At 35.8% G+C, this 121,896-nt stretch overlaps 3 protein-coding genes across 13 annotated transcripts; 2 read left to right on the forward strand and 1 right to left on the reverse strand.

Annotated features, from left to right (window-relative positions):
* Nucleotides 1-19,515: 19,515 nt before the first annotated feature.
* Nucleotides 19,516-32,628, reverse strand: idh3g (isocitrate dehydrogenase (NAD(+)) 3 non-catalytic subunit gamma). Of its 2 annotated transcripts, NM_001243172.1 has the most exons (14): nucleotides 32,502-32,628; nucleotides 31,768-31,815; nucleotides 31,593-31,604; nucleotides 31,402-31,499; nucleotides 31,183-31,298; nucleotides 30,085-30,145; nucleotides 29,728-29,860; nucleotides 25,909-26,042; nucleotides 25,716-25,818; nucleotides 25,469-25,615; nucleotides 22,207-22,301; nucleotides 21,945-22,005; nucleotides 20,940-21,065; nucleotides 19,516-20,729 (listed from the first exon to the last, which is right to left on the reverse strand). In NM_001243172.1, the coding sequence occupies exons 1-13, from the start codon at nucleotides 32,565-32,567 to the stop codon at nucleotides 20,964-20,966; spliced, it is 1,176 nt and encodes a 391-aa protein (NP_001230101.1). In that variant the 5' UTR covers nucleotides 32,568-32,628; the 3' UTR covers nucleotides 19,516-20,729; nucleotides 20,940-20,963. The 2 variants fall into 2 exon arrangements, with proteins under 2 accessions (NP_001230101.1, XP_073794517.1); XM_073938416.1 differs by lacking the exon at nucleotides 31,593-31,604 and having other exon boundaries at nucleotides 19,686-20,729; nucleotides 32,502-32,609.
* An 820-nt stretch (nucleotides 32,629-33,448) lies between these two features.
* On the forward strand, nucleotides 33,449-47,813 carry fam3a (FAM3 metabolism regulating signaling molecule A). The gene is given in 10 exon segments (NM_200800.1): nucleotides 33,449-33,641; nucleotides 36,883-36,956; nucleotides 37,050-37,157; nucleotides 43,487-43,510; nucleotides 43,600-43,723; nucleotides 44,080-44,138; nucleotides 44,221-44,271; nucleotides 44,352-44,436; nucleotides 44,591-44,717; nucleotides 47,200-47,813. Coding segments are annotated over 9 exon segments (690 nt in total). The 5' UTR covers nucleotides 33,449-33,641; nucleotides 36,883-36,943; the 3' UTR covers nucleotides 47,299-47,813.
* An 864-nt stretch (nucleotides 47,814-48,677) lies between these two features.
* On the forward strand, nucleotides 48,678-121,599 carry wnk3 (WNK lysine deficient protein kinase 3). Of its 10 annotated transcripts, none has more exons than XM_021469966.3 (25): nucleotides 48,678-49,068; nucleotides 69,818-70,903; nucleotides 94,289-94,461; nucleotides 95,435-95,655; nucleotides 96,561-96,718; nucleotides 97,005-97,093; nucleotides 97,178-97,397; nucleotides 97,533-97,854; nucleotides 98,649-98,755; nucleotides 98,943-99,128; nucleotides 101,780-105,088; nucleotides 105,857-105,897; nucleotides 105,981-106,110; nucleotides 106,201-106,317; nucleotides 106,468-106,569; nucleotides 106,963-107,011; nucleotides 107,233-107,385; nucleotides 107,582-109,146; nucleotides 110,959-111,208; nucleotides 115,465-115,538; nucleotides 116,273-116,574; nucleotides 117,815-118,050; nucleotides 118,151-118,249; nucleotides 118,813-118,994; nucleotides 119,870-121,599. In XM_021469966.3, exons 2-25 carry the CDS (start codon nucleotides 70,205-70,207, stop codon nucleotides 120,254-120,256), a joined length of 9,171 nt encoding a protein of 3,056 aa, XP_021325641.1. In that variant the 5' UTR covers nucleotides 48,678-49,068; nucleotides 69,818-70,204; the 3' UTR covers nucleotides 120,257-121,599. The 10 variants fall into 10 exon arrangements, with proteins under 10 accessions (XP_021325641.1, XP_021325642.1, XP_021325645.1 ...); XM_021469967.3 differs by having other exon boundaries at nucleotides 110,959-111,067; XM_021469970.3 differs by lacking the exon at nucleotides 101,780-105,088.
* The last annotated feature ends 297 nt before the right edge of the window (nucleotides 121,600-121,896 follow it).

Here is a 121,896-nt window from a genome sequence, read left to right on the forward strand (position 1 = left end):
GCCGAAACAAATATGTGTTTTAAACAAAAAATATATTAGTGTGGCCAAAGTTTGTCCTAAAGTTTAACATTAAATAAAGTTAGATTATGATTAAAAATTCAGTGTTCCAGCTAAGGTCCCCTGTTGGATAGGTAAACGCCGCTCAGTGCTTCAGGTCCCCACTTGGTGTGTGTTTTAGTAAAAATGCAGTAACATTCACTGAGAAATAGATCAAATGTGTGTGTGCTCATTTAAATTGGACAGTGTATATATTTAGGTGTTTTGAAACATCCTAGAGATGTGGACTAATAAGTTGACTTAATTCCTTCATGTTTTCCCAACACAACTCTGTTGTGTGGAACCCAGCATTTTACAGTGATGGATAAATTATAAATAAATCAGATTTCATTCCTATTCCTTGAATAAATGTTAAAAAATGCAAATATTCTGACACTACACACAACTGGGTAATTTAGTTCCTCACTTCACAACAAAACCTTTGAAACCCTTGAAAAAAAACAGTATTCAGCAGTAAAACAAATATTGAGTTTTGAGCTCCAAAATCTTTATGTTGTGTTTGTGATGCTGAGAAATGACGAATAAATGAAACATCGTTCTTAACCAGCCTAGCTTAGATAGTATGGAGCAACACATGTTCAGATGACTTCATATTTACTAATATTTCACTTGTTGAATATCTCTGAAACAACAGTGTTGATAATTATTTAAAAAACAGCAATTGCCTTAAAACATACACTGTAAAAATACTTAAAAGAATAAAAAACATACCAGCTTACCAGTAATTAGAAACAAAATCATGTATTTTTCTTTAAAAAAAGAAAAGAAAAAGAAAATACTACATACATCAGTCAATCGTGATAAATTGTAAATAACTCAGACTTTATTCTTATACTTCAAATAAATATAAAAAATTTAATTATTTTGACATTAACCACTAAAATGAAACTGAACACAGTTGGGTAATTTAGTTTCTCACTTCACAACAAAACCTCTGAAACCTGATCAAAAAAAAAACTATTATTTATTTAGCATTTAATGTTTCTTTCAGAATATTTAATAATAAGTAAAGGTTTAATTCTTCAAAAGTTATCATTTAAATAAAGTTAATTAAAGTTAAAAGTTTCAAAAGGTCCCCTGTTGGATAGGTAAACGCCGCTCAGTGCTTCAGGTCCCCACTTGGTGTGTGTTTTAGTAAAAATACAGTAACATTCACTGAGAAATAGATCAAATGTGTGTGTGCTCATTTAAGTTGGGCAGTGTATATATTTAGGTGTTCTGAAATATCTTAGAGAAAAAGTTTCAAAAAAGTTTCAAAAGGTCCCCTGTTGGATAGGTAAACGCCGCTCAGAGCTTCAGGTCCCCACTTGGTGTGTGTTTTAGTAAAAATACAGTAACATTCACTGAGAAATAGATCAAATGTGTGTGTGCTCATTTAAGTTGGGCAGTGTATATATTTAGGTGTTCTGAAATATCTTAGAGATTTGGCCAAAGTTCTGGATTGAGTTTTTGTCAGTTTGTTCTGTTTCTTCATGTATTTCCAGACAGACTGGAGCATGACCAAACTGACATTAATCTAAAGCAGATGTTTTTGATGATGTTCATTGGCAGCTTTATTATGAAAGCAGTTTCCACAGTCCACACTGCAACACGAAAATGCCGTTGTCATATTTTTCATAAATAAATGGTAAATATCCATTTTTCATTTCCTAAAAATGCCATCTCAGTGTGGAAAGAAGGCCGAAACAAATATGTGTTTTAAACGAAAAATATATTAGTGTGGCCAAAGTTTGTCCTAAAGTTTAACATTAAATAAAGTTAGATTATGATTAAAAATTCAGTGTTCCAGCTAAGGTCCCCTGTTGGATAGGTAAACGCCGCTCAGAGCTTCAGGTCCCCACTTGGCATGAGTTTTTATAAAATTTGCATATTGTGAATTTAAAGAACAAACCACTGTAATACAATGACTTGCCTAATTAACCTAATTACCCTAGTTAAGCCTTTAAAAGTCACTTTAAGCTGAATACTTGTGTCTTGAAAAACATCTAGTCAAATATTATGTGCTGTCATCATGGCAAAGATAAAAGAAATCAGTTATTAGAAATTAGTTACTAAAACTATTATGTTTAGAAATGTGGTGAAAACAATATACAGGGTGGCTAAAAATTCTGACTACAACTGTATATACATATATAATTATTTTAATTTCAAGTCTAAAATGCAGTCAACATCTGGTTGATCAACCAACAAGTGGATCAAAACTTTTCTTCAAAATTGTCCTAAAGCTATTGAATAAATATACTTTTATGATCCACTTCAAATGTTGACTTCTGTATTTGCAGGTAAAACTAAATTATTTAACATATAAAGTTACTATTAGAATATTTAATAATATATAAATGTTAAAAGTTTTAAAAAGGTTTTAGAGTTTAGCATTAAATAATGTCAGATTGTGAGTTAATGTCTGTGTTCCAGCAGTCTCTAAAGGATAGGTAGACACACTCAGAGCTTCAGGTCCCCACTTGGTGTGTGTTTTAGTAAAAATACAGGAGTGCATATTGTCAATATTCACTAAGATGTTGATTAAATGTGTGTACTCATTTAAATTGAGCAGTATATATATATATATATATATATATATATATATATATATATATATATATATATATATATATATATATATATATATATATATATATACTGATATATATGCACATATATAACAAACAATTTATGCAGATTAAACTCAATTATTTAGGTTTTAATGTCACTATTACAATATTTAATAATATATAAATGTTTAAAATGTTAGAGTTAAGCATGTAAATAAAGTCAGATTGTGAGTTTAGAGTCTGTGTTCCAGCAGTCTGTGTGTTTCACACTCAGTGTCTCTGCAGTCTATGAAGGTCCCCTGCTGGATAGGTAGATGTCGCCCAGAGCTTCAGGTCCCCACTTGGCATGTGTTTTAAAAAAAAATTAAAATACTTATTTTCAGTTATATTATGAAAAAAGACCATAAAAGAAAATTTTGTATGTGATTTTTATTTTATTAAAATGAGCAGAAACCCTGGTCCCCTCTTGGCCTGTATAGAGCGACGGTCCCCTCTTGGTAGCATAGACGTGTATGTGTGTGTGTGTGTGTGTGTTAAGCTTCAGAGATCTTCTTGTGTATCAGGGTGTGGTTTGAAAAAATGAAGCAGCTGTAGACACTGACTAATTAGTCCTATTGTTGTCATCTATTTACATTGCAAAGACACTTGGAGTCACGCTTGGGTAAATGTAAGTATTATCTGACAAAATATTTGTTCGCTTCTTAAAGGGATTTTTAAAGGGATAGTTCATCCAAAATTGGAAATTCTGTCATTGTTTATTCACTATTCACTTGTAACAAACCTGTTTGAGTTTTTTTTTTTTTTAACAAAAAAGAAGTTATTTTGAAAAATCCTGAAAACAGATAACCATTGACATCCATATATTTTTTTCTACTGTGGGTTTCAATGGCTATTGGTTTTTAACATTCTTTAAAATACCTTCTTTTGTGTTCGACTAAAAATAAAAAACTCAAACAGGTAAAAGGTGAGTAAATGATGACAGAATTTTAAGTTTTAAGTGAACTATACCAGTCTTTCTCAACCACATTCCTGGAGGACCACCAGCTCTGCATATTGTCTCCTTGTGTTGAGTTCAAATGATTTTAGTCCCAATTTTGACTTGCTGACAGGTTGAGAAATTGCTGACAAATGCCTGAAATCACAGGCAAATCGGTGCTCGTTGGTGTAAGTAACAATCACACAGTATGAACTATCAAAGACGTGATCTAAAAGAATCGCAGATGAGTCGTTTTTTCTTCACTCCCATCAGGTGAAGTTTTTTTTTTCCCTCCCCACTGTCGCCACTGGCTCGCATGGTTCAGGATTGGTAGAGCTACGCATCGATGAATTTGCTCTTCAGTGTTTGAACTCTCAGTAATGATTAAATCACACTGAACTGAGCTAAACTGAACTGAACTTAAACACAAAAAACTGAACTACACTGTTACAGTTACTATGACCATTTATGTTAAGCTGCTTTGACACAATCTACATTGTAAAAGCGCTATACAAATAAAGCTGAATTGAATTGAATTGAATCGTAGATGCACATCACATATTAAATATCTGAAGCTGTCAGTGATTCAAATCCATGTGAAATGTGTTCTGATTAAAAATAACATAGGCGATCACCTACAGTCAATGAGAGAGCAGCATCCACTATGGTTATCTGCAGACCAGTGGGAGGTTGGGTGAGAAGCTAAAAGGGTTTCTTTTCAGTCTGTTTGGACCCAAGAAATGGAGCAAAAACTAGTAGAAATTTGACAGGAGCACCTGTGTTTATTTGACGTGTCATCTAATGAATATCACAACCGGGTCAAAATAATTTTTAAAAAGTCTAAAAGAATTTGCTAATTCCCTTCAAAGGCCAGGTAAGCAAAATAACAAAAAAAATATACATGACCTCACATTGTTTCCATGTTACTGTTCACATGTGATTTTTGTTGTGAGACGTAGATTGTGGACTGAGATAATGTTGTTGGCGATTCTTTCTAAGTCATGCAGTGTGAAACCTCCCTGTCACTCATTCATCTTGCAGTATAAACAAATCAGTGATGAAACGCTACCCCAGTTAGTCATGCAGTGTGAAAACATCTGTGATACGACTACTTTAAAAATCATGCAGTCTGTACTCAGCATTAACTAAACACACCTGATTCAGATTATCAGCTCATTTGCAGAGACTGAAAGACCTGTACTGGGTGTGACAGACAAAGGAGACACCCAAAACATGCAGTGTTGGTGGTCCTCCAGCAACGTGTTTGAGAACAATATACCATTAAACTCCTCATTTTACAAGTCAAGTAAAGTACTTGAGGGGGAGTAAATAGTAAGTAAATTTTCATTTTGGGGCGATTTATTCCTTTATTGTTCTTATTATAAAGTAAGCGGATAGTCTATATGACTTTTATGAAATAACAAGGGGCACGGCTTCAAAATAAAGACTTCTTTCAACCGAAGAACAGTCACAGATGCCATAAATTAACAGCATTTTTAAACAGCATGTTTTTTGGGTAAACTATCCCTACAATTTTCTTCTATTTTATGCTCAGTTTTTTTGTACCTCTACATTTTTAGACCAAAATAATAACAGTAATAAACGTAAATCAAACAATGACGAAAAACATGGCATTGACTAGTGTGCTAACCACATATTTTCCTAAAGTGACAGCAATTTGGGAAAGTAAATGAACTTGAAATGACTTGAAACATGAAATGATCTGTGAGTGAGTTTTTTTTAGCGAGCACTCAGCTTGTTTAGATTAAAGCAGCACCTCCGTGCCTGTAGCCCTAATTACACCTGCAGTGTTTGCAGAGGATGTGATGACTAATGGTCCGAAAAGAAGGTGACTATTAATAATAATAGCTGAACAACAGCTGGTGGTGACAAATAAAAGATGCCTAAACATTGTTTCTACCAAAGCAAGGCATCAAAATACATAAATCAAATTAATAAATAAATAATATGCAGTATACAATAACCATAGAAAAATATATAGACTATTTAACAGTCCTATTTTGATACACAATGCTAGTTCCTAGTCCTTAATTTTTTGTTGCTTAGATTCAATAAGGAATCATTTTGCTATATATTGTCTTGATATAATCTCACAGTTGATGCAGATTGTTTTGGCTGCACTTCCATGATGCAAATCTGCCATTCCTCCACATCCCAAAGGTGCTCTAGATTAGGATTGTAAGACTGTGGAGCCCATTTGAGTTTAGTGAACACATTGTCATGTTCAAGAAACCAGTTTAGGATTCTTTGAGCTATGTACCATCTTGTGTTCTCCTGCTGGAAAAAGCCATCAAACATAGTGGTCATAAAGGGATGCATATGGTCAGCAACCATACTTTGAAAAGATCCACAACAACATGATACAACAATTACAATCCTGAACTGTTGATATAGGCTGAATGGATACATGCTTTCATATTGTTTACACCAAATTCTGACTCTACCCTCTGAATGCCACAGTTAACCCATCAGGGCAGGAAACCTTTTTCCAAGCTTTTATTGTACTTTTTTTTCTATGCCATTAAATTGACAGATAACAACATTGATTTTATGAAATTCCAAATTATTATATAACCCAAAAACATCTCTCTCAATCAATAAACTTATTTTTATATTTTATTAAACAGAACACTTTCGAAGAAAAAAAGTGGCGGGGGTGGAAATGTCTTCAGGCTAAGCTCAAATTAAGTGTTTAGAGCCCTCAAATAATCCAAAAGTCACTAAAAGTTCTTAAAGATCCAATAGAAGTTTGTTTTTCTAATTTAATGCAAGCAAACACTTCTTTCATCCATGTATCAAAAGAAGGGTGTGGAGAATCCAATCAAGTAATTTTGTGCATAAAAGACATCTAATAGACATCTAAACATAGATCTCTTGGCAAAAACAATGCTAAATTGGGACTGTCAGCGAAAATCTAATAGACAGTGATAGTCTAACAACAGTCAAAAGATAGACTAGTCGTCAAATACGCAGCTAAGACAGACGTGTAGTCACTCATTCATGTCTAGTTGACGACCAGTCTATTTCTTTTTTGACTATTGTGTGACACAGGCATGGGACAATAATCATTTTCAAGGTATACCACAGTTTGGAAAAGTCAAGGTTTTAAAACTGTCAACATTTTCTGCTATACCGTTCCAAAGATATGAGTCAGATCTTTTATTTTATTTTATTTTTTTGTTTAGTTTTAGGACAACAGTATCTCTAGCATAAAAAGATATCCAAAGATGCCGTTTTAAATTGTAAAGAAATCTGTTTTAGAAACTAATGAAGACAGTAGAAATCAATGATCCATTTGAATTATTTAGCCTGACATGTTTACTGCTCCAAAATACTTTAAAGGTTTCTTAAAATAAAATATTTTGTCTTAAAAGGGGGAAAAGGTTGTTGTTTTTTACCCAGACATTAAAAAAAGAATACATTTTAGAGCAGTATTCACAATACCTGTTACAATGGTGACGCTGACAACAGGGGTGCAGATCCAAATGCAGGTTTATTAGAGAGGTCAGGTAAGCAATGGTCAACACAGGGGCAAACAGGTGTATACGGGCAATCTAGAGTCTTAGTCAAATACACAGGCAGATGGTAGGAACGCATGCAGCAGACAGGAATAAACAAATAAACAAGTCGGGGATCAAAATACGGCAAAGCAAGACAAAGGAAACAAGTTGTAATGATTAATTATTTGAGCTATACTGTAGCCTTTCTATCAGCTCAAACAAGTCATTCTTGGTCATTCTCTTCTGATCTCTGGCATATATTTTCTCTGTATATCTTAGAAATGGTTGTGTCCCAGTAGATTAGCAGTTATGTCAACACTGGTTCTAAGGGAAAAAAACTGATCTCAAACAGACTGTTTCCTCTAATTTCATACAGTATGCCCACCATGCTTCTGTTGGTTCCTTATTTGTCCAAGTCCTATTACAGAAGATAAGAGAACACAGTAACACGGAGGATCATTTTACATAATTAGTTTTAGCAAATTGCAGGACTACAAACAATGTGGCCCTATACTGTACAAAGTTCATTGTATCTTTTCAAGATGTAAAGGCAATATCAAATGTCATTGTTGCATATATTGGTATTGTGCAGCTTTATAAACCATTGAGGAGATGGACGACAGGTCATTAGTGTTTAATGATCTTGAGTGTATTAAATGCACGTCAATAATGGAGAGTAAGGGAGCAAAGACTTCACAAAGCCTTGGTGCTTTTGTGTCAGGGATTCATTATACTAGAAGGATTAGGAGCTTTCCCTATCATATTCTCTTTAAATTGAAACTGGATTGTGATCTGATTATCCTAAATTATTCTTCCCTGTCTTATATTATCGTAAGACTTTTACTCAGGCAAAACGACCCATAAATTCTTTCATAGTTAAACAAAGATCTATTTTTGCCATGTAAGGCAGGTTTTATATGGAACCTAATAATCATTTTGGCTCTCCTGAGATGACCCTAGACAAAGTAGGAAATGAGACTTTAATTGATTAGTTTAATCCTCTGCAGATCCTGTTGTTGTCACTGCTTTGGTGCTTTCTCATTAAAGTGCACCTATTATGCTTTTATAGATGTTCTTGATTTTGTTTAGAGGTTTTCCACACTAGTACAACTTCAAGGTTAGAAAACATTCAAATTTGAATAATACTATAGATTGGAGCATCAGAAGTGCCTTAAATGCTTCATTCAATGATCCAGTCTCTCTAAACTTTTCCTTTCTGACTGTCTACTCTAATTGGAGTTTTTAGGATTATCCCTTGAATCAGTAACAATGATGTCAGTTTAACAGTATCAAGGCCAAGTCCTCATCATTTAGAAGCTTTCAAAGCACAGAAAATTTTCTGTTAAAAACACAAACAAACATTTCCAGGGCTCATTTACTGTTCAACTGCACTTTTTATGGGTTTAAGTGTGCAGCAAATGAAGGCTGTTGACTATAGCATTATCTTAATTTGTTACAAAGCCTGATTTGTTTGTTTCGAAAATAAGACTGGAGTTATGTCGTATTTCAGGAAGTTTAAATTGTAAAAATCTTCTGACTTTTTACAATTGCAAAAACACTGCAAATAAAAAAGTTGACTCTTTGCTCTGCTCTTTGCTTTGACTCTGACAACTTGTCAGAAAACAGCTTTTTTGAGTTTGACTAATTTTAAAAAAATCTGCTTACAGTTTTAATTTGAGTCAACTTGTTTTTACAGTGTATACATTACACCCTACATGACAGATAAATTCTGAAGAACACAAAATAAACACAAAGCCTCCAATAATAAAAGTTTAATGTTAAACATCTTTAAAATCCCTTGTGCCTTGTTTCCACTGAGTGTTATGTTAAGGTTTAGTACAGTAATTAGGTTTGAGTCACCCTGATCACCCTCCATCAGTACCCTTACTTACTAGGTGTCATGATCACCAGCGATCTAAACTCCTTAGATCGCTGGAATGCACCCACAATCACTTATGGACTACAAATCCGCCATTGTTGGACTACAACTTCATAAATGCACTCCGCTCACTCACACATATTCCTCATTTTGACTGATTACACATACTACTTAAGCAGCACACACTCCAGTCGCTGAGTTTTGATCACTGTGACATTTCAACGCGGTTTCCTTGTCTTGTTTTTGCGTATTTTGACCTTTGCCAAGTTTGTCTTTTGTCCCTGTCTGCTGCCTGCCTTCCGACTTCTCGCCTGTTATTTTGAATATGATTCTGGATTGCCTTTAACTGCGTCCCAAATCGCATACTTATGCACTATTCTACGCCATTTTGTAGTATGAATAGTGTAAGTAGTGCGTTCACACTGTAAACTCTAAAAATAATAAGTGCACTTTAATTACCCGGATGATGCACTCATTCAGCCGCTAAAATGAAGTGTGTAATGATGGACACTTCACGCACACAGACCGCAGGTTTGCTAACGTAGCGGAAGGGGCGGAGCTATCGGACACACATGTTGAATAACTTTATTTAATTTGGATGGTGAAAGCAAAATTCTCCTATGAGAGTGATTTTAGCGCCTCCCGATGGTGAATGCGACAACACTCACGGCAGGTATTATATGATAATTCGGCCGTTTACTTCAATGATTTGGCAACTGTCAAACGTCATCAGGGAAACGGTTTGAATTTCCGCTTAGTAAAAAAACATTAGTGTTCCATTTGGGACGACACTACATACTTATACTACCCTGTTGAGTGTGTAAGTGCATAAGTACATAGTGCATGAGTGCATAGTGTATAGTGTGCCATTTGGGACGCAGCTTCTATAAATCTGTTTGCACCCGTGTTAACCATTGCTTGCCTGACTTACTTATTAAACCTGCATTTGCATCCGAACTCAGTTGTATGTGTCACATCCCTGGTATAGGTGTGGTGTAAATCTGTGATTTGTATCATTCTCTGTTGAAGAAGAATGGTGTATGGGCTGTTCACACATTGTTTGCACACTTTTTGCAAGTTCTTTTTTTTTTAAATGTTAATGTGCTGGAACAATAAGAGTACAATAGATGAAGCAGTGACTCTCAAGATTTCCACACATTTAGATGCGAGATGTGAATGCCCCTTTAAACAACATTGGTGATAAAACAGCAGATATTGTTCTTGCTTATTGGCATGTGGCTGTTTGAAGAAGAGACAAGCTTAGTTTGAGCATGGTTCATTGCTACATGCCATCATTGTATTATTATGGTTTGGCTAAAATGCTGCTTCCTGTGTTGCTGCTCCACACCTCCCCTCCTGGATTGCATGATGATGATTCTACTGTAAACCTATAGTGTTTAGGTATTGAATCCTTACAAAAGAGTCTAAAAAGTGGAATAGTTACCTATTGGGGTACTTCTGACAGTGAAAATAGAAATAAATGTGTACCATACTGTGCCAAGCTTATTATTGTTAACAAAAATGAACAAAAAACTAACATTTAAAAACAAGTTAAATTATTAAAACTAACTGAATTTGAAAACGAATAGTCTAAACGAATAAAACTAATGAAAAATTCTAAACTATTATATCCTAGTATTGTACTGTACCAGACTGTTTTGCGCAATAAGAACAGGCCATAAGTGTGGATTAAAGGCAATTAATGTTGACATTTTGTGTGTGTATCCTTACTAATCAGCTACAGTTTATTCCTATTGGAATATGCCATTCTATCTTTGAGGACATAAAGACATTTCCAACAAATACAAAAATCTGGCCGAAGCTGTAATACAAATGATCACTCTATGTTGGAAAAGACCTGTTGAGGATGTGTGTGTACAAACAAAAGTTTTAGGCTGACAGGAGAAAATGAGCTGACTTAAAACAGAAACACTTTCAGGACCATCAGGAACATGGAAAAGCAATGCTTACGCACTGGTCCAGTGCCATTATTCATTTGAGAAAGCAAGACTTAATGGCTTTCGGTGTATAAAGAAGTCAGTCACACCAGAGTCAAAGTAAAGATAGCTTTATGGAAAGCAAAAGTGCCTGGTATAAACAACTGATTATATCCATAGCAACTGTAGTTGAGTGGCAGAGGATGTCGACGAGGTGCTAGAATCTGTGTTGGGTTGTTGGTTGTGTGCTCTACTAAAGTATAGTTCAGTGTTGCACCAACAGAATAGAGAGAAATATATTTGTGTGTAATGCTACTATGCTAGTGTAAATATTTTTGTGGAATTACTACAGTTTATACATTTTTTACAGATGATTTTCAGATAAATATAGTTATTTTAACTTTCGATTTATTCTTTAAAGGGCACCTATGATAAAATTCATCTTTTGTAAGCTGTTCGGACAGAACTGTGTGTAGGTATAGTGTGTTCACAGTCATATTGGGGTGATTTCAAGACAATAAGTGCCTTTTTTTATTTCCTGACTTTATAGGATCCAAGTTCCTTACATTTTGAGGCCTACCGCAAAGTGATGTAGGAGTGCGGTTTCCCTGCCCATCATATTGATTGGTAGCCACGTATACACATGTCTCTGTAGTAACCCATATAATTATATCAACTAGACAGGATGTGCGCAAAGCACCTGGCATTAAAAGATCTGTTGAGCTCTTTGTAGTTCTTAATCCTCATAAAATGTGATCAAGAATGAGTTTTACAAGTTTAAAATGTTTTTAAAAAAGTGCATGTTTGTAATGAATTACAGCGATTTTAACATCTTTATCACCACAGCTGCATGTCATTAAAATTATGAAAAAAGACGCTTAAATCTAGGTTTGTGGACGTTAAATCAAGTTTATTTTGTACAACCATAATGGATATCCATACAGCAGTGCATATTAATGTGTATCCTGTCACATTTGCATGTAAAAACAATGCAAAGTTAAACGCATGTTCTGTGTGTGTGCATGAACTCTGTAACAGCATTGTGTGTGACTCATTGTTTTCATCCACTCATTAACTCCACAACAAATACATCAAATAATCATTGGGAAAGTTTTTAATATTTCTCAAAAACGTTACAGGAGATCTGCTTCTTCCATGCCTGTCACTGTGCAGCCAAGGCAGAGAAAGAGGCACACTCTGACAGACACGTGGGAACAGTGGGCAGGAAGAACTAACATTGTGTTCAGAGCAGAAAGTTAAAAACTTCTGAAAGGGATAATAAATAATCTGATGGGTGTTTTGAGTTGAAACTTTACAGACACATTCTGGAGACACAAAAATCGTAAATCTTGAAAAAGGGGTAAAATAGGTGCCCTTCAAGTATGATAATTGTCACATTTTATGTTGCAGAAGCTGTTTACAACAATGATGATAGTAAGAAAAATAATAAATAATTAAGAACCAAGATAATTGACACCCAGCATTCTAAAATATGTTAAATGTTAAATGGATGTTAAACATTTGCTTTATTGCAACGTAAATATATATTAGATTTTTAAAATGTGATAAAACAGTTATTTTAAATTGCAATATATTTGTCTCAGTTTTGCTGTTTTACTATATTTTTCATCAAATGCATAATAAAAGATATAAATTTGGTATTTCTTATAATCATATTTAATATAATATTATATGATACGATACTATACTACACCATACAATGCAATACAATATAATATAACACTTTTAACTTATGTAGAACCTTTTAGGTACAAATGTCTAAGATACTGCCCGTCATTTGTACTTTATTTCTGAGGGTATATACAGTATAACATTGTCAGTATGTATTGTCAAATTTGGATAATTGTAAAAATTTAAACACATTATTAAATGATTGTGACCCTGTAGTAATCAAATTTTAAGTTAACTAGTGAATATTTTAGTTGCTAAATGGCAAAAGGAAGATTGTGTTTTTTCATGTTGACTGTTTTCTTTGTTCTGAAATGAGGATTAAAACTTCAACAATGTTGACATTTTTTATAGCTTGTGTTTTTTCTTGATTTTAGCATTTTGAGTAAGAATCAAGGCTTTGTCTGTATTTTTATGTGTTTTGGACGGTTGTTCTTATAAGCTCTTCCAACCAAGTTTCAGTCAGGCATTTCCCATCCTCTTTGCTCCTGGTTAACCCATAATTCATTTTGAGAAGAATTGGCAAAACAAACAATGCATCATACACTGTGATAAAGCCTAGTTTGATAGTTTGCTGGGTTGGATTGCTTTCCTACCATAAGCAACTCCTCTAGAGTTTGTTTTCATGTGGAACAAGACCACGAGACAAGGACTATGGGAGTCATCTGTCATTCCTGAAAAGATCGGTTTTGGTTCACTTCCAAACAACTGGTGCGGTTTGACTGAAATATGAATGCAACATGACTAATTAATCATTTTCTTTACTTAAAAAAAATAATACATTTATATAAATTTTGATTTTTATTTGAGTTTAAATTAACTATAATAATCAGTACAATGTACACATGGGAAAGTGGTGCTCAAACTTTGCCAGAGAAGCTTTTTGAGTCTATGTGGAACAGATTTATCAACCAGATAAACTCCCACAAATGTCCTACAGATGACCTGGCCTGCATTTCTCAAAAGAATCATGAGCTAATTTGATCACACTGGCTCTGTGGTCTGCTAAGGGTTACGATGCTTTTAAAGAAATTGAGCCCTTAACAATATATCTGTGAGACAAAAGGTTAATTAATTACCTAATTATTTCTACAATAATGCAATTTAAATAACATCATCAGTATAAAAAAAAACATATTTAAATAAGTCTCACGTCATTAAATTGAAATAAAATACATGGTTTTACATCTCAAAATTTACCTTGTTTTAATACTTAAACTGAGCCCTTAACAATATATCTGGGAGACAAAAAGCTAATTAATTATTTATACAATAATGTAATTTAAATAATATAATTTTGTCCTAGTAATAAAAAACATATATAAATAAGCTTCATATCATAAAATTGACATAAAATGCATGGTTCTACATTTCAAAGTTAACATTGTTTTAATAATTAAATAAAGCCCTTAACAATATATCCGTTAGACAAATAAGCTAATTAGTTACTTATTTTTATACAATATTGTAATTCAAATAATATAACTTTTTTGTAGTATTAAAAATATATATTTAAATAGGTTTCACGTCATAAAATTGGCATAAAATATGTGGTTCCACATCCCAAAGTAGTTTTTTTTTATAATTAAATTGAGCCCTTAACTATATATCTATAATATAAAAAACAATGAATTATTCATGTAATAATGTAATTTAAATATTATAATTTTCTTCTAGCATTAAAAAACATACTTAAATAAGTTTCGTGCCATAAAATTGACATTAAAAACATGGTTCTACATCTCAAAGTTTACCTTGATTTAATAACTACATAAATCTTTGAATATCATTTGGAAGCCCCAGAAATTTTGGACTGACTGTAACGTGGTTGAAGTAACTTCAAACCCCGTAGTGGTCATATACTTTCAAATACTTTTGATAAGAAGAATGTTAGCAAAACTAATCAGACTTGTGTTTTCTGGTGGATTTTCCCAAAAATCTGTTTCATCAAAAGCTTTTTAGAAACGGTCCACTAAGGGGGAAAAGGGACAACAAACATCAGAGAGAAAGGAGAGAGGGCTTTGTGCATGTTCTACATTTACTTGTTCCCTGCCTTAAATCCATTCATAAAAAATTTCTATAAATGCCCTTAGTCACAGTCTAGACAGGTCTTTGGCAGTCATGATGGGGGAGGCTGTATTGCAAGAAGTATAGCATAGAATACAACTGTTCTTTGAAAGAACGCCATAGATTCGTGTTTATACTTTTAAAACTGTTTCTTTAAAACCTGCTTCATATAAACTTTACATGGAACATGAAAATGCGCACAACTGATGCAATTCAAGCGCTCACAGCAAAGAGTTATAAAAGTTAACTGAGAATTGCAAGTAATGAGAATACTTTTTACACCAATTATTGAGGTTGGATTGATTCGCTACATACTGGCTCAGATCAAATTGGCTAAATACCACAAAGGCAGCAAAAATAGTTATTAGATCATACATCAATCATGATAATATGTGAGAAGCTCAAATGATGGTGAAAAAACACTCCTGAACTCCTGAAATGAATGAAGAAAAGCAGCTGGAAATGAGCTGGAAAGTAAGAATGTAGTGATGGTGCCATATAAATAAGTGATGGTTTTCATGTTGTGCTAGTAAACCAAACGGAAAAGCATGGATAATTGACAGAGTTAAGAAAAGGCTTAAAAGGTCAGGGAAAATAAAGGCATTGTAAATCAGCAGGTCATAATGGAAAAGTGTCCTATAAGCAGCTTATATTTCCTAATCACATTGGGGCTACGTTTGGAAATCAGAGAAGGCCTGAACAGGATTTATTTAAAGTACTAAAGCTCAGACCTCTAACAAATTTTCATGCAGATCCCTTAACATTCATTGTCTGCCAGTTTCCTGAGTCATACTAACTTTTCCCAAATTTAACCTTAAATAGATATACTGAGGATGTTCATGTCAGATTATATGGGATGTGTTTTCAGCTTTATTCTAATATTAAATCATTAAATTGCATCGTGAGCATAATAGAAAGATAATGATCTGCAGAGATTTTTTTTTCTATAAAAAAATCAATTGAAATCCTGTGTTCTTGTGAATCAGCATATTGGTAAACAAGTAAACAGCTATATCCGATATGCTTTACTGCCACAATAACCGAACAGCTTACAATTATAATTGGGGTCAATCAGTTGCTATTGTATCAGGACATTATAATGCAAAATATCTGGCCTTGTATGATCCTGAATTCCTGAGCGATGAGGATATGTAATATGAACAAGAAAAAAAAAAACGTAACATAAAAACAGCAAGTCAAAAGTCTGACCTCATGTTCATTGAAATACTGTGGCATGAATCCATAAAACACAGATCCTGCAAGCAATGCATCCTGCAAGACAATGCAGATATCTATGTGAATTAACTCATTGTGTAAAGGGATGGATCAAAAAAGGGCATTTTGCTCAAACTGATTAAACTTGAAGATTATTAAATACTGGGTTATTTTTTTTATTAAACTATATTTAAAATGTTAACCCATTGGTTGCCCATGTTTATCCCAAAATTTGGTTAAAATAATCGTAATAGATTAAAAGGGCTAATAATTTTGACCTTAAAATGTTTTTTTCAAAAAATTAAAACTGCTTTTATTCTAGCCGAAATAAAACAAATAGGACTTTCTCCAGAAGAAAAAATATTATCAGACAAACTGTACATTTCCTTGCTCTGTTAAACATCATTTAGGTAATATTAAAAGACAAAAAAAAAAAAATCAAAAGGGGCTAATAATTCTGACTTCAACTGTATATGTGTGTGTGTGCATATATATATATATATATATATAACCAGTTGTGTTAGTTATGGTATGTAATGAATCAGATTCCATGTATAATGTTTATTGTCATGTGCTACGACCAAAGTAACTTGATATCATAACTGCAACTTACCAACTTGTAAATAGGAACTTTCCAGGAGGACGTAAATGTAGCAAATTTGTACAGAATGTTTAGACACCTCTAAGCAAAGAGTATGCAGTTGTTTTTCAGGAAAAATGTACAGTCCTGGAGATCTGGGCTGCATTGCTGTTCCATCTCACATTGCTAAATTTACATTTAGTGGTGAAGTGATAACATTACTGATACTGAAGTAATTCAATTTACGCACAGCACAGCTATAACACTTTTAACAGATGCACAGTCAGCATTTGTGACAATTTTTTTACAAAAAAAAAAGAAAATTTTTCAACTAGGCCAAGAAAAAAAAAAACATTTAATCATTTACTTCCATGACAGCAGCATTTCTAAAATGCAAAAGTTCAAAGTGAGTTATAAAAGGGCAAGCTAAAAAAAATATGTAAAAAATTACGTTCAAGTGGATGCATTTTACGTTTTTTTTTTTGTTGTTGTCAAAACTATTGTTTTTGCTACAACGCTGTTTTTATAAATAGTTTTATTGAATCTGAGTGAACATCATTTGTAAATAAGCATTTTCAGTAAATATATTCACAAACTCATAATTAATAATCTGCTGAACACTTGATTAATAGGTTAGTCTGTATATAGCATTGACTCAAACCTCACCTTCTGTACAAGCTATTAATTTATGATTTGTTATCAGAAATAAAGGCGTGGGATGAGATATTAGAACAAATGGACAGACATCTGACAGGTAATTGAATAATTAGAAAAATTAAAATGCACATCCAGGAGGTGACTCAGCCGTGATACAAGTTGACTATCTACATCACTCTGCAAATGACAGACCACCCAACAAATTAACAAATACATGACATATTCAACATCAACTGTAATACTAGGTTCAGTGGATGATTTCCAAAACCGTCTCCCTATTTTGATAGTAACAGCTTTTAACAACTCACTCCTTTTCTCTCCAATTGGATACTTGATATGCAGCACTGCAGGATATTTATCCACAACATTACACAGTTCTTGACATGTCTATTAGTTCAGAGACTTGCATAATCTACTACAAATAACATTCTGCATATTTTCCCTAGCTGCCGTATTTTGTTAGTGATTGCAAAGGCTGTTGAACGGCAGTGGGAAATGGCTGCGTTTTCTGACTCATGTCATTGGAAATTATATTTCCATTTAGGATTCTCAATATTATTTTATAAGATTTGACTTCGTCCCTTGGGTTTCCCACTCAGAACAGCAGGCTATTTTTCCACACAGAAAGACCCAGCTGCAAACAATCTACAAATTTGATTTCAGTAACTCTGTCATCTTGTCAGATCATTTGGAAAAGAACACATGCGGTTTCGTGGCGGAGAATCAATTTGAACAGACTTTATTGGTTATGCGGTATGTTGTTTCCACAAAGATACGTTTATCTAAGATTTGTTGCCCTCTAGTGCCCAGATTCACGCTTGATACATCAATCCTTTAGTCAGCATGTTGGCTTGTAACAGTTGATGCAGGAAAACAGTATTTTTCAAGTATTATTTAAATATTATTCATTGGTTCAAACTCACACGGAGCGTCGGGCTACAGTCCCGAAAAAGGGGTAATCCTTCAATCGAAGAGTTGATGTTTTCTTGTCAGCGTGTTCACTTGGATTGTGTTTGCTTTAAACTAAAGGGACTGTATTAAGTGTACTGCCAAACTCTCCAGCTCCCGAAAGCCTCAACAATACACACTTGATTCAGTTTTATAACTTTGTGGTAAAGTTCTACAACCCTGTCTGACTCTGCAGAATAATAACAGAATGTGAGAAGAAGAATAGTATTCAATTGAGATAATGAAGTATGTGGGAAGCCTGTAGCCATTGATTGACTTTAGCCATTGACATTCATAGTAAAAAAAAATGCTAAAATGAAATGAACTCAAACAGGTTTGGAAAAAGTGGAAGATTAGGAAAATAATACTTTTTCCATTTTGGGGTAAACTATTAGCCAGTTAATCTGAAGTGTACATCAGGTCAAGTCAGGTTCCAAAGTAGAAATCCATTCATTTCAGAGACATTGATGAACCTATAAATCAATCAATCAATCAATCAATCAATCAATCAATCTATCTATCTATCTATCTATCTATCTATCTATCTATCTATCTATCTATCTATCTATCTATCTATCTATCTATCTATCTATCTATCTATCTATCTATCTATCTATCTATCTATCTATCTATCTATCTATCTATCTATCTGTGTGTATATATATATGTGTGTATATTTGTGTGTGTGTGTGTGCGTGTATGTATATATATGTATATATATATATATATATATATATATATATATATATATATATATATATATATACACACACACACACACACACACACACACACACACACACACAGTGCTAATCATAATAAAGAATATTTTCATCCATATCCAAGTGACTATAGGCAATGTATTTTGGTGCATTTAAAAAAACAGATTTATCAAACAGATATATGTATTGACATACTATTTTAGTCACCAAACATTTAGAAATTGAAAGTTAATACAAAGTTAAATTAAGTTTTAATTAAATTAAATTAAGTTTTTAGACCATTATCGTAAGTTATTTTGTTAGATAAGCTCCATTTTTTTCTTCAGTGCTGACTAATCTAACGTATATGCACAAATATAATATTGTAGAGTTTGCTATTAAAATATGAATTTTTAAGAAGGTTTGTGAGGGGGTGTACTTATATATGCTGAGCATTGTATATCCATTTCTTATGGCAGAATCTTGAAATGTATAGTTTTTCTGTAGACACAACCACAAGCTTTAAAATTATACCTTTGTCATTCAACATGCTTCAGCAGATTGCAGTTTTTGCCACATTAAGGCTGTCAAATTGTCGGTATTGGTCTGATTATGTATATTATTTTCAAATCTAAACATGTAATGTTGTGATTCACCTCATGGACAGTTGGTTTGGTTAATAATTTTCTCTTAAAATCTAAAATGGGGAAAAATAGGTGATATGACAGTAACAACGTTGTGGATATAATAGTCACCTACGTTTTATTCATACTGTATAGAACAAACTTTTAAATCAAGTCAACAGTACTGCATTAATCTGAGTTTGGCATGTGAAAAACAAAAACAAAAAGTACAAAAATGCATGTTGAGGGATTACCAATGTTCGACATGACAACAAACAAGGTATTTTAAAGAGGGTAACCATTTTATTCATGTGTCTGGATTACAATTTAAACATTCAGGATTTGCCAATAAGTCTATTTGATGAACCTTTACAGCTTTTGTAAAGCAGCTTTGTAATAATTATGAATGCATGTTCACCATAAACAGTCTGATTAACTGTTATTTTTTAGAATAACTTTTGTGTGCAACAGAAGAAACTTAATTAAAAATAATAGTTTTTTTTTATAACTATAGTTTTCCTATCTAAATAATACACTTTCAAAACTCAATTTAAACATAATATACATTCAATATAGATTAAATTTTGCCAAACTCTTATATTTCAACAATTATCTTACCAGAGTAGAAATTATATTCTAAATATTTGACAGTTTAGGTCTTTAGAGTCAAAAGGTTGAGAAACACTGCTTTACAGTATACTTATATTAATCAAAGCAACTGTATAACTACATTACCTTTCATGTTGGATGGGAAATGTGCTTACTTAACTCAAAAACATGACCATGCGTCAGGTGAGAACTTGCATATAAAAAGAAGAGATTCACACGCAGTAGACAAAAAAGTATGACATGAAGTTTCTTTTAACACCAATCTGTATGCTGCTGAGGACACAAATATAATTAGTAAAATAAACAGTTGCTTTGTTTGTGAAGTTCATTAAAGGAAACAAAAATGATGAACCCAAAATAGTAGAACTTTATAAGAATTGAGAAATGTGGAATGAAGTTGTGCAAGCAGAAACAGAATCCCGATGGAGGACCCTCATCATAAATACAGCATTAGCAAAGCTTTAAAATAACAGAACCATTAAGACACAAAATGATAGCTCGAATAGCACAGCAGTTCCCATGAAAAGACCAAGAAACACCACAAACACACAATGCTGACGTTGCATTTCAAATGAATCTATAATCGTAAAATAAAGTACATGTGAGATCATCTCCATGTCAAGACTGCTAGATTCAGAAACAATTCTCTCATTTCACATGAAAACAACGTTATTAAGTCATAAACTGAAGTGCGGGTGTCCTTAAGAAGTTGATGCATCTGAAAGTAAAAATATATATTTATAATATAGCATTGACAAAACAGTTATGTGGATATAATAATAATCTGCAAGCATTTTTCTAAGAAAGCGGAAAAAAATATTAACAGCTCCACCAAAGAGGAAACTACAGTTTCCTTTACGGTAAAATGTGTTACTCTTGCAAGTGAAAAGCAAAATCCATAATGTTCAAGAAGTAATGTGCACAGTACCAAACAGTAGTGGAGTGATTGGGTTTAGATCTCCTTGGTGAGCGGACCACCGCTCTGAATGATCCTCATGATGGACTGAACCACTTCTGATGTAGTGCCCTGCCCTCCAATGTCAACTGTGTGCAACTGCAACAGGACACATCACATTAGCCAAAGAAAGAAATACTCACACATTTAAAAAAAAAAAAACACTACAGATATGTGGAACTAAGTTGACTAATGTTGATATTTGAGCGACGCATTTACAGAAAAAACACATTTAATAAACAGTAATTCATAAATTTATTTTAATCTTATTGTGAAAAGTGCTGCATAAATGTGAGTTTTCAGAAAACTAAATTTTATGTTTGTGTTTCATTCGTTCAATAAAATAAAACAATAACAATAAAACTGCAGCAGATTGTCTTGACCATGTCTACATGCACTAAGTTGCTGCCATGTGATTGGCTAACTGGAAATTTGTGTTAACGAGCAGTTGACGGGTGTACCTAATAAAGTGGCCAGTGAGTGTATCTTAGTTTTAACTATATTAACAGCACACTACCTCAACAAAATGAAAACACTCGAGGAGCAAATCATCATCTAAGAACGATTTGAACTGAAGCATCGCGATACTAAAGACTAGAGTTAAAGAGCTGAAGATTTAGATTTGAATTCACAGTAATAAATTACATTTTAAAATATAATAAAACAGAAAACCAAGTATGTTGAACTGTAAAAATATTTCATTGTATTTTTGTATTTAAAAAAAATGTAGAATAATAATAACTAAACTTTTAAACAATAGTGTAAATGTACCATGATGTATTTTTACATTTAATTAACAAATGAAAAAAATATATTTATAAAAAAAAAAGAAGTAGCTAGACGTGCAGGTAATTAGACCTTAGAGTATCCTTGTCAATCAAGTTAACTGTGATCTAAAACCTGCCATACAAGAAGCACTAGACCAACCCTAGTGTGTAAAACAGCTTGTGTGAACATAAGAGAAAGTATGTGACTGACCCTGGTCTCATTCATGGTAGTGAGAATTGCACTTCGGATCATGTTGGCATAGTCATGAAGCCTGAAAAAGAAAAGATGACACAAAACTGCTAGAAAATGCTCTCAGTGCTCATTAAGCTTATTTAATAAAACAGAAATTCTGTCTGTAAAAAAGGGCTCTTCAGATAAAAGCTGACAAAAAACTAGTAAGGAAAAAATAAGTGAATGTCATCATAAGAGCTGACATTTATATAATGAAAAAAACAAAACATTCAGCGCTTACTTGAGATGATCTAACATGAGGCAGCTGGCAAGCAGCATGGCAGTGGGGTTGGCAATGTTCCTGTTGGCAATGCTCTTTCCTGTATTCCTGGTGGCCTGTTAGAGCCAATTTAATGCCAGTCAGTCATTTAAATATACAGCGTAAACACATAATTCCTTTAAAACAAGCCTATAGTTAATAATTCTGATGCAAATCTTGACACACTACAATAAGGCTTTAGTTAATGTATTTACTGACATGAACTAATAATGAACAAAACTTGTAAAGCATTTATTAATCATAGTTCAATATTTACTAATGCATTATTAACTTCCAAATTCATGCTTGTTAACATTAGTTAAAGCATTGTAAGAACTAACAATGAACAACTGCATTTAACACGAACAAAGATTAACAAGTAATGTAATCCATTTATTATTCATTGTCATCTGAGTAGTAGTGTCCAGCCAGCTAGTTCAATGACGGTGTCTACTGGTGGATGAAGGTTTACTGCATGTTCGGTCTTTCCAGTGCACAATGTTGATTTACTTTAAACTTAACTCATATCTCCAATTTTAGTATAATGTGGTTTAGAATATTAATATATTTATCCTTGTTTTATCTGACTCCAATTATAAAACATTGATAAGATTATTTAGTTTCTTTTAATTTTACTTTAGATTATGATTGAATATTCTCTTAGATTCATTATTGTATGTTATTCTCGGTTATTTGGATTCCTATAACATCCCGAGTCTTTTACTGGCCAAGTATACAATCTCAAGCACAAGCAGGTCAGTCTTGGTCACTAAACAGTGGCGATTGGCCGCTATCCTAAAAAAGCAGAACCCTACTTACTCAGATTAGGATATTTTTATGCGGTCCCCGTAGAGCTGCTATCTACTAAATCAAACAGAGTTATTTAATCATATAATGATCATTACTATAGAATTAAACAGACCAGTCCCACTTAAACTAAGGTTTGCCCTTAGATAACCTTTTACACTCTAAGAGCGATGTATAGCGTGCCACGCTGCTCCGTCTATCGTGTTTTAGTCCGTTACTAACCTGTACAGGGGCTTGTGGTGCTATGGATGTAACGTAATCTACTAGAGATAATAACACAAACCCTGTGTGAATAATTTAAAACATAACAATTTATTAGTCAGGTAAATGTGTATTATGCCAATTCATTCCGTCAATTCATAAAAGATCAATACAAGACATCAAATTCTCAAAGATAAATCCAACATTAAATGATGCATACCTGACTTCAAAATATACATAGCATGGAGCATTAGAGCTCCATATTATGGGCTGATCTGGGTAGCAAAATCACGCAGAACATTTTAGAAACTTTCCCTTAAGTAGAAAATCCAAGAATCCCCTCAAGGAAAGGGGTGTGTGAATAACAAAAGGCATTTCCATTTAGTGAAATATTTTCTCCCTATAGAAAACGGTACACCCTTCACAGTGGTTCAAAAAATACCTTAAGTTATAAATTTATTGTTAAGATTGTCTATTTCTGAGGGAATGAGGCCATTGTACCAGTTGCACTGAGACATTTCAAATGATATTAAACATGATAGATAAAGTCACTTGGGTGATTTAGAACATTCAGACTTTGAAATGACCGTTCTGTGTGAGTTGAGAAATGTTTCAAATGTAAATAGAGGAATGGAGGGGAAATGTTTTTTCCCGCATTTCCACCTGCTGGGTTGTGGAGCCGATTGTCTCTGTTTTCGACTCATGTTTGAATTATCAAAGACATCAAAATATTGTGTTATCTCACGTCTTACAGAGTAAATACATTGATAATAATACTAATATTAAAAATAAAACAACCATATATGAGAAGTGCTACCAACTATCCAATAAACAATAGTTGCCCTAATCTTACAATTCTTATATGTTTATATATATATATATATATATATATATATATATATATATATATATATATGGTTAATTCTACTATTTTGTTTCAAGCAATACGTCACATATGAAATTACATACTGAAATAAATCTGTAAAATATCTGAAAAGTGCTAGCAGCTCAATAATCGTTTTTTGCATTATTATTGTTGTTATTATTATTTACATGACCTTTCCAGACAATGGACCCTTTTCATAAGCCTGTTATGAAGCATTTAATGACATCAGCCTCTTAAATCCTTTAAAGTTTTTAATATTTAGACTTTTTTTTTGTTTTGTTTTTTGTTTTTTTACGTGTGAACATTTATATGCATTTATGAATGTATTCTAAAGTCTAAGCATCAAATTACAAAAAATGATATACTGCTTGTGCAAGAGATTTCTAATGCTGCGTCTATGGTACAGGGCACTAAATTTGATGTTATTCATTCCTCTGGCTGCCGTAATCAGTCTCACACTATTTTCCCCTTTTTCTAAAAGTCTTTTTAACATAATTGTGGAGTTTTTCTCTTATTATTTGAGCAAATAAGATTGTAAAAAAAGTTATTTGTTGTCCTTTCCTATCCACAGCGCTTTTTCAACTATGACGCCTTCCGCTACTGAGAAACCTGGAAATGTGAAAAGGGTCTATAGATCATTTTAAACTACTAAAATGACAATTAAAGTCATCAAGTATGAGGAGACACCAAGGACCACTAATGCATTCTGAAAATAGAAATAATACTATTGGAGACAAAATTTTAGCCCTACTAATTTTCCAAGAATTTATCCAAATATTAATTTAACAATTTATATAGTGCTTTTACAATTTAGATTGTGTCAAAGCAGCCTATCCATAATATAAATCCAAAATATACAGAAAATGTCTATAAATAACAAACTACAGTATAGTACTAACATTTTTTTACAACTTAGCACCTCTCTAACTACTTAAAGGTGATTCCATTTTTTTATATATCAAAGTATTTTCTCTTAACCCAGTTTATTGCCGGTTGACTTCTATCAGTATGCCATTTAGGGTTTTATATTCCCGAGAAGTCTACACATGGTAAATAAGAAACCTTATTAGGCAGGACAGAGACTTTGCTGGCTGCTAGTTTTATGTAAAAGGATAGTTTAGAAAATTTACTCTCCCTTAAATGATTCCAAACCTTTACGAGTTTATTTTTTCTGTTAAATGGCTGCCGGTTTCCAAAATATGTTCTTCTGTGTTCAACAGAAGAAAGTCAAACTGGTTTGAGACAGGTGATTAAAGGACAACAGAACTCTCATTTTCCAGTGAATTATCCTTTTAAACCTGCCAAACCAATGAATGCGTGTTAATTGCCTCTGGGGTTTTTTTTACAAACCGTTTCAAACACAGCGTAGTCTCGGCCATAATTTGCACCAGGAACTAGACCAGGTCCGCCAACCAGCCCCGCACAGACATTGCTTACCACATTGCCATACAGATTGGGCATAACCATTACATCAAACTGGTAAGGCTTGGAAACAAGCTGAAAAAATAAATATAAATCACAATAAAATACACTGCTGCACTTTATTTATTCATTTATGTACATTATTATTATTGTTATTATTATTAATGCACTTCACCTGCATTGTGGTGTTGTCTACAATCATATTTTCAAACTCAATGTCTGGATATCCAGAAGCCACTTCTTTACAGCACTGCAAGAACAGCCCATCCCCCAGTTTCCTAGTAAGAGGAGAACACATTATGAGACCAGTGACATTCTTGACTGTGACACAATTAATAGTAAAGATGACAAGTAGTAGCACAACTAACATGATGTTAGCCTTGTGGACAGCTGTGACCCTGCGGCGGCCTTTCTCCCGGGCCAGTTTGAAGGCATAGTCAGCGATGCGGAGAGAATTGTTCCGTGTGATGATTTTAAGACACTCTACAACTCCTGATGCACTCTGAAACACACAGGAAGGAGATTAGCATCATTTACAGATCATAATAGAGAATTAAACAAGAATTTAATTTATATGTAAGGACATAAGAAGTGTAAGCTGAGAAAATAATATACACTATTTCTTCTGTGCCTTTAAAGGACTACAGAGACATTCCAAGCACGGGATGGGTCCTCCTGGCATGGCAGACTTCATTACAGGTCCAATACACATCTCTGACATTTGCTTACAGTAACCATGTGCTTTTCACTATACACAATTCATCTGCTCGTGATCTCCTTTCATATAACTTGGTCATGTTTGGTGTCATTTGACAGTTTATAGCTGCATCCCAAATCGCATACTTATGCACTATTCTACGCCATTTTGTAGTACAAATAGTGCAAGTAGTGCGTACACACTGAAAACTCTAAAAATAATGAGTGCACTTTAATTACCCGGATGATGCATTCATTCAGCCGGTAAAATGAGGCACTCAACGACCAAAGGTTTGCTTATGTAGCAGAAGGGGCGGAGCTATTGGGCACACATGTCGGATAACTTTATTTATTTTGGATGGTAAAAGCAAAGTTCTCCTGCGAGAGTGATTATAGCGCCTCCCGATGGTGAATGCGGTTATACTCACGGCAGATATTATCTGATAGTTTGCACATTTAATTTACTAATTTGGGGACAAACATCAGGGAAATGGTTTGAATGTCCGCTTAGTAAAAAAAACATTAGTGTGCCATTTGGTACAACACTAAAACATATACTATCCTGTTGAGTGTGTAAGTGCATAAGCACATATTGCATGAGTGCATAGTGTATAGTGTGTCATTTGGGACGCAGCTTATGACTTCAGTATTGTAGTGATGAAATCAACACAGACATTGATGTATTTTAATATATAATCTACTTTCTATTGTTGAGTCATGACCTAAGGAGAGTATGCTAATGTGCTTCTCCCCCACTTTATCTCCTCAACTTTGCTTTCATGTTCAGCTGGTTTTGGGGGTTGGTTTGCACTCATGTTTCACAATGCTTTGCTCAGGGAATAAGAAGCAAAGATCTGCTTCTCCCGCATACCGGTGTGTAGCCTCATATGCTAACAAAGGCAGTTTCACTGTCTTTGTTACACAGCAGTTCATATGTTACAGCTAAGTTTCTTTAAACAGTATGTTAGTTTGTTTCATTCTACTGTCTGTATATTTAAACATGTAACTTAAACAACTTTGCCTGCTTTAAGATTCTTTTATTTATCAATGTTGATAACAACTTTAATGGAGTCAGATTAATTACAATGGAGTCAGATAAATAATTGATTTAAACACGCCATCTTTCAACTGCTTATACTACTTATACTCATAAACACTGCAGTATTTAATATTTGTACATTTAAAAATTGCACATATTTATCGCACTACATGCAATGCAATCTGTGCACAGTCATCTATTGTTAATATTGTTAATACTATTCTAGCATGTGCATTCTAAGAACTAATTCTAAGTAACAATGATGTACTGTAAACCAAATACAAAGTTGTACAGGTATGTTAATATGCATAATTTACTGTTAATACTGTAGTACATACATGTAGCAAGGACACTAAAATAATTAAGTTAATTTAGGAATTAGAAGAATTTCATTCATTAATTTTCCTTCGGCTTAGTCCCTTTTATTCATCAAGGGTTGACACACTAAAATGAACCTCCAACTTATCCAGCATATACTTCTGCGTCAAGTGATCGGCGTGACCCACGGCGCAAGCAACGGGCGTAGCTGTGCTTTATACTTCTGTGCGCTGTTTCTATTGTTCTGCAATAACACACAGAGCTTGCGCTATGCGTCGTGTAGTTAAATTTTTTGAGAGGTGCGCATCAGCAACGCCGACAGCCACAGCGTAGGGCTATGCGTCAACAGGTAGGCTGCGCTGTAGCATACGCGTGCGCTTGACGCAGAAGTATAAATCAGCCTTTATGCAGCAGATGCCCTCCCAACTGCATCCCAGTACTGGGAAACGCCCATACACTTTCACATTCACTACAGCCAATTTAGTTTATTCAATTTACCTTTAGTGCGTGTCTTTGGAATGTGGGGGAGCACTAAGAGGGAACCCATGCGAACACGGGGAGAACATCCTCACAGAAATGCCAACTGACCTTTACCATCGACCTTCTTGCTGAGAGGTGACAGTACTAACCACTGAGCCACCGTGCCTCCTGCTGCAGAGCCATTTGGGTGGAGCTCATCTCCAGTGAGGGGGAGCTTGAGCTCCAGCTCCTCCTCCTTTAAGCTGCTTTAATGAGTACACCTACCCCGCTCATAACCCCAGCCCCCAGTGACATCACTTGTAAAAGAAGTGCAGCAAGGAGGAGCTGGAGCTCAGCTCTGCCCATGTGGCTCTGCAGTAAGTACCGCTTGGAGAATTTGACCAACCTTAAAACTTTTTAACAGAGAATAATTTTTAGTTTCCATGAATAATTCAATAATAAATGAAAAAATTTTTTTTACGTCTACAATAATAAACACATACAGTCAAAATTATTAGCCCCCTTGAATTATTAGCCTCCCTGTTTATTTTTCCCAATTTCTGTTTAACTGGGAGAAGATTTTTCAACATTTTCAAACATAATAGTTTTAATTACTCATTTCTAATAAGTAATTTATTTTATCTTTGCCATGATGACAGAAAATAATATTTGACTAGATATTTTCCAAGATCCAATTCTGGATCCAATTCTATCCAGCTTAAAGTGAAATTTAAAGGCTTAACTAGGTTAATTAGGGTAACTAGGCACGATATAGCTAACATACATTTGCTAACATCACGATATAGTAAAAAATATAGCTTAAGTAAGGTAAAATTTTGAGCTTAAAATGGTGTTTAAAAAAAATTTTAAAACTGCTTTTACTCTAGCCGAAATAGAACAAAAAGAACTTTATACAGAAGAAAAACAATTATCAAACATACTAAGAAAATTTCCTTGCTCTGTTAAACATCATTTGGGAAATATTTAAAAAAAAAAAGAAAAAAAAAAGGGGGGGCTAATAATTCTGACTTCAACTGAATATACTTCTTGACACAGAGAGAGAGAGATTTTATTTTATTGCCATTTCAGCTTCTATGGCTATGTCATGGCAAAAAGAAAATAGATCAAGTAAAAATATTCTAACAATTAAAAGTCATCAACAGCAATAAATAATGTACAAGGTAAAATATATAAATAAAAATAATAATGATAATATATAAGATAAAAATCTAAAAAAGTTTTTTAAGATTTCCTTTTGATAAAAATTCTACAACTTTAGATGGATTCACGTTTAAAAATATTTCCTTTAAAGTCTCTCCAGATAAATATTGTTTTCTGATAACATTAAAAATGGGGCATTCCACAAGAATGTGTTTAACTGTTTGGTTTCTGTTGCAATAAAGGCATTTTGGTGGTTCTTCTCCTTTGAGTAAATGTTCATGTGTGAGTCTCGTGTGTCCAATGCGGCATCTTCTATACACAATCTCATCGTGTCTTGACTTAAAAAATAAATTAGATTTTTTTCCTATTTCAGGTTGAATTTCAAAAAGTTTATTTTCTGGGCACTGATCCCATTCTGATTGCCATTTGTTGAGAAACTTCTTGACACATTGTGAGGAGAAGAAGATGTTAGGAAAATGTAAAGCTGTGTGAGAAGGTGTGCAAAAATCCTGACCTCATGCTCAAGACTGCTGTACTCCCCCTCCGTGTTCTCCCTGATGATGATGATGTCGATGTTTTTGTGGCGTGTCTGGACTCCAGGAAGTGACTGGCAGTGCATCACATTGGCATACAGATCCAGACTCGTGCTAAGAGAGAAAGAGGGAGAGAATGACAGCTGTGCTGAGAATGAACTAAAGTGAATCAGTCTAGACACACATTCACAGGCAGGAGGCCAATACTAAGGCACTACTTCATCAGTTATTAAACTCAAGCTGAGAAGCTCAACAACTTTTGCATACAGACGCATAAACATCTGATGGGGAGTATTATTAATAGATTGTTTGCCTAAATATTCGTCTTCCTGCCTTACCGTAGGAGATTGTTTCTTGATTTGTGATTAGGAGGCATTGTGTGGTTGGTCTCGATGTTACCTAGGGGAAAAAAAAAGATTAAATTAATTATTTAGCCTCTCAAAAATCTCAATAAAAGATGCCACAGAGTGCAGTGACTCTATTTGTTAAATTGTTTTTTGATATCTACAGAGTAAGTATGTGGCTTTGACAGATGGAACAATTCTCCAGAAACTCATTTAATTATTGCTCATTTATTTTTTTATTATGCTCATTTTAAGGATAGAAATTGTTTGAAAAGCTCAGTTTTGACCCTATTTGGAACGGTCATGAATATTAATGGGGTTTGCCTGACACTTACAATGTTTTATGTAAAATGCACACATAAAAAATAAGCATACATCAATGTAAACAAATTGATTAGATTCCTTGTTAAATATAAATCTAATATATGAAGTTAGAGTCAGGAGTTAATATCAATTTTTACACAAACAGATTAATTTTTTTAAGTTAAAAAATAATTAAAATACACAGTAGGAGCTGAGTAATATAACAAGATGCATAAACACTCATATTTAGCAGTCAAGTTAAACTAACAAATGACAAAGTTTAAACAGACCTTATGTCACTTCATAGGGCCTTTTATCGATTTATAATCTTTTATTTCAGAAGTTTGGTGTCTGGCAGTCAGCTGTGATGAGATTATCCATGATTGGTTCCATTACCCAAGAGCTCAATAATGCCAGTTTCACTAACAAAATATGATTTTAACATACAGTACAGTACAGTACAAGCTTGGACAAACTTAAAAACAAGGGGGAAATTAATTACTGTTGTAATCTCATTTGGAAACATTGTGGCTAATCAAATGCTCCCTAATGTATACATACTAATGATCCCATGTGGATCATCAGAGCGAGTGTTCAGATCCTGTTTTTCATCAGAATTTTACACTGGTGGGATTTACATGAGAAAGAGGAAACGATGGTGTTTGAGGCTGATAGTAATGCATGTCATTTCCATGTACCAAACTGGTATATCCAGATTTTCATTTAATGGCAGCTTTAATAATAAAGGAATTAGCATTACCATGTCAGTTATCAGCTAGATATACAGACCCTTAAGAGCAACTCCATTACGCCGAATGGCCATAATCGCATTGCTGATGTCGTCTTCACTGGTTGATGAAGAATTTACATGAACAACTTCAAAGTCCACAGGAACACAGCTGAACCTATGATTGTACAGGCAGTTCTTAGCATGGAGACATATTTGTTTATCAGATGCTGTCAAAAAAAAGTTGGTAAATAATTTTGGAAAATATAGATTTGACCAACCTGAAAAGCTCCCGCACATGGTTGAGCAGCTCTGGTCCAATCCCATCTCCAGGAATCAGCGTTACTGTATGTCGGCCTCCATATTTAGCCGGAGGAGGCTGCAAACAAACATAATCAGTGCCTGCAATACATATACACTTTTGATGGGAATTGACGGTTTATCGTTTACTTATATGTTGCTTTATACTTACTATGATTCGCCCCTTCATACAAACCAGGATTGGAGGAAGCAAATAATAACAAACACATTAGTTTAGGAAATAAATTAGGGTCCGCAATTGTCTATATCATAAGACATTTTTGTTTTTAGTTCAGATAAGTACAATAAAATATACTGTTCAGACAGACAGATAAAAAATAACCTACAGAGTATGTAGGTTTCCCTCTTTGACTGACGACTCCTGCGCCAAAGACCTACAAAAACAAACCAATTTTGACGTTAAGTTGGTTTTAAATTCACACATTTATACTTTCTCCTTAATAATATACTTTCAGAAAAGTATTCTTTGCTAATTCTAAATAGGAAAATCATAATAGCAGCAAACTACTATCAAAGTGCAACTATATTCACAGTCAACAAAATAGTGGTGATGTTGTTTTCAAGTCATACTTTCATGTGCTTTCAGACAGAAAATTCAAAGTACCAAAGGAAGCGTGTCACAAGATGAAACTGAACGAATATGTGAAAATAAAACCAACTTCACCTCAACCAAACTGATAAGGACCTGTTAGAGAACCATGACATAATGCCTTCGTTTCAAATGCCAGTAAGCTGCCTACCTAAACAACATCTGTTGACTACAATGGCAAAAATGTAGTCTGGGTTGACAGGAAACTGAATCACTGCCAATCATGTTAGTTCGAACATAGCAATTAAATGCCGGACTAAAATTATACAGGTGAAAAGTTAACAAACACAAGTATTAAAGACTGAGAAGAAAGTTGTGCGTGATGCAGACTTGTACAAAAACTGCTTGATGGTCAGCAAGCGAACACTGACCTTGTCTTACTAAAATGTCACGCTAATTTGTTGCACAATTTGCCAATTGTATGTTAAACAAGATTTCTGTAATTATGTTATGTAATTATAAACACCGTACCTTTGCTGTATTTCCCAACTGCCTTCCCAAGATTGGTTTTAAAGCTTTAGTAAGAGTGGCCATCATGACAGAAATGCATGTGTGCTTTTTCCGGATTGAACAACGACCGATGAAGAAGGGTTCCGGGCTTCTTTTGTAAAGTCAGCCTATTTAAATAAATATATCAGTATAAGCACATTAATTACAGATTAGACCATACTTATTTATTTTATCGTAACGTTACATTTAAATACGTCTCTATATTATGAAAAATTTCTAATACAACAATTTTAAAAAATATGGAAAATGATTAATTTCCACTACATTTTAAGTTTTAGACACAGCGTTTTTATCTGTTTAATGTTCATCGGCCATGAAGCGCGAGTTTGTATCATAAATAATTAAGAGTGCTGGTGAAACAGACAGGTAATTTGAAACAACAACATTATTGTGTTAGAGCTTAAATAAACGTTATAAAGCAAAAACAGCAATATGCACGCGTATTAATACAGCTGCACTATGTCAGTTAAATTAGTTGACTTGAAATTCAAATTTTTTTAACCGAACTGGTTAATTTAATTAATAAATTACATTTAAATACGTCTCTATATTATAAAAAAAATTCTAATACAACACGTATACTTTACTTGCGAAATCCGTCTATATATATACAAATTCACCATGCAAAAATGATGTTGTGTGTATATATATATATATATATATATATATATATATATATATATATATATATATATATATATATATATATATATATACACACACACACACACACAGCATCATTTTTGCATGGTGAATTTGTATTTTACATGTAATATAAATAAACAATGGAGCCTCAGATATGTTTGCATATCCACATCGGGTGCACGCAAGAACCACGTGTCCAACGTTCTAAACCGGAAGCTTGTCTTCGGGATTGGTGTACTGCAAAATATGAACAGCTTCCCAGAGGACGGACAACTAACACGGATATTTTGTAGCTACTGCATTGTGTGTTCGAAATATTTATATCCCGTTTAAGGCGACAGTCGAGATTATGGTTAAGATGAAGGCGCTGCGTTTAACGCGGGTAAATTAGTCAGTTTCACTCGAAGAGAAAGAAGCAAACCTGCTGCAGAGTCGCTTCACATGTCAGTTTGGAAGGTATTTTTATTTTTTGAATACTTGTTTTATGTGTGTTTTGTTAAAACGATTGTTTTTTAGTTTCATAAAGAGTTGTTTTGCTTTTGTTGTTTTAATATACTCAGTGGTGTCTAGGTGGCAAATCCTGTGAGGTTTGTTTCTCTACTGACCTGAGATTAATGTCATGTGATGCAAATTGGAAAACAGAGTTTAAAATGATTGCTGGCCATTCAACGTCGAGGCAGATCCATTAGAATAAACTAATAATTAACAGAATGAGAATTTCCTTACGCATTTTATTTCCTGACTGACTCTCAGAAATAAGTACTTGTTGTTATCATAAATCGTAAATGCCACACCTTTGCCAGATTTGCATGTGTGGTTTTTAACATATTTTCTACATTAAAGAAATACCTCCTTTATCTTTCATTGGTAGGTAGTAACTGATTATTACATGCAATTACATGACATAACAAAATTCCAGTAATGTAGTAACTTACTCAGTTAAAATAGTTTGGTTAAAAATACCCCAACATACAAATTAACTAGGTTATTATATCACCTTCCTAACTACGAGTTATTTTACTCCAATGCATTGGCTTATTTTACTTGAATGTTATTTTTTTCCATTCTGGTATTACTAGTGCTACTATTACTAACACTGCATAACTATTAATTTTATAATTATGGCCGTGTATATAACATGCAGTTTTAAAAAAATATGGAAAATGATTAATTTCCACTACATTTTAAATTTTAGAGACAGCGTTTTTGTCTGTTTAATGTACATCGGCCATGAAGCACGAGTTTGTATCATCAATAATTAAGAGTGCTGGTGAAACAGACAGGTAATTTGAAACAACAACATTATTGTGTTAGAGCTTAAAAAAACGTTATAAAGCGAAAACAACAATATGCACGCGTATTAATACAGCTGCACTATGTCAGTTAAATCAGTTGACTTGAAATTCAAATTTTTTAACCGAACTGGTTAATTTATTAAATAAATAACCCAATAAAGGTTAAAATAACCTATCAAAGCACCGAATATTTAACCCAACTGGTTGAGTTATTAATAAATAACCAAATAAAGGTTAAAATAAGACAACAAAGCACCAAATATTATTGACTCAAACATTTGGTTAAATAAATAACTTAATGTTTTTTAGAGTGTACTTGTATTCAGATTGTTTTTGTTTTTTTTGTAAATAGAATGCAATATTCAGTCAAATGTCTAGGAAAAAATCCATTCAATGGTTATTATTGAGGTTTAGTGGTTTATCAGGAATAAATTTATTAATTATGTTCATGGTGTAAAGGCATTTTTCTGATTTGCAGGACAAAAGTACATTTGTTTTCATATTTGTTTAGCTTGTTTATATGATGCAGAGCAATTGAGATAAAGTTGGTTTTATATTCACACATTCAGACTTTCTCTGTATATAATATTTATAACATACTTTCAGTAAAATATTTTTTTGCAAATGCTAAATAAGGAACCCATATTAGCAACTAATGACTATCAAAATACGACATTTTTACAGTACTAATGTTGTTTAAAGTCATACTTACATGATATTTCAGACCAAATATACAATGTACCATGGGTAAGAATATAGGGAGCCTGTCACAAGTTGTCACTGAACGAATGTTTGAATATAAAACCAACTTTACCTCAATTGTAGAGGATCACAAACCTTTTGTGTATGGAAACCCTCTGTCCTAACATATTTACTTGTCCCAAACTATTCACTTGAAGTCTTATTTTTTATTATCTATCTATTATTTACTTCAAGTTACTATATCTGTAATTTACCAATACATTTACATATTAACAGTTCTCCGGTGTAAGTTAATGGTCAACTACAATCATTGATGTGCAAGTAAACAAATATTATAAATTTGGATGTTCAAGTGTTAAATTGATGATTTAAATATTTATAATCTCTTTTAAAGCTTGTGTAGTTCTATCATTTATCCTGGTTTTGATAAACTTATTGTAGTGTGCTGATTAATGCATTTGGTAGTAAAAACTGCAATTTACTTTATTAAAAAAATAATAGTCACATTTATGATTTAAATGATCAACATATGTTATTATTTAGGTCAAAATAAATCTGAAAGTAGACCAAAAGCAGTCATAATAAATAGCTTTTAATGAGTAATCTAGATTATGTTAATGACTGCGATTGTTATCATGTAATTTGCGCTCATTACCACTATAATATCTGAGTAATCTATCCTGCTACACTGTCTGTAAACCTGAATGTCCACTAAGATACCTGCTTGTGTGAATTATAGACAAAGTTGGCTCAACTGAAACACTATACAAAACTTAGGTTAATACTGAAAGATTGGTAGTAATGTGTCCATAACCGAACATTCTAGTTGTCATTTTTGATTTCTCCATTTCTTTTGCAGCTCGCATCATCTCTTTCAACCGAAACAGCTTTTTTTGTGTGTTATATTGCCTAGCTCTGTCCTTTTATTAGCATCAGAAATGTGCTGAAACAGTCATTTATGCATTTTTCATCACGGCTTCTTGACTTCTTTAATGCACCAGTCAGATGGTTCCAGTATTTCTTTCTTAAATCAAATCACAAATCAATAACTACCAACCTGGTTTATACCTTATTCTACAACATTCTTCAAAATATCTTATTTTTTGTTTTAGCAGAAGTCTTTTTATGTTGTCATTGTGAACTCGCTTAAAGGATTATTCAGTAAAGTTCTGCTAGAATTTGTATGATCATGAAGTAATACTCTTGTAACAAGTCTGATATAAACAACATATGTTTGTTTGAATGGCATTTTTAGTACTTATCAAATTTGTGTTATATTTAATTGTTTTCGTCTTGAAGACACAATTGCATACTTATTGCAATATTTTGTTTTTCCTGCAATAAATATTTCAATATCTGATTTTTCTAATACAATGCAGCCCTAGTGAGTAAATAATGAACATTTATTTTGTGAACTATTCATTACAGAAAAGTTGTGTGTCCTGTTTTTGTGATAATTTGTCGCCTTTATGTAATGCCTGTATTATTTGTGCTTCATTTGCTGTAATGTTCTACTTCACAGTTTGTGCTTTTATTTTTGTTATTGTCTTTTTTGAAAGTGTATTTAAACTGTTGAAAGGCTCTGTGTAATACAACACTGGTAGTATGTTCTTTGGAAGGAAATGGTTGCCATCTCATGTTTATCTTTGTCAATAACTTTGTTGCTTTGCAAACATGACGTTATTGTTTTCTCCCAACAGAATATTTCAAATTGAATATTAGAGTGTCCATTTGCTTATTGGATTTTGACGTCTTTCTACCATGAGGTTTGCAGGTCTGTGTGTGTGTTTTTTTTTCTTCTCATGTGACAGTTTATTTTCTTATGATGGTGGCTTTCAAGTGCTGTTTCCTTCCTGTTTTTTTTCAGTGACATTGCGGGCCATTGCTTTGATTCTTCTTTTGGGATTTACTTGGCTCCTGGCAAACTCCATGCTAGGAGGGGATGGAAACTCTTTGATACATTCACTCTTTATTGGTAAGGATGTTATGTATATTGGTTGACCACTGTATTCTGCAATTATTTATATATATATATATATATTAGTGCTGTCAATCGATTAAAAAAATTTACTAATTAATCGCACCTTCAACACCCCTCAACGGGTCTGACAAAGACACACACACACACACAACGCCCTGGAGCACCTCCCTTTAGGTTCAACACGCATGATCGCGTTCATCAAATTTGCTTAAACTAAGCGTTCTAAAGTTTTACTGTATTTCACAAGGATTCTGACACACCACGCTAAGCATACACTTCCGTTGCGTTTAATGAGGAAACATGCTAACCTTGGAGGGCCCATGTTGAATGAGGCAGAGTAATGCCCTGTCTTTGACTGCTCGCGACTTCACCAGAGACTTTCTGAGTACACCTACATAAGACACCAATACTCTGATTTTAATATGGTTAAGATTATACTCTTATTAAAAGTCTACCGTGTAGCCTAAGCAGCATTTTATTACCTTAAAGGAACACAGAGTCACAAAATGCGGGGGGTTTTCTCTTTTTGTTCGCCATGCGGTATCAACTTACAACAGAAGTCGAAAGTTAAAAATGAAACACCCGAAATTGCATGAAACTCTGGATAACCTGAGATGCAACTAATTGTTTTATACTGGAACTTGCCTTCAAAAAGTGCTTCCTTGGTCTTATACACATTTCTTGCATGTTGAACACACGTCCACCACAACAGAAAGTACAAAAAAACCTGCAACTGCGTTAATTGCGTTAATTAATTAAAAATTTATTGCATGCGTTACCGCACTAATTTTGACAGCGCTTATATATATATATATATATATATATATATATATATATATATATATATATATATATATATATATATATATATATACACACACACACACACACACACAGTAGCCAATGGCTGTATGTGTTTATATACACTTACCGGCCACTTTATTAGATACAGCTGTCCAACTGCTCGTTAATGCAAATTTTATAATCAGCCAATCACATGGTAGCAACTCAATGCATTTAGGCATGTAGACATAGTCAAGGCAATCTGTTGCAGTGTGCAGCATCCGCTTTGATGATGCGACGGCAGCCACAGGACAACGGAACCAGTGCGCTCGCCACACACCATCTACTTTGGAAAAAGTCAGAAAAGTGGGCGTGTCCAGCTCTGTTTAGGGGGGAGTGTCGGAGGAAGAAAAGAGGCTTGGTGTGGGAGTGTCTATTTGGGCGCGCTGAATTTCAGAGTCAAAACACACAACCACAGCGGACAATGTGACTGTGTTTACATGGACATCTGTGGTCGAATTATTTGCCAAATTATTAAATGGTGGACTTTAACTGCAGTTTGGCTCTTTCATTCAGGGAATTCATTCATGTCCCTCGCGACAAACGTGATATTTGATTCGAGGAACTGCTCTAAGCGTGTATTTTTCATGCAGTGTTTGATACCGCACGGCGAATGAGAGAAAAAAAAACTCAGCATTTCCCGGAAACTTAGATGCACACGGCAGGTAGCGTCAGAAAGCCGTGTGTGTTATTCCGGTCACAAAATCCAACACGAGGTTATAGTTTGGTTGTTGTGCTAACTTGTTTACACTCGGTGCAATAGTTTGTTTGATATGAATAAAATACGAACTGACTAAAAAAAGAGCACTGGTCGCTCACTTACCAAATCTGTAGCGACAGGACAATCCACAGCAACTAGAGCCGCGTCTTTATTTAGAGGAGACTACAAGCGAATCCGGATCTCAGCGTTTGCAGATGAGAACAGCTCTCAGGTAAACAATAATCCTCCTTAGACTTGAAGTTATTGTTGTCGAGCGTCGAGTACACTGTTAATCCACACGTGACGCCAGCTGCGCTCTCACAGAGAGAAAATGAAAACAAAACTTAACGGCAGCAAACTATAAAAGCAACACTTCACACTTGTTTTGCCAATACAACGTGGCGTCTCTGCCGTCTAAACACTATGACAGTAATGAATATTAATGAAGTTGCACAATAGAGCGTGCTGATTGGTTTGAACCAAGCCTTACTCATGCATTAATGCAACACACTGTAAGACGTAATAAGACACACTCTGGCACAGACGCCCAGTCTGCACGCTGGAATACAACGCTATTATGTCATGGCCGTGACACAGTTTCAAACCGGAAGTACGAATTTGCTTGAAATAATGCAAAAACAACCAATTTACACTTTTTTGTGAAATATAGGTGTCCTAATAGTTTTTAGCAGTGTGGGACACATATACGACTGTCAACAGCTCAAAAAATGTGATTTGGTGTTTCGTGACCCTTTAATGATCACAGAGAGTCAGGAGCTCGGTTTAACGTCTCATCCGAAAGACGGAATGCACAACACGGGTGCCACTACTGTTAGCAAAGAACAGGAAACTGAGGCTACAATTCGCAAAGGCTCACCAAATTTGGACAGTAAAAGATTGGAAAAACGTTGCCTGGTATGAGTCTCAATTTCTGCTGCAACATTTGGATGGTAGGGTCAGAATTTGGCATCAGCAACATGAAAGCATGGATCCATTCATTAACCATTCAGGCTGGTGGTGGTGTAATGGTGTGGGGGATATTTTCTTGGCATACTTTGTGCCCATTAGTACCAATTGAGCATCATGTCAACGCCACAGCGTACCTGAGAATGTTGCTGACCATGTCCATCCCTATCCCTCTATGACCACAGTGTACCCACCATGTCATAAAGCACGAATCATGTCAGACTGGTTTCTTGAACATGACAAGGAGTTTACTGTGCTCAAATGGCCTCCACAGTCACCAGAACTAAATCCAATAGAGCACTTTTGGCATGTGGTGGAACGGGAGATTTGCATCATGGATGTGTAGCCGACAGATCTGCAGCAACTGCGTGACGCTATCATGTCAATATGGACCAAAATCTCTGAGGAATATTTCCATTACCTTGTTGAATCCATGCCATGAAGAATTAAGGCAGTTCTGAAGGCAAAAGGGGGTCCAACCCGGTACTAGTAAGATATACCTAGAAAGTGGCCAGTGTGTGTGTGTGTACACGCACACAAGATCACTTCAAAATCAATTCCCAGTTTCTCTGTATTTATTAGCTATCGGTTTGAGTAAATTGTTAATATTTGTTTTATTCCATAAAGGCCTAAAGACATTTCTTCTATATTCTAAATAAAATATTGTTATTTCAGGCTTTTTTATATTAATCAGAAATAAGTAAGTTTCATTTGTTATGATCTAAAGTAAATGGAAGTTTTGGCCAGATAAAATAAAGCATATTTTCTATTGAGACACAATAGAATGTTAAAAAAAATAACATCATGCAAGACTATTTAAGTAAGAATACTTAAAATGAATAAAATCATTGTACTGATAAATGGGTAATTAACCACCTGGTGGTTTAAAGGGTTATGACAAATTATAGACATTTAAAATTACAATTAATTATAATGAATAGGGGTGAGAATCATTCCCCAGGCCCACGATATGATATTATCACGATATATGCATCATGATACAATATTATTGCAGTATTACATATATATATTCTTTGACCTATTGTAATTTATTAACTTTTTTTCAGCTTCAAATTGTCAATAAAGGACAACATTGGGAGCATTTGTTTTAAACAAACTGAGAAATGTTTCTGTTTAGTTATTTCAATTTAGTTTTATTGCTACACTGTATAATGGGATTATCAAGCAGACCAACTGACCAACTCTTTAATGAAGAACTGTCATAAATCTTGTTTGCACTTTCTGCAAAGAATGTGACCTTGCTTACCACAAGAAAAACTCAAGACCAGCACCAGTCAAGCGGATAGAAATTGTTTTTATTTTTCAGCCAAATTTTTCGGGAGACTTGTATGAAATGTATGCACCACACACTCATTAAGTGGTCTTTTATAAATTTCTTTATTCTGTTGAACACTAAAGAAGATCATTTAGAGATATAGTAGGATTAGTAGGGTAAACAAATACTGTTGAAACCAGTGCTTGCAGGTTTACAGCTTTCTTCAAAATATCTTCTTTTGTGATCAACAGAAGAAAGAAACTCAAACAGGTTTGGAACAAGTGAAAGGTGAGTAAACAATGAAAGAATTGTCAGTATTGGGTGAACCATCCCTTTTAAAGGAATGTATTGGCTTCTATTGTTGGGTCAGTTGTTATGTAGCAGTCACTCCCAGGTGTTGGTCAGCACAGAAACCAGACCAGTAGCTAAAATTTGGGGGATTTGAGATTTAGGAGATTTATAAACAGTTGCAGTAGGCAATGGAATACAGTCTTTATATTCGAATGAAGTTTATACAACTTAAAACTGTGTGTGTGTTGTTTTGAAAGAAACAAATGTATCATCTTTTTAGAAATCAATATCTATACATGGTAATAAAAAAGATGCAAATAACTTAACATACGGTAATCAAATAACTACCATGTGCTGTCATGTGTATGGGAACATGACTAAATATTATGTGCATCACAGATCATATAGTGAACAAATCGAATTAAACTATCAACCATGCAATAGTTTTAAGCACAGATTCATTTTATCACAATGAGCAAACAGGGAGTGCAGCAAAAACTAGCAAGGTGCTGAAAATTGCAAAGTGCTGTTAATTATACATAATGGGTAATCATAAAACGTAAATCTTGATTATACTGCAACAAAGATGTGCAAACGTACTTTATAGCATTAAAACCCACAATATGACTGAATAAACTCTCAGAACAACATGAATGATCTCTGCTTTACATTCCACAATCTCTTCACTTTACATAATGACAGCTGCTCATTGCCACTCGTGCGCTCAGCTCAGGTTATGTTGGAGCAAATCAGTTTCCCCCAGAATTACACAGACTCTTTGGTTTCCTATAAAACAATATTAGTTTAAATATCAATAGTGACATCCTGTGTATCATTGCAGTATTGCCATGGAAATTAGTGCAATACTGTGCCATATCGATACGTTCACCCACCCTAATTATTTAATATTGTAGTGCTGAACTGTGGCCTTCAAATAGAGACATTTTGACTTGTCATCAAATGGTTTGTGCTCTAAATATGCCTAACAGTATTATTTTGGTACATATTGTATTAACCAGAATGACATCAAGATGAATGTGTATAATTATATGTTTTAAATATGATTATTAAATTAAATGGGTTGCATTCTATTGTTCTGCACTGGCTGTTTTGCATCCATCCGTCCGTCCATTTATCCGACCATTTGTCTTTCAATCCATCCATCCGCCCATTTGTCCATTCATTCATCCATCCATCCATCCATCCATATGACTTTTTGTCCATTCATCCATCCACTTATCTGTCTCTTTCCACTATTTATGTCTGTCCACTCATCAGTCTCTGTTGATTCATCTATCCATTTGACCGTTTGTCCATCCATCTATTCATCCATCCATATGACCATTTGTCCATCTATTCATCCATTCACTTATCTGTCTCTTGCCACTATTTATGTCTGTCCACTCATCAGTCTATGTTAATTCATCCATCCATCCACTTATTTGTCTCATTTCACTATTTATCTGTCTGTCCACTCATCAGTCTGTCTGTTCATCCATCCGACCGTTTGCCCATCCATCCATCCACACTTATCTGTCTCTTTTCACTATCAGTCTCTGTTGATCCATCCATATGACCATTTGTCCATCCATGTATCCATCCACTTATCTGTCTCTTTCCACTATTTACCTGTCTGCCCACTCATCAGTCTCTGTCCCTCCATCCATCCATCCAACCATTTGTCCATCCATCCATCAATTTGACCGTTTGTCCATCCATCCATCCATCCATCCAACCATTTGTCCATCCATCCATCAATTTGACCGTTTGTCCGTCCATCCATCCATCCATATGACTGTCTATCCATTAATCCATCAACTTATCTGTCTCTTTCCACTAATTACCTGTCTGTCCACTCATCAGTTTGTCTGTCCATCCATTCGATAGTTTGTCCATCCGTCTGTCCATTCGTCCATCCGTCCTTCCATCCATCCACTTAACTGCCTCTTTCCACTATTTATGTCTGTCCACACATCAGTCCCTGTCTGTCTATCCATGTATCCATCCGTTTGCCCATCCAGACTGATGTCTGTCCATCAGTCTGTCCGTTTATTCATCCATCAACTGTTTACAGCCTTTAACAAATAAACAAACTACTATATTGTTTTTTAATGAAAGACTTTTTAAAGATAAAGCCAAATGTCAGAGACCAGCCATGGTTATATAAAAAGGCTGACCATTAGAATATATTGTACAATATCAGTCTCAGTGGTTTATTGATCATTCACAATTTTTTATGGTTTCTAGGTGCAGAAGAAGAACCCACTCCAGGTAAAATGACTTTGCATTAAAAACATGCACTTTGACATTTCCATGAAAACCATGTAATCTGATCACTTTAATAACCTGCTCTCCTGCAGAACCACGACCACACAAGTACAAATGTGGCCTGTCAGCACCGTGTCCCCCCAAACATCTCGCCTTTCGTCTGACCTCTGGTGCTGCCAATGTCATCGGCCCCAAAATCTGTCTGGAGGACAAAATGCAAGTTGTCTGACCTTTTTGATTGCCGCGGTGTCTCTAATGAGCTTGCATGACCACCTCTGCACAATAACTTCTGCATGCAACCTTTCTCGCTATTTCTCGTTCTGTCTTCATTGCTATTCACCATGTCCTCTTTGTTTTCTCATTGCCATCACTTCCAGACTCATTATCTTATTGGGAAACGTGATGCAAGTAGGCGATGGTTTCTCTTTCCATGCCTGTGTTTAGCTCATATTTCATTTTCTGATTTCTTCCCTTAACTTCTACCTAAAAATTCATCCTATTTCTATTTAAATTAATACTGTAGAAATGTGGTTTTGAGATGCTTATTGTTTTCTACTTGTTTGGTTTTACAGTATCCTCAGCAGTGCTAAAAACAACGTCGGCAGAGGGCTCAATATTGCTTTAGTAAATGGTAAATGGTTCTTCTTTACTGATATATTTCTAATGTACTTTAAAATGGTTTCATAATGATCAGTCTTTTTCGCTTTTCTCAGGGGTCACCGGAGATGTTTTGGAAATAAGAGCTTTTGATATGTGGGCAGGAGGTAAGTTGACATTTGAAGGATTGCAGTTATCTCTATTAGAAATGATTAATGAACAGGATTCTTTTCTTCCTGTTTGCCAGATGTTTCAGAGTTGCTGAAGTTTATTCGGCCTCTTCATGAGGGAACATTAGTATTTGTTGCCTCTTTTGATGACCCGGCCACTAAGTAAGTTTATTTTCACACCTTCTTTTAAACTCTTGATTATTGTCTTTTCGTGATCTGGTCTTTCTGAATTAAGAGCACATTATGAGTTCTTTTCATGCAGTGTTTAGTCATCATTTTTACAAGGCCTAAATCAGAGTAATGAATTCATTCCCAGGTTAAATGATGAGGCTAGGCGGATATTTGAGGAACTGGGAAGTACTGCAGCGAAGGAGCTGAGCTTCAGGGACAGCTGGGTGTTTGTTGGAGCCAAAGGAATTGAGAATAAGAGCCCATTTGAACAGGTAGGAGTTATGGAAAAGGTGCCTATTAATTATGTTTATGTATTTATTTAGGGGAGTTTCTTTTTTTTTTTTTGTTGGACACAAAAAAATATTGGACACCTGTAACCATTGACTTCAATTTGTTTTTCATATGTAAGTTAATGGTTACAGGTTTCAAACATTATTTTAAAAGAAAAGTTCAACAGAAACTCATAAATGTTTGGAAGCATTTGTGGGTGTGTAAAATTGTGTAAATTGTTGTTTTTGGCTTAAACTATCCCTTTAAACTTGTTTTATCATTATGTATGGGTTGATCACTAAAAAATCTAATACAGATTGAAATTTTCCTACATTTGTACTTTTTTTAGTTTTGTTTTGTCAGCAAAAAACTAACCATTTTAAATTGCTTTCCCTATGATTTACAGAAAGCATCTGGTTAAATGTTATTGTTGTAACAGTAATTTATTTACAACAAAAATATTGTCATATTTAGAGCAAGAATCGTTTATTGACATATTAAAATAGCCTATTTAAGGATCACATTGAAGCCTCAAAATACTAGCACTAGTCATTTTCAGTCCTGCCAATATCCTTCAAACCATACAATAAGTTTTGTTTCATTTTTGCATCAGTATATGTCATTTTACATGTTGTTAACAAATCTGTTTATGTAAATCTATATAAATATTCTGAATGAACATCAAAAATAATATGTATATTTAACGCTGTTATCGACGTTAACGTGCTGCATTAACGCAAGACTCTTATTGCGCAATAAAAAAATTTGCCGTTAATCTATTCTTAAATTTGGTTTGGGAGCTGGGTCTATTCTATGCAAGCTATGATGACTTTCACCTTGATTTTTTTACCGCGGATGTATACCTGACCAGTGGGCCGTCTGACAAAAAAGTGCCCTCCTGAATCAAATCAGCAGGATGCCTGACTTTAACTGCAGTAAGGCAGTTTCACTTTAACTCATGATCTTTTCTTTCATGTCGTCGTGACAAACTGGGATATTAGACACAAATAAGGAGTAAGGACTGGTGAAAGTGTTCTGGAATTTAATAATGCACGCCAAATAAAAAGAAAAAAAAATTCCTCATTTCGTGATGTGTGTTTGCGCACGGTCCTTTACTGACAGCCGCCTGTGTGGATCTTGTAGGAAAATATTGCAAAATACATACAAGTAATAGTTTGATTGTGGTGTTTACTACAGTAATGCCAATAATATATGTGTACTCCACATCTTTATTCCATTTTTGTTTAGTTTAGTTATGACTTAAGTGGCATTAAGGTATTTAAAATTGCTGTTTACATTTTAGACTTTTAATCAGAGTATTGTTTTTATCATATTAAAATCGCATTAAAGTATTGTTGTCCATGAAAACATACTCCAATGTTTGACACATCGTCAGGGCTCTGTGAAATTGGCTTTGCGAAGCAGCATTTTCTCTATTTACATCAAAAGCACGTATGAAATCGCTGTTTGGAGCTTATGTAGGCTTACTGTTCAAAATTCCAATAGTATCTGGATGCAGTCTTTATGATGCAAGCTGAGATTGCATTAAGTCAGTGATGCAATGTCAGACACAATGCACTCAACGTAGTGAGTGACGTCACTGTGACGGTTAGGGTTAGGTGAGCGAGTTAAGCTAAGCTTAAATGGAGTCAAGCAGCTAAGATTGCACTGCACCGAGTCTGCAGCCAGACCCTTCTCCAAAATTCATGTCTAACTGAATAAACATTTAGTAAACACAAGTACATCTTATTGAACATAATTTATTTTCATCACCAATTTCATAGTAGAACAGTTTCTCAAGCTGTTTGTGATGCATTTTGTAAACATGAGATGAGGGTCTAATACTGTTCTCAAAGACTTATTATTTGGGTAGCACACATATTCTGAATGTCTTCTGCAGAATTCAAATGAGCCATTTTAATCTAGATTAATCTAGGTTAATTTTGAGGTTAATCTAGATTAAAATAATTAATCTATACCCACCTATTTATTTATTTATTTATTTATTTTTTACGGACTATGATGGTATAATTTAAAGATTTGGTAATACTTCCTAAAATTGGTTGCAATTTTATATATATTTTTTGACCCATTTAGTATTTGACCCATCTCAACAACCTGAAAAAACAATGACCATTCCTACCCTTTGCCTGCCTTAGCATCAAACAGGCTTTGTTTTTTTTCTTTATACATTTAGGGATTAATAGTTTTGCTTGCTTTACAATTGTTCAAAACTCCAAAACCCATGTGCATTTTATCTGACATTTTTGCTTAGAAGTCACACTTCATTCTGACCAATATACAACAATAAAGTCCGGTCCATTTGACAACATTTTACTGATTTTACTGCAAATAAAATGTGTTGGACAGCAAGTTTGAGTGAGTACCAGTCAAAAGGATGCTCATTTTGATGGGTTTATCTTTTGCAATTATAAAATCATTAAGCAGGGATTTTACCGTCTGACTTTGTTCTCTCTTTTTCAGCGAATGAAGAACAGTAAAAGCAATAATAAATATGAAGGCTGGCCGGAGTCTCTGGAGATGGATGGCTGCATTCCTCTGCGCGCTCCTTTGGAAACTTAAGGCCTCAAGCAGGCTTTGAACTCTATGAATACTTCAAACACAAGGAGAACTACATACTAAATTGGCTTCCATTATAAAAGTGGCTCAGACGTCTGAAATGGAAAAACTTGAACAAATAACTGGAAGAAGTTGTGTGGGCCTGTGGAAATCGAATTGCGATTGACAAAAGAATAGTTTTATGAAGAAAAAATACTGGCACATTTAATATTTTTTAATGATATTTAAATGATTCTATATATACAATTTCATGTATAAAGTTGATACTGTATAAAAGCTGTGCCTGAAGGATCACATTTGCATTCAAAGACAGATAATTATATGCACATAAAAGAATGTACAGAGTTGATTGGGGGATTATCTATTTGTGAATCAAGTTGCACCAATCTTTTTCCCCTTGCAGTTTTTAAAAAATGATGCACCAATGCATTGCACTCTATAAATAATCTTTGAATCAACACAAACATCATGCCGTTTTATTTAGGCCAGCAAATATTAAAGGATTACATCTTATCTCATAATAAACTCACGCACATGTTTATTCCCTCGTGTTTGACCAGAGTACTGGTTGGCTTTTAGAATAGACTGCCCTAATTTTAGCAACCAACGCACTGTTGTTTTTGTGGGTTATTTTGGTGAAGTTTGTTCCAAGGGAAGTGACGTGTAGCTTAGTTTTCCTGCACGAATTTATTTTTACGCAGGAAACCATGTACATCAGTTCGCGATCACGTGTTGTCCACGAACGAACAAACAAACAAGCACCATGGACAGCGGCGTTACTGATCTTATACACTAGAGGGCAGCAGCAGGAAGAGTAATACATGGCAGTCTGCATTATTAATAAAAACTTCTAGATGTTTTACTTTACAATTAATTAGTTTTAATGAAAGTTATTTATATGTCATTTGTTATAATGTTTTAATCATTGGTATTTAATGAAAAATAAACCAGTAAATTTTTTTTAAGCAAGTGCTGGGGAAGCGTAATATAAAGTCAAACTAAATATGATTCTCAAAAATTTAAATGCCTACCTTAAAATAATTAAACAATGTTAAGAATAACATTAGATTAAAATAAATTGAGGAAAAGTATACAGTGTATTTTTATAATTAAGGCCACGTGAATTGTCAAATGATGTTATGGAAGGACCGGACTATGAATAGAACCAAAACAGAAATAACGTCAAGCATGCCCTTTATTGGAATAAGTATCAACTCTATTAAAATATAATTGAATTATAGCAGACTCTTATACTGCTTACTGGGACAATGCGCGACCCCGCGTGGTCAGACAGGGGCGGCGGCGCGCATAGTTGGAGCACGCGGTGCGAGCGAGCGGGCGCGCGCGCGTCTCCGTCTCTAACCGAAAAAGGAGAAACGATTGTGCTCGATTGAACTACCGCGAACGCCGCAGCGACGGATGCTGCTCTGTAAATTATGTAAATTAAAGACATGTATCACGCTATTTTCTTGTGAATACGCCGCGTTACGTTCACCGGCGGAAAGGTGTGCTGATAATCTGGCGGAAAGGGAGAGCAATATGTTTTTACCAGATGATGTGTCCAGGAGGATTTGCAGGATTTAACGACGCCGCTCAAACAAGAGAAACACACGCTCGTACGAGAAAAGGAGTAAACACCGGCAACGCCATACTACAATTTACGATTATATCCGACGAGATGCTGACGAACTGTTGAGTCTTGGCATTAAATTAGGAGACCCTTTCGACAGGCTCGCTTCAGTTCAAATAGCGAACAGAGGATGCAGCACACCGGTGAGTACCATTGACTGAGTGTTGTGCTAAATTATAATTAGCTTGTGATATCCCGAGGATTTGTCTTTGCTGATATAAATTAACGCTATACATTGAAATATACATCTTTAGGTAGCTGTATTGTCTTTGATAGACACTGAAATCCTTGGCAAACATAGCTTAAATGCTAACAACGCGGTGGTGCTGAAATACAAACGGACTGATCGAGACGAGCGATATTAGCGGTTAGACTGTAAACTGAAGGTGTTTCCACCTATTCTTAATACGCTTTACACTTTAAGATCCAAAGCGGTTTGTGGTCTTTATAATGTCTTTATTTTCTTCATCCGTCTTGCTTACCGAGTCAGAGTAAATGAAGACTGAGTGTGCAGTTCAGACAGACGGTTGTTCTCTTGATTTATCTCTTTGAATTATTATGTCATATGCTGCTCTTGACAGGTTTCCCTTGGCTTGCAGTCAATTTATCGAATTTGGTTCTTCTGTTTGCAAGTTGCGACCTAAAAATACACGCTTTTGTGTGTTTTTATGGCTTCCATGTCTTCTGTTCTGTGTGTTTAACTCAAGGCAGTGGCCACTGTTGGTCAGTGCTGTAGTAATAGTTGCCTTATGGTTTGGCTTTGTTTGAATAGTAGCACGATGTTGTAGTAGGGTTTGTAAGATCTCTCTGGCATTCGTTAATCACGCAAAGGATGAAATCTGTATTAATGTACCTAGTTCTTTTAAAGTTGATTCCAGAATGTTTAAAGGTTTTGATTTATTTGCAATAAAATGTCAAGATGTGGAATTGCGAAATAAAAGGCAATATATGTTCTTCAAAGACTGGAAGCCGCTTAGTTGTTAACATTTTGACAAGTGTTTTTTTTTTCTGAGTTTATTTTGCAAATGTAGATTTTATTTTCCTTCAAAATATAAAACCATTACTGTATGTGACCTGAACTGATTTGGCCTGCTTTTTCATAATTCGAAATATGTGACTGACCTCTCTTTTCATAATTAAAAATACGAGACAGTCATCAGAGTCTAGCAGTTTACTCTGTTTTCTTGTGCACATAATTATACCATGATTACAAATGTGATTCACAGGCATTTTTACATTAATTTTAGAATAAAACTTATTTTCAATGTTGCAAGAAATAAATATTTAATATAAAAAATGTTATAAACAACATTACAAATAAGAGTTGCTTTAATGACACACCAAGAATTTTAGCTGCTTAATCAGAAATGTCTTACAGTTTCAGTGTTGTAAACTTGTTTGTTTTTTAAGAATTTAACAAATTCTTCTTAGTAAGTACTTTTACACTTGCAATAAATTTAATGTGTACTTTTGATACACTTTTTGTGTATTTGTAGTTTATTTGGAGTGTAATTTATATTTTACGAGCAATTGTTTTTTTTATATTTTAATAATATTTTGGGGGGGGATTTTTACCTTTTAATGGCTAGGACAGTAGAGAGTATTGACAGGAAAGCATGGGAGACAGGGGAAGGATCAGCATAGGACCTCAAGGCGGGAATCAAACTCGGGTCGCCATGAGCACTGGTGTGCATGCGTCACGCACTAAACACTTCACCATTGGCGCAGACGGTTGGTTTCACATATACCCTGATCAAATTAATCACAGAAACGTTATTCTTTAATAACCAAGTTAGAATTATTGTTATTTCTAGGGTTGCACGATTAATCGAAAAAAGGTCACAATCTCGATTTGTCCCGACCCACGGCTACGATCTTAATTCTGCTTTTCTACCATTTAGCGTATTATATTTTCAAGGTCAGGAGAGAAGCGTAAAGTTGGTCATTGTTTTATATGTTGCAACTTGGATCCCTTCAAATGGTGTTAAAAGTGTCACATACTGCATTTATAAGGTCAGCCAAAGCACACCAACTCGCACCAAAATTCTGTCGTAATTTAATGACGTATTTGCAGACGCGAAATTACACAAAAGCTGACGCACTGTTTGTTTATTACCGAGAGGACGTGCGTGTGCCCGCCAATGGTGTCTACTTTAATGAACACTTAACTTTACATTACTTTAATGTCTTACCGTTGGTTTGAGAAATAACAATAATAATAAGTAGCCTACTTATATTAAACTTTATTTTACATATTGTGTAAATTGTGAGAAAATTGTGATCTTGAATTCAAGCAAAAAAATCATGATTCTCATTTTAGCCAGAATCGTGCAGCCCTAATTATTACTATTAATCATTATTAATTATTTTAAAACTTTCATATTTCTCGAGCCAACAAAGTTTGTTTATTTAGTTATTACTTTTGGAGAAACTGCGTGAGGATGTTTCTGCTGCATTCTGTTATAATACCAAATTTTTTCGCAGTTTGTTTTATGAAAACACTTGAGATTTTGTGTAAGATGATAGTGTTTTTTTACATGGTAAATGCTGGTGAAGAAACTCCACAGCTCTGGGGATGAAGCTCACGTCTTCATATTTTAGCGAAACAGCTGAAAACAATATAAACATCACACATGCTTCAGTATGTGTGTGGTAACTGTAACATGACCACCCTTTCCATTCACAACAGAAAATGCAGACTTTGTATAGTACTTCATATCATTACTTCAATCAATAGCATTTTGCATTTATTTTAAATGACAAACACTAGTTCAGATTTCTTTTTCTTCACGTGTACAGCACTATTTCATCCAAAATTGTGAAAAAATGTACTTGTTGAACAGCTTATTCAGTTTTACTTCATTCCGCTATGTTATCTAATTAAATGCCACATTTCCACACCACATCGTCTTATCTTACCGTCGCTTTTTGAACTTGTAAATGGCTTTGTGTGTCTAAGAAATCTCTGCTGATTATTAATGTACAAGCGATGTTTAAAAATCTCTCCGCTTCAATGGTAATCTGACCCATATTATATGACAGGATAAAACAACAGAAGCTTATTGTAGACATGAACCTCAAAAGCACATTATAAGCCACTTATTATGTGTAATCCACATATCTCACCTGGATTATATCATGAACCAAATGAAGTATGAGGCAATATCTAGACCATCTTTTCTGGTTCATTGTGTACCCTAACCCCGGTGACCATAGTGACACACACTTTCACATGCTTGACCTAGATTGGACAAAAGTGTTTGTGTGTTGTTCTTGGTGTTACTTAATAGGATGAGGAGTAAAAAAAAAGATGTCTTCATCTCTCCAGCTGTTACTTCACTGTAAGTGTAGTCCACACTCCACACCTTGGAGTTTTACAAGCGCCAGATTGCAATTAGTAACATTTACTGTCTTCTTGACACTGTTTAGTCTGTTGTCTGGATCCACCTGCTCATAGCTTTTAAATGAACCTAAACTTTTAAATGGATCTTGTGTTAGCTCTAAAGCAAAAAGAAGAATTTTCAGCCATTATTATTGTTTTAGTGAATCAGAACAATCTGCCTAGAAATATCAGTTGTTGAATCTTGCTGAGGATTGAGTATGTGATTGGTTAAAAAGAAATCAATTGTGACAGCAAATTAACCAGCCTATTTGCGTCAGAGCCTGAAGCAAAGATCCACTATATCAAATGATACATTTGATGATTCTTGCCTTTAGTGTCAATCAGAAAGAAATGACAGACAATGAATGGTCATAGTGGGACCTTTTTTTGCATTGCAGGCTGACCTTTTCATCTCAGGATGAACTGCCACTTAACTAAGCTGTAAATTATGTAGGTACCTCAGTAATTCAAGACAGACACCATGTCTGAGGGTCCAGTTTAAAATGGCTGTTTGTTGATGTTAGTCTTCCTGAGTATTTGGATCGTTCAGAGTATAGATGTTTGCATTCTGTTGTGTACAGTAAGAGTCATACAGGTTTAAAACAGAATTTAAATGAGTACATAAATTGCACTTTTTAAAGAAAAGACTTTAGCTTCTGTTTTCCCAAGGTCCAATTTTGTGCAAGACAATATCTGATATACAGACTTTTTTTTTGCATTTCATTTTTTTTCTTTTTTCTTTTTTTTTGCAATAAAATAAACAAATCTTTGGGTTAATGCAAAATAATGTTGTCAGTATAGGAGCTGAAAAGCAATAGTTTACCCAAAAATGAAAATGTGCTTGCACTCGAATTAGGGCTGGGTGAAATGGCAAAAATGCAATCTCAATATTTATTTTCCATAATGAATGATAACGACATGTATTTCTATATAAGTGTTGTTGCTTCCAGATTTAAAAGAGTAGCTCAACAATGACTGAAGCCACAAAAATTAAAGTCCAAAATCCATTAAATGGCATAACATTTTCGGCCGATAGATTTTGGTGGCTGAAAATTCGGTACGTCTCTAATATTAACACACTTTAAGATTCGCATTGTTGCACATTAATGCGGTGTGATTGGTTCTTAGATCAATATAGAGGGGAAAAAAGTCCAATGTTTATTGTTATTGACACAAATTTGTAGTGATTCGATATAATATCGTTTATCGACCCAGCCCTAACTCTAATGGTTCCAAACCTTTATGAGTGTCTTTATTATACTGTGTTCACTACTGATTATTATGCTGATCACTTTTGTGTTCAATAAAAGAAAGTAAGTTCAAACATGTTCAAGACAAATGTAAATGGTGACAATTTTATTTTTATTTATTTTTTTGGTAAACTTAAAGAAAACCTAATTTAAGGATTTCATTGAAAATCCAATTAGAGCCACTTGTTTGGTAAGTTGCAGTAGGTCTCGTATAATACATCCACTAAAAGCCATGGAAAATATTACTGTAGAAAATCGTATTGTACATAAATCATCTAAACAGTTGGATGTTATTAATTAATATTACAGAAATTTAATGTACAAAATTAATAAATGTATATTTATACAAATTTATATTATCAATAAATAATAACATGTTGGACTTGTGAAGCTGCGCATGGATGGATTTTTTTCTTCAGTGTTTGGATTTTAGCCGTGAAATTTAAACTGAACTGAACTGAACTGAACTGAACTTCAACTCTGAAAACTGGACTGACACAATTATTTTCTGCAGGTGAGGTGTGGCTTCTGATGGCTCTCCTTAGCTGATGTAAACAACTGGGACCTTCGTAATAAAAACAAATTCACTCCAAAATAATAGTTTAAAATAATTTTTTACTCATAAACGCAAAAATATAAAATTAAGTAAAATCAATCATGTTTGTTCTACAGAGAGCCAACTGTTATCCTTTTGATAAGCATAGTTTTTGGGGGGTTGTGCAGTTTATATCACAGAATTTCTACAAAGCATGTTGTATGCTCTAAACTCGCAGACTTTTTTGGCTACATTCATAACGTATCTTTATTTCCCCCATTTAAAGTACAAAACATGTTTATAAATTGATATTTTTCTGCTTCTATAACTCTGGTTAGTTATATAAAATAAAAACAGATGATTCAATATAATGGTAATATACTTTCTATGTGAATTTATATTTTAAGTTTTTACTGCAAATGTCACATCCATGGAATTGCTCATTTATAGCAATCACATATTTTCAAGCCCCCTTGAAAGTTTACCCCTTGTAGCCCTGTCTCAAACTGCATTTCCTCAGCAAAAAAGGATGTTCTGGGAAGGAACAGTTCAAATCTGGTCCTAAAGATTTGCCTTTCTGTAACCAAGCATGGGTGGAAATTGCTGATAACGTCTACGGAAGTCACGTTAGTTTTTAGACTTGTTATCATCAGGTAAACAACACATGGTGCTACATCATTATTCCCCAAGCCTGTGGAAATACGTGGCCAGTTTACAACGTGCTCATTCACCCAGCTGATAACAGGCTGAGAGCAAGCTCTGGATGGAAAAGAAGTATTGGTGGATCCTATTGCTTAATTTTATTCAGCCTCCGGCCATTCAACATGTTTTTGACTTTCTTTCTTCAGAGCATTCTAGAATTTTTCTTAATCTAATGCAAGTTAACAGAGTTCAACACAGACAATTTTTGACTGTCCACAATCCCTATTTAATCTACATAACCATTCACTGTAAAATATGGCCATAAGATTAACAGTAATATATGTGCAAATGCTACAGTATCAATCTGTAACCCGTTTAATTTTCTTAACACAATACATTGAATAACTCTACATTTTAAGTATAAATAAACCATGTTTTTTTCATCGATATGTACAATAGAGTTTTCTTGCGTCTAAGTTTGATAAATATTTATTGCATTGCGTTAGTGTCCTGAATGTTACCATGATAAATATTTAGTAGTTGTGTGAATGACAGAGCATATGTTTCTCTTTTTGGGGATTAATTGGTTATGGTGATGAGCCCTGGGTTATGATATGATCATCTCATCAACACCTGCTTTTGCTGTTGTTTTTGTCTGTGTAACAAGCATGTGTAAATTTAAGTATTTAAAAAAAATGTTGGTGTATTAACACTATAAATGAATAAAATATTGTAGTCTACTATAAAATGTATTTGTTTTATAGGTGTGAACTCATACTGGTCTCATGGTTCAGTTCCATTAAGATTATCATGGGATCGTTTTGGTTAAATTCGATATCTCGGTGCATTACAGTGCATTGACGATGCTTTCCATAAACCAAGGGTGTCCAAACTCGGTCCTGGAGGGCCAGTGTCCTGGAGAGTTTAACTCCAACCCTAATCAAACACACCTGAATCATCTAATCAAGCTCTTGCTAGATATACTAGAAACTTCCTTGCAGGTGTGGTGAAGCAAGTTGGAGCTGAACTCAACTGGACACCGGCCCTCCAGGACTGAGTTTGGACATCCCTGCCATAAACAATTTTCTATTTTACTTCACAGCACAAGAATTCTTGTAGTAAAAATGTATCATTTATAGACCATTTCAATGGGGTCATGTCATTGGCCTATGAACATTTCCTGCTTGTTTTTTAAACTATTTCATGACTGTAACAAGAAGCAATTCAATCATAACCTAGTGTTAAAACAGATATCATAACATTATTTATCAATATGGGGCTCATTTTGGATTCTCGGTAGCTACAGAAATTAAAAATGCAAAACAGAAAATACGTTGGGAACATTGTTTTTCTTTACATCCCTCATAATGGTCTATAAATACATTTTCTGTGTATTTGTGATATAATATTGTCCTTTAATACAAGCTCTCAAATCTATGAACTGTACCTTTATAAGACCTGCTTAAAGAAAACATTCTTTTTGAATGCATTTAGTAAAACGTAAGTACATGCACAGAACAACATGAGCATTTATAGCAAATAAACAAACGTAAACATTATCCCGCTTGAGCGAGTTGTTAAACACCTATGATTGGTTGCACGCTTAACAGAAAGGGCTGCGACTGGCTCAAACGCGCCGGCGCGGTGGAGAAAACTCGTTTTGCAGACATGCTCGCGTCTTGATCCACAAGTATCGCTAAAACAGTAGAGAGGAGAGGAATTGTTACGCCAGCAAGTCAAAGAGGCCACAGTGAGAAAAAGAGAGAGTGAAATAGTTTACTTTCATTTACTCCATAGTGGTAAAATAGGGGCTTCTGCAGTGACAAAAGTGTCAGTAAAAGACTGCCCAGCAAACAAACACAGTGAATTGTGTAGGGTTTCTGGGTTTTAATTACTCACGGTTGCCTCCCTCGTCATAGTAGTCTACCGCATCACAGCGCATATGAGATAAATGACATCAGTACATAATAACCGGTTATGATTTATTACTGAACCAGTAACGAATTGTCTGCGTCAGCATCGCGGTGCACCAAAGAAACAATTAATATTGACACCCCTAGTGTGTTTTATGGTTTCTACTGTATTTTTAACTTTAGTACTTTGCAGCCACAGTTGCTTATTATTTTTATTGTATTCTATAGTGAAATTATATGAAAGGTCCCTTGAAGTGCTTTGAAATTTGCGTTATTTAATCTATGTTTGACTATGTTTAATCTCAACTGCAAAATGAAGAGTGTGAGTAGATCAACCCCTTTAAAAAAAACAGCCTATAGCGTTATCACTGCTCTGCCAGTGAGAGTGGTTAAGATCAAGTGCATCAAATGAAAAGCCAATATGAAGCACCATGAAAGGGGTGGGGCATGTCAGATACTAGAGAGCATTTTATTGGTCAAGATTTGATAAGAAACTGAAGTATGAGGTGACTTACATAATCATTGATCAATTTAGGCGGAAGTGACAAACTTTTTCAAAATGCAAATTTTGTCACTCTTGAAGCACACTAACTTATAGCTATCCTTAAAGCTAACAGATTAAAAACTAACATCTTAAAAAAAATATATATATATATTTCACGGGACTTTTAAAAATATTAATTTTGGGAAAAAAATTAAATAATTATGTACCTTTACACTACTAAATGCCACCCCTCCTCCTCCGCTTCATCAGCCAAATGTATGTTCGCGAAACATTTGCGATGTTCAATTCATAATCATTTGTGTGGTGTTGCTTACAGGTCATTTATGATATATTCTACTACGCTACACTGTTCCTTTTAGAAGACAGAAAACTGAAACCTCTTTGTCAACAAAATGCACTCACTATTTGTTTTGCCAAAGCTATTTACAATTGAAACATTGTGTGACACTCACTCCATCCTTCCTTCCTTCCTTTTATTTATTGCTCCGGCAGATCTGATCATACTCATGCTATCCTCCACACCTCTTCCACTCCCACATGGCCAAACTTCAGTTGGTTTTGTTGTGGTGGAATTTTGTCCATTGTCACCGGCTGTCACTCACACCAGCACATATTTTATCTCGGGAAAATCTCTCCAACTCTTTTTGTGTGCGTGTGTGTGTGTGCGTGTGTATGTGCACGACCCCCTCCTCCATTATCTCCCTCTCTTGTTCTCATTCACACACATTTTTCCCACCCATTTCAACACAAACCCCCTCCTTCCTTATCTGTCTCCCTCCCTGACTGGCTGTCTAAAACCTTGATGTCCTCTCTCTCTCTTACCCACAATCCTTTCCTGTCCCCCCTCCTCCATTTTATCCACACTTTTTTTCATCAGCTTCATCATAGCTCAACCCCCCAAAATCTTTCTGTCTGCCCCCTCTCGAAACACACACACACACACACACACACACATACACTACGTTCCCTGGCTCCCTCTTTGTCTGCCTCAGTAAATCAGCAGAGCCTGCTCAGTTCCAGGGGATTAATGTGTGTATGCTGGTGAAGAGAGCAATGAAAAAACTAGGAGAGGCAGAGAGGGCTCGATTTTTGTGTAGCGCCTGTTGTGTTTGGAGTTTTAGAGCTCTGTGGGAGCGGAGTTTGTCCGAGGAAGAGAAAGTCAGAGTGCTTTAACAAAACGGTGCGCTGATTAGCTCTACCGTTGTTGAAGAAGAGCTTGGATGTGAGGTGATATCCGACATATGTGAAGCTCCTTGTCCAGTGTGAGCTTCGATTTAAAGGCCCGTCAGACTTTTTATACTCCCAGGAAGCATTTGCACATTTCAAAGAGGATTAAGTGACAGGCATGGATATTTAAATTAGCAACACATCTGGGTGAGGTTGAACACCGTATGTCATGATTAGTCCCACATGCTCCACTGACAGTTGAGAATGTAGAATAACAGAGCTCGTATACCAAACTAAACATCCTCAGCGGTGACTGGGCTTGTCAGATTCAGGTTTTCCCAAAGCACTGTGCATGCTGAATTACACAGGCAAGTTAAGGCTATGTTGAGAAGATTCTGCCTCTAGATGTGGAGCATACTGTATGTGCTCAAATATAGGTTGTGGCTTTTTGTTCTGTGGAAGTCAAGTGCAGAATAAGTACAGCTTTAAAATTATGTTTGTGAAATTCTGGACACTGAAAACACACACACACACACTAAAAAGTGATAATTGAGCGATTCCAGCATTATGGATGTGACATTTACAGTAAAATTTCCAAACATAAATTTACAGCGAAAGTACATGTTAACATTATATTAGAACATCTGTTTATATTTTCCAAAACTACTAACAACAAAGTAATGGGAAAATAAACATGCATTATGGATGTGACGAAAGTATGCAAGTTTACAGTATACAACATATTTTGTAGGAATTCTGTGAATTAAACTGCACAACCCAAAAGAAATAATGCTAATCAAAAGGATAAGATTCGGCTCACTATAGAACAAAAATTATTGATTTTATTTTATTTGACATTTTTGCATTCATGAGGAAAAAGCTTTGGTTGTGATTACTGATGCTCCAATCAGGATTTTTGCAGCCGATACAGATTACCGATTCCTTGTCATGGTAATCTGCTGATACAGAGTACCGATTCTGATGCTTCAAGCTTCATAATGCATAAAACACGTTTTCCCTCTAACTATGATACTTAAATGGAGATCTCTTCTTACCTAAGAGAATAAATGAAGGATGCTGCATATAATCCCTTAAATGTGTCTCCTATAGCCATTTAGGTGTGAACATATCATGGCCAAAAGCAGCTTCACAGAAAATAGATAAAACAAAGAAAAAAATGGGTAACAAAAATGACAAACAATGCAATTTGGAAACACTGCAAATGATGAAGGAACGATTTAACATGTCTCAATCTAGAAAAAGTTAGCAGCGCATATTTGATGCATAAAAAGTTAAAATGCCCACCTTTAAATCTATTACTAAAAGGAATAGGGCCTATAAACTACTATAAATTGCAATAAGTAAATTACAAGAAGTTATATTATTAAATATATATATTTTTTATGATCTATTTAAGTAATATTCTAGCCAGGTTTTAGTGAACTTGCAATATTGTCAAAAACACAGAAGTTCTTTCAGTTCACTGTAAAAAATTGCCGTGATTTCAACAGTAAAAAACTGTAAAAATGCTACAGTACAAATCCGTAATCTGGTTAACGGTATTTCCTTAATATATACGGCGAATAACCGTAAATTGACTTTCCCAGAATTCCCTGCATGGCACATAACTTTTAATGCATTTGGTTGACAATAGCCCCTTTCACACATACAGACCTTTCCGGAAAATTGCCGGCAATTTTCCGGAAAGCTTGAATGTGTGAACAGGTCCTTTTTGAAAATACCGGTAAATTCGTTCTGGCTGTTTTCCGGAAAGAGAAGTTGTAACATTACCGGCAATTTGCCGGAATGCTGCGCTGTGTGAGTGCAGAAGGAAGATTACCGTAATAAGCGCGTGCACGTCTAGAACGTGCTGACGTGAGACGTCTGCTTTAGCCAATCACAACAGTCAGACGCATTTACGTCCGCGCGGTTTGTGAGAATAAAAACCTTTGAATATTTTTCCAGACACATTTAGCTGCTAGAAGTTAGTCACATCACGTTTATATGTTCTTCTTAATGCCAACTGTGTAAATAATCATCGATGCTTATGATAAGCCGTTGTTTGTTTACCTTTAAGCTTTGCGTGTGCCTGTGAAACAGCCTGTGAGCGCCTGCACACGCACATATTATGAACATCTCGACATGCAAAAGTGATCCTGCGAAAGTTGTCCACAATATTGATCATCCACAGAGTTTGTAATTTAGTCAAATGTTTACAAATACAAGCGCAGCCGTTTAAAGCTCATTTGTGGTAATTGATGTCAGAATTTACCGGTATTTTGGAATGGATGTGTGAATGCTCTTTTCCGGAAAATTTCCATAACGTCCTCGCCTGTGTGAACAGCGCTTTTTTCAATATACCGGTAAAGTCGTTCCGGAAATTTTCCAGATATTTACCGGTATCACTGTGTGAAAGGGGCTATTATTATGGATCTTTTTAGTTGTTTCCCCATCAGTTATGTACATTAGAGATTTATGTTACATCTAATGTTGATAAACAATGTATATTTCTTCATGACTTTAATTTTATGCGTGTTACCATACTGGTGTTTAGTAGCTGTGTGAATGACACTGAGCACCTTCTATATGCTGATACTCTTTTCTGCTTGTGGGAAAAGTTGATTGTGATGAGCATTGGCTCATCATGTAACTTCCTCATCACCACCTGCATGTGGGTGCACTAATGTGTCTAACTGTTTAACAAAAGATGTGTAAATGTTGATCATTTAAAATACAGACATTTTACCTCTATAAATTAATAAAATACAGTATTTTACAGTAAAAATGAAAAATTACTTTTACGGTTTGTACCGTATTTTTAACGGTAAAGTACTGGCAACCACAGCTGCCGTTTTTTTACCGTAAATTTTTTACAGAATAATTTTTTACAGTGTTCTTATATATAAAAAAAAAACTAAATACATGCAAGGTAATTCAAATGTATTGCTCATCTTAAACTAACACAAACGCTTGTGATCAGTTTATGAGATTGGCCAGATCAGCGAGTACTGATTGAGTCATTGAATGTGATTGTAGGGCGATACCGATCTCTGGCCGATTGATTGAAGCATCTCGAGTTGTGAAAGATGTGAAATTTTCACTTGTGTGTCTATGGTAAATCAAATATAATAGTTTGAAAACATTGACAGAGACATTTGAGTATTTTTTTAAAGTACTGTAAAATACTTGTTTATACAAAATTGATTTTCATTTTATTCATTACTTTTTGTGACACAGTTAACATTTGCATGGAATTGCTGTTATGCAGTCCCTACTACTTTATTAAGCAAGGCCACCATTTAATTGATAAAATGACAGCAAAGAAATTTATAGAGTTACAATTTTGTTGGTGTGTTTATTAGGCAAACTTATTTTGAACTTTCTAGCCATTAAAGAATTCTGCAAAAGTGGATCATTGTTATGCAACAGAAGCTTTTATAGAAATGTTTATTGAGCAGCAAATACACATACTACTGAATTTTCTGATTGATCGAGTGACACTACAGACAATAATAATAGAAGAAATAATAGAAGTGCCCTCTTTTTCAGCCATGCAGCTTTCAGAAGAGTTTTACCACATATTTTATTTTTATGGCTTTAAAAAAGCACAAGATCCAAACCAAATAGATCTCATTTTTGCAACCCTTTTGGTAAAGCAATGTACTATTTGAAAATGGTATACAAAGACAAGACTTTGTACGACTTAAATGAGGAAGAGGAAAAAATAACCTGAAACCATCAAATGGGTTCAACAAAGTCATACACAGTACTGTCAATGAACAACTTCAGAGCTAACAACAGATTTGTCTTTCAAAATTATACATGAGCAATTCCATGCAAATGTCAACCTGGTCATGAAAAAAAATGGTTTTCACCAAAATATTGAAACCATTTCTAGGTTACTTTACAGCACTTTAGAAATACTCAAAAATGTCTCTGGTAAATCAAATATAATTGTTTGAAAACATTGACAAAGTCACACAGGTGGCAATTTCACATCAGTCACATCCATCCAACGGAGAGGTGTCACATCAATAACAACACTTTCAAAAAAAGTAAAGTATTTTTGTTCTATAGAAAGACATATTTTTTCATTTTAATTAACATTATTTCTTTGAGGTTGTGCAGTTTAATTCACAGAATTTCTACAAAGTATGTTGTGTACTGCAAACTCGCAGACTTTTTTGGTCACATCCATAACGCATGTTTATTTTCCTTATTTAAAGTACAAAACATGTTTACAGATTGCTATTTTTCTGATCCCTTAAATCTGTGGTCAGCTGTTCTGGAAAATATAAACAGATGTTTCAAAATAATGTTAAAATATACTATCTATGTGAACATATGTTTTGAGTTTTTACTGCAAATGTCACATCCGTAACGCTGGAATTGCTCATATACGATTTCTATACAATGAATGAATATGTAATTGTCTGTCATAATTGAGTTTGGGAGTGAGTGTGTGAGGGATATGCTTGGTGTATGTGTGTGACTTTCTGTAATCACTCTGTCCGGTATTTAGCTTTCACTGGAACTCCTTGCCCTGAGGACACAGGCAAATAAGCTGGTGTTTAAAGTAGCACTTCCTGGGTTGTTGATGTTGTTGCTTCGTGTCTTTATATATACACTAAGCTGTATTTTATTGTGATACATTTCTTAGCTGTTGCGACTCCCTCTTTTTGTGAAATTATTTATAACATGACAAAAAATAAAAGGTAAACCAATTTCATTTGTCTCCTGACATGCCATGTCATTATCTAAGATAGAAGGGATTGAGCCGTTTAAGAGGAGTGGCTGATGTCAACTAGTACAACTAGTCTAGGGTGAACTAGCTTGCTTACTTGGACCTCAGTAACCAAGCATACTGTAACAACTCGCTTTGTAAATTTTGTGTTTGCAATAGTGTGAGAGAAAGAGGCGGATGGAATCTATTCTTTCAGTTTGCATTTTTCTTTTATCTGCAGGTGGTTTTCTGAGAACCAGGGCCACAAGCTAAACCTGCATTTCAAGATGAAATCTAGAAGTGTAAATGCCAAATGTCCTTTTGAACAGAATTTTGTCATTTACACAAAATTCTTTATAATTCTCTTTTAACTTAGCATTTTTATTATTATATTAATTAATGTATTTAAATTGCATATAATTTTTCTGAGTCAGATTTCTACTCTTCTGAAAGGTTAATTATTAAGCAGGGCTCGAAATGAAACTTTTTGCTTGGTAGCACTGATGCTCCTAACTTAAAAAATGTAGGTGCACCAGACAAAATTTAGTTGCACCCACATTAACTACAAAGTTTATATTATCGGATTTATTGCATTTGAAATCAACACTAGTCACCGACCTACACACACTGCTGGACTTGAATGAGATAAACTTAGTTAACAATAGTAATTATGATGTGTTTTCACAGGTGGTGTCTGATATTGTACAGATGATATTGACATATAACTTACTATTTGCATACGTCATCCTAATAGCAATACCTCTCACGCTTAAAATGTGTGGCAAATATCGTTTTTGAAAACTCCATTCCTCAGAATATACAATAAAGGGCTTTAGTCATTTTCATAGCTGACTTTTTCCCACTGCAAGTTTTTTCCATGCTTTGCAAAGTATAAATGGCAGATAAACATTCACTACATGATCACTAATAAGATGTGCCATTATTTGTAACTTTAGGTGGTTTCTAAAACAAAATCTGTCAGTGTTACATTCTCTCTTAGCAGGACCTACACATTTTTGCGGCTGTAGCTCCCTGTCATCTGGAGGAAGGCATTGACTGAGTGATTGACAGCTGACTAATTCATTCACGTTCAATTCAAGAGTAGTGGGCCAATCAGAGCTTAAAGGCAGGGCAAGCATTGTAGGCTTTGTTTACTGCAGCAAGTTGACATGTCAACTGGTGATCTAATAAAACATTCCTGAGCACTGCATTTGGCATTTTTAGGTGCAAAGATGGATTCTGCGGGATTGTTTCCTAAATCTTTTATTTCAAGAATTTTAAATTTTAGATAGTAACTCAAAGTTTGAGTTACTTTGTTGTGGGTTTTTGTAATTTTATTACTTTTCAATACATCTATGTATGTTTTTATTTATTAAATGTATATAAAAGAATAACTTCTATATTTTTAACATTATATTTCATTAAAAATGGCTTTAGTAACGTACAAAAGATAAATATGAATCACATGAAGTTTAGTGGTTTATCAGAAAGTTTCAAATGCATAAACTTGTTTAGATTTAGAATTAAATACTTTAACTATTAAAAAGGTTAACATTGGTTTTCTCACACTGTTTTCTGAGAGAAAGCAGCGACTTTTTCCACCTCTGAATAAGTCGTTATTAATAGCGTCCTGTTTGTAGAAAACTGGCCTGATGAATGCATCCTGCCAGAAGACAGATGGGCATGACAAGAGAAGTGCTGAAGATAATGATGTCATCAGAGAGAAAAAGAGGGAGATTGAGATTGTGATTGTAGGCAAAAGTAGGTTTTATGGGTCAAAAGAACCATTGAATTTTGTGAGAAGCCGTGTCAGGTGTTGCGGTATCTGAATACACTGAGAACACTACTAAAGGAACAATGCAAATCCACTCAGTGTACACATGAGACACAGTAATGCTCCCCATCAGGGGCTATACTGTTGGCTACAATTAATAATCTGTTTTTACTGCACGTGGTCCCTTAGCGATGATCTTTGATGGTCACTCAGTCTGTATCTGCTGTGCCTCTAAATAATTTAACCCTAAAGGGCCTTTATGCCATCATTCATTATTAATCAATCACAATCCGCTGAGTTCCTTTAGATTTTTAATGGCTAATATTTAATGGCACTTTTCGATTTGTTATGCACCAGGTACCCGTCATGCTTCTGCAATGCTTAATTAATTACTGGATTAGTCATTTACTTCCCTCTGTGTTTGAGGGCTCTTGTTTAGAATATAGATGGTCTACTAATCACTTTAATGGATTTTTGCGTTCACACAAGTTGTTTTAAGTGCCATTGACAATATGTACATTTAAAGAGTTTTTGATGACAGTTTATGAACAGGAACAGATTATGTTTTTCCAAAGGTGTTATAATCAAAAGTCATCTTAATGCAGTAGTTAATGTATTCATTCTGCAAGGAATTTATGAGTAGATCAAAAGTGAAAGTAAATTAGGGCTGCAAGATTAAACGGAATAAGATTGTGATCTCGATTCGACCTCCCACACGATCTTAATCCAGCATCTCTATGATTTAGCCAATTCTATTTCAAGTTTGGCAGAAGCATAAAGGCAGTGGCACAAGTCTTCATTGTTTTTTATACGTTGCTCAGCAACATGAACACCTCCAAATGGTGTTAAGTGTCACATACTGTATTTGCAATTGTATTTGTAAGGTATTTTTGTCTTCATGTAATGATGTATTTGTGGCCGCCAAATCGCACATAAGCTGACGCACTGTTTACTACTGAGAGAACACATTTGCGCGAATGATGTCTACTTTAGTGAACACAATCTGCATAGGCTGGAATAATCGGTAATAAAGTTGTAAAAAAACGTTCAGTTTGTTGCACAGAACGATCGTTTGGGAGCCACGTGGGAAGTATGATATGCATCAGGACCATTTGCGCCCAAAATTTTATCTACGCGACCTCAAAATATATTTGGGAGCATGTGTGCGACCAGTTTTTAATGCAAAATGTTCACCACATATGCGGATTCGGGAGACATTCACGTAGAATGCATCTCTAAGCTCTTTGTCTGCACTTGAAACGCGAAACGCTGCGCTCAGGAATGGTTTAAAACAGTTGTCATGTCAACTTGCTGCAGTTAACAAAGCCAAGTCCGTAATGCTTGCCCCGCCTTCGCGCTCTTCTTATTGGCCCACAACTGCTCTAGCACTGAATATCAGCTGTCAATCACTCAGTCAGCGCCTTCTGGCTTGAAATGACAGGGAGAGCTACTACCGTGAAAATGTAAAGCGCTGAAGATGAGAATGAAGATAACACAGACAGAAACCATGTCATCTGAAGTTACAAATGATGACACATCTTACTACTGACCATGTGCTGAATGTTAATCCAGTCCGCTACAAAAAGTCTGTGGGATGGAATTTTCAGGTAACTGTTTAAGACATCTAGCATGAAAGGTTCAGTTTAATCCTTCATTTAATCGCCAGATGCTGTCCACTATGCAAGTGGCAGCTTTGTCAAATTTAACACCACGTACACCATCGCAGACGGGTTTGCACTGAGTAAACTAACATTGTTACTCATAAAAAGACCGGTATTGCTATTAACATGACGTATGCATATTATAAGGTTCAGTATATGTCAAAAGCATCAGTGCAATATCAGACAGCACCCGTGACAACACCACAGTTAAACCGTTAACAGACTCATTCATGTCAAGCAGTGCGTGCAGGGCCAGTAAGCGCTTCGTGTATTGTTTAGTCTCTGAGTTATGTTATAAAAATCTATTTTCTTGTGAAAACAGGATTTTGTTGAGACATATTTTCCTCACTTGCATATATATTTTTTTGCTTGTTAGTTTGATTACGGTTGATTTCAAATTAGGGTTGTAACAATATACCGGTATGACGGTTTACCACGATTTGAACGTGCACGATTATCATACCATGAACAATTGCATATCAACGGTTTTAACCCTTAAAGACCGAGACAGCCGCCCGCGGCTAAAAATAAGTATTGCTCTTAAATGTTTAATAACTTTTGATCCGCTGATCCTATTCATACAATTCAAAGATTGGCATAAAGAAGAGAATCTCAGCTTTCCAGTGCTGTATCACATAACAACGCGGACTTTCAGAGGCTCCGGAATCAGTGCGGTTACGTCATCAAAATTTGACAACGCTGATTTGACAAAGAAACGCTCGTCACTGTGTCTCCGGACAAACCAGACATGATACATTGATGCATTGTCCCTCCTCCATGCCCAGATTGGTTCAAACTCGCTATATCACAACCAATAAGCATAGGTTTCACTTTTGTTTGTGGACCAACACTGAGCTTTTTGAACAACACGGAATGAGAGATAGGCATACATTTCTGCGCGGCTAAATAAAACGCAAAATAAAAAAAATTTTTGCATGAAATAATTCTCATACTAAGTATTTTTGCATGCACAGCAGCACAGAAACATGACAAAACAGTGACACAGCAAAGACGAACTGCTGCTCTTGCTGTTTTCAAAAGACACAAATGAAGGTGCAGCTGTTTGTCTGCATTGCATACCATATCCACAGACAACCATATCCATGCTGGCACATAAAACCTAAGGATGTTCCATATTGAATCTAGTTTCGTTATGTAACTATTTATAGTATAGTAAATATTTATATCTATTTTTTTACTGAGGATTTGCACCATGTTTATTTGGACTATGACACATTATTTATTATTTTTTTATTTGTTCATTGTACAAGTGGACACATTCTCTCACCTCAGCGGTCAAGATTAAGTCCTGAAAATCTCAACATGCTTACATTTCTTCATCACAACCTAGACTGAAAAAAACAACGCTTTAAATACATGTTTACAGCCATAAACTTGGTATTGCACATTTGGTCTCCCATTTATCGTGCTAATAAGGAAGGACAGTTTAAGTTTATTTTTGTCTAATCTTAAAAGACCTTGCTTGTTTATTCCTTCTAATTTAATTTATTAAAATGGGAGATTTTTCAGTTTATTTTTATAAAAGACTTCTGTAGTTCTATTAAAATGGTTCTTTCAAAAGTTTGTTGAAATAAAACCTTTGTTCAGTCAGAAAACGTGTTCTTATTCTTTTCAGGGTCTTTGCTATGAGAATTACTATTTAATACCGTATACCGCGAAACCGTCAAACCGTGGTATTGTTTTAGACGATTATCATACCGTAAAAAATTCATACCGTTACAACCCTATTTCAAATGCAATAAATATGTTTGTATAAAACGGTGCTTAAAATTGGTGCGACTAAATTTTGGCTGATGCGCCTACATTTTTAAAGTTAGGAGAACCGGTGCTACCAAGCAGAGAGGTTAATTTCGAGCCCTGTGCATGTATGTTTTTTTTTTAGTGACGGCAGCCATGATACGAGCGCCCTCGGCAGTAAAAGTGAAACCAAAACCACACACATCATTGAAATGATCATATCGCTTTTTAGAGTTATGATTACAACAAGCTTTTGATCTGTTTTTTTTTTTTCATAGCGAACACAAAGTGTTGTGCATAAAAATAAATGTTAACTGGGTCTATATAATTACTGTAGCCTATATGATGTTGAATATAATACAAAAGTTGAATCTGATAATGACAACGGTCTCATTTTAGCAGTGGAAAAATAGTCTAATAGTGTTGTCAATGGCAAATGACAAGCATATGTCTCAAACATAATAATTCAACTCCAGAATTATGAATAGTTGTGTTCTGATGTAATCACATTTATTGGCATTAACGACCAAGACATTTTAAAGTCTGTTCAAGTCCACCATTCCAACTCTATACAAAATTTAGCATTTTAACCAACAGTAGACCTACACATAGAGCTAATATTATCATTGTTTGTTTTTACCATTTTTGAGAAATAACAATAATAAGAGCTTTCTTATATTAACATTTTTATTACATCTACAGAATCATGAGAAAATCATAATTTTAATTTAAGCAACAAAAATCGGGATTCTCATTTTAGCCAGAATTAGACATACCTACAGTAAATCGATTTGTTACTATAGATTTTTTTTTACTTATTACATGTTATTTATATATATATATATATATATATATATATATATATATATATATTTTTTTTTTTTTTTATAGCCTTTAGCAGGCACCAATCACATTTAAGCAAATTTCTTCTTTAATATTCTGATACAAAATGTTATATAATATCCAAAATTGTAATATGTAATATAAAATGTATAAGAAACATTTAGCCAACAAAATAACCTTGACTCTTAAGAAAACTGATCCCCAAGCAATACCTGTAGGACGTTAACATCATTTTTTTTTACCAATTGAGTTTAAACAGCTTTCTTCACTTTGGTACTCCTATTCAAAATGTAAAAGTATAAAATGTATAGGAAACATATAGCCAACAACATAACATGCATAACATTCAAGCTCTTGGGAAAACCAATTCCCAAACTGTGCCGAAAACACGCGGTGATACTTCTTCTTGTTGTTTTCGTATGGTGACATCCAAACGCACTACCGCCACCTACTAATATGCGCGAAGTGACTCTCCAGAGTGAGAGTTGTCGATTTGAAGCGTCTCAGTCTCATTGAATCAACATGTTCTGATCAAATTCATTTGATTATTTCTTGATTCAGTTTCAAATAGCATGAATTAATCATTTAACATACGTAAACTTGATTTGTTCTTTTCAATCTGACAAATTTTTATTTTGTGAATCCAATACATGCCTAGTTGATTTTTTTGAGTGTGATTGTGAAATCAAGATGGCTAGAATGAACCTCAATAATGCTCCCCTGTGTTTTTCTTCTATAGGATACACCTGAAAATCTCCCCTCACTCACCAAAGGTCATTAACCTGTGAATCAGTCACCGCTGAGCTAGCCACAAGAAACTGTTGGTAGGAAATGGAGATAAGAAAAGTACACAGCAAAAGCTGAAGTGACCTACACGGATACTCTTAACAATACACACATTCTCTGATACTCCTGTGAACTCAAGGGCTCGTGGAGTATAAGTGCCACAGAAAAGAGCGAGTGATTCCTGTCGCTGACAGCTGGCAACACTGGAAGAACGCCTGAGGAACTTCATAAGAGGGTGAGAGGGTGATCACTGAGAGAGAGAGACGGGGACAGACAGAGAGCCAGAGTGCAGGAGGGGGCGGCGGCGGAGGAGGACGAGGAGTGGGAAAGGTCAATCGCCATGGCGACAGACCCAGGAGAGCCCACTGCCACGGAGGAGTCCTCTGGAGAGAAACCTGATGGAGAGAGGGAGGAGGAGAGTGACCAGGGGAACAGGGCCGCCCGTGAGAGAGAGAGGGTGCACAGCACTCCATCTGACTTACCCTCCTCCCAGAGCCAGGAAAGAAGAGCATGGGGAGCAGGAGGAGGAGGAGGCGGAGTGGAGGACTGTAAAGAAACGGAGGCAACGGTCAGACCTCTGACCTTCGTCATGCCCTCCTCCCCAGCGACCCACGAACCTTGCCGGAAACGGGAGAACAAACGCTTTTTTCGGAAGAGTGTAGAGATCTGCGAAGAAGATGATGAGGTGGATGATATCCCAGACGCCCCGCATAGCGCCCCTCACCTCGAGTTTTGTGCCTCCGACTCCGTGTTCACCAGCGGAGCCCAGCAGTTACCCACCAGTGCCTCGGCTGCCTTGGGTGAAGATGGCACTCAGGGCACACAGGATCCTGATAAGGCTGGCATTTCTGTGCCCACCCTGAAAGGGAAGGAGAGAGATAGAGAACAGGAAGAAGAGGCTGAGATGAAGGCCGTTGCCACTTCGCCTGGTGGACGCTTTCTAAAATTTGACATCGAGCTTGGCAGAGGAGCATTTAAAACTGTTTACAAAGGCCTGGACACGGAAACCTGGGTGGAAGTTGCCTGGTGTGAGCTGCAGGTGAGTCTTGTTTACCCACAAATAAGTTACAGTTACGCTCTTAAAACAACAAATGTACATGAGTGGCAAAGGTTTTGACATTTCATTTCTACAAGGTGGACAGATAACAACGATTAGTATTGCTTGCCTTTCTTGGACCAGAATTTAAGTTGTATCATGTTTTTCTGTCTAAGTGCTTTAGCCCTGCTGGTTTGAATTAGGATGCTGTTACTCAGGAGTTTCCTGAGCTTGTTGGTGAAATCTTAGCCTCTTGTGTTTCTCTCGAGGCTGTTACAGTTGAGTGCAGTGAGAACAGTAGGAAAAAAAGAGTTTCAAAGTCAGAGCTCAATAGCTTTATAGATTACACAGAGACTATCCGTGGGAGAGGAGGGTCAAGCCTACTCATGGTGCAATGAACTGGACAAACAACAAGGCTCAAAGAGGCTCTCTTGTTGTGAAGTGGAATCTTTTTGCGTTTGCCACTATGCTAAAGCCATTGTCGCCTACTGCAGATTTTCCAGGAAAAGCCGTCATTGAATAATTGGTTTCACGACTGTTTTGTGATGCAGTTGTCAACAGAGGGGCACACATAAGTAGATGCCGGCTGCAGGGCCGCATTGACCACATCTCACAACAGACTGTATAACATACAATAGCTTAGCCAGCATGCCAACAGAAATATTTTAGTGCCACGTGTCCATTTTAATCCTCTCATGAAGTGAGCTCTTTCAGCTCATGCAAAACAGCCAGCTGAGAGGAAAGCCGGTTGCAATTTAGCACTAAAATGGCCCTAGGTACAATAATTAGCCAATAAGGTCCATTTGAGGAGGTGAATGTCAGCTATGTAAGAGGCTTAGGGAATCAGATTATTGATTAAAAGGTTGAAGTGGCATGTAAAGTAGGGGTCTGAGCAAGGGAGATTATTCAGAGAGTAACCATTAAATGGTCCCACCTTATTCAAATTCCTCAGTGGATGAAAGCTATGATTAAAATTCATTCTCAAACCTCTCATTATGCCAGATAAAGCTCTTTTCCTCAAACTTCATGACAAAAGAAATATGAAAGACTTGATTTTATCATTATTCACTCAAATTATATGCATATATTATAGTATATATAATATTTATATTATAATATATATAAAATTAAATAAAAATTGGTAATATGTATTTGTTTAAACATGTATGTAAAAATCACTATGAAATTTCACAAATATTAGTACATTCAGTAACTTCTGTTGTTTGTTTGTTTTCTCGTCATCCTGAAATGTTTAACTCTTTGGTCATTAGTCACTGGACAGCTGTGAATAATTGTATGTGGCTTATTTTGTCCTATAGGTCAGATCAATGATGGAATTGTATTATCCCAAAATATGATTAATTCTGGTGATTCAGCGACACATGTTTTTATTTTTCCCAGACCAGGGATTTTATTGGTCCACATGGACAGACTATGTTCCTTCTTCATAATAGCAGTTTGTTGCCAGTAGCAGCCTGATGGCAGAATAGAAACACTCTGATGTGCTTTTATGGTGGTTCTACTAATATATGAACACGCAGTGAAGTAATGGGGATGGTTTAGGTTTAATTTAGCTGCAGATTTTGTCAAATTGTTTGCTGTGAGCTGTTAGTTTTACAGGATTTTATTAGCACTCAGTTCTAAACAAACAATATAATGCTAGCAAAGGATAACATTTTGGAATACAGATTTACAGTAAAAGAGGAACTATGAGAAATGGCAAAGCATGACTGAATGAGCATTCTCATTCTCAGATATTTGTTCTCAGTTCTCTGTCATGTGCATTTTGATTGGTGGCTTTGTGTTGAAAGGTTGGGAGTCATGTGTTTGGCTTGGAGCTAATCCCCCCCACCACACACACACACACACACACTCAGAGGCCAATGCTAAACACTTGCTCCACTTTAGTTTGCAGTATATCAGCATGTGCTTGCTTATCTGATATATACAGTAGCGGTAAAACAATGCAGGCAGCATGTGTAAATAAACACAGATTATTATTTGTGAAGAGCCAACATTCTCCACCTTCTCTTTTATGCTTATTTTAACTCTGCTTGACTTGAAGTACATATAAACATGCATCGACACGGTTATCAAATTACTTCCCATTATAATTCATGAGCTATGATGTATTTTGGTTTAGGTTTAAGGTTAGGGTTATGCTGGCAGATATTAAGCTGATGAATTCAAGGTTCATGAGGCCTTCTCTCAAGCCTCTGTGACCCCAGCAGTCCGACACACTGTTGCTTAGAGAGTAATGTGATATAGAACTACACTCTCCATTTCCTAAGGCAGATTCCTGATGTGAACTGTTTCACACAATGTGGTTATTGCCTTTCCTATCTATTTTGGACAAGGAGCAATACAGAACCTACAGTGAGACAGCGCAATCTTTTAATAAACTCATGATGCTGTATGTTCTCTGTTGTAATGCATACTGAGTCGTGTGCATTTTTTTTCCCCTGTCCATTTAAGTATAAGAATTAAGGCTGCACAATATATCGTTTCAGCATCGATATGGCAATGTGATCATTCGCAATAGTCACATCGTGAGTATACGCAATGTTAAGTCTGAATTATAGTTGACCATTTTGCAAGTGTTTTTTGAGGCCTGTGACTGTGTGAGGGGTTTTAAAAGCATTTAGACATATGACAATGTACCAGTTGTAACTTTTGATAAATAAATAAATAAAAATACATTTTATTGAATTGTTTGTAAAACAAAGACTACGCAGGGTTATGTTACATTTGATTATTCAATCACTGTATACATGAATACATTTGGAACTCTTCAGAAAACAATAAAAGGCTTTTTAGTTTGTTTGCATATTTTTCTTTATTGAATTTATCTATGCTGTAGATTGTTTGTTATATTTTATGCACTGAATTATCAATCTACACTTATAAATTATTTCCAGTTTTTCAACTCATTAGGTGAAATCGTACTCATATCACAATATATATTGCATATAAAAAAATGATCGCAATGTACAATTTTTTCAGTATCATGTAGCCCTAAGATGAATATAAAATGTAATGGCAAGGGGTTTCTCAGTATAATAGTGTGATGCTCCCCTATATAATCAACTGCCAATATGACTATAGTCAACACTCCTCAACCATGTTTTATTTGGTCACATGGATGCTAAAAGAAAACCTCTACAGGATGTGGTAAATTCACACATAGATGGAAGGTTGTTGACTGCTCTGTAGTACTTTGAGTTTGGTTTGTTTTCTCATAAACATAATTCTGAACATTTTTCTTGGTTACAGAAAGAAATGTAGTCTCCCATATGGGTTTGTTGCTTTTTAAACTTGTCAGAGAGAGATGAGCAGAAGTCTTATTATGAATTCATAGCTATAATCATTGTAAAACATCTAAAAAAAAAAAAAAAAAAAAATATATATATATATATATATATATATATATATATATATATATATATATATATATATATATATATATATATATATATATATATATATATATATTAGAACTGAGCGATAAATTGATTTTATAGTTAAATTGACATACTGCGTGTTCTCACATTGATTATTGAATTATCATACTCTTAAATGGCATGAGCCTTTTAACTCAATAATTGTTTGATTGACAGTTAATCATAAGTTGAAACTGCATAAAATTGACAGCTGTATATGGTCAAGAACATTCAAGTATACTGTGTGCATAATACAATTGAAAGTATTGGAGGGTGAGAAGGACTGGTTGTGTGATGAGCCAAATAGGGGATTAGCATGGCATCAGTTCCAGACAGAAGCTGAGTGGTTAATTCTAACCACACACAACCTTACACTAAATATGCAGAAGAGGGACTAACATGCTGATCTAATCCACTTTGTAAAAGCATGAGGCTATCCAATAACTTTGGCCTTTCATGTTTTTGTTTTCCTCATTTTTCAAAGCATCTTCTAATATAATTACAAATGACCCTGAAGATGCCAACAAAAAAATGTAGTAATATTATTTGTGACTGACTGCTGTTTGATATATAAGCAACCCTGTGGCACAGGTAGACTTGCAGGATTTCCTCTCACCACTCAAAGCTTTTTGTAATCATTCTGGTTCTTCCTTTTCTCACTCCCCGATGAGAGAAACCCCGCTCTGAGCAAAACATGCACTCTCTGTCTTTCATAAAACCAGTTCCTCGCCACAGGCAAAATCACACAATCCGTTTTAATTACAGTTAACATAAGCACGAAACTGATGATATGCAGTTATCTTCTCTTTAACGGGCAAAATTACTTCCTGGCTTTTCATATCTATTCACATATGAAATCTTATGAAACGATTCTTAATAGCTTCTCGATTAATTATCAGAATGTATTGATCTAAAGTACTTCTAATTGAATCACACACAATGACTGTCAAAATTGGTTTTGATGTTTTTATTAGCTTTTTCAGTGCTGTCAAAACATCCTGTTCTTTCCTACTCATAATCACAGAGTATGAAGAACTATAAAAGAAGTGTGAAGAATGAAACGCTGGTAATGGATTTTAAGAACATGAGCCAAGCGGGGTGTAAACTGTGTCTCTCACGGAGAACTTTTATATCTAGTAACAACAACCTGCATGTTTCGTTTTTAAAATGCACTTCTGCTAGAGCTGCCCGGTTTTGGCTAAAATGAGAATCACAAATATATATATATTTTTTTGCTTAAGTCAAAATCACAATTTTCTCACAATTCTGTAGATGTAAAATAAAGGTTAATATGAGAAGCCTGTTATTATTGTTATTCTTAAACATATGGTAAAACAACAACAATCATAATATTAGGCCTATGTGTAGGTCTACTGTTTGTTAAAATGCTAAATTTTGCATAGACATGGAATGGTGGGCTTCAACAGACTTTACATTTTTTTTCTGGTTAATGCATAATTGTAATGTGAAGTGAAGTGACACTGACAACTGAGGTGCGGATCGAAATGCAGGTTTATTTAGCCGAATGGTCAGGCAAGCAACTGTCAACACGGGGGCAAACAGATGTATGCAGGCAAATCCAGATTCGTAGTCAAAATAACAAGCAGATGGTCAAAAGACAGGCAGCAGACAACTTCAAACAACGTTATTAGACTATTTTTTTCACTGGTAAAATCAATCATTTGTCATTATTAGATTCAACTCTTGCATTATATTTCACAATATGTAGGCTAAAGTAGTTAAACTGACAGTGTTAAACATTTATTTTCATGCACAACACAGTGTTTGCTATGAAAGAAAAAACATAAAATGCTTGTCGTAATCATAACTCTAAAATGCAATATGATCAATTTAAATGGTGTTCCCTTTCACTGCCGAGTGCAGCTCTTGTCATGGCTGCTGTCACTTTGAGGAAAAAAAAAAAAAACATGGAAATCATACTTGGGGATGCAACGATTAACCAATTTCACTATTAACCACACTTTAATTTGTCACGGTTAATTAATTGTACAGGCTTCTCAACATTGCGTTCCTGCGCAAAACAAAACTGTTTAACAAAGTTATGCCAACTGCGTTAGTTTAAAGTTTCGACCTTGTCCACCATGCACACTGGATTAACTATGGCTGAGGCTATTAACTAAGGGCTGGTCACATATTGCATCTTTTGTGCGTTTTTTGTATATGAAGTGTCAAACTCGCGCTTTTCAGACACACCTACTGTAGTTAATAGAATGCCGCGGGCCCACCTCGAGTCACGTGACAAGAGCTGGACCGGTCAGCTTTATACTTTGTATGCAATATAGCCTACACATCTCTACTCTAAGAAGAAATAAATTACAAAATGAAAAATACCAAACAATTTTGTTATATAGTTGATCAAAAGTAACCTTTCTTCTCTTTGAATTCTCTTTGAATTCTCTTCTTTTTTCCAAGGGAAATACATGGATAATACTTGGATAACATGTAGCTTAGATTTACATTAGACAAATAGATTTGTTTTATTTATTCTTATTTTATTTGTTTATTCATTGATTTGTTTTGTCATTTATTTTCAGTGTAAAAATATTACTTGTTTAAATGCCAAAACTTTTTTCACTTTTAAGTCTAAAGAGAAATAGTCTGTTGTTTGTTTTTTATTATTATTTTGTGCTGTTTTAATTGGTTACTCAGCAGTAGGGTTGTAACAATATACCGGTATGACGGTTTACCACGATTTGAACGTGCACGATTATCATACCATGAACAATTGCATATCAACGGTTTTAACCCTTAAAGACAGAGACAGCCGCCCGCGGCTAAAAATAAGCATTGCTCTTAAATGTTTAATAACTTTTGATCCGCTGATCCGATTCATACAATTCAAAGATTGGCATAAAGAAGAGAATCTCAGCTTTCCAGTGCTGTATCACATAACATTCACTTTCAGAGGCTCCGGAATCAGTGCGGTTACGTCATCAACATTTGACAACGCTGATTTGACAAAGAAACGCTCGTCACTGTGTCTCCGGACAAATCAGACATGATACATTGATGCATTATCCCTCCTCCATGCCCAGATTGGTTCAAACTCGCTATATCACAACCAATAAGCATAGGTTTCGCTTTTGTTTGTGGACCAAGCTTTTTGAACAACACGGAATGAGAGAAATAAAATAAATAAAACGCTAAATAAAACGCAAAAAAAAAAAAGTTTTGCATGAAATAATTCTCATACTAAGTACTTTTGCATGCACAGCAGCACAGAAACATGACAAAACAGTGACACAGCAAAGACGAACTGCTGCTCTTGCCGTTTTCAAAAGACGCAAATGAAGGTGCAGCTGTTTGTCTGCATTGCAGACAACCATATCCAAATCCATATCGATAGACAACCATATCCATGCTGGCACATAAAACCTAAGGATGTTCCATAATGAATCTAGTTTCGTTATGTAACTATTTATAGTATAGTAAATATTTATATCTATTTTTTCTGAGGATTTGCACCATGTTTATTTGGACTTTATTTGGACTTTGACACATTATTTATTATTTTCTTATTTTTATTTGTTCATTGTAAGTGGTGTTGTTTATAGTAACTAAAAATATATTATTTGGAAAAAGTCAAATTTGCTTCACTGTTCTATTATTTTGTAACATTTGTAACATACCGTATACCGCGAAACCGTCAAACCGTGGTATTGTTTTAGACGATTATCATACCGTGAAAAATTCATACCGTTACAACCCTACTCAGCAGCAATAAATAACATTTCGAAATGTAAAGAGCTCTATTTTAAATAATGAATGCATAATAATAATGATAACCATGAAACCGTGATTATTTCTTAGATTATAATCGCACAACCAAAATCTAGAATTGTTGCATCGCTAATCATGCTTCCCACCCAGCTCCCAAATGGTCATTCTGTGCAACAAACTGAATGTTGTTTACAACTTTATCCACAATCTAGATTGTGACCTTTTTTGTTTAATCGTGTAACCCTAACCTCTGGTAAGTTGTACTTTCTCATGCAAATGTAAGGTTATGAAGTTCATAGATAGATGTAAATTTTGAATGACTAACTAGCTTGAAAGTTCTTTGTTTAGGCCATAAAATTTAAGCCTAGGGTTTGGACTTGCTTTGAATAACCTGATCATGTCAACAAAGGTGAGGCCTGGAAAGCTTTTGCTTTCATTTCAGATTTTGAGATTCTTTTCTTGCACCTTGTAAGGACACCTTCTCATTGCAGGTTATTTCAGAGCAGTGATACTGGTCATGACTTTACTGCGTCTAGACAGATTTGCACTGCATGCCAGTAGAGCAGTAGTGTTGGTTAGGAGGCATGTTGTTCTGTCATTTTGGTGATGATTTTGTCCTGTAAATTTTTTAGATCTTCATAAAAGTGGACAAGTGCATAACCCTGTGATGTGAATTGTTCTATTTTTGCAGCTAAATAAGCTTGGCAGAGCTGGCTGGACAAATATTCTTCCACAGCCTCCAGGTTGTTTGTTGAAGATTGTTCCGTCTGGCCAGCATGTCCTTTTCATGACACCTTACCTTTAAAAGCTTTAAAAGCTAAAAGTGTGTTATATCATCACAGCAAATGTGGACTTGTGTTGTTTATGACCTTATAACTTATTTATGCAACTTTACTCATTAGGGCTTCGTATCTTGCATTGAAAAAAAAATCACAACTTTATCCTGCACACTCGCATGTAGATTTGTTTGAGAGGAAATATGGGCTTGTGTTTTATATTGGTACCGCATTTGATCATTATCAGTTGTTATTACACAGCTCTCTGGAATACTTGTTTCTGATTGGTCAACATTGGTGGTTTGTTATGCCCTGATGATATCCCATAAAAACTGATAACAGGCGCATCTGGGTAACTAATAGTACGCCATACATTTAAATATTTTACCTTCAGTCAGTATTCTGATTCAAGACACTAGTGAAGTATCTTTAAAACTAGGGCTACATGATATTAATTTATTATATTTAGTTTTTCTACGATATATATTGCAATGTGAATATAATTACACAAGATGACTATTTGAAAAGAAAATCACAATTTTACATTGATTTTGATGACTTTGTTGGGCAGTGCATCTGTGCAAAATATTCAGAACAATACAAAAATATGTGATAAAAAATAATATATTTTAAAGCAAAGATTGAAAACAATAAAACAAAGATAAAATAAACACTGGTTTAGTCTAACGGTATTGAGGTATAGAAATTCAATAAACAAATGTAAAACAACAGTGTCTTTATGGTATAAATGTATAAACCCAATCAAATCTAATGGTTAAAATAGAAGACTTGATAATGTCTTATGTCTGAATGATTTAAATTAACGTGAGTTTTTATAATTAACCTATAAACTAAATCTCTTGAGTTCCTGCGATATGACTAATGCAGATTCGCACATTGCAATATCGATGCTGAAAGGTATATTGTTCAGCCCTACTTGAAACCGATTTCTAAAACGGGTTAAAACCAATTTCTTTTGTGTTGTGACATACATTTAAATAAACAAGTGAATAAAAATAAACTGATTATTGCATTTGTAAATATAAGACTGGGTTGACTTAAATGATTGGTTACTCAGATCTGAAGTTGCTGTGTTTGAGTAAATAATATAAGAATGAAACTGACATAATGTCAGCAAAGATAGACAGAGTTTTCTTAAAGGTTTTCTTAAATCAAGTTATCGTATTTTGGTTAAATTATAAATGCAAAAAAAAAAAAAAATTGGAAACATCACTCTTACAGTAAGATCAAAAACATGCATCTAGAAAATAGATAGTTTCAGTATGTCCGCGGGGTCAAAAAAGTTGTTAATCAATGTACAGAAATTGAAGGCCCTTAAAAAGTATTAAAGACTTATATGCTGTTTTTAAGGTATTCAATTTTTACATAATTTTTGATTATGCAAGTTTGCCTGAATTAAATCTGTGGATATGAGGAAGTTGTGTAGTTTGTAAAATCAATGAAATCCTACTAGGTTTGACATGCTGCTTTGTTTACTCCAGTAATCAAGGCAACACCATCATTTCTGCAGTTCTGTAGGCGCCAACCTGCTGAATTAGCTAGATTTAATAGATTGGTATTCAGTATATTAATACTGTTTTAATTTTAGAATAATTTCTTACACTGATATTTAGGTAATATACTTTGTTATAATCTCACCAGTGTTATAATGAAAAGTGGTTATGAGGGCTTAAAATGTCTGGAAAGAGTCTTAAGAAAAGATAAGTTAAAAGTTAACTTTAACTTAAAAAAAAAGTTACTGAATTTCAATTTTTGATTCCTGTATATAGAGGAATCAAAGTGAATTTCCATTTTGTTCCAACTTTTAAAAGGCGCTAAATGAAATCTACATTTGTCACTTCTAAATTCATTTAATAATTTAGTAGATAATATCTTTTTTTTATTGTTTACATACTATGAAGATTATCATCTCCTTTTTATAGCCAACTTTCCGTTGACTGATATTTTCTCTTCCGTGTTGGTTACATTTGAATTAAGAGGGGTTTTATTATGTTTATTAAGACATTACTTTATATGGGTTTTTAACTGGTTCCAACAAAAGGATTTCTGTGTGTGCGCACTAGGATAGTAACACACTCTCTCTGGAAGAGATTGGGCTGTTGTGATACAGATTATCTCCACTAATAAACCACTTGAAAGAGTGGGAAATAGATGTTCACATTTCTGTCCCATTCCTCTTTTCTCTCCCTCATGAAGCTCTCAGTAAATATTTCCTGAACACATTCTTTGTGAAATTTTGTCTTTTTAATTTGTTCAATTGTGTTAGTGTCTATAGAAATAAAATATTTATTATTATGTTCTCTTTTCCTTGCAGCTCTGTAATGGCACGTGAACTGCAGTGGTGTGTGTGTGTGTGTGTGTGTGTGTGTGTGTGTGTGTGTGTGTGTGTGTGTGTGTGTGTGTGTGTGTGTGTGTGTGTGTGTGTGTGTGTGTGTGTGTGTGTGTGTGTGTGTGTGTGTGTGTGTGTGTGTGTGTGTGTGTGTGTGTGTGTGTGTGTGTGTGTGTGGGGCGTACAGTGTTGCAGGGGTGTTCTCTCTCTGACCGTGTGATTGAGTATACAGGGTGATCCAGGGAGTTAATTACAGTGGGTGCCTGTCAGGCCTGAACAAAAAGCCTGCACAGACAGCACAACTCACGCAGAAACACAACTGGCTGAATGTAAGCAGCCCAAACCAGACCAGTCTGCACCAGCTCTGCTCCTGCCTGCCACAAAAAGACACTCTTCAACCAGAGCAAAAATGATTGATTTAGATATTCCACAATCATTACAAATAAAGTTGCTCTTATTAGAATGTTGATCTTTTTATTAATAGTCAGTCGGTATCTTAGGGTGGAGCAATAATACGCTCGATTATTTATTGACTGACCACCATTGTCAATATCGATAAAACAAAAAGTTTGGTATGAAGCGCTATTTTTTTTTTAATTTGGCTGCTGAGCCAGTAATCTGGCCTCAATAAGGTAATAATAGAGTGTAAGTTTTTCATTTCCAATGGAGGCGCACAATTTGCTCGACACGTGTGTGGAAGTGACGCACGCATATTGTGCAAACGGCGAACACGCAAGTTGCACTCATTTTCCAGGGGCGCATAGTTAAAAACATCTCAACTTTTCCAAATGTCACGAGCGCACCGCGATTCATGCAAGTAGAACTACCCAATTTGCTTCACACTTTGTATGGAGTATACACATTTCAGTAATAAAGACAGACTAATTACCTCAGACAAATACAGCGCATCCAACCACAGCAACACTTTTTTTTACTTTTCTACATAAACGTGCTTTGGAGCTGCTGCAATGGTTTGTCCGTTTGTCATCCTCTGAGAATCGCTTGATGGTCGCCTAGTTACAGAAAGACGTCAGGTGAGCGCAAATCACATAAATGGTAAAGGAAACCACGCACTTGGACTTGTCACTTCAGGTCAGAATAACTTTAACAAATACAAAAATGAGAGTGGTGGCTTGCAGCAGTAATTCATAAGAAAAGCATGGAAGGATGTTGCCAGAGTGGCTTTTTGGTTTCTTTTCTTGTGGTTTTTGTGGTTTCTTCATCTCACCAAATAATGTTGAAGTATGTATTAGAATAATGATGGTTGGATCCTTTACTAAAGCTCAGATTTGATTATCATAATTTGTTTTATTTTTTGAGGTTTTGGCGTTTGAGTTTGAGGTTTACTATCTTTATTATTTACACCTTACAGATGTTGATCTACCTTTACTATTGCACACACTTTGTAACATTTTATTTATCAACTTTAAGAGTCTCTTTAACACTAATGTTTATTTTATTATAAGGAGATGAGATTAATGTTTTAATTGTTTAAATAAAAAAAAAATTGACTATTAAAACTATTTGCCTTTGTAATGTTGGTCAATTAAAATAAAGTGGTTTATAAAATCCTAATATTCCTAAATGTAATGTTAAAAAATTGATATCGAATGATATAAAACAAATCATGAGTTTTTTTTTATTTTTTTGTTTTTTTGCAATATCGCCCAGCCCTACGGTATTGTCTGAAGACCCCAACGTATACACTAAGTGAAGCGCTGTATTTAAAATATATGAGTATTGATGTTCTGATTATGATAGTGTTTAGATATCTTTATATTTTTAACTACAGTCTAGATGTGGGTGTTATATTCTGCTTGGGTCTTAGGAAGTGCAAAATCTACTGACAACTCTTTATGTGATTAACTTTTTCATTTATAGTATTGTTTATTCTGGGATAGAGAGAGACTTTTCAATTGAGCTCTGCAGAAAAGGCAATAAATAAAGATGCTGAAATGAGAGCTTTTCAAGCAGTGCTCGTTTGCACTGTCTCTCTCTATCCCCGACTAAACTCATTTAATTCAACTTAATGTACCGTGAGTGCAGAATGTTTCACCCCATCAGTCGTGGTCAAATTTGGTGTCAGACGTATAGTGAGACAGCGTATCTGAGAGTAAATAAGAAATGGCAGTGGCTCTGTGTGAGCGTCTTTTTCCTGATGGCAGAGCTCTGAGCCCTCTGTTAAACACACTCAACAATCCGCTGAGGATTGCCCCGTCTGTGCAAAAGGTCAGTGTCCTCGGTGTTCAGTAGGATCACGTTCACACGTACAGTGTGTGTTCAGTAGGGGTGGGAATCTTTAGGCTCCTCACAATCTGTTTCTGCTTCTGGGAAGTGCAGTTGGGTTTTAAAACGATTCTTGATCTCTGCATTTTGTTTTGAAGTTAAAGTTAAAGTTCTACATTCCTTACAATAATGCGTTCTATTTAAAAATATTTAGATTTACATTTACTTTAGATGTTTTTATTTGTATGTGAGGTAGGGCTGGGCAGTATATCGTTTTAGTATTGATAATGCAATGTATGCATTTGCAATTGTCACCTCGCAGGAACTGCAATGTTAAATTGTGATTGTAGTTTTAAGGCCTGTGACTGTATGAACATATCAAGAGAGAGTTTAAAGCATTCAGGCACAAGGAATTTGAAACTTTAATAATAAAAAAATATTTTATTGAATTGTTTATATGAATTTGCAATGAGAGGCAATGAATTTTTACAAAATAGTGCCATTTGAGTCATCTGGTGAAATTGTATTCATATCACAATATATGTTGCAAAAAAACAAAGCATCACAATGTCAGATTTTTTTCAAAATTGTGCAGTCTTAATGTAAAGAACAATAAGACAATTCAGATAAAAGAATTAACTAAATATTGACCTTATTCAATATCTATATTGACCCAATACATAAATAAGTTCTGTTCTGCAATTATTTTAGAACTTCACATTCAATGAGACACTAGCCATGCTTCCATCTGAAAATGCGAGTTAACTATTTATGTGCAAATATTGCATAAAAGACGTGCGAATGAAGCAATGTTTCCACCCAAAGACTCAACAAAATCACCCCTTCCTGATTACCTGGCGCCAAATATCAACAGTAAAAACTAGATTTGCTGTGGTACGAGAAACTGCTTGAATCTTTTCCTTATTAAATAAATGATTGCGTGGTGGCGTTTGAAGCCATGAGACGCAGAGCACAGATGCTCTTGACAGTTAAGGAGGTAATTAATAAAATAATAACACTAATACTAAAACGGTCAAGGTGTTTAAGAATTACCAAAACAACATTTCATATGTTTTAAAATGTGCTTAGCCTGCTGGTTTGTCCATTTACACACATTTTTATTATCACATGACTTATTTTAATGCGCATGCTGGAATTTGTTCGGTAAATGTTTCTATCGTCTTTTATGTGCATCTTTTCTTATAGAATAAAAAGTTTATCCTACTGAGTTATGCATTTTTTTAATGCACATTTTCAACATTTATGAGCATCTCAGCGTTATCATCTTGGCATATCCAAAATGTGCATAAAAGTAGGTGGATGAAAGTGTAACTACTGACACAAACATTTTTCATTGATCTCTTTTTAATGACTATAATATATTAGAACTGTATAATTATTAACAACTACTTTTTTGAGATTTGCATACTTACCAGCCATTGCAGATGTCTGTTAGGCCTTAAAAGTGATAACTAATAGTTAAATTAGTTCAAATCATTTTAAAGTGATCTGTAGGGTTGGGCGATATCGACTAATTTGGCATTGTACGATGTCTAATGTGAAACATCGCAATAGACGATGGCATCGTCATCATGTGAAAAGCGGACGGGGTGTTTGATAGAATGCGCGCGACATGTCTGAAGAGCGAGAAGTGTTCCGGGGGTGAGAAGGGTACGTGACTTATTTGAGGACCGGGAGGGAGATGCGCGATTTCCAGGACATTATCACTTGTTTTGCAGGCATTATGAGTCCTGCAAATGCATAGAGACTCCCGGAACTTCCGGGAGACTTGGGATGTCTGAATATCAAGTTTAACAACTATAGTGAGATGCGATCCAGCGGTACATACTCGATAAAGTATTGACGTGCACTGCTCTCTGCCTGGAGCTCAGACCGTGTGTGTGCGCGTGCGTGTGCGTGCGTGCGTGTGCGTGCGTGTGCGCGTGTTTGTGTGTGCGTGTGTGTGTGCATGAGTGCGCATGTGTGGTCATGTGATGTGCATTTACAGCGAACGGAGAACTGTTCAGAAGTGCTGGGTAAAACACGGTGTGCATGTGGATAATTCTCGTTCTAAAATGCCATTTTAACACTAAGACATATTTGTGTAAAGGGGGCCAAGTGTGTATTTTTCGTGAGCGGGTTTGCGACGGGGGCGGGGCGGAGGATCGGCGATGCCGTCTCGGCATCGTGTTATCTATTGGCCATCGGCGATGGATGGTGGCATCGTCCATCGGCCCAACCCTATTTATCTTGTGAACATCTGGACAACCTGCGGTCTGAGGGTTTTAGCCATCTTTGCAAAGTCAGATAAATATGTGCAAATGCCAGATAAATGGCAATGCCAGGGTTTGTCAATTTTACTAGCTTAAAATTTTGGAAATGCAAATGTTATTCTCTAGTTTTGCTCTCCAATGTATAGTAAGTCTGCTTTTGATACAATAACCATTATTTGTCATGTAATAGTTATTTACCATCAATATTTACAGTCTTTTGACTTTTTCAGACTTTTCTGAAATAAGCCATTTTTATGAATAATATATGTTTTTGTTGTCTGTTCTACTGTAGCTGTTGAATGTCAGAAGAGGTTTTATCATGTAACCAGTGGCTTGTTGTTATGAATATGAATCTATTTTTAGAGCATCTCAATTTGTTTCATGTGTCTTATTTGTATACTGCACTGCACACACACACACACACACACACACACATAAACCTAATGACAGGCATATGTCTACATCGCAGCGCACTGAACAAGTGGGTATTATGTTGCTTTTGCCATGCTGCTGGATTACAGTGAATGTGTTCGTAATATGAGCTGATCACCCACCCTCCCTTTCCTCTTCATTGCAGTTAAACCCAAAAGGCATATCGACTAGCACGGTAATAAAAAGTTGATAGTCATGATTGCTTTACACATCCATGGGGATCGGATAATTCAGTTAGGTTGGTGAACATGGATGGCTGAGCAAAATTCTATTTAAAAGCTTTGCGTGTGCCTTGTGATGTACTAATGCATGCTGCTTATGTTTCCACAGCACAAGCAAAGGCTAGCGTTTATGTGTATTGTTTTGTGGGACTAAACAGGTGACGGGTGTTGAAGTGTTACTTTTTGTAGAAAGGGTCAGTCTGGCTTGGGCTTTACACTGTTTACGGTAGCCTGAGTTACTGCCGTCTCACCTGACAACTGAACAAACACACTGCCAAACTGAGCAGACACATCTTTAACATGGAAACTCAACTTGCATAATGTGCGGTAACAGGTTGTTTGACCGGTTTGTGTGACTATACTGTGCCATAGATATTGAACAGCTGTTAGCAAATGTTGATGGGGATTTCAAACAGTTTATACGTTTTACACATTCATAATATAAAAAAAAAACAATAGATTTTTCTCAGTGTCTTTTTTGTTATTACTGTTAAAAATGAAATAGAAGATTAGTTTTGAATCTTTTTGGCTCAAGACGTCTGGTCTCATTCACTTCCAGTGATTTTTAGACATTAAAAACAGCTCGCTATGCAACTGTTGCAAACTGATATTTCAGCATTTCAGCATTGTAGAATAAGATCAATACAGCTGTGACATTGTCAAAACTACCAAATAAAAAAACTTGATGCGTCTTCAGTAGTACAATAGAAATATTTTCAATCTACAAGAATATTTTTGTGCAACATAAATAACAAATCTTTTTAGTGTCAATATAGAGCATGCGCTGTTGTTTCAAACAGAGGGTTTACATGGGTATCCATGGGTGGTATACATCAGTCGTCCTCAACCACAGGGCTGCAGACCGATGCCAGTCCATGGATTTATTGGTACCAGGCCGCACAAGAAATCATAAATTATTTATAAGCAGCAAAATGAGTAAGAAACGGGTGTCTTTGGAAAGTTTTTTTGCAAGGGGGTTGAAGGACCTGCTAACTGCCAAAGAATAAATTTGCAATCAAGTAGTCAACAAATCAGGTAGATCCAGCATGTCTGTGCAAGAAGATCAACTGCTGGAGATAGTTTTAGTTTTATTTAAAACTTTATTAATCCCCTTGGGGCAATTCTTTCTGACATGGGGGTGCTTCACATATAACAAGAAGGACACATAGCAGAATAAATACCAACACTTAACATCAAGCACACAAACAAAAAGCTGAAAAAAAATCAGTAACAATAATAATTTATAAAAAATTTATAGAAAATAATTATTAATAATAATCCATCGGTTAACTACAATTCTTATATAACCGAATTGCTTCAGTCGCAAAAGTAAATTTGTAACGATTTGTGAAGCATTTTATTGTCCTTGTACTTTGCTCAAGGGGCATCCACTTAAAAAAAATTGTTTAGGGGGCTTTCACACCTGTGAATAGATTCATTTGTTTTGAAACAGGGATTAAAATTGTTGCTCGATCTCGGACCGATTGTTTTGGCACGGATCTGAGCACGATTGCAATTGCAAACGAACAGCGCTAACAGGGCAAATGAGACCGGTTCAGAAACAAAAGTCTAGGTGTGAAAACACCCAAGCAATGTGTGCTATCTTCTATGTGCGCAATATACTAACATTGAGAAGAAACTATTGAGTAAAGTCAGCATTTTTGTTTTGTGTGCGCACAAAAGTATTCTAGTAGTGTGATAATATTCGAATTGAAGCACTTAAGGCATATGGTCTGTTTAGAGGACTTTTATTTTTTATTTTTCTGGAATTTAACTGTCAATGGAGGATGAGGGAGCTCTCAGATTTCATCCAAAATGTCTTAATTTGTATTGCGAAGACAAACAAAAGTCTCAGGGGTTTGGAAAGACATGAGGGTGAGTAAAATAATAACATTTCAATTTTTTAGGGAATTACCACCCTCATATTGAGCATTTTTAATAGGGCTGTGCAATTAATCGAATGTCCGATTTCGATTTTGGCTTCTAATGATCATGAAAAACCATTAATCCAGATAAACAATTATTGCATCACATACCACCCCTTTCCAGTTGTACACATTTGTTGCTCTTAAAAGCGTGAAAGACCGAAATCACCGCATGCTTTTGTGTGTGTGTGTGTGTGCAGCGCGTTTCATATGCACAAAATAATTGTCCAGTTGATTTTTGACCACATGATTAATGACTTTCTTAATTCACATGGCTAATGCTGAATACAACATTTTAAATGCCAGGAGAAGACAATTTCATAAAGAGGGAGAAAAACTCAGACAGACAGAGGCGCCGTTTCGAGACAGTCTTAGACACTAACTCAGCATTCAGAGTTCACCAGCAGGGCTGCATGCAGATGCTCAGACAAACATATACGCATGTTAGCTTTGAGCTGCAGAACACAGAGCTCAGCACCAATTTTCAATGCCCTAAAAAACAGGAAGCATCTGTCAACACAGAGAAATGTTGATTTAGGCTGGAAATCTATGGTCAGAGTTCAAGGAATGCGGTGAGACTTTCAGTGATTTTATTTTTGTAGGTTAATGTCAAAGAAAATGGAATATTTCTATATATTGAGACACTATAAAACTTTATTAATAACATTTGTTCTCACCAATCTGATATGTCAACCTTGACTTCTGTGTGCATGAAAGAGGTGGGAGGGAAAATCAATTCACTGATGCATCATGATGCTTTCCCAAATGATTCGGGATCGATCCTCAAATTCATCAGAATTTAAATTAATTATTAATCATGCTGGTTATTGAAAATGCTTGCACAGAGCAAAACACTACAGATAAGTGGCATGCGGTGTGCAACGCTGCAAAAATGGTACGGAAGTCGTATCTGTAGTGCCAGTTATGCCATAAAAAGTATGCTTGCACTGTACAAATAAGCTTACACAGGAGCATTCAGCACAGCACTGACTTCTGCTTATTCTGTGTTTACTGACTGATGGAAGACATACTGTATATGGAACCATCACACATAAGCAGGAAAAGACTAAATCTTGACAAATGATGATGAAAAATGAGTTTTTGGAACTTTATGGAATCAAATTTTGAATGGGATAGCAATCAAGTTGATTTAAATATTCTGAATGAGCCCTTTCAAAACTCATAACATTTCAAAATGAAATCATAAATATGGGTGCCATTCAAAAGTTTAAGATTTCTATTTAATTTCAAGATTAATTGGACATGTTTAATTGTAAGTCTGATGTGCTATTGGATAAATGCAGTGAATCAGTTTATTATTACATTTTTGTATTATTATATTATTTTATTATATATAATTCCTATAGTGGGTTTATTTTTATTTTTTTTTTTGGTCCCAGTCACTTATACCTGTGAACTTGCATGTAAACTAGATGTGTAAGTAGTATGTAACTACAGTGCATGTCTTCAGAAGTACATGGTATGCAAATGAGTGTGAAAGAGGGAAAACACCTGCAAGTACAAATAGAGTGGAGGAACTATGACGTCACCCTGTAGGCTAATCGGCTGCTAGCATAAAACTGATAAAATCCCTAAAGGATTTTCCTATAGGCCTTTCGAAGATGGCAAAAATTAAGCTCTGTGTTCAAGCATTGTTTATTACACTTACACATTTTGTCCAACCGAATAATTCTCACTCGAAAATCTAAATTTTAGCACGTTTGAATCTTAAATGCAAACGCAAGAACTGAAAAGCTAACATTAGGCTATAAACAGACTACAGTGCATTCCGGTCTGTGACGTCAGCACCACCCTGCTAACAACAACTTTAAAAGCTTATTTTTTAGAAATATGGTCTATGAAAAAGATTTACTCTCTCGGTTTATTATATAATCCATGCTATATATTAAAAACAAATAAATACGCAAAATCACATAGACCTGCATGCGTTTTGGATAGTTTTTTACGTGGGAAATACATTTGTTTTGTTTTACAGTTGTATAAGTTTTAAAACTGTATGTATAAATGCGCCTAAATAGTATTATCATAAGACATATCTAAATTAGTGTATTGCTCACTAGGGCTGTGTATTGGCAAGGGCCTCATGATACGATACATATCGCGGTACATGGGTCATGATACAATATATATTACAATACAATAAATATTTTGATATATTGCAATAGTTTGTATTAGTATGCGTGTCATGTTATATTGACAACTTGATGAAGTCAGCAGACAAATTAAAGTTCCAATTCCAATTTATTTTCTATCCATTTCAATTCGATAGAACTGCACAGTGTTATCGAACAGAACTCACTGAACTGTATTAAATGCATATTGTTATTTAGCACTGAACTAAAATGAATACGCCACTAAAGTCACATATAAATTAAATAAACAATTTATAAGCAACTTAAGCAAGTTAAAAAAAATTTAAATGCATCAAGTAAACGTAAAACTGGAACACAGTGCTCTAATATGCGGTAAACTAGGCTTTTAGAAACTGACAGTGCGACTGACAGCATCGTGAACATTTTACTGTGAAAAACAGGTAAATTGATGGCTTGCACGAAAAATTTTACATGCAACAAGCCGGCCAGCTGTGCTGCCATGGTCATGTTTGACGCGTTGTTTGTTACAACGACAGGTCCTTCCAATTGATGTCCCATTCTTCCTATGCAGTTTTTAGTAACTCTGCAATGTTAGTTAAGGCAAACAGAAGCTTGTTGATCATGTTATCCAGTGTAGTTTGCCTTGAATTGAGAGGTTTTAGTTGAGGTCGCAGTGCCGCTAATTCATCTGCGTGGTGTCTTGTTAAGTGATAGCGCAAGTTCGTAGTGTTTCCCGAATATTTTAAGATAGATTTGCAAAGCTTGCAAATTGCATTTTTTGTTTAATTCAGTACTTTGGTATAGTGTTTAAACCAAAGTGCAGCCACACGTCCACTCTAAAAACTGGAGGCTCCATTATATTTTCCACTATGCTCACTCTTGCTTACTGCTGATACCATACTACTTAGCGTTTTGTTGATAGCGAGTTAGCGACATCTACAGGAGCAAAGGAGGAGGTTGTTGGACTATCGATACACTATCGTGAAATAAATTATCGCGATAGTTAGATATATCAATATTTTTGCACAGCCCTATCGCTCATGTGCAAACAGCCCTTGGGACACAAACAGCAGGCACTACGTCATAATCATTCCCCTACAAGAGCAAGCTCATTATTGGTTAGTGCAGTGTGAATGTCCGCTGAAGTTCAGATTTTCCAACTCAAGTGATTCAAACTCTCGCCACTTCATTTGTGCAAATTGCATCATTTGTGCCGCTGGATGTCAATTTGTGTTTTTGCATCGACTTAACATGTAAATCACTCAAGCTTGACGCTTCATCCCTGTCTGCTGTGAACGCAGCATTATATTATATTATATTATATTATATTATATTATATTATATTATATTATATTATATATTTTTATATTCTATTTTTTATATTACATTGTGTTGTATTGTATTATATTATTCATTCATTTTCTTTTCACCTTAGTTCCTTTATTAATCTGGGGTTGCCACAGCGTAATGAACTGCCAACTTATCCAGCATATGTTTTACGCAGCTTCCAGCTGCAACCCATCACTGGGAAAATGTATTATTATTTTATGTTATATTATGTTATATTATATTATATTATATTATATTATATTATATTATGATTTGCTGCTTAAGAAACATTTCTTATTATAATTTAAATATTTAAAACTTTTGAAAAAGATTTTTTTGTTTTTACTGTAACTTAATGCATCTCTGCTAAATAAAAGTATTGTTGTTGTTTTCTTTTTTTTTAATCCCCAAAAAGTAATATGTGAAAAGAGTTGTGAATGACAGATGTATGACAGACTTTAGTCAGACTGAGTTTTGCGGTCGTGAGAAATGAGGAAAAGAAAACAAGGGGCCTCCGTTTCCACAGACCACTTCCTCAAGGTATGTTGAGTTAGTTGATGGCTTAATAGAGAAGGACAGAGCAGAAACAGAACGACATGATTTACAGATGGAAGTTTAACAAGAGCGAAACCTCATTACATGGCAAATCATATTGTGTGCCACCAAACAGCCTCTAGAAATTAGCCCTGTTTGTTGATGCATAGACAGACGGCCCCCTGTAAAGTAAAGTTCTTTACAGAAACTCAAGTAAGATTATGTCTATAAATCTCATACTGCAAGTTTGCTGAGCTGTGAAGGCTGATGATGATTTTTTATGTCAGTTTTTTTTCATGGATGTTTCCATTACTATAATCGCAGCCTTTGACCCAGGCATCTTTGATTTATTTTTTCCATGTAGGTCACACTAACACTCAATGCCTAAGGGTCAAGGAATCTCTATACGTCGTTTGTGCTCAGTCACGTGTCAGATGACCCACGAGAACCTAATGTTGAGTATTACAGGCTGACTATTTTTGACTGACTTTTTTTGTCTATGAAATCAAAGAGGCGTTCATCTCCCAGATTAAAGATTACAAGCCTTTTTTTGGGGGCGTGTTTAAACATCTGTTCAGATTCAGTGGAGGAAGGAGACAAAGAACGACTTGACATAATGGGACAGTTTGTTAGAAAATGATAATACTGTCAGGTTATTAATGATTGTTTAACAATATCTATTCTGAACTATGTTTTTTTCATATCAAAAGGGTCTGATGTTGTTTTAGGAGAGTTAAAACATTAATCTAAATATCATATTTAATTTTTAGCTGAACTTTTCCTTTTAAAAGTAATGCATTGAATTAAGTGAACCCCTTGATGCTTTAATATGCTTTTATTAGTATGGCAGGGTTAATCAGGGTGAGTATAATCATAAGTGGTGCGTGTGTATGTGTGTGATGTTTGGCCAGTGTGTGCTTGGTGTTGGCAGTGTGGCAGTTTCCCCAATGTGTGCCAGCAGAGGGATTTAATAAACATCCGCCACACTGGGGCAATCTGGTCATGGTGGCCGCTGTGGCTGAAATGGGATTTTTAGGCTAATGCTGGGTGTTGCCTTCCTGTCACGCATCTCCTTTTGGTCAGCGCCACCCGGTGGCCATTGTTCTGTAGTGCACAGTTTCCGAGTCTGCCCTGGGTGTATGTGCACATGCTGAAGCAAGCGTTTTGCTGTGTCGATACACACCTCCAAATATCTCTCCCTTCACCCCCACCTGCCACAGTGCTGTATTGTAACCACCAAAGATGTCAGATTCGCTGATGAATGACACAACGTGGCGTATTTGGGAGGGTTACATTCTTGCAGTAAAACTGAATGGATACAAAGCTTTGAGCATTCCTCTCTCGCAGCACATTTTTTAAAGGGGAACTCATTTTCTCTCGGCAGCAAGTGGCTGGAAGTGTGCTGTGCCATCATGGTATGCTGACATTCATAATTAACGAGGCGATACAGTGTAATTTATGAGTACTTTGCTGTGACAATTTAAATCACATTTATATGAAATCACAGAATAGTTAGGAATATTTATGAGTTGGTCATTAAGATGATTAATAGGACCGTCAAGAGCACTTTTGGGTGTAGAAATAATTATTTCTAGGAGAAGATGTTGGAGGCAAAAGCTGTTTAATTTCCTCTGACATTTTTTTGCCTAAAAGTGCAATCATAATTTCTGACTTGTCTTTAGTTTTACTAAAGTGTTGTTGTTGTTGTTGCTGTTGTTGTTGTTTTGTTTACTCCTTCCTATTCACTGGTATTTGTCAGATCTGCTTTTGTTGTTATAATTGTAAATGTTGATGAATAAACTTTAATCTGCAATAATGTTGTAGAAATAAACCCTGACATTGATATTAACTTGGACAAATAAATGCTTTAGAAGTAGCTTTTCTTGTTAATGTTAAGTAATGTATCTCAATAATGTTAATTGTTTGAACTTTTATTGTAAAGTGTTACAAGAAATTTAAAGGAACTAATTTCCATCTGTGCTTTATTAACATATAATAAATTTGTATTGTGTTTGTTTATGTGTCAGGATCGAAAGCTGACCAAGGCGGAGCAGCAGCGATTTAAAGAGGAGGCTGAAATGCTGAAGGGTCTGCAGCATCCCAACATTGTGCGTTTCTATGACTCTTGGGAGTCTGTTCTTAGAGGGAAGAAGTGCATCGTCCTTGTGACCGAGCTCATGACCTCAGGAACACTCAAAACGTGTGTATCATGGCATTCTTACCGTTATATATTTGCTATTATATTAATAGGATATGAATATTATGTATGTAATACTGTAATGTGAATATATATATATATATATATATATATATATATATATATATATATATATATATATATATATATATATATATATATATATATATATATAGTTTAAGTCAGAATTATTAGCACCTCTGTTTAATTTTTTTCCCAATTTCTGTTTTACGGAGAGAAGATTTTTTCAACACATTTCTAAACATAATGGTTTTAATAATACATCTCTAATAACTGATTTATTTTATCTTTGCGGTGATGACAGTAAATAATATTTGACTAGATATTTTTCAAGACACTTCTATACAGCTTAAAGCGACATTTAAAGGCTTAACTAGGTTAATTAGGTTAACTAGGCAGGTTAGGGTAATTAGGCAAAAAAATCGGGGAAAAATTGCTCAATGGGGCTAATTATTTTGACGTCAAAATGGTTCACCAAAAATTAAAAACTGCTTTTATTCTTGTTTAAATAAAACAATTAAAGTCTTTCTCCAGAAAAAAAAATATTATCATACATACTGTGAACATTTCCTTTCTATGTTAAACATCATTTGGAAAATATTTAAAAAAAAAAGAAAAAAAATAATTCAAAGAGGGCTAATAATTCTGACTTCAACTGTATATATTATCAATAAAAGAAATTTTGTAAAGTATGCTTGCATGTTAGCTTAAACACAGTTAAAGGCACAAACTTTATTTATGCTTTTATTCTTTTCCTACAAAGTTGTTATAAATAAAAATATTGATGCATGTACTCCATCAAAATATACTTTTAACTATCATGGTCAACTTGTCAGCTCTTGCTTTTATACTTAAATTTGTTGTTATTTTTGGTTCATTCAGCCTGTTGCTGTCCGGAATCATACAGTTTTAACATTCAGAAATGTTGCTTAATGTTTTTTTTTCTCTGCTTCAGGTATCTTAAGCGCTTTAAGGTGATGAAGCCCAAGGTTTTGCGCAGCTGGTGCCGGCAGATTCTGAAGGGTCTCCAGTTCCTACACACTCGTACGCCACCCATTGTTCACCGTGACCTCAAGTGTGATAACATCTTCATCACAGGCCCAACAGGATCAGTAAAAATTGGGGACCTGGGTCTTGCCACCCTCATGCGGACATCGTTTGCCAAGAGTGTCATAGGTGTGCGCTCTTGATTACATTTCTTGTGTATGGTTTAAGCTGGATATGTGATTGGCCTCTTTATAGTCATGGTAAGGCGTTGTGTTTTGAACGGGGTGCAGGCCTTCCACACTAGTGGCTGTAATTATGGTGTCTGTCAAGGATCCAAGAACAGGTCTCTTTTTGCTTGCTGTCTCTTTAACTCTCTTAACTCATAATGCCAGACTGCAGCTCAATAAAGGGCACCGCTCGCTGCCGCACATTATTGACAGCAATATGTGCACGCATAAAAACATCAATGCCTATTGATTTTTTTTTTTTAAACATATATATTTGCTGAGAGGAAAGTTAGCATGCCAGATATTCACATTAGAACAAAGCCAAATAAGCAAGCAGCATATCTATTTAAAGCATTGTTCTTTTTACCATGGTAAACCTGAAAGCTAACAGCAGTAGCTTGCGGATTCAGTTATTTCCTGTCTCACTAAGATGGAGGTTGCTGCAAAGGCTATTGTAATTAGCAAGTTCAAAGCGCCAGGGCGCTGCATAGATGATCATGTCTGCTTGCTGTGGCTGAAATTCTTCATGTGAATTTCAATAATTCTGAGATCAGAGAAAGAGACACACTTTGTTCAAGAGCTTCTTGATTGCTTCAGAGATTATCTACTTGTGGTTTGCAGTTAAATGAGAGGATTTAGTTTTTAGTTTTAGCCTTATATGGAGAAGGCACATTTATAGGCTTGAAACGCCAAGGTTATTCTGAGTTTTCATGACTACTTGATCATTGGCTGTTGTCAAGGAAAAATTAAATTAATAGTTTACCAGATTTTTGTTTGTATCATAGCAACAGATGCTAAAGATGGAAAACCTGACACACGGATGCAAAAAAGAGACAATTTCCAATTAATGTTGTATTAATTTTTCAGGAACTCCAGAGTTCATGGCTCCAGAGATGTATGAGGAGCACTATGACGAGTCAGTGGATGTCTATGCCTTTGGCATGTGCATGCTAGAAATGGCTACCTCAGAGTACCCCTATTCAGAATGCCAAAATGCTGCACAGATCTACCGCAAAGTCACAAGTGTAAGTTGTTATGACTCTTGATATTTAGATAATCATAGGGTGAATTCACTTAAATGTGCTGATCAACATATATCATGATGCATGTTGTTATCATGTGCTTTTAGACGACACCGCAATAATGTTTTAGCATGTGCAAATAAACAGCACTTCACAATTTATTCTTCGTTAATTCACTGTTCTGTTTTATTCTTAGCTCATGCACTAGTTGTATATGTACTTCAGTACTCGCATAGCATCCAGGTGTGAATCACATGGGGATGAACACATCTGTTTTGTTTTTGTGCAGGGCATCAAGCCTGCCAGTTTTGACAAAGTAAATGACCCTGAGGTAAAAGAAATCATTGAGGGCTGCATTCGCCAAAACCGATTAGAGCGGTAAGCACGTACCTCGTGAAAGTTCTTCTGTAAGTGAAGCGAGAATGTGAAATGATCATCTACCTTCTCTGTTTTCACCCTCAGGCTCTCAGTGAAGGACCTCCTAAATCATGCCTTCTTCGCAGAGGACACCGGTGTTCGTGTGGAGCTTGCAGAGGAAGATACAGGCTGCAAAGACTGCCTGGCCCTGCGCATCTGGGTTGAAGAGCCAAAGAAACTCAAAGGCAAGCACAAGGACAATGAGGCCATCGAGTTCAGCTATGACCTGGAGAACGATAGTGCTGAAGAAGTTGCTCTAGAGATGGTGAGAAATGCAGGAGAGGACAAAGAGTGTATTATACATGTCAGATATCAGAAATAATGGAAACTATAGCATGTGCTATTTATAGTGATCTCATTCACCCTTTTGTTTTTTCTATTCTGTTTTTTTTTTTTAAAGGTAAAATCTGGCTTTTTCCATGAAAGCGACGCTAAGGTAGTGGGGAAGTCCATCAGAGACAGGGTGACTCTAATTAAGAAGTCTCGTGAACGGCGGCTCCTCCAACAGCAGCAGCAGCAGCAGCAGCAACAACAGCAAAGTCTGGATGAACGCCGTGATTCTTCTGTCCTTACCACCTCCATTCCTTATGTTCATCCTTCTTGCACCACCTCCTCACAGGGCACAGGTGCCGCTGCAGCTGCCGGGGGTCAAGGAGAGGCAGAGGAGCTGCCAGAAGTTGACCAACATGTCCAACAACAAGGCACTGCATCAGGCCTCACAGGTGCACAATTCAAAGAGAATCACAATCTGAAAGTGATAGTTCACTTAAATATGAACTGGCCCAAGTTTTGTCATCATTTGCTCACTCTTGACTCCTTCCAAACCAGGTTGAGTTTTTTGTTATGAAATATTTAGAAAAATCTGGGAAACCGGTAACTAACTAGTATTTGTTTGTCCTGCTATTTGTCTTAATGGTTACTGCTTTCCAACATTCTTAAAAATTTGGGGAAATGAGGGGGAAAACTCATTCATGAAGAAATTCTCATTTTAATTTATTGATACAATTAACCCAAAACACCCCTTGAAAGAAAATCGAATTCTTCTTTCACACACCGAAAAAATTTGATATTTAGGAGAAAAATAAGGCTGTGAGTAGAGGGACATCATTCTTCATTTTAATTGTGTGCTTTTTAGTGTAAACTAATCTTGCTATCACCTCTTTTTTACCATTATACATGGGAAGAGGCTGCTGTAAATATTTAGTTGGAGCATATTGCTGCATTTAAACTAAGTTGAGTGGTGCAACACAAAATTATTTAGAAGTGTGTAAGATGTACCTTTGACTCCCTTTAAGTCACAACTAGGCTATGTTTTAGCTTGCCCACTGTTGGTGGAACTAGCCCCAAAAGAATAAACACAAACCTGTTTTGAAAAAGTCAAATTTGAGTAAAATATGGCAGAATGTTTATTTTGGAGGAACTATTTCTTTAATATGAACTTCTGATCACATTTAACTTATATTTGACCCAAATTGGGGTATAAATCTTATTTTTTGTTCCGCTTTTCCCTATTCAGAGAGTGAGAGTCTTGCTGCTGTCCCTGGACAGAGCCAAGCCTTTTCAGCTCCCGATTCAGGGAATCCTTGTGCTCATGCTCAAACCAGCTACCCCACTGGCACATCTGTAAGTCCTGCTACTTCCATATACGTTGCATGCCTGCAAACTTTGTTTCCTGTGCCACACTGGACATCTCAAGCTGCTGAGACACCACCATTCTTGCTCATTTGAAACCTTTGATGTGCAACACAAAAAAAGTCATTGTTGTGTAAATGTACACTTTGGACAGATAAGAATTGTTTCCTTTATTTAGGGAGCGTCTCACCCTCAACTGCTCCCAATTGGTCAGAGCGGAGGGGTTCCAAATGTGCCGGTTGGCCAGAATGGTGGGATATCTGGCATTTCCATTGGCCAAAGTGGTGGTGGGGCTCAGACTTTCATTCAACCAGTCACTATGGCTTCACAGGTCCCATTAATTGTGCCTCAACAATATTCTCAGGTGATTGTCTCCCTTGTGTCCAGCTTTTCCCTTTTCTCGATTTCACTCTTTTTGCACTGGACACAATAAATTATGACTAAACAAATCTTGGTAGACTTGGTTCACTCAGTCTCTAATGTTATTTTAATGGAATTTGTTGAGGGACTGATATTTCACTCCTCATGATCATGTCCATGTGTCAGAATATAAAGTTACAATAACTTTGTGTCATGTCTATTTATTTCCAGAGACAATATATAGACATGACACACTATTACTGAAATGCATTTCCTCTCAGAAACCTCTGCCTCTGTGTATTCTGTGTTCTGTGACTTTGATTTAGGTCGTCATGTGCCGAGTTGCGTGATGTTCACTGACCTACATTTTTAATGTTGTGTCCAGAGAACACATTTTTTGCTGAATTTCACTGTAATATTGAGTTGATTTATAAACTGAACTATAGCCTGTTATTTAAAGTGAACACATTTTCTTCACTTCAAACCAAGCTGAAATTAAGTTAAATTGCTACATTTATTATTCATGTTTTTTATATGATGCTACAGCAGATATATGCCAGAACACGATGAAGCAAAATGAAAAAAAAATACATAATAATGTATGCAGAGCAGCAACAGTATTTGAGCTGGAAAAGGTACAAACTTTACAAGTTGACAGATAGAAATTAATTTCCTAAAGCAATAGGTTACGCAAAGCAAAAGGCCTATTCACATTAAAAGCAAATTCAAAGCAAATTGAATCAAAAAATATGGTTCAGGTCAAGTACAAGAAGAATTTTTGTTTCAGTCTCTGAAATTAAATCTGGGCATGCTACATCTATCATATTGTTAATACATGACCTACTATTGTCCAATAGACTGATTTCACGCGGCCATCATTTTAAACAGCGAAATCGAGCCTGTGGTAGGAAGAAACCCGGAAGTATCGCCTGAGTCACAGAGGAATTTGTGTACCTGGCTGTATATCTTATGAGCGAAGAGAAAGTGACACAAATTTATAATTTCACTGCCATCCAAGTGACCCGAAAGTCCGTTCTGAATAAATAGTGAAAATATAAAGGGATATTGGACCTCATTTTCAGCTAAGTTAAGGGAAATAGCACTAGTTAGCTGACATTTTCTTTTCTGAACACACGTTTTAGATACCATTTATCAAACAAGTTAATGAACTGATACTTTCACTATATTAGACTTGTCACGATACAAAATTTCGATTCTGAAATGTAAAAAAAAAAACAAAAAAAACGTCCATTTCCCATTAACATTTAAGCACTGTTGATGACGTTCTTAAACAGCGCTGATTTTCTATGGTGTTCATGTGCTCAACAGAAATGACTGTTATTGACCATGAAGGTCATCAGTTCACCTCACTTCACCGATGTTCACCAAGTGCAAACACAGACTTGAGATCCTGATAAATTGACTGATCTTCATGGCTTTAAAACACTCCAATGTCCGTCTATCTGTGTTTGCAATCTGTGAAGAGCGGTATACTTATGACCTTCACAGCCAATCACAGTCATTTCTGTTGAGCACTGGTGAACACTATGGCAAATCAGCGCTGTTTATGAACACGCTCAATGGCGCTTAAATGTTAGCAGGAAATAGACGTTTTTAAAAGTTTAGTACCGGGACAACACTATTACAGACAACACGAGGATGTGCTACAGTGAACTGCATTGTTTATGGCTCACCGGGTTACATAGGCTGAAGCAGGAAAGCGTCACCACGTTGTTTACCTGGTGCCATGAACTGAAACTTAGGAGGACACTTAAGCGTATTATCCTTAAAGAGATTGTAATGTTGTTTGATGCCTAATATGCATTAATTGTTTAAATTAAACTGAACTGAATGATATTAAAGTGATGTTTACACCATTTATGCATTTTGAAATCGCCGCAACAGGTGGTGGTTTGTCCACTGCATGCTGTTGAAATGTTTACAGTGCTGATCCTATACTTCCGTGTTTCTTTCCACCGCAGCCTCGCTTTTGGGTTTTAAAATGGCTGCTGTGTGACATAAGCGTATGTGATACTTCACTTCCAGTGATTAATTTTCTTCATGGGACAGTAAAGTGTCATTAGATGTTCACCTAACCCCCTTTATTTTATACTTATTGGCATGTACTACTCTGCTGTTTTCACATAGTATTTTGTTCAGATATGGCAACTTTTCACAAATGGTATTTCTGAATTGACATGACCAAAGTATTGCGGTCATTTAAAAAACTTTTGCTGCATTGCAGGGCTCGAATTTGCCAGTAGGAATGCATTGCTGTTATTTAAAGGTTTTGAGCTGCAAAATTGCATTAATGGTAAAATAGACCTATAGGGGAAAAGCTTTTGTGGTGTATTGGACTGACCTGAACACCATCAATATTGCCCTTCATTTTTGGAATACAGCCTCTGTTAAGATTAAACATATGATTACTAAAGAAACAAACATTTTGATCATAGTTTAAACACTGTCTAGTGTTACCCAATAATTGCACAAGCAGAATCTTTTGCTTTCCAAAATGTCTTTTTTCCTTTGGATGATTAATCAATGCACTAATGCTTATTCCTGCTCTCTGTTTTCTCCCTCCCACCACTACATGCTACCCCACTACTTGATCTGGCCTGTTAACTCCTCCCAAATTAATGTTGCTCCTACCAGCCCCTTCCACCTTACTCAGCAGATGTTGCATCCTCACAAATGTTACACTCCCGGCCTACTGATGCCTCCACTCCCCACAGTTCCCTAATACAGTCACAGACATACATGCCCCCAGTATCGCCCCAGGCACCCATGGCTGTCCTTACGTCCTCTATTCCGACTGGAGAACCAATAGCACCAGCAGGCAACATCATGCCACCCATACAGACCCAAACTAGTATTCCTCCTCTTCAACCCATGGATGTTTTGCCCCTGCAAACTGTTGTTCAAAATCAACAGCAAGTGATGCCTGAATTGCCCAGAACGCTGCAACCTAACATCCAGCAACCAACACCACAACAGCAGGCAAATGTAATGCAGCAGCATCAGACAGTCTTGTTGCCACAGCAAACTGACCAGGTTCAGCAAATTAAAGTTTTGTTACAACAGTCACAGCATGCAGAACAACCCCAGGTGGTTCTGCAGGAGCAGGCCCCACATTCCAGTGCATCTCAACAGCCATATATCCCATTACCACAGCAAGCACCGCCAACAATGACCAACCCACAGCAAAGTGAGCTGCAACAGCAGGTGTTTATACAGCAACCTCAAAGCAAACCCCAACAACAAGTTGGGATACAGCCTCAAGTTCAGCAGCATCAGACATCAATACAGCAACCCTCAGTTGATCAGTATCAACACCAGACTCAGCAACAGCAAGTGTATGTGCCACAAATGGCAGAATCACAAGACCAGAACGTGATAAAGACTGTGATACAACAGGTACCGGTGCTGCAAGCAATTCAGCAGCCATTACAATTGATAGAGCAACAACAGCAGCAGCTTCTGATTAGGCAACAAATTGAGCAACATCAGAAGGCTGCTTTACAAAACCAAATGGAGCAACATCAACAGCAAGTTTATATTCAGCCACCACAACAGCAAAAAGTGGAACAACAACAAATTCTTATGCAGCAACAGCAAAACTTGGCAGTAAAGCAACAGATAGAGCAACAGCAGCATGCATTAAAGCAACAAAAGCAAATAGAGCAGCAGCAAAAAGCCATTTTACAGCAACAGGCAGAACAGCAAAGACAGCAGCAACAGACTTTGTTTCAGCAACAGCAGCTGGAGCAGCAACAAGTATTACTGCAGCAGCAACAGCGTGAACAACAACAGGCTCTTCTCCAGCAGCAACAGTTGGAGCAGCAAGCTTTACTGCAACAACAGCAGCAACTTCAGTTAAAGCAGCAACAAGCTCTTCTACATCAACAACAGCTGGAGCAGCAGCAGCAGGCTTTGTTTAAACAGCAGCAGCTGGAGCAACAGCAAGCTCTTTTGCAGCAGCAGCAGCAGCAAGCTCTCGTTCAGCAGCAGCAACAGTTAGAGCAAAAAGTACTGCTACAGCTGCAACAGCAACAGCAGCAACACATCGATCAGCAGCAAAATTTAATACGCCAACAGCAGCCTCAGCAGATCGAGGCTGTTTTACAGCAACAACCACAACTTCAGAACTCAACTGATCAACAATTGCAGCAGCAAATATTTCAACAACAGACCGAGCAGCAACAGATGCAGCAGCATCTACTGATGAAACAACAGCAGATGGAATTACAGCGACAACAAGCTCTACAAGCTGAGAAACAACGACAGCAAGTTCTATTGCAACAACAACATTTGGAGCAACATGCAGCTCTGGTGGATCATAGTGGGCAGCAACAAGCAACCCTGGTGAAAGCACAGTCTCCAGAAATGGTCCAGCAGATTAGTCAAGTGCAGCAATCTCAACAAATGATGTCTCTACAACCGCAGCCTCATCTTGCTCAACAACAAACTGACCAGACCCAGGTCTTGACTCAGCAACAAGCCATTCTTCCCCAAGCAACACACAGACCTTCTCTGGTAGACTTGCAAATCCCAACCCTGCTTCAAGCAGCACCTAAAATAGTCAGCACTCAAATACCTACCCAAGTTCAAGCCCCAGTACTTTTGCAGCAACAGGTGCCACCTCAGATGTCAGCTCAACCTACAGCACAAGTACAACTCCAGAGTCAAGGTGAACCAACAATTTATGACCAGATTGCAATGCAGAGTCAAAGTCATCCCGCACAGCAGTCAATGGGAGGTCAAATTCAGACAGGCCAATTGCAAATTCCACAATCAACCCAACAAATCACATCCCCAACACAAGTTCCTACACCACAACCCATTCATTCTTTTGTTCCAACTTCAACACAGATGGTCTCACAAGGGCAAACCCTTCCACCTCAACCTCAACTGGTACCCCCTCAAGCTGCAGCTTCTCTCCAGTGTCAAGTTGCAGTAGGGTCATCTGCACCTGCATCTTTTGTTCAAGCTACAGTCCCAACTGCTTCTACACTTGTGCCCACACAGTATGCTCAAGCACCTGTTGCTTCTCAAACGATCCAGTCTGTTCAGTTAGACCTCACTCAACCTGTGAAGCAGCAACAACAACAACAGCCGCCTCTGCAGCAATATCAGCAAGCGGTGCTATCTCCGGTGTCACTTGCACCTACGATCAATCCAGTGGCTTCTTCCTCAACACAGTGCTATTTACAGCAGACAAACCAATCACAAATTCAGGTCCAAACCCAACAAGTAATTCAAGCTCAGCAACAACCAGTCAGTTTGGCCTCGATGCAGGCATTCTTGCAGCCCCTACCTTTAGTGCAGCCTCAGGCTACCCAACAGTATGAGCAGCATTTGCCTCAAGCCCACCACGTGCAACAACAACCCCTCCACCATCAGCAGCAGCTTCTGCCCCCAAATGCTGTTATACCACAAGATATCCACCAACAAACGTGTCAGCCTCAACCAGTGCTCCAGCATGTGCTCCCATTACACACTGCACCCAGTCAGGTACCTCAGTCCCAAGCTAGTACAGTACCTCTCTACAGTCAGGTGGTGTCAGCTTCCCCCCAGCAGAAATTAACTCTTCACACTCAAACACAGTCTAGCATGCAGTCACAAGTGCTCTCAAACTCACAGGCACAGACTCACATAGAGCCCACTGGAGCATTTGAGCATCCTCATTACACCCAGGCTGCCTTTATGCCATCACAGATTCCCACAAGTCCATCTCATACTTCCATACAGCCCTCTTCCACTCTCCCAGCCCAACAACCAGTTGTCCCAGTTTCAGAAATTCCTGTCCCAGCAGACGCACAGCTAACACAGGCAAGGCCTGCTGATTTGATCCCTGCTTCCACTCCTACTGTCAATACTACCCAGTCCCATGACTCAAACGGCTCTGTGCTGACAACCGCCATGCTGGCAGAAAGTGACGCTGCATTGCTGGGCATTGCTCAGGTACAAAACCACTGTAAATTAGATTACCATACATTATACCTTATTGTCACACATTATAACCTTTCCATTCACTATAACAGTGAGAATTTTTGTGTAGTGAGTATGGCAGTGTTTATTGTGTTTGTGTGTGTGTGTGTGTGTGTGTGTGTGTGTGTGTGTGTGTGTATATATATATATATATATATATATATATATATATATATATATATATATATATATATATATATATATATATATATATATTGTATATATTGTATATATATTGTGTTTTTCTTTTAAATATATATATATATATATATATATATATATATATATATATATATATATATATATATAGTATACGAGTATATATTACATTTAGTATATATTAGTATAAATAAAATTTAGTATATATTTATATAAGTATTTTATAAGTAATCAATATTTAAGGTTTTGTAGGCATAACAATATCAGTCTATTTTAAACTGAGTTGTAATACCTAGAACATAACACTAAAATCACAACACCTACAAAAAGTTAAACTTACGAAAATCAAACTTACAGTTTTGTCTCCTAAAAAAACTTTAAACTTTACATTTTTTATCTATTTTCACACAAAGTATTGTGTAATACTTTGCTGGTCATTTTACTTATGAAACTTTTTTGTATTATTTGATTATTATTTGCAAACATCATTACGTTACTGATGCTTGGTTCTTTGTTTTTCTTTTTGTTTTTATGTTGTTATGTGGTGGTTCCTGTTTGTTTGTCTTTTCTTTCACTTATTAGGAAAGCCTAATTCACTCTGCCAACAGGGGATCTTTATTATGGTAAGTGCTTTTGTCTAGTTGTGACAGCATATTAAACATTGAACAATGTTTTCAAACTATTAATAAAATGTCATAAAATCCAGCTCTGCTCCTACCAATGGAGATGAGGGCCAGTTGGTGTGGCCTAGTGGAAAACTAGATAAGGCAAAATGTCAGAGGAGATCATCCTGTCAGAAGACTGAAAAAACTCACTTCCAACTCTGCATGTTGCAGGTAAGGAAATCATAATATTTGCAATATTTTCTGCTCTTCTCTTTTAATTAAAAAATATATACAACAAGCACTTATGTTTATATGTTATAGGTCTCATGCACAGGAGACAACATGGTAGAATGTCAGTTGGAGACTCACAGCAACAAGATGGTCACGTTCAAGTTTGACATTGAGGGAGATGCACCTGAAGACATTGCAGATTACATGGTAATATATTTTTTTAGCTGCTACAGTGATTCATTTGCTTCTTGTGAAATGGCATGCTAAGAAAATCTGTAATAGCTGATCCTGACCTGTGGCTTTTTCATTCGGAGTGTGTCTTCATCAGTAGATTTCTTCACAATATGTTTTGTGCAGGTGGAGGAGGACTTCGTCCTTGAGCCTGAAAAAGAAAAATTTGTTGAGGAGCTGAGATGTATAGTGAAGAAAGCTCAAGCAATATTAAGTACTCAGTCGCAGGTTTGTCATTCAATGTTGTGTGTTGCTATTGTTGAAAAAATTCTCCATTTGTTTTTTGTAATGTATTTTTATTTGAAATTTATTCCTACTATATTTCAGATATCCGTCTCAATATTCCAATATGCTTATTTCTGATTATTCTAATGTGCTAATCTCTTATTCAGAGTTAAAAACAAATATGCTATGTCGTTTTTGTGGAAACCATTATGCAGCTTACGGGATTGTTTAGAACTGCATTTGTTTGAAATAAAATGTCTTTAGTGAATAGTGTTTTGCTGTTTTTTTTTTAAATGACAAAATTGCTTAAAAATAAAAATAGGGACTTCAAACAATGATTAATTTTATATAGTAGCATATGTTGTTCTTTTTATTATTTCAATTTTTTTGTCACAGACTGGATCCCTGGAGCAGCTCCAAGTGAGCACCCCATCCAGTGCAACAAGTGAGTGTAACAATCTCGCATTAGCATTTCTCTCATATTAAATCATAAAACAAATTTAAGCTCAAAATAGCATTGTTTTTTCAGCATTGCATAGGTTTCTTTTAATATTGATTACAATAAATAAAAAATATTAACCAAGGCTTTTCAAAATTAAAAATGTACACCTTTGTTACAGTTGATAAATTTACTGTTCACTGTTTTTTTTTTTTACATTTCCAAAGTGGATTCAGCCCCTCAGTCTTCTCCAGTAGGTCGCTGGCGGTTCTTCATTAACCAGACTATTCGTCACCGTGATTCACACTCCAACCAGGGAGCTTCGACTCCCCCTCCAGTGGGGGAGAACAGAGTTCCCAAGTCCATAGAAACCGAGAAAGGTAGAAAACTCATTGACACCCTTAACTTTTGGCCTGCAGTGAAATTTCCAGTAGAAGTTACCTAACTTATATTTCAACTTCAGAATGTTTTTGACAATAATATTAAATTGCAATAAAGATATGATTATTAATGAGACTAATGTTAACTCACATGACAACTAAAGAATAATTAAAATTCTGTTTAATGTATTATCAGATCATGAGAGCCCGCAGCGCTCCGAGTCTTTTGCTGGAATAGCATCTTCCCCAAGTTCTTCACTATCTGCATCCTCTCCTCCAGTCTCTACTGTATCCGCTCCTGCATCCATGTCAGCCTCAGCCATGGCTGCTCAAAAAGATTTTACACCTGCTGCCTTGCCAGCAGTAGAGAAAGTCTCCTCTACTATGCTGACCGCAGGTCCAGTCCCTGTCATGGCCTCCAGCACTTCTGCCACTCCTTTTCCTGCAGCCATGGCCCTCACAGGCTCTAATGTGGACCAAGGAGAATCTGCTGTTAAAGGTGAGGGTCAACAGCCTTATGTGACTCCTCCAACGTCACTGTTGACCCATGCTGACCCATCTCAGCACTTAATTGTTCAAACCCCAATGGCACCCTCACAGATGCCAGATATACCTCAACAAAGCCAGACACTTCAATCAACATTGATCACAACTGAACAAGTTCAGCAACCGCAGATTACCCCTCAGCCACTTCTGCAGGATGCTCCACAGCTACCTAAACCAGAATCAAAATCGCTACCACAGGCAGTGCCTAAAGAGATGGTTCCTTTGCATGAAGGTCTTTCAGCTGCCCAAGTTCAGCAGGTCCCTCTCCAGCAAGTACCAGTAGAATTGCAACAGCAGCCAATGCAGCAGACCACATTCTTACAGCAAACATCCAGTGCAGAGCAGATACAGCAGCACATGGCAGAACAGTTTTTATCTCAAGAAACCAAATCAGCTCCAATGATACTGACCATTCATCCACAGCATGGCTTCCAGACCCAGGATCCTCAGCAGGTTCAAGCTCCATTGCAGTCTATGATCCCCCAGCAGGCTCCAATTGAGCAAACCCAGACATTATATAAACAGGTCCCACATGATATGATGCCAGTGGCAAAAACCGCAGTGCAGAAGCAAGTGTCTTTCCAGCAGTCAGAGTCTGAGCTGTCTACGGGTGAGGACACCGTCAGCCACTCTGCACTTCCGCATCCCTCTTTAGACACCTCTCTTCCACCCCTCCCTCTCTCTGAAACAGCTCTTCCTGCCCTCTCCCACACATTCACTCCTTCTCCAGCACAGCCTTCTTCAGTAGCAGAGTCGGACAGTGAAGGCCCTCCCAAAATTGAGTTTGTGGATAACCGAATCAAGACTTTGGATGAGAAATTGAGGACTCTGCTCTATCAGGAGCACGGCGGCAGTGGAGCAGCTGTGGGCAGTGCCTCCACAGGAGGAACTGCTCCAGCCTGCTCCACTTCAGGATCTGCCACAGCCTCTACTGCAGTTGATGAGTCTTCAGAAGTCCCCTACGCATTCTCCCTACCTCCTGCCACCTCCTCGGACACCTCCCCTCACTCCACCTCTTCCACAACCTCCTCCACCACCCCTCGCTCTTCCTCCACCTCCCCGGATGGAGAGCGAGAGAAAGCAGGCGAGGAGACGACGACTATCCCACCTGCGGTACAACAACAGCCTGCCTCCTCTACATCCCCTCCATGCTCTCTTCTTTCCCATCCACAGGAGCCTGGATCCCCCAAAGTTACTATTCAATCATCAGTAAGCGTAAGTAAGGGTGTGTGTGTCTTACATAGTCCCTGTATACAACTGGTTCTAAGATGCTTTTTGGTTGTTTGGATTACAAGTAGACAAGGGAGACACATTCATGTTTTCTCTTAGCATTCGTCAACTTTCTACCTCTTTTATTTATTTGAGGTGAGGCTGTTTGTACAGTATATGTGAGCTTGTTCCACAATTATGAAATGAGCTCCTTCTAATTACATATGAAGCTTGATTAGATCAGAAAGTCAAAGCAATAGGGAAAGCAGCCACTTTTATCACTTGTCTGATAACCACAAAACTATTCAGAAAACTTTGGGTCTGTGTAATGTTGAAATTGTAATAGAATTGATTAAATGAGAATTTAACTCTTTTTTTTTTTTTTACCTTCATACCAAACTTAAGATTTCAAATTCTGTCTGGCCAGTGGGCTTTATCAATAAGTCTCATAATAGTAAAGGATCAGGTCAGTTGGCAGTAAGGAGGTGGTCTTTAGTGGTTGTTCAAACCCTTTCAATCTCATAAGCATATACACTGACTAAGAAACTTAGTAAATTGCCTTTTTTATAAATGTCTGCAGTTGTTTGAAAAATTACAAACTTAAAGGGGCAGTATGTAAGTTTGAGACCCAGTGGTTGAACTAAGTATCACATTCCTGGATCAAAACAAACGCAAGCACAGGTTGCCAGATTGACTATAGAGGCTAAAGTCTGAAATATATCGTGTTTAACATTAAAGTAACAGCACACGATAGAAAGAATATTTTACATATTAAAATTTGAGTTTAATGAGTTTCAACACCTCAAATTAATATACATACATACATATATATATATATATATATATATATATATATATATATATATAAAAGGGCATCTTCTCAAAGGTGAACAACAAGATAAACTGATCACCTCAGGTACACCTCATGTGCTTAATTTAGTGTTAAATGCTAATTGAGTTTAAATGCCATTTTACGTGACATTTGTCACGGACGCACGCTTTGAGAGTCTTCCTGACTGAATAAATGAAATATGCTGTTTTCCAACAAGGCAACCTGGGTTGCTGAATTATAATCGAGTAAACTGGCATTGGGCAGCTTAAAAAAAATAAAAACAAGACAGCATGCCGGCACAGAAAACACATTTTCAAAGCAGAATAACTGACTTCAGCATTGTTTTTCAGATAAACAAGAATGTTCACTTGACATGTTTCTTAAAAATTAGCAAAATATAATGATATTTTTATGCTTTAGAAAAGTCAAAAACTTACATACAGCACCTTTAAGACATTTCAGAACCCATTTGCACTTTGCTGTTTGTACTCATGTGGTCAGATTGACAGAAGCATATCTTAATTTTAGGTGTAAACAGGGCCAAAATCAGGTTAATCTTTTGTCGTCCTTTATTCTTTCGCAAAAATAATAAACTACCTTCATATGATAAAAGAAAAAAAGGTTTAATTTAACATAAAGCCTTTTTAATAATTGTCTCTTAACTGCTCTTTTTTTGTATCATTAAGAAAATATAAAAGGCAAATAAATTATGCATAGACCACAACCATAAAAAAAGAAATTAAAAAATGTTAAAATAAAATTTTAAAATATGAGAAACCTAAATAAATTTAATCTTGACAATAAAGTTTGCAGTCAAAGCGAAATATAATAAAAAAAAATTTTTACTCATTCTGTCACATCACTATTATGTACACAAATCTTGAAATTGGTAACAAAATTTCAAGTTAAAATTTAATGTTTTTATTATTTTTCATATTATTCTGCTTACATTTGTTTCTCTCCCCTTGTTCACGTGCTATGTCCAGGCTCCCCCTTCCCTCTCTGACAGCTGCACCCCTGGAGATGTTCTGTTGCCTTCCTCTTCTCAGCCGCCCGTCCCACTGTGGCCTGGACAGCAGCAGCACAATGAAGGAGGTGGATATTTTGGCCTAAACCTGACATGTCCTAGTATCAGAAATCCTGTTAGCAAGAAATCCTGGACTCGCAAATTCAAAAGCTGGGCATGCAAACTGCGCCACTCCGCCAGCTTGTTCAAGAAGCCCAGAGTCCAGCAAGGTAGTGTTCGCAGGAAGCGCGCAAGAGAGAGCGAGTGAGGGGTGTGGGTGGGCACAGAAAATAAATGTTTAGATTAAAAGTAATATAGCTGACCCCTTACCTTGCTAGATAGGGATTTCTTAATTGCTAAAACATACTGTTAGAATTAATAATTAGTTATTAATCCTAATAGTTTTTGATGGTGGTTGTTGCTGTGTGCTTAGTCTGTAATGAAGTCATTACATCACCTAGCGATTACATTTTTCTTGCTTTAGTTTTTTTGTTGTGGAATTGCTCCTGCTTTACATTAACATTTATGTTGTAGATTCCTTTTTGTTTTTGTCTGCATGGGTTACCCAGGGGTAAGAACAGACGAGGGTAGAAAAGGGAGAGAATCTAAGAGGGATGACCCTGGATCTGAGTCTCCAGTCTCACCGTATGCAGTGCTGTTATTGCGGTGCCTGCACCCCTCACCATCCTGCACCCGCCTCACTCACCCACAGCACCTGAAATGGCTAAAATGGCACACTTGTTTAAAAACTACATGGGCTGGACTCTGAAGTTTGCACCTGTTCATTTTGTTTAGTAAAACCTGAATGCCGCAATATGTTGTTCAATCATGTCCAATTAAATTCAGTTCAATTCCTATCCATTATAATGTCAAAATAACAGCTGCAAACTTTTCTTTTAAGAGATGAATCTGACCTACATGACCGTTATGTTTATAAACTAATTTACTGAAGCTTTAGCAAGTTTAATATCCAGCAAATCAAAGCTATATTTTTATATTCATATGAGTATATGAATCAAAATTTTTGAGTCTGATATGTAACCCTGGACCACAAAATCACTAAATCTTACAGTATGTTGCACAGGTATATTTTTGGCAGTTGACACAAATACATTGCATGTTGTATTGCATAAAATTGCTGATTTTTCTTGTTAGAATAATGATGAATATTATTTTCCATGAATATTTTTCTGTACATATATCAAAACTTAATTTTTGATGAGTAATGTACGTTACTAAGAACTTAAGACAAATTTAAATGTGATTGTCTCATCATTATAATTTTGAATCCTCACATTTCAGATTTTCAAACAATCGTATCTCTGCCAAATCTTGCCCTATACTAACAATATCTAAAATCTTTAACATAATAAAAATGTAACATTCATGACTGTATTTGAGGTCCGTGGTCACATATATGAATCTGAGTTCATTTCTCCAACAGCTTTAGATTATATCCTGTTCTTTCCTACCTGGGTAGACTTTTGAAAGGTTTTGTTTTCCTTTTTTTGCATGTCGGTGTTTGGAATGGAATACTAGCATACTGCTGTGTATACAGTTTTGTTTAAAAGGGTGTGGAAATAGTTTAGTGTAAAAAATGGTACACAGTATGCACTGATAAGCATTTCAAACCACAGTCTTGGTACATGTTGCACAGCCAAAGGTTTGTAGTCAGTAAGAGTTTAAGGAAATTAATACTCTAAGGATGCATTAAAGACTTCTAATGCATTTTTAGAAAAGCTGATTTATATTATAATAATATTTCAATCTATTACTCTATTTCTGGTCAAATAATTGCAGTCCTGGTGAGCATAAGAGCCTTTTGTGAGAAGGAAAAAAACTTACTGACCTTAGACTTAAATGAAAGTGTACATTAAGTGATATCTTAATAAAATAAAGGCCACATACAGTATATGCTGCAGCATATTTTGATTGCTAGTTTGCCTTTTAAAGGTCAATTCTTTTCTGTGCACACACAGTTCAGAAATTTACAAGAGTGACAACGCTGTAGCTGTAGTGTGTGCATGGCCAAAATTGTAATTTTGGCTTTTTTAAATGAGCAGATTTTATTTAGCTTTATTGCATAAAGCTGAAGCTTTGCACTCTGTGCACTGTATAGGTATCTTGACTAGTATACAGTACAACTTGGTATAGGGATGCTCATTTCAGTTAATTTTCTCAACCGACAAACGCCACTGGTTAAATGAATATTAACCGTTGACTGGTCAGATTAATATAAAATTATTATTTAATAAAAAATTTATTGACGCGTCTATTTTGTGTCTGACACATAAAATATTTTAACATGTCAACAACAGCATAGCCTACAAAACATGCAGTGTTTCCAACAGCATAAAAACGAAAAAAATAAATAAATAGCCCTGCCTTAGATATTTTCACTTAAATGACAAATTTAGATTAGAAAATGAGAACACTGACACAATTCTTTTTTTAAGTACCGGCATAGACTGTTTTTTTATTTTCCACAGAAAATATGCATTTAATTAATGTTCCGCTGTAATTCTTATATTACAAACCTCTGTCAGCGTTTTTATAGAAGTCGTTATTTTAAAGATTATAACTTGAGTATCTTATTTTACCTTAGAGCTTCTGTGCTTTTATTTCTTCCGTCTCACTCGCGGTTCATGTGTGTGCTGCGCGTGGGAGACAAATAACAAGGTGCATACTGTATGTTGACTTTTTTTAAGTATAGGCAACTATAGCATATAATAGTTTTGTTTTTTACATACCGTGTTGCTTTAACTTGCATATATATATTATAGTTTATATAGCTACAATATTTCCCAGAGATGTGTTGCGGCTGGAAGGGCATCCGCTGCGTAAAAACTTGCTGGATAAGTTGGCAGTTCATTCCGCTGTGGCGACCCCGGATTAATAAAGGAACTAAGCCGACAAGAAAATAAATGAATGAATGAATGAATGAATGAATGAATAGCTATAATAAGAGTCTCAGTTTAGTGCAGAGTTATCATGCAAAAATTTAATAAATCATTGGATTTGTTTGATTCGTAGATTAAGCTATGGAGGCTATTTTAAAAACAGATATTTTATAAGAACTAATAATAACCGTAATTTTCCAAATTGAAAACATGTTGGTTTGTTGGTTTTACACTTAATCATCAAAACTATATAATTTGTGTTTGAGTGGTGCAGAGCACGCTCTGATGGAGAGAAAATCCTGACACTCTGACTTGTTTGCAAATTAGTGGACATTTCAGACAGTTTGCGGCTTTTTTCTCCACTTGTACAAATAGATGGAGGTTTAGGAGACAGACTATCACCATCTGCGCTGGTTTGGCATCAACTCGTCTGTGTCAAACTGTGGCCACCAATATTCTTCTTTTTGCTCCTGTCATTTTGCTTCTTTTACAAATACGTCTGTGGTTGCACATGTTCCCAACGAGATAACAAACATGTGTTGCCCATTTATGCAGCAAAATTTTAAAAATACAAAATAAAATAAAAATTATTTTTTTACCGGTTAACTGATACCATTACTTAAAAATGCATCCTTTTGGTAACGGTTATTTGGTTAATGTGAGCATCTCTAACTTGGTATTATAAATATTATACAATGCATTATTCCTATTAGTGTTCTCTGGTTGTATAATGCACATTGTGTGGTTGCAAGTTGTGTATATTTCCCATAAACACTGCATATGCATATGGTATGCAGTATACTGAACATGCATAGCATGAGTAATATGGTAGTATGCCATTCCCAACATAGCCTGAACACATTATATTATTAGTCCAAAACAATAGAGCAGTAGTTTTCAGCAGTTCAATTGGCAGATGTGCAACACTCATATGTGTGTATGTGTATAATTGCATCATGAAAAGCACCTTAGGACCAGCATCAACTAGAACCTAGAACTAGACTGGAATGATACAGTGTTTCTGTATGTATCCTCCGGACACAGTATATGTAGATGATTCAGACATGCTGGCTGGTATCACTGCAGCTCAGTGTTATTACAGATAAATGTAATTGTGTGAGTGTGGATGGATGGGGGCACGTTACATGTGTTTATTACTCTGCACTTTTTTAGAAGTTGTACTGCAGAATTTGTCCATGTTTATTCAAGCTGCTCCCTGCCACCCTTCCCCACACCCATTCCCCATTACACACTGCATGACGTTTAAGATGATCATCATATTCATATTCATGCCCACCGACTGCCAGTGATGGTGTATTTTGCCTTGTTGACTCTATAATCTCACCACGTGAGCATGCATGAATGCTTGTTAGTCAAAGATATCTTGTGTGCTGTAGTTATTAATGCAATTTCCTTGTTTGTTTGTGATGTCTCTTGTGGTTTGTCTTGTTTGTGTGCTTATTTGTGTTTTTCTTTTAATATATATATATATATATACCAAATATGTCTGTATGTTCCCATTTCATTTTACTATTGTTGTTGTGTTCCCTTGTCTTTGCGTCTGTTTCTTTATTCCTTCTGATAAGATGGCAACTCTAGCCAGGGGATGAAGGAGGCATCTACAGATGACCAACCCTGCTCACGCAGAGGCCGTTTCCAGGTACTTCTTTCATTTTGCTGTAGCTCAGCCAATTGCTGGTTAAACAGGAGGAACTGTAAATAGTGACACAAAACTATTTACTCTGTAAAGCACAGTTAGAGATTAGTTCTAGTGCTCTTGGGAAAGTGTCTTCTTGTGATTGATTAATGATACAAATTTTTTCTTTTGATTTATTTCTCCTAAGACTAAGTTCTGTTGTAACAATGAAATGCAAAAGAAAGGACACACTTTAAGTGTAAAATGTACTCATATCATTTCGCCAAATGGGAATTTTGGGAAAGAATGTAGTATGTTTGTGTCATCATAAATTTTCATCACTATACTTAATCACCAGGCCAAAATCTATACATTAACATACTTATATCACAGACATGAGTCTTTCTGATTGGGCAACTGCCCTGGAACTAACATTAATGAATGGTACTGCGTGTAAAGTTGAATTTTTTTTTTTAACTGTTGAACTTGACGTGGTGTTTATAAACAGCACTCATGACACGCAAGCTTAGTGATCACACGCATCCATTTGAATGGAAAAACTTGTTCTGTGTAAATGGCTTTTTATAATGTTGTCTATATGCATATCTCATGAACACAACCATTCCCATATTACTAAAAGGTTACACCATGAGTTTTGGGTTCTTGTCTTTATTGTTAAAGGTACATCACTGTCATCACAGTTAACACAAATAATTTAAACTGCTTGAAATATCAATAACTTCCTGCTCTTTTCTCAGGTGATTCCAGTATCCCAGTCTGCAGAGACCCTTCCAACGCAGGAAGCTCCACCAAGCCAAATGATGAGAGTTGGCCGTTTCTCAGTCACTCAAGCTGAACATCGAGAGGAGCATTTGACCGACAGCTCCCCTGTGTCACCTGACCTGGAGCGAGAGAGGAGGAAAACGAAAGACGAGAGGAGAACGACAGCACCCAGCCACCCATCCAAGAGCCACGCGCACTCACCCCTGGGCAGCAGTGATGATGAGAGCGAGGTGGAGGATGAAGACTTAAGGAAAGAACTGCACAAACTCAGAGAGAAGTGAGACAAGTTCAATACACCTGTTACTTTACATTTACTTTTATCTGAATGACTTATTTAGATTTAGATGTTTTTAGATGCCATGACAAGCCTAAGCTAGTTCAGCAATGTTTTGTTTTTTTGAGAGTTAAGTATGCAAAACTGTTCCTAGGTTTAAGCCTCTACTTAAATGAATTGATAAAACTCTAAATACACAACACAAACACAAATTTAAAATCAAGAGAAGCAAAAAAAAGGGACATTTTAGTTGAAATTTTGTAGGATATAATTTTTTTGTCAATATTTAGCTTAAATTAAATTGTATTATCTATCAATTTCTAGATATATGTAGACTAAAATATTAATTTAATAAATGTATCTGTTTAATAAAACTTTTTGTTTAAAATGCACCAAAATACATTGTCCACATTCACTGAGAAATGGATCCAAAATATTCATTTTCAAAATGGGGTGGACTCAGTTGTCCTAAGCACTGTAATTTATCTTATTGTCCCAAAGACTCCCTTATGATTTGTTCAGCGGTTCATTTTTCCTAGCCAATCCTTTGTGTGATACTAGTCTGCAGTGATTGGTCTACTGAGTGCTGTGCATATGGGAAATGGGAATGCCCATCATGACTCATAAGTATTGAAGCCAGCAGTGAGTGTACAGTATACTTTATGTGTGAGCCCAGTGGCAGGAGCATATTGATAATCTATTTGATGAGCCCTGAAGTTTGTCCACCAGCTTATTGCTCTATTCTTTATCATAACTTCAAGTAACAAAAACATTTAGAATTAATCGAGTCCGCGGCAGTTCAGCTATTTTGAAATTTACCATGGTGGACCCGCAAAGCTCATCTGGATATTTTCATTCAGTTAGAGCTTTTACACTGCATAAAAGGTTATTTTCGAAAATCCATAATAGGGCTCGTTTAAAGCTGTTCTTTTAAAAAAATGGCATTATAAGCTACACGTATAGACCAAGAGGCCAGTATTTCTACTATTTATAAAAGATAAATCCTTGTTTGGCCATCTTGGATTAGGAATAGATATAAACATAATGAACATAATGTTCAATAGTATTACAGCACTCTGAGTGTATGTTAGTACAATTTATTTATTCCCTTTTTTCATCTGATAGAGCATTTAGACACTGAAACTGTGACATATGACGTGAGACTTAACATGCGGATTGCGCACTGCTGTTTTATTTTTCCATTCCATAATTGCTTCATACTGACTGTTCTTTCTCTCTGTAGACACATCAAGGAGGTGGTGTCCCTGCAGGCACAGCAGAACAGAGAACTACAGGATTTGTACAAGCAGCTCCGCTCTCTCAAAGACCACAGACAGCCAATGTCTATGAGCCTGTCCCGCACCTCTCCTCTGCCCTCCGCACCCCTCGCTATCTCCCCGCGCAGACCCCGACCCGCCAAAGCCAAGCTCCGGCCTCGGCCGCACTCTCACATGGATAACAACGGAGTCGCACACCAAGGTACTGCCATCTTTAAAAATTAGGTGCCAATCAGATTGAGTGACCTTTTTTGTGATTAATAACGTACTTTGCTCTTGCTTTTGAAAATACAAACACTCAGGGAGTCTTCAGCAGTCTAGCAGTTATTCCGGTGGGGAGCAAAGCCGGCTACATTCACACTGCAAGCCAGAGAAATCACAATCCCTGACATCTAACAGAGGTACTTAAGCTGGTGAACAGATCGCATTTTTAGATCTCCAAATTGTTATGCTAGTTATAAATGTGGAATCAGTTGGATTTTATTTAATAATCATTTTGCTGTTGTATAAAAAACATACATCTGTTCATTAAGGGTGGATTAAATTAATCAAAAGGGACTGTAAAAATCTTTGCAATACTGTAAACAATTATTGTTTTCAAATTAATGTTGTTCTTTTGAGCTTTCTATTTATTAATAAATATGGGGGTGGTGGGGGTCAAGATTTCCACAAATATTTAAGCAGCACTGTTTTTAACTTGTAAAATAGTAAATCTAAAAAAATTTAGCACCAAATAAGCCTATTGAAGACAGCCTATTGAAAATATAGCCATTACAGAAAAAAATATATATTTATATACTAACATGGAAATAACTATTAAATCATAATAGCATGTATTGTAATATTTTGCAATATTGGAAATTTTGATCAAACCATTTTAAAGATTCTCCATTTGTTTTTTCTCAATTTTTGTAGCTAATCACAATTCATTGTCTTTTGTAACTTTCCAATTTCTTGTTTTCAGACCACAGTCCTTCAGCCCAGGGTTCTGGCAACAGAAAGAGCACATTCACAGATGAGCTGCATAAACTTGTCGATGAGTGGTCAAAGGAAACTGTTTGTCCAGTTCAGCCCAAGCCTTCGCTGAATCAGATTAAACAGATCCAACAAGTGCAGGAGTTGGGTGGATGGAGCCAGCCTGCTGAGGTGAAGCACCAGATGCAAACTCTCAAACACGATTATGCAGATTAGGCTGTAGGAGTATTTTGCTGTCACATTATTAGTGTATATAGCTCCATCCTCTGTCATTTTTTGAAATTTTTAAGAGTGTAAATTGTCAAAGTTTTACCCTAACATCAAATTTCAGATTGTTTGGTTTAAATAACATCATTTTTACTGTGAAAAACACCAGTAAGTGTGGCTGCATCGTAAGGCCACTGGTGGAAAAAGATTCCTAATAACTGAATACTTTTTACTCCATCTAATTTAATGATATTACTGTTTCTTAGACTCACAGACTCCACATATAAAAGTGTGCCACAGTATAGTAGATGTGCATACAGTATAAAAATAGCTTGAACCATTTTTCTGCTGTGGGCATTTTTCTGCAGAGAGCCACATGCTCAGTGTCATGTATTTATTAAATTAGTGCCAGATTTTTTTCCCCCTTAAATGAAATATGCTGGGACTTGTATTTGCAATTAACTTTAAGCAAATTGATAAAGAACATTACTATATATTTCTTTATATGCAGTACATTTCTTTATACTTGATGTTTATAATAAATCCTTGTATAATCTATGCCATAACAGTTTGTTTTATTGTTCATATATATTTTTTTGTTCTATACCAAATAGTTTTCATTTTAAAGGGATTGTTTATACTAAAATATGTGTCTATAAAGTTTTTAAATGTTTAATTATTTTTCGGGCTACCTAGTTTACATTTGTTTCTAAATGAAATGGCTTGTTTATTTATTTGTTTTCTAGAAGAGAGAGTTTTGAATTCCTCTTCAGTAAATATTTGTAATAATAAAACTAAAAAACAAATAATACACTAATAAAAATGTTTGTTTCTTGCAGACAACAGCTTCGTCGGGTTGGTTTTCCGGGGCCCCTTTAAGTACGCCTGTATCAGTCAGCATGACCACCATGACATCCACCCCCTATAGCGCCATTAGTGGACAAACACAGCCGCCTCCGACGCAATTCCCTATCGTTCCTCTACCCCAGCAGAACGTGCATCCACAACCCGGCCCGCACCGTCAGCCCCTGCAGTACGGCCCTTCACCCCTGCAGCAGGCCCAGCTCCCGGTGCCTGCAGCAGGACAAACACCGCCCCCAACCAATCCAGACGCTGTATTCTGCTCATGCTCTTCCTCCTCCTGCTCCTCATCCTCCTGTTCCACCTCCAGTGCCAAACTTCACCCCAAACCCTCCACGTCCACCCTTCCTTTAGGACAGCAGTGAGCGGATACTGATGTACATCTTGTACAGTACGGACTCCAGTAGCAAGCGGTTGCCTGTTGGTGTGTGTGTGTGTGGGTATGGGGTTGTATAAATACTGTAGTGTGTGTATTTGTGTGCGCGTGCGTTTGTGTTGCTTTTTTCTTTTTCCGATACATATCCTCTGTGTGTTTCCACACCGTCAAGTTTTATATCCGACTTGAACTTGCCCTATATAGAGACATTTTTTGACATGAGAAATGATCCTGTTTGTTTTTATTTATCAGTGCTTCAAAAGGAAAGACTCTTTGATTTTTCTTTTTAAAAAGTGCAATTAGTAACTGATATTTAAATTCACCTTTTCTGTGTTGTTGTGACGTGGATCTGTATAGCTTAAAAGAGATATTTTTTATATATAAGCACAGAAGCGACAACAACAACCAGACGTCAACAGCAAAAGAGACATCTTGATATAGCACAACAATTTGAGCCTGAAGCGAAATCCAACGCATGTTCCAGCGCAGAGCATGCTAACCTTGCAACCATCATCGTAGCTACATTCGAAAAAACACCTGTTGTGCACGGATAAGGCATGCTCCTCATGTATTATATTTTACAAAAATAAATAGCGGTAACGTTTTAGATCTAGCGGAGATTTTTTCTAGAATAACGTTAATAGCCATCGACTAATTCCTTTTTCAAATTCTGCAATTTTAATTGTGAGAAAAAAAAGAAACGATTTTAATACTTTTTCATTTGATTTCAAATGAAAGTAGCTAATATGATTGCAGTATTTTCCTCTCTGTCTTAGCGGGCGTTCATACTTTTAAGGTTTACACTATTAACATTAGTCCCATGGTGAGGAGTGCAAGACTAGACGGCTGTTTGGACTGCTCTAGTGAAGTGAACGCAGCTTGTTCTTGTCCTTGTGTATTTTCTTTTTGCACAGTCCCGTATGAACGTGCTGCCGTGCACATCCAGCTGTGGTCTGTCGACTGTGAGTTTGCTTTTCGTGAAAGCAGCGCATCAGCAAAACACTGGCAAAAAGACAGATTCCTCCATAAACTCTGGTGGAAATGATATATATGTACATATGCGTAACTGCCAAGATCATTTATGATTGGGAGGATATTCAGAAATGGGTTGCCTTTCTACAATAGTTTTTTTTTTCTGATCATAAAGTTCGTATGAGATTTAAATTAAGGAATAGTTTATCCAAAAAAAAAAAGAAAAATTGGTTTTAAATGTACTGACTCATTGACGATTCATTCATTTAATCAGATCTAGGTCCTTTTTTTCAGTGACATTTTGAAGACGGTGAAATCGTAATCATTGGTGATTCATTTATTTAAAAAAAAAAAAAACAACCTACAGGCAAAACTACATACAATTATGTGATGTGATCAGTCTGTGCAAGAAACGTACAATTAATTATGACATTGGTTGCCTAATTTTATTTAGTGCTGGTTTAATTGCATTTTATGACTCACTAAGACCACGGATTCAGATATAACAAAAAATTCTTGAAAAAAAAATGTAATTTACATCTTTGAATAGTCTGATAACTAAATTGAACACACATCTTTTCAAAGTGTCCATTTGCCTAAAATTGATGTTATTAATTACTCACCCTCATTTCGTTCCAGACTCCTGAGACCTTCATT

Source organism: Danio rerio, chromosome 23, assembly GCF_049306965.1.
Source record: "Danio rerio strain Tuebingen ecotype United States chromosome 23, GRCz12tu, whole genome shotgun sequence".
In the NCBI taxonomy this organism is placed as follows: domain Eukaryota; kingdom Metazoa; phylum Chordata; class Actinopteri; order Cypriniformes; family Danionidae; genus Danio; species Danio rerio.

Bases quoted from the DNA above. Each gene is read 5' to 3' on its own strand.
- idh3g (NM_001243172.1), bottom strand. From the start codon at position 32,567: ATGATGGCCACTCTTACTAAAGCTTTAAAACCAATCTTGGGAAGGCAG. The intron at 29,861-30,084 runs GTAAGGCAGGAA...TTTCTCTCTTAG, and splicing joins TCAAGAAACAATCTCCTACG to CACGAGTCTGGATCTGTATG. The intron at 25,819-25,908 runs GTTAGTTGTGCT...TCCTCTTACTAG, and splicing joins GTCCACAAGGCTAACATCAT to GAAACTGGGGGATGGGCTGT.
- wnk3 (XM_021469966.3), top strand. From the start codon at position 70,205: ATGGCGACAGACCCAGGAGAGCCCACTGCCACGGAGGAGTCCTCTGGA. The intron at 97,398-97,532 runs GTGAGAAATGCA...TTTTTTTTAAAG, and splicing joins AAGAAGTTGCTCTAGAGATG to GTAAAATCTGGCTTTTTCCA. The intron at 105,089-105,856 runs GTACAAAACCAC...TTCACTTATTAG, and splicing joins CATTGCTGGGCATTGCTCAG to GAAAGCCTAATTCACTCTGC.